This window comes from Pleurodeles waltl, chromosome 3_1 (genome assembly GCF_031143425.1).
Source record: "Pleurodeles waltl isolate 20211129_DDA chromosome 3_1, aPleWal1.hap1.20221129, whole genome shotgun sequence".
In the NCBI taxonomy this organism is placed as follows: domain Eukaryota; kingdom Metazoa; phylum Chordata; class Amphibia; order Caudata; family Salamandridae; genus Pleurodeles; species Pleurodeles waltl.
Window position 1 is genome coordinate 936083695 of NC_090440.1, and position 144179 is coordinate 936227873.

General features: G+C 43.7%; 1 protein-coding gene across 1 annotated transcript; it reads right to left on the minus strand.

Moving 5' to 3' along the window:
* Positions 1 to 13729: 13729 nt before the first annotated feature.
* GRHL3 (grainyhead like transcription factor 3) lies at positions 13730 to 85433 on the minus strand. Its single transcript, XM_069223951.1, has 16 exons — positions 85273 to 85433; positions 56354 to 56540; positions 54682 to 54746; positions 52580 to 52919; positions 51787 to 51866; positions 51032 to 51185; positions 46968 to 47079; positions 45179 to 45273; positions 42523 to 42681; positions 38466 to 38544; positions 36153 to 36286; positions 35190 to 35227; positions 34157 to 34245; positions 31084 to 31169; positions 26625 to 26689; positions 13730 to 15158 (listed from the first exon to the last, which is right to left on the minus strand). Exons 1-16 carry the CDS (start codon positions 85362 to 85364, stop codon positions 15044 to 15046), a joined length of 1890 nt encoding a protein of 629 aa, XP_069080052.1. The 5' UTR covers positions 85365 to 85433; the 3' UTR covers positions 13730 to 15043.
* Between the last annotated feature and the right edge of the window lie 58746 nt (positions 85434 to 144179).

Genomic DNA, 144179 nt, shown 5'->3' on the forward strand with positions numbered 1-144179 from the left:
CAGCGCTTTGTGGTCTGTAATGATAGTGAAAGTGTTGTAATAGAAACACATGAAAATGTTTGCAGGTCCACACAACAGTCAGACTCTCCTTCTCTGACTGAGAATAGGCACGTTCTGTATCAGACAGACTGTGACTGGCATCAGCCACAATGTGTCTCTGAAAAATCAGATGACTATTATGTTTAGCAAGGATTGCTCCTAGCCCCACCTGTGTCGCATCTACTGTGAGCTTGATCTAGTATGTAACTTGGGGTGAAAATATGCCATGTCAGTTGCATTCTCAATCGTTGTTTTAGTCTTTTGAAGCATTGATCAAATTCAGCAGACCATTGGAGAGGGACATTTTGTTATGATAAGTCTCTTAATGGGGCACTCACTGTAGCATGGTCATAAATGTACCTTGAGAATTAACTGCTAATCCTACAAAAGGATTGCAGCATGTTAACATCTACTGGGGGGCAAGTAGCTGACAGTGCTTGCTCTTTATCTGGGTCAGGAGCCATTCTCCTATCAGAGAATATTTTTTCCAATGGACTTAAGTTTGGACTTGTGAATCTTACACTTTGCTGCATTCAGAGTGAGACCTGCATCATCAAGAAACTGGCACACTTGTGTAAGAGCGTTGATATGCTCCTCTTGTGTTGCCCCAAATACCAGTATGTCATCACTATAATTAAAAGAATGTGTGACAGGTTGAATTATTTAACATATAACATCCTGAAATATTTCTGCAGCTGACAACAATCTAGAACTCACCCTTTTGTATCTGAAAAAATCAATATGAGTCAAAAGGATAGTGATGTGCCTGCAGTTCTCCTCCAACTCGAGTTGATGGTATCCCTTTTTCAGGTCAAGACTGGATAAGATTTGGCACCTTTCATTTGCATGATCATGTCTGCTATGTGTGAACCAGGTTGTCTTTCTCTCTTGATTGCTTTCTTGGTCTGGAACATATCAACACAGATGTGCACTGCACCTCCATTGTCCGTTTTTGGCACCACCATTGTGGGCAAAACCCATGGTGTAGGACAGGTGAAGTGCTCATTGATGTCATGCTTCAACAACAGCATTTTTAGTTCTTTCTCAACAACTTCTTGCAAGTGAAAAGCAACTCTGCTGTGCCGTTGGGCAACAGGGTGAATGTCCTCATTAATGTGAAGTTGCACTTTCATTGTTTTGAGCCCAGGAAACAAGGATGGAAACTGACTTACAATTACAAATTGACTGTGAAGGTTATAATTGAGAGATAACAGTCCCATGTCAGCAGCAGTGGCAAAACTGAGTAGACAGGCACTGGACGAAGTTTCTTGAAGAATGTGAATCGGCACTTGCACTAATACATGCATTGTCGCTATGAATGACCCTTGACTCTGCAACAGTTTAGAAGCAGCCCACATGAATACCTTAATGTCTGATTGTTTAAGGTGTGGCACAGGAGATAGGCTACTGAATGTCGCGACTGTCATGATGTTATTCGACACACCACTGTCTATGAGAAAGGATATGTGGCAACCATTGACTTTTATTGTAATGTTGGGGCAGTGTCCAAATAAATTCAGTTGTTTCTTTTGATGGTTTGCCTTTGTCTATTGTTTTTCCTTGCAAGCAGCCAAACTGGCATGTGCCTGTTGTTCCTTGGTTGACATCATCATCGCACATCCATCTTCTTCACTGGTGTGTGATAATGACGTTGAAGAGCCTTTGTAGGATGAGCTTGATGACTTTGTCTGGTTTCCACTTGTCATAACTGGGGCTGCTTTTTGGCCTTGTGGGTGTGGGGATAATGCTTCTAGAACCTTCTGGAGTAAATGTTCTCTTCTCGAAGTGAGGTATTTGGTTTCTCTTTCACTCCGCAAACCATTATGAAGTGGTTTTCCTTCCTGAAACCTTTGCACATTTGTCCTATAGCTGGATGTTTACCTTCAAGGGGAAATTTAAACCCACATCAGAAACCCAACTTTTTCTTCTTTGAAGACGTCGACTGGCATGCATTTACCTTGTATTTGTGCTTGCTTTTTGTGAACATTGCTGATTCATTTTTCGCTGTTCCAGCTTCCATATCAGCAGCTTGTCAATCTGCTTTTTCATCAGCTCTTGCAGCCATTAATATTTTCTCCAGACTGAGCGTCTCTCTCAACATGTGTCTTCTGAAAGAGTCTGAAAGGCAGCCATCAATGACTCTGAGGTGTATGGCTTCTTTATCATTCAATTTACTAAACTTGCAGTGTTTGATGAGCATCACAGGTCTTTCAACAAACTCATCCACCATTTTACCAGCTTGCTGTCTTGCTTGATTGAAAATGTACCTTTCATAGTTGACATTGGGCATTGGAATGAACTTGGAACCGAAGGCTTCTTTGATCTGACGGCACAATACGGCATCAGTCTAGGATAATTTCTTCAGCACTTCCTTTACTCCATCTAAGATTATTTAAATACTTAATAATTTTCTTGTCATCTACTTCTAGGGCATCTATGAAGTCATCGAACATCTTGATCCATGAGGTCTATCTATCTCCAATATTTTGCTTTTTGGCAGTGTTGAATGGTGGTGGTTTCAGAAACACAGCTACATCATACTTTGTGCTATTTTCAACTGTTGTTGACAGCATATGCTGTTCAGATGGCTGCCGCTGTTCCCTTGGACCTGTACCTTCTGCAAGCACCAGCCATGTGTTTGCACTTGGATCATCATGCTCGAACAGAGGTCGTAGATGATTATCTTCATTCCTGACGGTGAGTAACAATTCTTTTTCTTGCAATTGATCATTGTCACATTTAGCTTTTTGCATCATACTGGGTTGTAACTGCATTTATCATTTTGCTCTGTATCGAAGATGGCTCTGTGTTAAGGCGTGACACCGTATTTCTTCTTTCAGCTTTACCAATGGATTCTGGTAGCTTTTCGAATGTTCTCTTCCGCAGGGTCTTCCACTTCATTGTGGGCCGTACATGGGCTATGTCAATGCAAACTCTCAAGGAGAGCAGTCTTGTTTCTTTGAGACACAGATTCCCCCTACTCTTCGCCAGTTGTAGCATCCTCCCCAGCCCAGCAGCTTGTAAAGAACAACACCACACAGAGCTCTGTAGCACACATCTGTATTCCTCAGCATATGAAGACACTGCGCTCTGATTATACCATAACAGTTAATAACCACACTATAACATAACCACACATAACAGCAAGTTATGTAATTCCTCTATTAACTCGGCCTAGAACTTCGAGGGTCCTGGTGCACACAGTCCCATAATACTACAGTGTACCCTTTTCACCTGAACCTTCTATATATATGCACTAACCTTAGAGGGTGGTTCCAGTCCAACAGCTTACTATACACTGTATCTTTTAGCTCCCTGGCACTCTACCAGAATCTGCAGTGTCACAGTGCATGTACTTCAGTGCGATATCAAGGGGGTATCAGGCTGTGAGGGTAGAGGTGCATAAGGGATTAGAGAGGTGGGAGTTAGCCTCAGGTATCCCTTCTCATGTCCCTGGGGCAGCGCCAGAGCTAACACTAAGGGAGGAGTGGCCACATGAGACAATGACACAAAGCATGGTCAAGATTGAAGGGGAGAAGGAAGACTGAACAAATTAGATCCATGAGATGCATGTTAGAATATCAATACTAAAATTATTATCTGACATAAATATCTTGTCTTAAATATAATTTTCAAAAATATTGCTGCACTGGGTTTATTTTCCATTATTAACCCCAATGAGCTAATGTTTTTGAAAACAATATTTAGGGCAGTATTATTTTTCCTACGATATTTAGGTCATAATATTGCGTTACCATATACTAAATATACCTGCACTACAAGTGTATATAATGCCCGGGGTTCTTGTAGCATCAGTACTGTCCCCAGTCACTCTCACAGCCAATGACATAAGAATTAATACACTTCAATGGATATATGTTTCACTGCCAGTGCATGAAATGCAATCCCATTATTTAACTCTGAAATTATTACTAGTGTAAATTAAGAAATAGTGTGAGAGGGACAAAAGCCACTTCTCATGGTCTATTTGATAGATACACTAAATAGATGCTGCTTATTACACCAGGTTAAAAGGATACATCAGCTGGTTGCCTACTGAGTGCATACCCTGTGGAAGCAGCTCTCCTGTGTTTGTAGTTTTCTTTCTTCGTGCGTGCGGCACCCGTGAGTGGAGCATAAGTGACTTTGCCAAGTCCAGTTTGCCCAGGCACTCGGGGCGTACTGGTGAATTGAACATACTTGTATTGTGATGGTGCATTACATACTGGGGGCAATTATATTATGGCAAAATATTTTGGGCTACCAGTCTGAGTATAGTGTTTTACATTTTTGTTTCATAATTGTGATTTGCTGTCAGGGACTAAGGGCTCAGTTCAGTAGCCTCCATGCATAGTACCAAATGCATGTCAGACTCAAGTGTAGGCAGTAACAATAAGCAACTGGTGTAGCAAGGCATCCACTCAGAAGTAATGCCACAGCAAAAGCTATCTTTAAGGAACATGTTTGTTTAAACTTTTGTCAAAGACACAGTCTCAATATTTTCTTGCCGACTGGCAAACTCCATGGGACTTCAGGAAAGATATTTTCCAGTCAGGCTACAGAAACAATAGTAGTGCCTAAAATCCTCGCCTCAAACCAAGGATCCCTTCACATGAATTATTTGGGATTCATGCGTTCCAATTGTAGATATAGCATGAACACTAAACGAGTGGTGCAAGAGTCTGCGGTCTTCTGTTTTGGTTGAAAATCCAAGGATCTATAAAAGACATTTTACATGCTAAGCACTCACCCTGTATAAAGCCCAATGCTTCATTGTTTTTTTTTTTAGGTTTAACAAATGTAATGTACCTTTAAAGAATACAGAAGGTGGAAATAGTTGGTTGTAAGCTTCAAGTCTTAATTTATAATCACTCCAGGAGCCTCATTTTAGAAAGAAATACCTTAGGCATGGAGGTATATGAAAACTATCTGAGTAAAATTCAGTCGACATTAAAACCACAATACTGTGGTTTTAGTGTCAATCTGCTATCTATGATATTGACTTCCAGCATATTCAACATATGTCAAGGTAAGTTGATGTGGAGTTAATAATAGTAAAGTTACACTTCCTTTTGTATACCTACTTTGCCAATACATTGATAGGCGATAACTTGGATACAATATTTTGACAGGTTGGTATGAAAACCATACATTCAGAGAACATATGAGACAAAAAAGATTGTGAAATTAGATACATTGTATTGAATATTTTACAAAAGAGCATTGTGCTCTGAAAATACTGTTGCTTCCTGAAGTTTTGATGTGAAACATATGCTTCTGGAAAAAATGAACAAACCTGCATTCTGATCTTCAGAGATCTAAACAGCTTAGTCCAAGTCAATTAGGAGAGATAATGGGGGGTTCACACCAGGATGTGATACAGCCATCACTTTTAGGCAATTAATCCAATATAGCATAAAAGTGGCAACGCCAACTTGGTTATTGTGTAGTTTGTATAACACTGTACTAACTTTTTGTTATTCTTTTCTTTTATCTAGGACTATGGAGCTAAAGGTTCTCTGTCCCATTCCCCTTGCACAATAGCAGTGAAACTCAAAGTAAGGACCTGGGGCTGCATGTGGCCCTCCTGACCTTTACTTGCGGCCCCCTGGTCTGCAAAACTGCTCTGCTGTTTACTCTACTCAGCAATAAATCTTTAAAAATGTTCAATAACAAAGCATTTATTTAAAGGTTAATTGATTCCCTGGGTCACATCACAGACCAAAGGTTTTGGCCCCTGGGAAAATGTTTGCTAGTACCTATGCACTATAGCGTTAAAGCCTGCTGTAGCGGGCTATATCTGCCAATAAAGGCCAGCTCCAGCGTTAAAGGCCCTAGCCGAAGGCAAGAGCCTTTAACAAGTGGGGGGGACTTTAATGGCCGGTATAGTCCATCTAGGAAGGGCGAGAAGGCTACTGAAACATTCCGCTAGTAGAAGGCAGAATGTTCTAATAAATAAACCAAAGGCCTCATGGAGCCCCAGGGGAGTGAAATCCCCCTGGCCTCCCTTAGGCCTTTGTTCACAGCGTTTGCTGTGTGAAAAACCTTAGAATGTTGGAGATCTGGGCTTTTACCAGCCATTACAAGCTCGAAGCACTCCATTGTCTTCAAACGAGCTCCCAACATTCCAATGTTCTACTCATGGATATATTTCTCCCTACTTGTTTTGCATTTGTGTTGATTCTGTGATATGATATGAGCAAGACTGTGGGTACTTTTACCATACGTCGCAGAGCTGATTCTAGTATGGTGGTGTTTAATGGTATAGGGAACATATTCTGATTTAATGCCATGGCAATGCTGCATTACATGCAGGGCCAATATTGTGCATTACCACAAGATCATAGTGATCTGTGTTCTAGTTTAACAATGTATGTTACTAACATGGGACTATGGTACACCACATACTAGGTTCTATATTGTGGATTGCGAAGATGGGTATAATGGTGCTTTACATATTGGGGACATTACTCTGGATAACCTGAGGTATGGCAATGGTATTTTACATAGTGGGAGCAATTTTGTGGATTACTATTGACATGAGGGAATGTGTTGATTACATAGTGAATACTAGAAGCAATCTTGTGTTTTATTGCTGACATTTGGCAAAGTCGATTGACGTATATCAGTTAGGAGAATTAGGGGCATGATAATGTTGCATCACCTACTGGAGGCACCATGGGTTGCTGGCAGAACAGTGCTTTTTATGTATTAAGAAGCAATGCGAAATATACACATTGTGCTAGTTCTTTCTAGGCTGAGGCATTATGCAGACTGGCAATGCAAGGTGCACTTCATATACTGGGGGGTTATATGGATCTGGGGATAGCACTGTGTAATTTCCATATTGCAATATAGAGGCACTGATTTCCCTGTGGCAAAAATCTATGACTACTCCTCTTCTGGAATTGTGCAACAGAGACACATTTTTTTTACAACAGATTTTTTACTGCTACTGATTAAAACTGTTCGTGGTTGCTGTGGGAGAACCTGAAATAATGAAATATTTGATTGGTTCTTTTTCAGAACTACTTTCAAAGGACATGTCTTTAAGCCAGAAAGGGGGAATCATTGTGTTATAAGAGGCGCCACTCTGAGTCATTTAAAGGTATTTTGGGAGCAGAGTCTCATTAGGAAAAAAAGTTTTGCTAACTCTTTGCACTTGCTCAGTCTATTAAGAGAGTCATAATAAAATATGTTTCTGAACTTTTTAGGGCTCCCATTGCAACTCTGGGTTCGAACACAGTGAGCGTGCAGATTGTTTTTGTACTTATCTGTCAATGCATGATCATTGTTTGTTTTGTGGCATGTGCTGACCTAATTTGTGCTAGTGGTTGGCTGTGGTCAGAACGGGCATTTTTTGGCGGACCTGGACTTACTTTTCACCTCCAAACTTTGACCTAGAGAAAGAGAGGGAAAGTCTGATACGAGTGAAAGAAGGATGAGAAAGATAGGAAAACGGTGGCAAGGGGAGAAGGACGGTACGCATTAAAAACCTCAGGAGCAGGATAATAAGCCAGCTATACAGACAGGAGCTGCCAAGTGGTGGAAATTTGAGGCATGAGGTGGAATGAAGACTAGGCAACCTTGATATTCACCAACCCCGGCATCCGCACATCAGCAGCGCAGGGTGACAAAAAACTTAAGACCCCTGCACAGATTTCTTTTAAAAAAGCACTGCTCTTACTGTGATGTTTGTGACCGTATTCTAGCAGAATGATACAGCACTGATGCACTAAAAAACCATGATATACAATGTCTTTACTATCACTATAGCTCCCACACTATGCTGCCCCTCTATAGGCAGTGCTTAATATGTAAAAGGTTACATGTGGGGCGTAAACGTTTCTGCAGAAGTCTGTGGCCGGTGCTATCGAATGTTGGTGGGTGTAGAATACCAAGGCTGCACATTCTCGATACCACCTCATGCTTCTTTGCTCCACCACCACACAATCCCTGCCCATTTATCTCACTCTTTCATGCTCTTTTTCATCCACACTTTCTTTCTTTAGCACTCTTTTCCGTCTTTTTTTTCCTCTGTTTTGTGTTTTTAGGGGCGAGTGCAAAGCGCTCCGTCCCTCTTCTAATCTCTCTTTAGGCGGATTTTAACCACACCCATGTTATGTCAGTGACTTTCATTGGTTCGTCAGCTTGCCTTTTAAAATCTGCTTGTTTTAATTCGTGAAAGGCATGCATACGTCATATGTCCAGTGTTTAACCCTCCTCGAGAGCACTGGTAAACTACTGGAACCAAGGCCAGGTTGCTGCATACCAGACAGCGCAGCAATCCGGTTTGCTAAAAAAAAAAACATCTTGGGAACATTCAGAGAGCCGACCAAGGAATGCAATCTGCCCATTGCTTTATGGTTTGTAAACCACTTTTCCTTGCTTTCCATTTGCTTGCTTTGTTTGTTTTAGACTGTCTAGCTTGAGTTCGTATCTTTCCTTGCCCAATCCTTATTTACAGTTACCTTCCAAGTGCTCCCTTTCTGTAAATGGGACTGTAAATCTTGTTCTTATCACATCCTCTCATTATTCCACAAAAACAATAAAGACCACAAACATCAGCACATCAAATCAACACAAACTTACATTACACTTACCCACTCCCACCCTCAGGACTACACAAAGAATACAAATTCCATACTATCTCTACCCCTACTTTCTCACTCTTCACAAACACCTACCACAAGCACCCCAACCCAGAAACTTTCATTCACTCGCCTCTCCTCCATTGCACAATTTAGAGCCTTATATCATGATCCACATGCTCCTCCACCACCCCTAACCCATACTCCATCCACACTAAACAAAAGCAAACAAAATAAAAAACATGCCACTCATAGCAACCTCGCACCCCGTTGTCTATTACATAGTAAGACTACCCTACAAAAAAACAGTACACTCTTCATGGCTCTCTCAGCCACCAAGTCCACAACCCACACACACAGACCCAACAAAATGCCTCCTTAACCTGCTGGAAGAGGAACACTATATTGAAAAGCAAGACTATTGTGAGCCTCAAACAGTTATCACAACTAGCAACACTCCTGCTTCAAGCTCATATTATACTACTTACCCTTCTCCTAAACAAAACAACACTAACACACCTTTTCTAAACTGCCAGCTCATAAATGCTTGATCACTCTAAAAAAACAAGCACCACATCTACGACCTGCTCACAGACACACAACCTGACTTACTATTCATAACTGAATCCTGGTTGGGAGATAACATGGCCCCAGTGTTGCACAAAGCCGTTCCTCCAGGCTATCAAACCATCGCACAAAACCGTATAGGCAAGAGAGGAGGTGGACTAGCTATTATATTCAAACAGGCATTGAACCTCAGTAAAACAGACATCATCTCCATACAAGGTTGTGAAGCCCTCCTTACCAGATGCCACCCTACTCCAACTTCCTCCTGTAACTTTCTCCTCCTTTACAGACCTCCACTTAACAACTCCACATTCCCAGATGCTTTTCTAGACACAGTCTCAAACCTTATTACACTATACTCCAACCTATGCATTCTTGGGGATCTAAACATTTGGTTTGACAAATCCAATATGCCCCATCCAAAAGCTATCACCACTGGCCTAGTCGCATTGAACCTAAATCAGATTGTACACAATCCCACACACATCGCTGTACACATCCTAGATGTCATTTTTGCTAAGCCTGAACTAGTTACTATTCATAGCATCACGCCAATCACTTGGTCCGACCACCATTTGATAACTTTCCGACATACAACTCCACAAATCAACACACCCCACAACTACTTACATACATACACCTATCGACCATGGAGCAAACTCAATTTGGATGACTTAGAAACACGACTAACAGCCAACATACTCTAGATACAATTAATTCTGTGCCAAAACCTTGAGTGGCTACAGGAAGCTTTTGATATCCTAATACCACTCTGGAAAAACTAAACACGACAAAAGAAAACCAACACCTTGGAGAAACACAGAACTTAAAAAGATAAAGCAACAAATCAGAAAGTTGCAGCGGACCTGGCTCAAAACAAACAACAGTCAAGACAAACTGCAGCTACACAAACTTAACAGGATATACACATCATCAGTCAAAAAAGCTAAAAAAAGGTACTACTCAGACAGAATTCAAAATGCTCAATCTACAACCAAGGAATTTTATAAAATGTTCAATTAATTTCGAAAGCCTACATGTATGGAAGGAAGTCATCCCACTACTCAAGATTTCACAAACAAATTGGCAATTCACTACACAACCAAGGCAGACACATTGGACTCCTATTAAAAACAGAAGAAAAACATCAGCACCAACCCCTTTCCTAAAATACCCTCTAAGAATAAACCAACCCAACCTCTACAGTCCTTTAAACAAATATCCCAAGGTGAATTTATGGATTTGGTCAAAGCAAGCAGACTTTCTGGTTGCCCTTCTGACCCTTGCCCACCACAAATCTTCAAGAACATTCTTCTATCTACTTCTGCTGCCACGCCTGTAAGAAGAATCATCAACAACTCTTTAACTTCAGGAACTTTTCCTGTAGACCTGAAAAAGGCATACCTACGACCATTATTAGAGAAAACAAACCTAGACCCGCAAGACCCCAACAACTACAGACCAATCACAAATAGACCTTTCCTGGGCAAATTGATAGAAAGAGCAGCATTCACCCAGATGTCACAATTCATTGAAGACAATTCTATACTTTCAGACTTCCAAACTGGATTCCGCCCAGGAAGAAGCACTGAATTGGCACTCATAGCAATCTGTGATGATCTTAAAAACACAGTTGACCCCAATGGAGTTGCTGCACTACTTCTCTTGGACCTCTCAGCTGCCTTTGATACGGTTGACCATGACACCCTAATTCAAAGGCTCCACAAAGCCGGCATACAAGGGATTGCTCTCGACTGGATTACGTCCTATTTTCAAAAAAGATCTAATATCATCCACTCGCCCCCCCTTCTCGTCCATACCCTAGCTCACAAAAGCAGGGATCCCCCAAGGATCAATCACCTCACCTTTGCTTTTCAACATCTACATGATATCTTTACCAGAACTGATCAATGATTTCCATCTCACATGCTACAACTATGCAGATGATACACAAACACTACTTAAATTAGAATGCCCCAAAAACATTGAAAATTCACACTTCTTCAGTTGCCTCGGAGCCGTTGATCAGTGGATGACCTGGAGCCATCTCAAACTAAATACCTCCAAAACAAAAATACTCACATGTGGGGACTGGAAAAATTATGACCCTCTGTGCGTCTGGCCTGACGATCTCGGACTACCTCCTCAATTATCCAAAGAAGTTAAAAACCTAGGAATCACCATGGATTCCAAGTTAACTATGAATGCCCACGTGGACAAATTAGCACGAACAAGCTTCATCACCTTGAAGACTTTACGACGCATCTTCCCCCATCTCAGATTTCCACACAAGGTGCAAGCTACTATCTCGCTTGTACTATCCTAACTAGATTATGCCAATGGCCTCTACCATGGATCATCTTTATCTATTATGAAAAAACTACAACGTATCCAGAATTCCGCAGCAAGGCTACTATTACATGTAAAGCCGCAAGCCCACATCTCCCCTGCCTTGAGAGCACTACAGTGGTTACCCGTTGCCAGAAGATGCACTTTCAAGCTGCTTTGTATCACCCACAAAGCTATACATGGAACAGGGCCGCTTTTTATCAGAAACAAAATAACCAAATACATCCAACAAAGAAACCTCCGCTCAAGATTGGCACCCCGCCTTAGAACACCACCATACAAGAAAAAGACTATAGGTGGTACATCCTTATCCGATAAAGCAGCCAAAGTATGGAATTCATTACCCCCAACTATAAGAGCCACAGATAACTTTCTTGTCTTCAGAAAACTACTCAAGAGTTGGCTCTTTCCTTCATAACCACCATATTCAAACAACTATGGACTTCATATGCCTATGTTGATAAATATTTTTTTCTGATTATGTGTATAGTTCTAGTTATGTATAGTTCTTTAGAAAATATGTATCGCTACTATGTCATAACAATAAAATACACACACACTCTTTAAACCTGCTTGACTAAGTATATTTTACCCATGGTTCTAATTATGTATTGTATGTGCATATGTGTGTGTATTCATGTGTGTTTGTATGTGTGTGTGTATGTATATATATGTATGCATGTATTTTTTCTGATTATGTGTATAGTTCTAGTTATGTATAGTTCTTTAGAAAATATGTATCGCTACTATGTCATAACAATAAAATACACACACACTCTTTAAACCTGCTTGACTAAGTATATTTTACCCATGGTTCTAATTATGTATTGTATGTGCATATGTGTGTGTATTCATGTGTGTTTGTATGTGTGTGTGTATGTATATATATGTATGCATGTATGTGTATATGTTGTTTCTGTGCTTGGCATGTTCGTGGGTCATTGCATGGCTCCTGGGTGGGTTGTTAGACTAGATATCTATGAATTCCTGCTCTCATCTTATCACACTTATCTACCCATCATCATATGTCATGTCTCTATCAAACTATCCTCCATTCTCACTCTGACTCATCCCAAATCCTTTCTACTACTTTCATCTCCTAAATAACTCTGCCTAAGCTCTTCCCCCCACTTCCACATCTAACTCACCAAACCTCACTCTACGACCGTCACCTCCCACACAACCCTACTAAATTCTCCTGCATTTATCTCACCCTGCTACTATGCTTTCCCTAACCCTTCCACATACTCTTCCCTCCTCCATCCCCCTTTACTCATCCCAAGCCTTTGGGTTGAGTAAATGAAGGATATACTCCCAATTAAGACTTCTGGATTTCTTTCCTCCTCCACCCCTCCATTACTCCAGTCAATCTAACAAACAAACTCTCATATCTGCGGCTCAAATTAACTCATAATAATACTAAAAGTGTACTCATTATTTCCCGATACTAATCCATCACTAATTCTTGTTGGGTTCCAGAGTAGCGTGCTTCTCACCCAAAAGCGCTTTGACGCCTCGTCAGGGGTAGTAAGCGCTATATAAATAAGATTACAATAAAATACAATACAATACAATACGAGGCTCCATGTTTCCGGTATGGTTTCTGGACTACTTTTTCTCTTTATTTCGCAGCGTGATTGCACTCATTTTTTAAATAAATTTAATGTAGCAAGAAAAGTCAGGTTAGGAGTTTACAACGCTAATAGCTCTAACTTGACGTAATGCAAGACCCGTTGCGTTGCAAATGGTTGTTCCCTCTTGCTCTGGATCTAAGTCTGATTGGGGAAAATAAGCGCTGGCACCCAAATATTAATCCTGGTGTGCCCCACCTGCAACCACCAGCTCAGATAGAGCACTGCTTCGAGGGTCAGAAGTGACAGAAAAACAGCGATCAAGAAGGGTAATGCAAATATTTAAAGCTTTTATCAAAATTGATGTGATTTGCTCTACTGCCTGAATTCAGTGTTTCATATTCTGAAAACTGCTCATGAAATATGTCTGCCCCAATATTGCCTGTTAGGATGAATTCATTCAAGAACAGGGAAAGCATCATTGGGTGTGAACTACAGCATCCCTGATTTACACCAATCAAATATGTTAATACTAAAGTAGATTCATGATGGACAGGGACTTCCTAGCACTAAACTATCCCAGCTTTTTAAGCACACTATGTAAGTACACATTTCTCTGTTTCATATTAAAACCTTTATTACAGAGCAGGTTTACTTAATATACAAAAACAATGTTTGAAATATAAAACAATATTATAGTCGAAAAACGTATTTTTTGAAATGACATAAATGCAGCGTTTTGTACGGAAAACATAAAAAGAAGCACATATTACACAAACATAAAACACAGAAACTAATTTGATGCTCAGAAATGTATCAAACAATATTGCAAAAAACCTGCAGCCTGTTAGGATGGCGGGAGTGTTACAGCCAGTAGATCATATCGGCCTTTTTTGCGCAATATAGTAGGGTTGCACGTGACCCTTAAGAGCTTTCGCAGGATATCACAAGGCAAGGGGTCTGCAATATGCATTTAGCGTTAACTTGCAGCCATATTCCCTTCTTGCTGGATTATGCACTTCCGGGTCACATAACCTACAGGCCCATCCTTCAGGATACCTGTGTAAACACATTACATTAGGTTACTGTGGCAAAGAACGTGACCCAATGGTGACACTCATTAGGCTCGCCGTGTCATATTTTTTTAACATATGGCAAAAGTTGTGTAAAAACAGAGCAGTAGGTTGCTTTCCTGAAATGCAACATATGAAACAACGCCAGGTTCCGGTCGAACATGGATGAGCTTTGTGTTATAATGCGTGAAAGAATTGCTCGGACGGGACACTATAGCTTTTGAGACACGTCGCCCCTCTGACCCTATCCAAGCTATTGCTATGCCACTATTTTTAGAATGCTCATTCGCAGTTTCCGTTTCACCTTCTTTTCCCTCGTCTGGCCAAAACCTCTGAAACATTTGGTATAAAACACCAGGCCAGGACTCCAAATGTGTTGGCTACTGTTATGCTTGCAGTTCGTGAAAACGGCCCCTCTGTAGACTTTTGAAAGTGTCCATCCACAGTCGGCTGTGCCAAAATCAACACTGGAACAAAGGTATTCAGTTATCAAGGTTCAAGGGGAGGTTTCTCCGCATCCGCGTTCACGACGGCTTTATAGGTTTCTCCAGAACAGTCAAAAGTTCATAAACAGCCCGCCTTTACAAAATGTATTAAAAAAAAGTTACATAAAAATTCAACATACGCTTCGGCGATGCAAACTTTGCACGCGTGCTTTTCCACAGTCACTTTGTTAACGCGGCTTCAGAATACTTCCATTATGTCCTTGGGTGGCACCGTGCCTTTGGGAGTGCATGAAAGCAAAAGGCTGAGGTTTTCTGGCGTCGGAGGTTTTAGCCCGTTCCAATTTTGCCTTTCATTCACAGCTGGCAGAGTTTGTGTTAAAAGGTCCAAAAATTCAGGCGGTGCGTCATTATAGCTCCTTTAGCGTGATCTGTATTTTTCCCTCCAGCTCCACCATGTCAAGCAGAAAGGCCATGTGGTTGCTGTAATGTTGGATGATGTTGTTATCCATATTGACAAGAATTCTAAAAGAAAAAAATGATACAATACTTAGAAAATATGAATTAAACATTTTTGTAATTTCTTTTTAGGTGGTGCTTTAACAATGTTAAGTACTTATTCTACTGAAATGTATAATTTCACAAATCACTTGAAAACATTCCCATTCTGCAAGTGTTGGTTGTTTTTTAAGAAACATGAACTATCTCCCCATAAGCCCATTCTCAATGGCAGATTTGTGTCACCCCTCTTTCATTTTACCTATTTTTCTTAGGACACAACGTATTTTATCTCCTTTCCTCATCCATATTCCCTCATACATAGGTGACACCATACAATCTGATACTCGTGTTTCTATAATTCAAGCATTTGTTGGATCTTATGGATGAAGATTCAGCTACCAATTTTATAGGAACCAACTACAACAAGACAAAATCATCAGCTGTGGCTGTGTATCCAAGCAGCCATATTTAAAAACGTGGCTACTTTTTATTAGAAACTATGAGTAACTGGGATTACTCTTTTGATAAAGGCTTGTGTCAGGTAAAGTGAAGGAGTTGGGGTAAAAATACTATTTTACAAAGGGCACAAAAGTTGTGTGACACAGTACAATGGATTTACTATTGACCTACAAAAATACTAACTTTACTATAATGAGTATCACTATGTAGGTAATTAAATATAGGGAGGCACAGATTTACTATCCTTAATTCTACATCTACTTAACTTGATGATGTGGTGGTAGTCGATATTGTGGAGTTGATATTTTGCAAGACAATACTAAAACCATAACACATTGTTATAACACTAGCGAGGAACATAACTAAAGACAATATGGTGGCCTTTCACTCAATTACTATGTTAAAACTTCTACCAGCATGTTGGCTCCTGCAACCACATAACAAGCAGAAGTAAGGTATGGGCAGGCTCTATTTAAAATCCTAAAGATGGGAAAAAATCATCTGTAATGAGAAAGGGCACTGGTGTGGAGATCACACCACTGCAAGTTTAGATAGTATCCCGTTATGTGCCCCCTTACAGGCAATTCAATCTTTTCTTTATGTATTGTTCCATCATCTGTTCAATTCTCTAATGTTGTACATGACCCAGGACCTGTTACTACAAAGTACCTGAGAGTGATTCAGTTTCACAATCTTGTGCTCTTTTTGATTTAAGTAGTTCAACGGATAGGGCCGCTCCATGGATCAAGATATGGCTACCTTATGGGGGAGGGTAATTTCTCAGTAGGCTATCTTTGCCAGACTCTTGCCTTACAGAATCCTTTAAAATCTCAGAGCACACATGCTTTACTAATATCAAATGTCAAAATATTTCATTAGAAATGAAATACTTAATGTTTTTAACAATATATATTGGTGGTAGACGACTGCAAAAAAGTCAGCATGCATGGGTGATATATTGCACCATTCTGCAGGGGATGCCCTTCCGCCTCTTCAAACAGAGGCCATTCAGCATCCAGTGAAAGACAGAGCCATTGCTTTAAACAGTAGCTCTGTCTTCCACTAATAAGGTCTCCTCAAAGCAAGTACGAAATGTTAGAATTGTGCCTGCACTGAGGACAGCATGTAGTTAAGGTGCAAACAGGTACAGTATACTGGATGTGGAACATGGAACCTTGTGTTACTTTTGTCCAGTTTAATGGTACTTGATATCACAGTCTTTGTTGAAAGAAGAACGTGTCTGTTGGTCTTGAGATGATTCAACCTAGGAACCACAGGTTGCACTAGATGCATACAGAAAGTCTTTTACTTGCTGAACCATCTTGCCAGCTAAACCTTACCTCATCAGGCACACATTGTGTGGTGGTGAACAATGGGTGCAGGAAGCAAGGTGTCTAATCTTGAAAACCATGCAATCTGCATGATGACTGGCCTGGTACATTACCTACGTGCACCACAGCTAATCCACTTTTAATTGGATAATAACGGAGATATAATTTATATCGCCCTAGAAAGTAGGAAGCATAGTACTGAAATAAGATGCTATTCTATGAAACCTCGAATGACTAGCTTAACTAACTATAACGCTTTTTTCAGTCTCGGCCAGTGTAGGCGCTAGTGTTTCAGGCGAGCATAGAAATATCTGTGGCCTCCAGAGATCTCCTTACCTTGTTAACATTGATAACAAAAAGGAGGAGGCGCTGAATGTAGCAAGTCTAACTCAATGGCTGCCATTTTGAGCACCCGCTAACACCTACTGGCAGGGGCTCATGACAGCTATTAGAGCCGCTGTATGCCATGAGTGCATTGTCACTTGAAGCAACAGCCCTGCACAATGCGTGACCTGCTGTCATTTGAATTTGCTTGTCTCATTTTACATGAAAAGAAAGAGCAGAAATTGGGCCTACGCCAACAGCACACAATGCCCGACTAATCCATCACGCAATCACCCATGTGCGAAAAGCTGATCATATCGGTCTTCGCCCAGAAGACTTTCTGTATAGGATTTACAAAAATAAACTTTGGCGTTTCCTGGAATTCCTCCACCACAAATTAAGGGAGGGCATTGGTGCGTTACGTGATTCATCCAGTTACTTAAGAAATCAGTGTTGAAAATAGCAATTACTTCTCTTTAAATGATACACCCACTGTTATTCTCAATTTTTCCTTCTGGCCCGAATAGTAATTCCGTTTGGACAGCACAATGGGGCTGGGCTGTGCAGTGTCTCCGATTGCTATGAAAGCGAGAGCGCCCTGCACAGGGCATACAGCGTGTCTATTTGCACAGGTCTTACTAGTCTTTCAGCAAAAAATTGTATTCAAGGTAAAGCTTTTCAGGCTTTGTGAGAGACATAATGCATGCACACGTTAGGGTCACAATGGCCTGACATGTGACTGACCCCACCATCTACAGTTCTAGCTGCTTCTTAAGGGCTATAGGGAACTCTCTAGATTTCTCTATATCCAAGCTGCCTCTGGCCATAACATATATATGGCAGTAGCCATTAGGTTATTACTAGGGCCTAGTTTCTATAGAAAGAGAGTTATTTGTTTTGCTAATAACTTTGGCGCCTTTTGATGAATCTTCACAAAATTATCCAAGAAAATATGATGCTCACTTCAGCTGCTTTCCGGGGTGATCTAGGGGAAGAGAAAAAAGGGGGTGAGGGTCCCAAAACACATTTTTCCTATTCATTTCTCCATAGGGAGTTTGAACAGCGATAGCGCCTAAACCACTAGATGGAATTACACCAAATGTGGCAGAAAGGTAGCTCTTTGTTCGGAAGGAGACCTTTTTGTTATTTGCTGGAAATCTGTTTAGTAGTTTTTGAGAAAGTAAAGGAAATCCAAATTTGTATATATAAGGACGCAAAAGATTTCCGACCCCTCACTTTTTTGTGCTGAGATCTGATTGGCTACCAGCTCTTCAACAACAAAGTGTTGGCAGCTATGTTGGGACTCGGTTTCAGCTCAGTCCCAGGAAAAGGTAAAAAATTAAAGAAAAGGGACCAGGGTATGGACACCTTGACTCCTTAGCTAGGGTGCTGGGGTTCCAAGGGACCAACCCCTAGCGCTAAAAAGCATTTTATTTTATATTTTCGCCACAATTTGCGGCGGATCCAGTGGGAAAAAAAAAGGAAGCACAGGCTGCTGCACTTTGCAATACTTAAGCCCCCAGGTGGGCCAAGTCCTGACATCATTGTCAATTTTTTAGCCCCGGGGACCGCCACCTACCCGGGGCACAGATGTAAATGAGGGGGGGATTGGTCCCCTGAAGCCCCATGGATCACCACCTCCCCGAGGTTGGCTTCAATGTTTATGATGTGGGGGTGGAGGGGGCACGCGGCATCCCTGCAGCCTCCTGGGACCACCACTTCCCTGGGGCATTGCAGAAATTGGGTGTGGGGGTTGCCCGGCCTCCTGTAGCCCCGGTAACCATCACCTCCCAGGGCAAATAGTAAAACATGTAAAGGGGTCTGTTTCTGACCCCCATAGCCCTGGGGACCACCACCTTCTGAGGGCTATTTCCACATTGGAGGGGGGGCACATCGCCCCCCCCTTCAGGAGGCACAGATGGCCCTGGGAACCGCCACCCCCCAGGGCCGCTCCTGCTCTGTCCTGAGGTGCCCACCCCCGGGACATAGCTGTTTACTTTCACTTGGTGGGAGCTGACAGCACCCACCAATCAAAAGTAAACAAACATAACTCCACTTTCTAATAGCAGGATCTGTCAAAAAGGCCTGCTGTCAGAAAGCAGAATTTTCATCTGCCTTCCCTGCACGCAGATACTGCTCCAGCAAGCAGCGAGCGGCTATTAAAAGCAGCTCCTTGCTTGCTGAGGTAATGCCGGCTCACGCAGGAGGTGAGAGATCGCAGGGATTGTGTGTGTGATTGATATATATATATATATACATATATATATACATTTAAATAATGAGGCTCAGCCCATTGGCATGCATATATATGCCTTTTTACAGTAGTATTAAATATGAGTTTGCACCTATACTCTCATTTACTTTATCTATCTATCAATCTATCTATATATATATATATATATATATATATATATATATATATATACACACACACACATATATGTATGTATGTAGATACAGTGAAAATGAATGTGGCCCACAAATGTGTTATTTAGAGCAACTATCCTAATAAACACATATTTGCACATTTATTACCACAGTGCAAAGGTCAAATTTGAATTTATTACCAGAGTACAGCAAAACAGGGGCGGCTCCTCCTTTAGGGCGGAGGAGCGTCGCCCCCCCCACCCCCAACAGCGGCAGGAGCAAACCTTTGAAAGAAAAGGATAATAAACTTTGTTTATTATCCTTTTCATTTGAAGGGGCAGGGCAACGGGCTGACAAGCAGTGAGGGGGAGAGCACTCCCCCTCACAGCACATGTATGTTTGGCCAGCCGTCTCAGGCCGGACAAACATACATGTGCAGAAGGCTGTCTCCAGCCCGGCAACTGAGGGAGCCTGCTCAGGCTCTTAGTCTACCTGGGAGCACCCTGGATGGGCTCTCCTTACCAATCCTGACGCTGCTTTGAGCAGTGTCAGGATTGGCCAGTGGGCAGGCTGGGAGCCTGTGCCTGCAGCAGCAAGATGGTAGAGGAGCAGCACGGGCGTGGCGAGGAACGAGGTAAGTGTTTTATTTTTTAAAATGTACTTTAATGTTTATCTCTCATGCAACCCCCACCCCAACCCGGTGCCGCCCCGCCCCCTCCAAGCACCGCGAGCTGCTCCTGCAGGAAAATCTACAGAAGAAAAAAACTTTTCAGTGCCTCACAGGCTACATGAAACAATGTTTTTACACAGGAAAGCAACTCTCCTAAAAGTTACTAGGTTTCTTCGATGTGATTTTACCTTGCTTCACATGTTTAACCCCTTGTATCCTGGTTTAAGTTAAATACCTTTTGTTAAAATAAACACATATGAAAAAATGCCATGCCATAAACCATGTATGCAGATGCACAAAGTGCAATATGCTATTTATTGCCGTTGTCGAGGGATGGGAGGGGGCATTATGACTAGCTCAAGGCTTTGCCTCTTGCATATTATAGCACTTCCCCACACTTAGCAATGTTTGAAAATAGGATATTTTATTGTGTGAGTCTTTGTGTATATATATATATATATACATATATATATATATATATCTTCAGCCCTCACTTCAATGTGAATGATGGCATTTTGCCTTGTACACATCCACCTAAAAAGCAATCCGCTATAATTCCTAAAGTGATTTTTGCAAAGGGTTATTTTGTACTTTTTGTTTTGCAAACAAATGCACCCCGCCAGTGCTCAGATGTATTTTTACGTTTTATTACTTTTAAAGTCTATGGTGTGTTTGCAAACATAAATACATACAAATTAAACACTGTAGTATGTCAAGGTTAAACCAGTAGGTTTTGTCTACGCTTGGTCGTTTTGGCTGTTAATTGACAAGAATATTCCAAGATGATCTCAGGCACCGTGATAGTAAGACAGGAAGGGTTGGTACAGTCTGGTTAGGAAGCCTGACAGATTCTATGCAGTTGTTCTGATGTTCCTCGTAAGACATAGAGGAAAAGGAGAACAGGTCTTGTTAGTCATGCAACACAGGGTCCTTGTTAACGCTTCAGCGGACAATCGATTAAATGAATTGGGGGTGGGGAGGTTGAAGGATGACGAGCCTTGAAGTTGGGTAGAAATAAAGTTGAAAATACCTAAACGTTCACAACAGCACTGATAGTATAAGCGGTCTGGCAGCTGACAACCATGTGTGAGAAACACCACATTTTTGGAAACCTTCATTGCGAGATGAATGAACAGTATTGTGCAGTAGAGGGGACACGAAAGTTAAAGTTCTCCAAAGGATACCGGCTCTTGGCGTGTGCAGGCAAAGCCCTGACTTGCCTGCTATTGATGTTCTTGCTTTAATTTCGTTTTGGCAGGCACCCATTCTGCCGAGGGCCTCTCCGAGCCCACGCAGCTGCGGTGTAGCCATCAGCTCCACTACAGTGTGCCCAGGCGGTTTGGCAGCAAACACAAGTCCAGGAAAGTGCCTTAAACTGATTAAAGGGGCCGTCCGGCATTGGAAAAAGCAGTTCTCGTTATCCAATCCTGCACCCCTACCTCTCACAATAGGCATCCCATAATGTTGCTTTGCTGAATGATGTCTGCTTGGGATTCGATTGTTAGGCCATCCTTCCAGGATAACCCCTTTAGACTGTGCACAGCCTCATGTTTGGACGCCAAAGAACTTCCAGGGCAGACGGATCTTCTTGGAAGTGGGGAAAAGAACATGAAAGGCTTGTGCCTCTGGAGGCCTGCAGGATCGGGGCAGACATAGTCGATTGTCAGGTAGCGCCTGCCACGCAACTCACTGTACACCTACCTGGGAGGCTTCTGTCAGCTAATCTGTTCATTTCCTAATGATTCAGCCTGCCTTTCACTGTCATCGAGCTGAGCCTGAGTCTATCAGGACAAACGGTTCTTTTTTAGTTATTCTTGCAAAGAGTGATGGGAAGCCCTGCATGCTGTGCAGTGTCTGTAGCTTTCCATTTAAGAGACAACAGGGGACTCTTTCTGAGGGATCCTTGGCGGAAGTCCATACCACTGTGCGAAGGTGGCCTCCTCCGCAACCACACATCAAAGGACTCACAGCCTACAGAGGGTTTTAATGTGGTGTTACCACTGAAGTAAATACACCAAAGCAAACTGCCATTAAGACAGAAAACAATATTTGTTATGTATTTTTATGTGTACAGCATCATTTTATTCATGTGAATAACTATTCAGTAAATGATGATTAAGATCGTGGATATAAAGATAAATTAATACATAAATAAACTATGCGTTTTTCTGGCAGATAACCTCATTTTGACAATAACACAGAATAATAATGTCTACTCCGAAGCAGACAACTGATAGTACAGTAGAGAAAAGTTATGCGATGTTTACAATCAATCTAATTTTTTGCTGCATTTTAAAAAAACTAATGTTCTCAAATATGGAAGTAGTCCAGATAGTTATCCCTTCTTTTCAAGGAACAATTCTTTAAAATTTGAACTCCTGAAAGTATAAATTAACGTTATAAAAATCGGGTCAACAGTAACATAGGGGAACAAAAAGGCACTATTGCAACACCAAGAGGGAAAAAAACACATCAAATTAATCAATTTGCAGTGGATTGCCTTTTAAAGGTTTTATGACATTGATTGTTCTTGTGGTTTTATGATGACAATAAAATATATCATTAAAAATGCTGTCTTTTCTTATTGCATTTGCGTTTCCAAAAACTTGAACAAGAAAACTGGGGGAATTATTTTGGAAAAAGCAACGCAGGTGTCATTTAGAAAGGAGGCTTCCTGCTGTCATGATAGATTGGGAACCTGTTTACTTACATACCAGCTAAATGACCTCCAGACCTAACTGACCGCCTTTGCAAAGGATAAAGGGATTTTCGTAGGCCAACCTACTCAATCCCTCACATGTTTGGGGGTGGGATAGCCACCTGTGAGTTTCCTCATTAAAGTATTTTGAAAACATACCAACACTTTACGGCTTTAGGTGGGATACAATGACTATTAATAAGATTCCAATAAAATCCCCTAAAGCCCAAGGGATCAGTCCATTATCCTTTGAGAGACATCACACAACACAGGCTGCTAAGAACACATTAAATACTGGTTTTCTTTTTAAGGACAGTCTCCCGCCTTTCTGTGCTTCTGGGAAGTACTCGTCTTACTGTGTTTTGACTGGAAATTTAAGAGAAGAGGCATAAGACTATTTGAGGAGAGGATAATTTACTAATCTAGCTCTAGTACTCACATTTGTAAGAGCTTTGGTGAACTCTTAGCAGGCAAGGAGCCTGATTATGCATGCATGGAATATATTTGGATGCGTATCAGAGGCTGTGGGTCACTAATAAATGGGAAACTTTAACAGCTAGAACTCCGACATAAGAATTTGTGGCAAACAATGCTTAGCACAACAATCTTACGCCTTCTACTGGTGAACAGTAAACTGCCACCCACAATTCCCTTGCTGCAGCCACAGGGCGCAGAAGAAAAAGCATACAGTGTAACTTTTCTATTTTACACGAGAATGTGTAACACTAAAATGTTACATTACTCATCAAAAACCTCATCTTACTACCATGATCCTCCCAATTAACACTTTCTGGATTCTTCCCTCTTGTAGGAATCTGGCTCTCTATATAGTGCACTAAAATGAAGTACACTGTTAGAGAGTCCAGTGCAACCCCAGTTGGTATTTCAGAGGCAAAAGTAGATAGGGCTAATGCTCTATTTGTGGTAGTGTGGGCGAGCAGTTAGGCTTATCAGAGGGTAGTGCTAAGCATTTGTTAAACTCACAAAGGCAATAAATGAGACACACACTCAAAGAATAAATCTGAGACCAATTTAGAAAAATACAATTTCTTTTTATCTATGTTTCAAAACCAAGAACTTCGTAATCAGGTAAGTAAACTTTCAGGCATAAATACTTTTCAGTTTCAAAAATAGACCCAGTGCAACTTTCAAAGTTCTCTTAATGTTACCCCATGGGAAGAATACAGGAATGCAGTTTTGTATGCAAGTACAGCACTTACAAATCCAGTCTTTGGAGTTTCAGGTCAACACCAGGTAAGGTTGAAATCAGTACCAAGAGTTCACCCAGAGTGGCACAGAGGTGGCTGAGTGCAAAGGTCAAATTCGGGGTCAGGTGCCCAATGCCAACCAATGGAGACTGGTGGAGAACGAAGATGCGCTACTCACAGTAAAGCAGTGTCAATGGTCGATCTCCTGGGGTTGAGGTAAGCACAAGGGGGGCCACAAGGCAGCTCCAAATTTACACCCTCAGTGGCATTGGGGTAGCAGGGTGCAGACTGGCAACAGAATGTCGGGTGTCCAATCTTAACCAGTGGTTAAGATCGATTTTGGAGAAGGGCTGCAGGCTTGGGCCAGGAGACTGAACCAAGAAAACCCACAGATGCCTAGTTCTGATGCTAGGGGACTTAGGGACATCAACGGTCTAGCTCTGGTGGGCACAAGATCATTGAGGGCCGCAGACAGGCCTGTAGGCCTAGGGCCAACTCACTTGGTGTCTGCAGTCTTTTCTGCTGGTGTAACTCTGTAGTGTCCGGCTCTTCTTAGGTCATCAGGAATCTGAGTTCTAGGGTTCGGGTGTGCCACCTAAATACTGAATTTAGGTGCATTACAGGGAGAACAGGTGGTAGCCAATAGGCTACACACGATAAGGTGACTACACCCTTTTTATAACACTTCCGTTGGGAAGTGGGCATAGCCCTAACCCTTGTGGCCTACATCCCTTCCAAACAAGATGGAGGAATTTAAAAGGTAGTGTCCACTTCATCTCGCCCACCTTAGGGGTGGGACTGGCATGAATCAGGCATTCCTCCTAATTTTCTTGCCTGTGCTGCCACTAAAAGTGGGGTCAGGTAAGGGAGGTTGGTCATCTCCACCATCTGGAGAAACCTGGGCAGCAATGCCTTTGAAGCTCCCCGCCCTGGAATGTCCATCTTGCCTGGGAGTGGAGGTAACACTCCTGCCCAGTGCATACTTTTGTCTCTGGCCTCGAGAACACTGGCTCTCACCGTGGGGGTCCAGAAGCACGTCTTTGGTGGCTGAACCGGTCAGGATCAGTCAGTCAACACACTAGTAGCTGGTAGGTTTTCAGGGGGCACCTCTAAAGTGCCCTCTGGGTGCATGGCTTGAAAAATCCATCACTGGAATCAGTGAGGGTTTATTATTCTGTGATGTTTGATACCAAACATACCAGGGTTCTGAGAAGAGATCACGTAGCTGAGGAACTCATAGTAACCAGTGCCCAGCAGTTTTTAACCACACCCATTGCACGCCCATCTCTATCACTCGTTTATGGGTTTGCCTTTCAAAAATCCTTTGTTATCATTGGTAAATGCTTTACATTTGTCCCTCCTTGGGGCAGTTTTGTTACCACCTTGGCCATCGACCCTGTTACATGGATGATTGCACATTTGCCAATATGTTTGACTGTGAGCGAACTTCTTTTTCCTTTTGTGTCTCTCCTTCTCGCTCATGCTCATGGCGGCTGTGGCGCTTTGAACCAGCTTCCTTATATCAACTGTTTTACTTTTCATTTTTAATTTATGTGGCAAGAAAAGTCCAGTTAGGAATTTAGAACGCTAATAGCTCTAACTCGAGCAAACACAAGACCCATTGCATTGCAAATGATTGTTTCCATAACTGCCCTTAAATTCGACTAAAATGTTCTAAACTGAAGCTCTGCTGACTTACAACTTTGTGTGCCCTGAACAACAACTCTGGTGAAAATTCTCAAGGGCAGGTTACAAACGGTGTCCACAGGATCCGATAGCTTATATCAATGTAAAATGTAAATTAGCACTTGTATAGCGCACTACTCACCCGTTAGGGTCTCAAGGCGCTGTACTCATACTGCTATGTAACCCCTCCTGGCTTTTCCCTGTGAGGCACCCACTCCTGAGCACCCCCATTGTGGAGATTAAGCAAGCTATTGCCCAGAGTTGCAGAGTGGGACCCATGAATTAGATTAGGCACCGAGGTGAGAATTATCTGGTCAAGGGGAATTGAGCCCAAGACCTGCCGAAGCGGGACTTGAACCCTGGTCTTGAGCCAGATCTCTGCTTCAGGGTCTGCCGCTCTAACCATTGAGCCACACTTCTCCACTAATAATCTCCAATAATAGTACATCTTCTCAACTGTGGTTGGTGAACGTGCTTTTTATTTTAGTTGCATTTAAGACTAGGTCTTTGTTATCAAGTTGTGTCTCTTGGTGTAACTGTTCTTTTATATATTAAAAATTACCAGTCCAATATCCCATAAGCCACTTTTTAATCAAGCAGTTACCTTTTACAGCTGGTCAACGGCAATTTCTCCCAAGGATGTCAATTAACTGAATAGCAAGTACTTGTTTTTTGACGTGAAAATAACAGACTAAACATTTTTCAATGGATTTGGATTGCTGATTATAAATATGGGAATTTACTCACCCTCGTTTGCACTTTTTATACACTTTATGAATTCTGTCTTCTGGCAGTCCATATTTTTCTGAAATCTGCAGGAGAAGAAAGTGCTGTCTTGTGAATTTTGGCATGTTAATTAAGGTGTTTCACACAAAGAGTTAGCTAAACTGGAGGAGTCCTAGCCTTGTTGACAAGAGGACATTATTTTCTGTTGCATGCTGCCAGCTCCTGGAGGCATTAGACTGCTATACATAACATCTGTTATGGCGCAGGGACAGCTACCAATAATTAGCAGCAGATTAAATAAACTACTTTTTGGTTCTAGTACCTCTTTTTGTCTCAAGTAAATTTTATTTTTTCCTTTTTGGCCACTGATTTTATTGATTTCCTTTTCCTACGATTACACTATTGATATACTTGTGTTAATCCTCTTCATCACTGAAGTCACCATAAAGTTGTATTCCTCCATTTGCCTGATCTGCCCCATCTGTTGTCCCAGCATGGATGTGTCTCCTGCTCTGCTTAACAGTTTGTACTCTCCTTGAGTCTCCTGCCCAGACCTAGTATATCCTGTCCTGAGTCCCACCGCACCCCAGTGTCTCTTCCTGTGTCCCAGTGCCTCCAAGCCTCTATGTATTCTGCTCTCTGCATTGCTAGCTTGCACCCAACTCCTTGCCAAGTCTGATAGTCTTTCATTCTTGTGATGTTTTCTATATTAGCCTGGTGTCATGTGGTTTTCAGGTGGGAGGCCTTTGTGAACCTACCATTTTTGTTCCCTTCCCACACCTTTAACGAAATTGCCTTGATCCTCACTGAAAATACAACCTCTTTTTCCAGTGATGCCAATTCGGGGGTGGCAGTTTTGGTGTGATGGGGGTTGAACTACCATATAAAAACATCATCACAATCTCTGGTGTTCAAACCTACAGAGTGAGGTCTGAGGACATCAACCAAATACAAACGGTAAATTGGTCAATTTTCAGTAATGGATAACAGACAAAACTAACTCATCTGACTGTGGATACCATGGAAACTGAAACTAGGGTTACAACAATCTTAGAACACCACCTGGTAGTGGTACCGAAATTCTGCAAAAGGCCAAAGAAATAACCTTTTTCGGTTTATTTGGATGAAAATGATTTCATTATTCAAGTTGCTAGTATAACTTTTATTACAGTTTCCGTGGATGCAGAGAGAGAGAGAATTAAAAGAGCCCCAGGGTGAATTTCGTCGTGACACTTCCATAAAGGGGTTAATTTGTAAACAAATAAGCCTCAGGGCCTTTGTCAGGAAGGTGCTGTAGCTTGCACCACCCATCACCCTTGACATCACTGCCAGTGACAATAGAAACACAACTACAAACCATCGCACTCCTACAAGTGTGACAATTTACAATATTCCAAGCTCCCAAAGCTATAGAAATATCTTGGGACACAAGTATTTTGAATGTATATTGTATTAATAAACAACCGCTGCTGTGCTGGTCTGTTAATTAGGCAAACTGCTCATAAGTGCTGGTGCTGACCATTAAGTGTTGGTGCTGAGCACGGAAACCACAGGTTCAAATTAAGCACGGCTTCCATGTCTTTAGGAAATCCTTTCAGAATGCTCAATCATATAGCTGGGTATGCAGTATAATAGTTCTTGTACCTACAGAGGCAGCACAAGCTTCTTAATGCTGCACTGCCAATGTACCCGAAGACTCATAGACCTCTGTCCTAAGATGACCTACTATTTCTGTTATTGGCCTTTTATGTGTGGCTGGGAATAAAAACAAGCCAATTTGACCTCAAATACTAGCGCAGTTTCATCTGCGTGAAGGCATAGTCATCCACTCCTCATGAAACTCCACAGACCAGCAAACTCCAGACATCTACCTTGCTGTCATCAGTGACCTAGCTGCTGTGAGAATGTGGCCTACAGATGATGGGGTCAAGATAACAAACCTGTTTAGCCAAACAGTCCCCCACCAAGAGGTTTCTGCTTGATCGTTTTGGGGTTTGGGTCAAAGGTCTGGGAGCAGTGATTGCTAGTTAGACAGAAGTGCAGCAGGTGCTCCAGGTGGTTTTGTGTCTCATGAGGCTGCTGGCGACGTGCCCTCTATGTCAGAGGTTCTTCTACATTCCAAGCTGATCATAGCTCTTGAAACAAGTTGAGTGTGCAAATTTTCAAACTCGAGATGTATAGTCAAATATTTTAAGATAGCATTTGCTGTATCTACTCAGGTGTGCAATTTCAGTGCAGAAATGTTGCCATGCATATATTGACACTGAAGATGTGACAGCAAAAGGTATAAACTGACCTTTGACCTAATGATGAGACATTGTATTTTTTTTTTTAAAACAATCACTGTTGGAAACCCGAAACAAAAACAACTGCCTACTATAGCGAAAAAAAGCCTAAAGCATGGTTGTTTTAAACAATAAGTGGTGGGATTGGTTCAAACACAGGGTTGTGAAACAGGCAGTGGCATAACAAAGGCCCCAGCTGTGCGGGGGGGGGGCTCGAGTTCTAGGGGAACCTCTCAATAAGGTACTCTGTCAGGGGCCACAGACCTCTGGCAGGGTCAAGGGAGAGGGGGTCACCCTCCAGCTACTTAACAAAGGCCCCGGCTGTGCGTGGGGAGGGGGGCCTCGAGATCTAGGGGAACCTCTCAATAAGGTACACTTTCAGGGTCCACACACCTCTGGTGGGGTCAAGGGAGAGGGGGTCCCCCTCCAGCTATTTAACAAAGGCCCCGGCTGTACATGGGGTGGGGGGGCCTCGAGATCTAGGGGAACCTCTCAATAAGGGACACTTTCAGGGTCCACACACTTCTGGTGGGGTCAAGGGAGAGGGGTCCACCTCCAGCTACTTTGCATAGGGGCCTCCTCAAGTTTCGTTACGCCAGTGGTCGCAAGCAACACCTTAGGGTGGCAACTGTAACTCTTAAATGAGTTCACTAAATGAACTGGTCCTTGTTGACCCCCCTGCACACAAGGCTTTATCGGAGTACATCCCTGGAGCCAAAAACACACATTCAGGAAAGGTCTCTGCCAGGCGCCTGGTCCCGGCTGTCATCAGATAAGCCTGCTTGTATTTTGATTTTCGGAGTCGGTTGTGTCAGAGCCTGTGTTGATAAAGATCAATGGGCTGTGCATGCGGGCCGAGCGGTTACAGAACATGGCGGAAGCTTCCACAACACACAGAAAACTGCACAGCCTTCGCCTTCATATCTCACGCAGGCCGGAGTTTGCAGTGGAACTACGAAAAAATTCAAACTTGCGGACGCACCTTTGAGTTCTCTAGGCCAGTGCATAATTTAAATAAACAAAAAATAAATACATAATAAGCAAGGAGGCAAGCACAGCGGCCCATAGGTTTTCTCAGGAGCCTGGCGGCATGACTGCTGGGTGCAAAGACTGCAGTTCACCAGGGCTGCCTACTTTTGTAACCATCCCATGCATCTTTCTTCCCCCACCCTGCCCACCTTGTTTTTTTATTTCACTCTCTTGCAAGTTTTTCTTCATCCCTGCTACCTCCCTTTGCCGCCGTTTTCCTATCCCCTCCTCCTTTCTCACCCATCTGGATTTCCCTCTGTTGCTTTGCTTGGACCATGCAGATGGTCGCCACTGTGTCCCTCCTGGAGCAGAAAGGGCTCACATGCACCGCCAATTCCTGCAATGTTGCACGTGCACAACCTGAGGGATGGGAAGTTCACAAAAATGTACCACGTCTAGCGCGCATAAATGTTTTGAGACGGTCCTGGCATTCGCACCCATGTGCATTTTTGTTCCACTCAACAGGCGGTACAAATGTATTAAAATAGAGCTGGGCTCGTCGAGCTACAGAATACCGAATAACATCCAATTAGGTTTCTCGAATACCCACATGAAATACACCTGAGAACAATTTTATCATGATGAATTTCCGTGGTGATTACAGGGTCGTAACACAGGCCCCTGTAGAGTAGGCCGTGCAGGTCAAATAATGTAGTATTTGGGCCATCAATCTCTAAGCTCAGCAACAAGACGCTAAACCTCCTCGAGAATCAGTTCACATCTAACTTATAAATTCTTAAATACAACATAGCTTGACCTTCAAGTTATGTCGCCCTGCTGGGTTATGAGGCCGAATATCATCTACAAAATTATTATAGCCTACCACAGTACAGTAAAGGTAAACAAAGGGTTGGTAGGAACAGATGTACTGTTTTTAAGTGCACATCTCTGTACCCCGACAATATATAGTACAAAGTTCGTTAACTACGAATAGTAAATCTATTCTTACGTAAACATACTTACCTTCGCAATACCATGGTAGTTAATATTTGACCAGGATATTTTTGTAGGATGACATTTTTAATATCATATTTTCGTAGGATAAATACTGACTGATTTGAATGAACCTGACATCTAGCTTCCCATTTAGGATCATGGCATACATATAAGCAATTTTGGAAAATGCAGTGTCATCGCACAAAATACTTAATGGTAGTGAAACTTACTGCGTTCCTTAACCCATGAAGGTCCGGTGTCTTCAACATTAAGGCATCAAACACTTCCTCGGATTCTTGACGTACGTACAACAATACTAAGAATAAAACATAGGTTGTTAGCCTTTTTTTTTTATAATAAAACTATTATAGATCAGTGCTGGGAGAGTTTAATATAAATCCCTTATATTCGTAAGATAATATGATTGTTCATGAGAGTAGAATAGTGGTAAACAGGGAAAGAAAAGAAACGAGGTTAAGAAAGCAGGGAGAGAAAGAAGAAATGTAAAAGGGTGGGAGTAAGAAGGAAAGAGAAAGTGTAAGGGGATGGTGAAAGAGAGATCAAGGGGGTCAGGGAGGCAGCTTGAAAGTTGAAAATGCTGGTGAAAAAGGAGGGTTCTAGGAGATAAAATGAGCAAAGAAGAAAGACTTGCAAGTGGAAAGTGGGATAGGACATCTGAAGAAAAAAGCTGGAGGTTAACAGATAAAGAGAGAAGGTAAGAGAGGAGAAAAAAATAGGAGCGAGTGAGCGAGGTAACCGGATAGGCAGTACATTTATTCAACAGATCTAATGTGATCTTTGGGTTCATGGTTGTTAAAAGTTTTGGGGTTTAAAAGGACGTGTAATAAACAAACGTTGACTGAATTTGGATGTTGCCACACTTATGGTGTGTTGTGTCTCTCTGTATGCCATCTGGCTTATGTTTGCTTTCTTTGTTTGACCCATTACTGTGCTTTCATTTCTCAAGATGACCAGGGAAAGGGAAGCTCTCTTCTCCAAAGCATACAATGCTTAGTGCATTGATAACAACTAACTGCTTCTTTCACTGAGCACTGCCTGTGACTCTTTCGGGTCACGGGAAACAGGGCTTTAGTTAGGGTAGGCTGAGCACATTTCAAGCACTCCTCACAGCTACTGTGAGGTGTCATATGTGGACTCTGTTCAACCAAACCCAGGTGTCAAGTGAGCAACAATTATCAGAAATACAGAAATATTCACAAGCCAGTGCTGCTACAATGAACAATTACCTAGTACCACATGATGAGGATTTCATTGTTTGAAGTATTTCTTTAAAGGCTTGTAGGGAAAATTCTGGTGTTTCTGAATCTACAATGTAGAAGATCCCAGTTTTTAAAAATGATGCAATAACCCCAGCAGGCAAATTTCTTTAAAGCCAATGATGGACAATTATCAATTGATCAGTAGATACTCGGTCTTTTCAGCATTCGTGGAAGCTGAGTAATTATGTATTATAATGACCTGACCTATGAGGCTATTCCTCCAAACCATCTTCTTTCAACTAACTCGCAAAGCACTGAAGTCACAATACTCCGATTCTAGTTAACAGATGTATCATATTGTGGCACATTGGTGACCATGTAGATCACGTTTGCACAACAGTGATCTATGAGGGCAGTTCCATTGTTCCAAATCTTTGTGTTTCATCTAAAGCTTAAAGCTAGCATGGACCAATGTTCACATGTCAGGTGTATCATCTTTTGAAAGATGTATATCTGACTAGACAGGTTTGACCAGCAGTGGTCAAGGAGGGCCAGAAGTACTGTTCCTTTGTACCCAACAATTATCTCCCACCCAACTCTTAAAGCACCATAGAAGTTATGTTGGTCCAATACTCAGAGACTGTCGTTGATCATCAGCTTCAACACTTTTTGAAAGGTTTGTGTCTAACCAGATCGAGATTATCCAGCATTAGCCCGAGTGCCAGGTCAGCTTTTCCAAACTAATGGTTTTTAATCCATCTCTGAGAGCGTTTTAGCAAAGAAAGACCACTGCTGATTAATAGCTTTGCTGTCGTTTTTTGACACATTGGTGTCTATTTAGATCAAGTTGTCTACTGTTAATCCAGGTTCAGTGCCAGATGTTCCTGACATCCAAATGAGATAATAGCGTACAGAAATAAACTAAATGACAATGAATTACATAGACAGTGGTTTTCCTGACCATCTAGCAACGCTCCGGCCCAATTTGGACAGGCCTCTTCTACGTGAAATCTCCAGATATTCGGAGGCTTGAATTCCAGAAAAATCACTCTCACTCAAAACCTCTCTTACTAACACTTAAAACAAAAATAAAACCCACTCGAAACCTCTCTTAATAACAGTTATAACAAAAATAGAACCCACTCAAACCTCTTTTAATAACACTTATGTACCACAAACACCTACTACTACTCTGACATTCTCCCAAAGGCGGTCTGAACGTATTGAACTTTCTACCTATCAGCTACACACCTTCTCAGATGCTCTACTCTTCGCAGTAAACTGAAGCTTTTCCACAGTACATCCAGGACGTGCCTAATCTCCCCATGTCTTGCAGTTAACCTCCACTCAACATAGAAAGACCTACAAAACAATTCTCCCAACTTCAGCACCTTAATTCAAAATATGAAAATAAACATAATTAAGTTTGCCTGGGTTAGGACTGTAAATGTGGCACTTAGGCTGTTTAATAGCCACAGTGAGGAGTCAGCTTTTAAGATACCTCCTGTAAAAATAGGGGCATCATTGGAATCTTCAATGTAATTATTGAGCTGCACTACATTCACCATTACCCACACCTGTACTGAGACATTACTGCCAAATTAACAATGGTGGGGCCAACACACAGACAGGTCCCCTTCCTTTTCCATAAACTATTACTTATATCCCCTCCTTTCTTGTTTCCTATGTCGTTCCACCAACCGACATCCATCTTCTGTTTCCCTGCCTCGCTTTGCACCACCTTCAGGATGAGTTAATAAGCACTATACAAGCATCCAACACGTCAAAACATGAAAAGCCATACAAGTTCCAACAAAAGGTGCATAACTGTAGGCTGGTTGGTTGAACTTGTAGATAAGTTCATAGAAAAGGTGCTTTCAAGTGGGTAAACAAGCTAAGTGTGTTTATTTAACCTGACTCACAATACGGCTCACTGCTCAATGACTATCAACCCCTGTTCTATCGCTATAAAGCATCCAGACCCTTTTTTATTTGATAGATTTGAGTAAGAAATGCTTTTTATAAGCTTATAAAACCAGCCTTGCTCTTGCAGTGAAGTGGGAGTGATCGGGGAAAGAATTACCTCTTTGTGAAAGATCCACCTTAGGCTGCTTGGATGACGACGGGTCATATTCATCGGCAAAAGACTGGCAGCTTCTTTTCATTGATAACCTGGGGAAACAGAATACAGTTCTGTCAGGACCAACTAATAGTCAGCTCATGCAATAATACAGAGATGCACAAGTAACATTAAGCACAACAGATATCAGTGTGTTCTACCACTTTCTAGCTGGTGAAATATCGACGTACAAAAATATTGCATCCACAATATCGACTTTACCGATACTTTGAAAGATAATTCTAGGTGGGAGAATGTGGAGTTAAGAATAGTAAATATATTCATACCATGACTATGAATTGATAGTTGATATATTGGTTTGATACTTTTGTTGGTCGATATTTCTGCTGCCATGTAGTGACATGCAACAAATATGACAGAAAAGTATTAAGACATAATTCGGTACTGCCAAATGAAATCTTTACATACAAAACAGCTCTTAGATGTAGCACCACTGTAGCTAAAAAGCAGACCTGCGATGTGGACTGGTCGTTTCATGCCTGGCTCTAGTCCTGAATACCTTACGCTGCTGTGGTTGTGGGTGTGCTATATTCAGGGGTGTGATGTGGTCTCATAAAGACCCCGTGTTTGGGGAGGCACCTACATCGAGCGACGTGGGCACCCACTCAATCCATGGTGCTTGTGTCTGTCCTGTAGCATCAACGAACTCTTGTTACTCGATGTTTGCCCGTCCCCCAACAATCTGTGGCCTCCGAAGGCCCTAACTACATTTTGTAGAATTGTATTTCCATTTTGCGTCATGCTCAAGGAGCTAATCTCTTTTCACCTGCAGATGGTGCCATTTCATATGCATTTAAAACACACACACAAAAATAACATCGCGCTTCACTCTGGCAGGTGAACATTCTTCAAATACTGCAGTTCTTAAATTCAATACATGGTAGAGATTATATGTGAAGTTCATATATACACATACTAAGTAAAGATTGAAGACATCTTAAGAATGCATTATCAATTACAAATAATTTCACTGTACCTGTCGTTCTCCTCCTGAGCCTGAGCAGCAGGGAGTACCTGAACGGGACAAGAAAAAGATATGCTTTTTTCAGTCACAGTTAATGCCCCTGTTAAATATTTACAGAGTTCCCCCAGTAAACCCTTTCTGTGTTACTGTGTTTTCTTTTTTCGGGCCTGCATTCTTCTGTTCCAGGTTGGCTCTTCTATGTTATTTTTATACAGAGAGGTTTGTTTGCATTGGGGATTCCTGTATTAGGAACAGGGTGCGCTCCTGCAGCCTCGCCCTGCTCTGTGGATCAGGTACACCGAGCCCCTCCATGAACACAAAGTTTCTAAAGTTTTTCAGTATTTATGTTCTAAAGCCTGTAAGTCTGTATTATATATAGGCAGTTGTAGCTCATAAGTCAGGATAGAGATTAATTGAGCCCTGGACGTGGGAGTATACACTGGACAAAAATAGTTCCAGGCACCGAAATTAAAATGCACCCCTTTGGAGGACCAGTTAGCTGAAAAGGGGCCCCACATTTGCAAATCAGGTCAGCTTGAACTTTTAAAAACATACTGTATGGGTATTTTGCATGGTATGGGCGTTTGCATGCATTCTTGTTTGCTGCAGGCAATGCTTGTGATAATATCATGGAAATCAAGAGGCTCTCAAACTGTTAAAAAACGACGGCCTATCACTGATCTCTCAGACCAGCCCATCGGGGAGTACCGGAGTAATAATCAGGGCCCTGGTACCATAGCACCTGCTGCCCCATCGATAGCTACATCACTGACCGGGAGCCCTGCGTTTAAAGTCACAGTTGTTTACAAGAATGCAGGATGGTCCAGGGTGGTGAATTCTGGCGTCTGGAGGTTTAGAGTTCTCTGAATGGGGTGGACAGAGATGTGAAAATGTGAAGTGAAAGAAAGTTTATTTTAGGAAGTAAGGACATGCTAGCATCGGTGCATTACACGCTGCGCACAAACAGATACATACCACGCCGCATCGGTGCATGTTGGAGAAGTGCACGTTGGGGATGAAGAGCACGGGCTGGGTTTCGAGGTCGGCTTCTGGCCTGAGGTAGGTGATGTCGTTCCCTCGATAGCTGGCGTGCAGAGATGCTTTCACGTCTACCCAAGAAAAGACACACAATTTTTCATTTTAGCTGTCGCCGCAATTTGGAACGGGATCAAAAAATAAAGCATGTCTGGAGCGCTTCGATCGAAACCCCCCGGAGGCCGCGTTGACAGGGACAAGGTGATCTGAATGTAACCTGATGCGGTGCCCCCCAAGCCTTGTCGCACGGCTGCTCCCGCGTTAAATTAAGGTGATATACTATATGAACGTGTAATGCGTCTCATTTATTGTCTGCTTTGTGCCTTGACGAACCACCTACTTTCGCTGGCTGCGGGGCAGGGCTGACAGACACGCAGGGGGGAGTGGGTGCGTGCCTCGATGAGCTGCTCTGCCTGCACAGGCAACAGGTGTGACATTTCTTATAATCCCTCATGTGTTCATATGCTCCGAGCGACATTCAGAGGTGCAAGCATATCAGAATTTGACCGGAGATAACTTCCAAGGTCTATGATTGAATAGCCTATCCTGGGCAGCCGTTTAGATTGCATTCTGGGACTTGCAGTTCTGATTTTAGAATAGGACAAACCGGATGACAAGTCCCACAGTGCAGAGCAAAAACCTGGACTGGATGTGCTACCAACTCGTGGGCCTGTGAAATGTGTGTGTTGTGTGACTGCCATGATGCATCAGCACCTCCTAACACATTAGATTCATTTCTTTGATCATGTTAGGTAGAAGAATTATTACAGCCTCTGAATTCTCAAGTTTCATAGGTGCATGTGTGAGTAGCTCTTCCACTCCTGGCGTCTAAACTATGCTGTGGAACTTACTCTCCTGATTTTAAAAGGTGGGCTAAAGGATTACAGACCCAAGAATACATAGTAAAATCCTGGAGTGGCTGTTCTACTCAAGCATAGACTCGGGAAACTTGAGAGCTCAGAAACATTAAACTCTGGCGCCGGGTCTCACTGGTTTTCACTGACCTGAATCAGAATGAGGTATGGTTCTATTATTAATAAAATCCATTTTCATATGGTAGGTGGAGAGCATCAGTGATCGTCACTTTGGATACCAATTAATGCAATATAAAATGGAGCAATAGTGCTAGTAAATGTGCAAGCCACAGTGGAAGGTTCTCATCAGCTTTATCATCACCCAATCACATCAACATTGATGGCATTGTAAGATGACCAAACGGCTGTCTACAGTTCATTCTCTGGTGACCCTAATGAATGCAGACCACACACTAAGGCAAGTTTGTGTATGGTGAGTTCCGAAAGTGTACTATCAGGCTGGTGTTTTTAAAAGGAAGAGTATTATTTCCATGGGCCTAATGCAAACCACTGTTGGCCTAGAGCTCTTAAGAGAATCACAAAATGCATCCAACACAAGAACCTACTCTCTACACTGGCACACAATCTCAAAGTTCCAGCTTTGAAGAAAAAAACAAGGGTACTATATATTTCTCTGTGCAAACAGCTAAACTATGGAATTTGTTACCACCAAAAATAAGATCCACTGAGAACCATGTCAGCTCATCTTAGCTTCAGAAGACTAGTCAAGACTTGTCTCTTTCTTACCTGATCACAATACTCACAACATAACAATCTACAGCTATAGTGTGAACAAGACATATGTTTATATGAGTATACCTTACACATTTATATGTATCTATGTATATAGACATTATGTGCATGCACATATCTGCATTTTGTATGGGTCTATACTGTATAGTGATGTATCACTAAGTGTATGTATATTTGAACACATATACATAGATATACCTATGTCTTAATTTAAACAAAAAGTTGAATCAATTTGCAAATGGTGATGTGGGTATTCTCAGGCACTACAGGTATGTGTATAGAAATGGAATTTACAGTGGCAATCTTTGTGTGCACCAAGACACTTTTCAGAAGCATAGTATGTTTTATCAGTACTGTCAATCAGTCGCTCAGATAGATGTTAACTGTTTCAGTATCATGAGGGTAAATTTGAGTCAATCATGAGTTTTCAATAAACTGCGCTATGCATGCTGGGTCTTGAAGTTTCTCATTTCCCATTACAACCGTTGGCCTACAAGTGCTTGTATGCTAATAGCTGTTGGCTAAAAACACATGACTGGCTAAAAGTCACCAGATGATGAAGGGTCAGTGGACAGCCATGTGTGCTCTCACTCACTAATCACTCACTACTCATCATGGAACATTTAGCTCGGAATCTTGCACTCACCCTTGTTGCTGGAGTCTGGACACTTGCCTTTCCGTCTAAACTGTTTCCGCTCTTCGTCTCGCATTTTCCTCTCTGCCCCCTGTCATAGAGAGAGAAACGAAGTTTAGATTTAGATTCTAAACTAGGCACAAGAAAGGACTTATCTCTCAAAATAATACAATAATACAGCTTGTGGCAAGAAAGGAGACACAAAGAAACACAAGCCAACAGCATAAAAGGACAAAATCAGTAATTTGGCCTTTTCTGCATAGAAATTGTTATCTTTTTTAAAGTGCATTGCTGCCAAGTAGGCCAATGTCATGTCTATCACTTTCAACCTTGTAGTTTTGCAACCAACCTTTCGCATTCTGATACTTTCTGTTTTGCTTTACTATTAAAACAATGTGCCTACAAATCCCAGTTTGCAAAGCCTGTGTGTTTAAGCCTTTGGGTCACCTGACAATGTTACAAATGTAAGCTGATTATGCAATATAGAGAATAACGAATTAATGCAAATTTTGCAAGTGTTTTTATGAATACAGAAATTGCCCTATTATGATGCTCAGATCCATGTCACTAGCACACCTTTTTCCAGTCCTGGGCATTTATTTAACAAATCTGTGCATTATGTTTTTTTTTTGTTCAGTCAAATGGGATTAAACTGCCTATTAAAAAAAAATCTAAAATGAAAACCCAGGACCGGTAATGCTGTCTGTCGTGGCCATGTAGTCATCTTGTAATACAACCTAGAAGACACTCACAATTGTTTTTACAATTGTACAAAGAACTGCATAAGTATCAGGTCTTTTGAAAATGAAGATATGCAGCACAATATCGACTGAGGTGACATCACTCACAAACACTGCTGCAAAAGGCACCATGTCATGCGTGACACCGTCAGACAATCTTGGCTTTTTAGCCTGCAGCACTGTGTAAGTTAGGATTTTTAAGTATCTACTTATAATGTTATATGCAAGACTACAAGTCACACAATGCAGCAAGTTGTTGGCTAAAAACCGATGTCTCTCTCAAAATGCTGCTTCTAAACTGGGGTAATTTAACAGAGAGGTACAAACTATATACTTGGTATCTGTTAAATTTTGCATGTCCATTCATGATGAGCCGTGCCAGTTCCGTTTTTTCTCCGTATTCTGGTATTTGTAGATCTCGTTTTGTAATGGATTAAACACAACTACATGTCCCAGAATTCAAAGACAAAAAATAACTGATCTGGAGCAGCTAGTCACACGTGGACCTGCGGCAGGACTGCAGTTATGAAGTAAAACCAATAAGAACGGAGAACACTGCATGTCTTGTGAATGCGATGGGAAACAAAACAACAGTAAAAACAGAGCAGATGTTTGACTTTTCTGGGAAAAACAATGCTCTTATCAGTTCATCTCCCCTGCTGCCCGGTCTGCAGGAACCTGTAATTTAATGGCCGCGCCATGGAGACAGCCATGGAAATTATGAGGTTTTGTCTGTCCTGGACTGTGCTGTTAAACATTGTAAAAGTCAACCTTTCTCCACTCATAAACCAAGTCTTAGATGTCAATAGGAACGTCTTGAACGGTGCCCGTTCTTTTCTTTGAGTCATCTATGATCTCGAAAGTATCAGACCCCACCCCTACATTTGAACACTGTTTTGACATTTTTATCTATCAGTTTTTTACGAAGCCCTCTGGCTTCTGTGGACAATGTGCGAGAAGCTAGCCCATCCTTTCCAGGTTTTTGCTCTTTCTTGGCGGACTTTCTTTCCTCTCTTATCCCATCAGAAAACAAGGGCATGTCTCAGCATGAAAAAAAAAAAAAAACGGACAGGGGATCTACCCAGGCATGGACTCGGGTGAGTTGAGCACTCTGGATTAGCCTACTAGATATTAACCATGACACTTTCTAACTTCAAACCAGACGTTCTTAAAGAGAGCCATATGAATAAGACCTGTTTTAAAGATATGGCGGCTAACCAAAATGAACACACACGTATTCCACAGCATTCTCGCTGATATTCTCCAGTACTCCCATGTGGGGCCAGCACCACTCATAGGGCTGGCTGAGGGGGTAGCATCTTCTGGTCCGAATTGCAGGCCACGCCCCTCAGCGGGTTTTCCCAATACTGAAGAAACATAGGAGGGGAAACGCGAAAAGGGAACCATGGGTTATACTAAATTAATTAATGTAGATGGAACTAAGACAATGCAAAGGAAGAGCGTGTTCATTTCTGTAAACAGATTTAATTTACCAAAGGAGCCAGAGGCATTCCTTTCAACCCAAACACTTGCCACAGAAAGGAAACATTCCCCAGCGTTCATCGAGATGCTACCACTAGGCAAGAGACTTCACCCAGAAACAAGCACACCCAGGCGCAGCTGTTTTACACATTTCCCTTATTTATTCAATGGCGTCAAGCAAAAACTCATAATTCTATGGCCGACAAATGTCTCCCTGTCAGTGCCACACCTCCAGCCAGTGCTGGCCTTTTAGCTGACGTCATTTGGCACGCTAGGGTTTTTACACCCAGACTTCTTATGATAAACACAAAAAGTACACGTTTTAAAAGGCAAACGTCTGCGGGCAAAAATCAGTGGACTGGCTAAAGATGTGAAGATGTGTGTCCACTTAGCAGCTATCCCTTCAAAAGCCAACGCCAAGGCCCAAGAGACACATCTCATAAAGATGTTCAATCAACACACACGCATTTCACCCTCCTGGTCTGAGCTGTTTAATACTTTACTCTATGTAGGAACACAATGAAGCTCAAGGGGGGGAATAATACAGAACACCATCAATTTTATGGAGAGAACAAAAGTGAAATAACACAGCTATCGAGTGGTCCCATGACGTTTAAAAAAGTAGGCATGTTAGCTTTATAGCCAGTGGGGGCTCTGCATGTTCTCAACTAGAAGCCTCAGAATGCAACTTTTTCCTAAAACGTTTGGTATAGTTGAAGCAGTGTTTTATCACAAGGAGCCCCGCTGGCAGCTAAGGGAGAAGACAATCTCCTGTAAAGTTTTATAGAAGTAAATTAACTATTTATCAAGAGGTTTCACCCCACAATCTATACCACAAGCTACAGGCATAAAAAACATTTCATGGGGTCAACTCAGCACTCAATTTGAGAAGGTGATTGAAGTGGGGCCCACATGTACTCATTTTTCAGGACAGTCATTTATTTTTCAAAATCAGACTTTGACCCACAGCAAGAGAGATAAAGACATAAAAGGTAGAGGGAGACAGTGGAAGGGAAAGAAGCAATTCCTTTGGCCAGCCACAGCAGCTCCTTTCCTTGCTGTGGGATCTCGTAGGAGGTAGGCGGGGTGGAGTGCGGCGGTGGTCAGCACAAAGGCCAAACACCACCTCACCACACCTTTTGTTGTGGACCCCTACAAAGGCCACGCCCACAGCGAAAACACCCAAATTGCAGGAACGCCAGCTAATCAGAAGGTGGCCGCGATCTAATTAATGTGTCCCGGGACCTGCCACCATGCAGTGGTAGCAAACAGAAATTCAAATACAATTCTTGATAAAATCTCAACTTGTCCTATATCAGATGCATGGGATAATGACCAAGGGCCTGATTTAAATATTGGTGGAGGAGTTACTCCGTCACAATGGTGACAGATATCCTGCTGCCGAAATCTAAATCCCATAGAATATAATGGGATTTAGATTTCGGCAGACCAGATATTCATCATCATCGTGACGGAGTAACTCGTGTGCCAATATCTAAATCAGTCCCAACGTATTTTATAAAGAGGCTTGCTGTTTCCCTCCAGCCAATGACAATTACTTTATTGCTTTAGAAGAATGAAAATCTTCTTCAGGCCTTCTGGGATTCCACACTGTGCTTGGTGTTTTCCTCAAAGACTTAAGCACAGGTCGCAGGAATCCCCTTAGTGTTACTTGTTTCAGCTAAGTTGCTTCACTTGTAGTTTTGCTTTTCGCATCATAAACAGAGTTCTTTGTGAGCCACTGATTACTGACATGGGACAGCTTGAAATCTTTCTCTTGATTGAACCTTGCATTGGTCTTTGATCTGAGGTGTGCTCTTAAATGAAGGGTAATTATTGGTTCTTACCTTGTCGCAGAATATTTTGATCTGACAGACGGCCCGATGCACAAGTCGGTTGGTCCCGGTGCCACAGTCATAAGTGTCGATCTGGAGGTTTAGGGGGACTCCTTTTACACCCTTTTGTGAGGAGAAGTCAGTGCTCAGGCAATTAATCCCAATGAACATCTGGATAAAGAATAAAGCAAGTAAGTCTTTTGCGTTGTAGGTTCTAGCATATGTTCGTTGAGACTGCTTTTTCTTTTAAATACACTTGGCATTTCTGTTTTGCACCACTTCCTGTATCAGACTCTGGTCTAAAACATACTTTCCAAAAGGGCTGCATATAGCTGCCAACTAACCTTGTGTCATGAGATCCACCCAATTCCAGTCCTTAATAACAATTTCCATGCTGGGACTTGTAGTTCCACAATTCTGTGCTAATGAGTGAGTCCATGTCTCTGCAACTAGATGTTTGCATCAAGGAAGGATAAAAGTGACTCTTATTGTGAGTGGCATGGAACAGCTATGCTATAATGATTTAAAATATTGTTTACCTCATAGAAGGAAGAGGAGATGACCTTGTCTCCTTTACAATAGTCCTTCTGACATTACACTGCATGAGTGGACTTCATTAACACCTAGATCTGCTTTTATCAAATCTTTGGGTCATAGTTACCAGGTGCCCACATCAGCCAGTCCTGCCTTTTTAACCTACAGCATAGTGTATCCTGAGACGTTTAATTCCAAAGTTACACTCATAAAAGTGAACCTATATATATCAGAAGCGAAAGTGATGGTGAATGAAAAGCGAGGCCTGTACTGTCTGAAAGAGCCATGCATGACATGGGGCCACTTGGAAGCCAGATTGTCTTATGCACATTGGCAAGTTTTCATCATTCATCTTTGCCACCATCAGTATGACTAAAGGACGAGCCATAAGTCTTTTTAGAGAGAGGTGAATAAAAGTACACATATTCCTACAAATAATATTTTTATGTGGCTTTACACTTTTCTTCCAAGCCGTTTAATTAAGACCTTAGCAAGTATTATGAATCCATGAATTATGTTTTTTTCCCCAGGGCTACCGACTGAGGCCTAAAAAATCTGCTGTGAATTGACCTCAAATCCTTGAGGTAAACTGTATGTGGTGACATATAACCTTGTCTTGGTGTCAGCAAAATCTTTTTCTGATATTGTGCTATTTGCAATAAACGTTTGAATTGCCTTTTATCTAGGTGTTTTCCAAAATTGATCGACAACCATCAAAATAATTTAAGAACCTTTTCTGCATTTGCTTTTACTTAAATTTTAGAGTGAAACTGTAGTACAGTGTCATATAATCTTGGTATTTTGGTTAGCACACATGTTCGTATTGTTTGTTGGCAACTTCGATTCTAAAATACAAAACCAAATTTAATTAGCTTTTTCCGCTTACATTTTACACCATTTCAATGTAACTCTAAAGCAAAACTACATATCCTATTTTCTTTAAATCTAATTCTTCTTTGGATACAAATATTGGCATGTGTGAGTTACAAAGTTTTTGTTTCTTTTAAATGCCAGTTCCCAGCTTGGAAAAAATATGAAGGCCCGAGTCAGAAAAGTTTTTTTCCCAGAAGTGTGTCTTACTAGAAATTTAGGAATTAATCAAAAAAGAGTTTGGAGTAAGAAAGCACAGCTCTCTGAAAGAAAGCTAACTTGGCTCTGAGATAGTTCCAGAAATACATGTTCAGGTTTTTAACCTGGACAGGTTCCTCGAGGGCATTCACTTTTCTGCTCATTTCCGCCTGCTGTCCAACAGATATTGAGCAATCTTCCAAAAAAGCTTGAGGCTTTAAGACAGGTGTAGGGGGCGAATACCTTTCATCTGAAGTCATGGTTCCTAGCGTTTTGTTTTGCATACCTTTCACCCGAAAAGAGACTATTGATTTGCTTTTGTACATCTTAACTGTGGGAAGGAGGTGGAAAGAGGGGTTGCGCAACAAGTGCAATGCAGATTTCTAATTGAGCCCAAATCCCAGCGTCTTTGGTGAAAGCGCCCTCTCTTTTCTCTCGGCAGTCACGCCCTGCCAGGGCCCCTGGCCATACTGTAAACAGGGCTTTCTGTTAACTGCTAGATCAGTGCATTTGTCATGAGCTGCCCTCAGGTGCGGGGCGACGTGCCTGAAATATCTATTTTCTGACAGCTTGGCCTCCTCGATGTTTATCGACATCTCAGCGTTGTAAAGAAGCTGATTTGCCTCTGGGCGCTAACCACCAGGAAAGGCATCTCTGCAAATTACAACTTTCCGAGTCAAAACTTCGACTTTTTGAGGCGTTTTTGTCGCCTGCATTAATTAGTGTCTCCTACAATCAGAGGGACAATGCAGATAAAATATCACCAGCGACCGAGATGCCCTGTGTCTGTGGGTTGATTTGAAAAGATTGTAAACTAGGCCTTAAATGGACAGTCTAAAACGATGGCACTGGACACTGGGATACATCGTGCTTCACTACACACGATTTTGGTTTCCTAAAGAAGAAGTATCATCTTAAAAGCTGTACATTTCAAGAACTTGCCGAGGCACCTGGTCAGTAGAAACTAGCTGAAAACCATGGACACAGAGTCAACAGCCTCTGCCCCAAGATGGCCTCCAGTGACGCAAGCACAAACCAAAGTGTCTTTTCTCTAATGTGTGTATACCTTTCCTTCTTCGTGAATGTTCCACACAAAAGACAGCGCATTGTAGGCCACTTCCTCGATGTGCTGAACAGTGTTGAAATTTTCTTTATAGTCAGCTGAAATCGAGACATGAAAGTTACAGTTATACCAGATATCTCGAGACGAACTTTTGTTAGATATTATCTAGCCACTATTATATTACAGTTTGACAATCTTAATGTTAACAAAACGAAAGTGCAGCAGAAACGAGAGATGGCACATAAATAAAGCATTAGCCTGCAAAACTGTGTGAACCTGATGACAATGTCAAATATAGGATACGATTACGATCTACAGCAGTGAAAAGTGCTGTTTTTTTAATTGCACATTTAGATGGTTTAAAATGTAAGTGAATATACTAATGTTTAAGGCAGTGGTTCCCAACCTGTGGTCCGGGGACCCCTGGGGTTCCCGAAGCCTTCTCAGGGGGTCCGCAACTGCTTAGAAAATTACAAAATATTAATAAATATTGATAAATAAGGTCCCAAGCTTCCAGTAATGACTCAGTGGAGGGTCCCCGGATTCCAATGGTGACTCAGTGGGAGTTCCTGGGTTCCATTAATGATAAAGTGGGGGTCCACAGAAGTCAAAAGGTCGGGAACCACTAGTTTAAGGCATTCTAAAATGCCTGTGAATAGCTGACATGGTAAAATCTACATGAAACTGTGGAGGGAGTTAATACCGAGAGTGAAAGGCTATCTGTAAGTTTCAAACACAGCATTATGCCCTAGCCACCAATTATGTACTGTTTGGGCACCCAGAGCACATACTTGTGTGCCAGACCCAGGCTACATTTTTGGATAACCACTGCATATGTAAACGATTTCCCATTTGGATGTGTTGTATGTAAACATACCTTATCTGGACATTCTGAAAATGTGACATGGTTTCAACCCCCAATGACCCATGCTGACACCGAGGATATAGACTCAGGAAGCAATGCTGACTAAGGAGAGCGGAACAAGATGAAGAGAGTGTAGGGAGATGTATTCCCTGGTAAGTGAGGCTGATGTGTGTAGTAACGCCTACATGACCCACTAAGAGTTAAGACCAGCTTATTCATTCTAACCACAGTTGTAGTTTGTTAGTGCTGTATATGCTGCAGTGCTGCATACTATTATCTTCCTTAGAGGGGGCTTTTGCTTATGCAGGGCTCCATCAGTAAGGACTTTCTGGCGCAGGGTAGGATGCTCCCGCTCATGAATATGGATGAGTTCATAGGTCCCTGCTGAATAGTCTGATTTACCTGACAGCCCACTTTGTACATTCAACACAGGGCAAATGATCTGTCTCTTACAAGATAACATAGTATCTAGATGCAAATGTGCTGTATTGATAGCGAGTAACATCTATCATTAGCTCAGCAAGCTACTTTTTATATTTTTTTTATAGTTTCTGTACTCAACTGTCTTTAAATAAAAATATTGATAACTTATGAAGCAAACAGTACAAACCGATTTGCCTCTTGGCACTTGAATAATAAGGGATACTATCAAGAAAACTCAATATTACACATTTTATCTTCTTCAGCGGCTTGAAAAAACTCTAGTGAGCCATTCTGTCAATTCAACTTGTGACCTGCGTTCTCTGGGAGCTGCACCTTCCAGTTAAGTATCTCTCCGCTACATTACATGAATATATACTTAACATAGTCCAGTTTTAAATTACTTGTACCTATTTAAATATAATGATCTTTATATTTGATAAAATTAAATGATACAAATAAAAGTGCTTCTTTCACAAATCCAATATATACAGCAGCTCATCATACCAACATCGATGACCCTCTGCTTGGCGGTGGGCTGCCGCGAGTGCCAGTGCTTCCAACATTTCAGCTGCTCTTCTGGATTCTTCTCATTGTCGAAGACGACCATGACAACGCTCTGTGGACCGGAGGAGCAAGGGTTAAGTAAAAAATGTTCTATATTTTTGCATTAAAAATACTAGTTTGATTCTAGGTTCTCCACATGTGGGTGGTGGAGAAACAAGAACTGCCAAGGGGTTCAACAATGGATCTGTGCCTTTGAGTACATTTGGAGACTTGGGCAGGCACCACAAATCAGAGGTACATTATATTAATAACACTGTTTGTATTTTTGTTTCTTTGACTATCCTGGCTTGTCTTTTTTCCTGGTCGTGCCCTGGAAACATTACCTACTTCTTCCTCCAGCTCCGGCCCTCCTCCCAAGGACTGATCTCTACTCGCAGTGTGGGTGCATTCTTGATCTTCTTACAGTGAGGGAAAGACAACAGTCCGGTCCCTACCCCGCCCACCTCATGTGAATGGGGAAATGCAATTTAGAGAAGACTGCTCACTGGGGTATTGGGAAACTGATTTTGTTGTGATTGCCTGAAACTATGAAGAAGTGAGAATCAGCTTTTTTAGAATATCCAGCTGTGACTGATTCCTTGTGTTTTCCTAGCGTCTACAGGCTTATGTCATTTCCTCCCAATCAGACCTCGTGTAAGACTAATGAGTCATTTAGGTGATTTTGATGAGTAAGGAATGCATTGGCTGCTGGATACTCAATGTGTCATAGGGTGACAGGACAAGGCTATCTACATTTTAGTATTTTTAAATACACTCTAGCACTTTTGAAGCATAGAATTGAGGGAACCACGGCACATCCAAATATTCAAAATAATGTCCTTTATTCTTCTTTTTGGTTATCCATTGTAAAACATCAGCTGCGATGTTCAATGTAGAAACAGCCGACACGTGTTTCGTCGTAACAACAACTTTTTAAAGGCTTGCTGATATAGTATATTGTACTCAAAGTGTGCCATTTAAGTCCATATTGCGGCATTTAAAGTGAAGAGTCCTTTCCTATATGAATGTACTCCATGTTGAGTTCTGAGGTGCACTATAAGACTAAATCAATAGTAGCACCTGGACCATAGTAAGTCTGACCGTAAGGCTGTCCGTGTACACGTATAGATCACAGCATGTATGTAAGCATGGTTGCACTTTAAGCTTTTGCACTTTACCATTTTTGGTTTAATGTACACTTGTTTTGGACCTGAGTTCTGGATCCCAATGGACAAAGAAGTAATATTGTTATGTATTGGATTGCCGTACTGTATTGTAGACTTTTTTGTTAAATGCCTACCCTTGATGTACATGATACGGGTTGCTGCACTTTAGTATTCTTAAATACACTGTTCATTTTAGCAATTTTGTAGCATGGCTGCACTTTAAGCCTTAGCACTTTTATTACTTCTTCCTAATGTACATTTGCAACAGAAGTGGGTTGTGGATGTCAATGGACAAAGAAGCAGTATTATATTGTATTGTATTGTCGTACTATACTGCAGACATATCACTTCATAAACTCAACCTTGATGTATTGATTTATTTTACCCTGCTCAATAAAAAATAAAAACCAAATCAGACCTCCTGCAGCCTGAGCTCATCACTTGGCCTTCCCAACCACCGCTGCTGGTCTCATTCCCTTGACTTGCGAGCCCCACCTGTAGCTGCTTGCCAGTCCCTTTCCATTTGCCCTTCTACTCTAACCGTACATAAACCTTCCTCCAATGGCAACCAGAATGGGTCACTAAGTAGAGATGAGCTAGGTTAAGGGTGTTTTCCTGTGGGCTTCCCTGCTCGCACCTGTTTGGGTTAGGAAATGCCTAGGCCTCAATCCCTTGACATTTATCTCACAATTATCTTTCCCCTAACCCTTTCTTATCGCAAATTAATCTAGCATGCCAGCTAGATTACTTCAAGAATATTATCCTACTGCTGACACTACTAGTACAGGGTGTGGCATATGTCCAGTTTATTGTAGAAGCAGGTCGCTCACTGATTGACTCCACAAAGCCCTGACACAGGCTGCTGGTAATCAGCGCATGGCCGTAGATTGCTCCTCTTTTTCTGCTGGGTGGAAACTAAAGAGCATTTATAACCAGTGCATGTTGTGGGCTACACCTGGATGGACTCTATAGAGCATTCATTCTGACTTCCTGTAAAAATTTCGCACTAAGGGCTACACCACTGCCACTCCTGATGCCTTTCGCCTGTGCACTCCTCAGGGTTGTCATTCTATTACTCCTAGTAATGGCTAAAGAGGCTTTAATAGGATACCCTTCCTCTTGCATGCCTGCAGGTTACTTCTCATCTCTCTTGGGTGGTCCCTTGAGATCATTTAGTGTGACTGGCTGTATCCAGTGCATGCCATGGGCTACTCCTCTGGCAATCCTAGGTGGACTCTGTAGAGATGTGCTCAACCAGGCATAACAACAAATCAATGTGTTGCATGCGTTGTATCTCCCACTCCTTCTTCTGCCATTACACGGCTATTTACAGGGACCAGAGGCAAAATAGGAACACCACTCTGGTCACCTCCCTCAATATGAAAATGATTCCATCTTCCAAGCAAATAAACCCCACAGCGCAGCCTGCTACTCGCCTGCTGGGGCTCTTTGGCACCTTCTATGAAGCGCTCTTTAAATGTATTTGCAATTCTATATAATGATTTATCGCCCACACTCCCAGACAAAGAAAACTTAGGGAATTCTCATGGTTTGTGTTTACAGAAAACACTTTCTGCTGAGCCGGGCATTTAGAGAAATGTGCTGGCAAAAGCAACTCCCTCTTGGTTGGGGAAACCCCAAGAACTGCTATGTACAAGACCCGGAAGTAGTGGGGATTTCCACCGTTTCCAACCTGCGATCTTTCTGTGCGTTTCCCTCAACTGCCGACTGAAGAAACTCACATATGAACATTAAACTATCTCTTTTTAAAACAAACAGGACAAAGCAAATTTCATATTTTATTCAATACAACGAAAGCTTTATGTTCAACTATATGAGAAGCAGTCTGAAAGTTCTCGAGAATCGCATCAGTTTTGTGAGTTCTTTCGAAGTTTACAAACTGGGCCTTAGTAATTCTGGGTAGTGCTGCAGGTTTTGTAAAGTTAACCTAATATTTCAGAAGTTTTGCGAGGTTATAATAGAATCAAAGACTGGGGACCGGGGGTTGACACTGACATAGCTAGGGTGCCATGGGCCCGAATACAAGCAGGGAAAATGGGCCCCAATGCCTCAGGTTCGTAGTAAAAAAACAGCTACAGGTGTGATGCAGCGGAACCCAGTGCCTCTCCACCTGGTGCACTGTGGATTGCTATGCTCCAAGTGGAAGACGCCTCATGAGTTGCTTGGAGACATGAAAGTTATTGGGTAGCTATGACAGGCTCGAGATTCAGATTTACCACTAGTTGAGACGCAAAGCTATGAAATCTGAATATTACCATGATTTCTCTTTAATTGTTAATTGACTTTTGAATTGGGTATGTGTGCGGGGCTCCGAAGGATGCACTCTGGCCAACAAAATATTTTAGGACAGACATAGCAGGATTAACAAAAGGGCTACAAAGAAGATACGGATGTATAGATGAGGAAACAGCTGCATGTGGTGTAATCCTACTGGCAGAACCTACAGCCTACACAAGGCAGAGGGTCCCTGAAGTTGCTTGGAGGTTTGAGGAAGGTTGCAATATGGCGGCCCTCCTATTTAGAAAGGCTCCACCAACCTGGGAAATGGGCATATTTGATCAACCCTGAATGGCCAGCTAAGTGTATTGCTGGTACACTCTTAGAGTCTATGAACAGAATATCTCACAATGAGTAACACTACTAAGGAATACCATTTCTTGCTTTTTTATCCATACAAACAAAGAAATCCTTTTACTGAAGAAATGTTGTACGTGTTGCTTTTGCAAACAATGTAGCACATACAATCCCGGCCCAGTTAGTTGCTGCCGATCCTTTCTTGGGTTTTGGTTGTGTATGTGCATGTGTATGTGTGCAAACAATGGTATCAAAATGCCTTACCTTCACTTTGTCTGAAGATAAATGTAAACACTTTCCTCGCCCAGTTGTTCTGAGAGTAACGGGGTAGAACTGCCCTTTGTTGAGGTATGCCATTGGAGAGTCTCCGGATTTTACATGAATCGCCTTGGGAGAGCCCAGTGTGTACTCAAAGTCCCTGAAGATACCAACAAAGAATGTTCTGTAAATATGTAGGTCCACAATCCAAATACTGCTGTAATAGCAATGCAGTAATACCATAACCTGTATTTGTGATAAAGCTGACAGCAACATTTCCAGAATGCACGTTTCCACATGGTTTATAAGCAATCGCACATAGACCCCTACTGAATAGAGACGACCATTGGTTATCAGTGATTTCCACATTATTCTGTTATCTTGGGACTTGTTGTGACAAATTCCTCAAGGGTTGTCCTGGAGCATATGTCCCCAGAAATAAATGTGGTAAAATTAATTGGGTACTACCACATTACCTGTAATACTTATTTGGCTGTCAATGTCAGTCTCCAACCACATCAGTATTAAAAGGACATTTTGACGTGAGCATCCTTAAGGGATTAAATCTCTGCAGGATGAGCAGGAAATCCACCATTTTGTTAAACCCGTTGTAAAGGAATGGACAACATGAATGTATTAATAATTTAATTCTGTCAAAAACAAACCATGATCCAGAAAGCCCAGGAGGTACATCTGCAAACAGCATTTCATGGTGTAAGCTGGCAAATACCTTAATTACAGCAATTGTGTGTTCAACCAACCTTTTTGTGCCTGAGGGAATGTAGTCCTCAGAGCAGGTGGGTTCAGACTGCGTTCGCAGAATGTCATGAAAGATGAGCGACTGCAAAAGATACAAAAATAGAAATAGATATAAAAAGGCTATCCAGACATGTGTGGACTTTTTCCAATGAATAATTTGCAAGACATTCTTGGGCATTTTGGTTGAGATTCAAGCTCCGATCTTGCAGAATCTCACAGTTGGAGATAATCTTCCGACCTAATGAAGACCACACATTTTGGTCTTCTAAGAACATGGTTTGGGGGTGTTGTATTCTTTTACCTAGAGGAAATGAGCACTCATATGGTTTGTGAATCTGACATACATCTGCTTTTAGCTCCTGTATCTTAAACACCTCTGTTATTAGTAGTATCATCAAATTAGATTTCCTAGGATCTATCCCTAATCTACCTTTATCCACCTTGCCTTAGAGAATCCAGAGTTGGAAACAATATTTCATGTGAGTTCTTGCTAATAGCTTTATCAGCATCAGTACAACAACACTCTTTTGACTATAGGCTTAAAGTGCTTCCATGCTCCCTAGCGTTATCTTGGCTTGTCTCAATGCTTAAGAAACGTTGGAAACTGTCTAACAATGAAAAATCATAAAAGATGCCTGAAGACAAAGGGGACATAAAAGACATTGCAGAAAGGCTGGAAATGCAGGAAGTGTTGTATATTTAGAATCATGAGTGACTTGAGTTGTTAGGCGGATACATGAAATGGTAAAGCAAAGGGGAATGCTTTTTACCATACAGGCAAAAGAAAGCTCCTACCTCAGGCGGATCATCTTTAAATGTGCTATCTGGCTGCCATCGTTGTTGGGAAGGTGCCACATGTACTGTCTCAAACAGAGAGTTCAGAGTATTTTTTTCATAAACGTTGCATGACGAGTCCATGAAGTCATCGGTGGAGTTGGCATCTAACTTGCTGGTGCTTGGTGGGGGTATATTTTTATCCAAGCTGAGGAGGTAATCCAGACCTAAGAGGCTCTGCTTTTTATGTCCATCACAGTACTCTTGTGTCACGGAGGCGTTCTCAGCTAAAAACTTCATGATGTGCGCCGAACTTTCCAAAGTTGAAATATCCGCCTCATACTCCATATTACTGAAATTCCTGCAAAGTTAACCATATATACAAGGTTAGAGAAATACTTCCAAAGTCAACCACAGATGTAGAGATAGAAATCTTTGAATAACGAGCCTGGCCTGGAACCCTACCCAGTCTCTTCCCTTTTTGAAACCAGGTTGTATTTATCTCCTTGTAATCAATTTGCCCATAATGATAGCATATGCCTAATCATTGGGGCTCTTTGACAGCCACAAGATGAATAATGATCAGGAGAGGAAACAATTGAACCAGGGGATGAATACCAAGAAAAGTTATTTACAATAACTTGAACCACAAGTATCCTCACCGTTTAAAAATTAGATGCACCCATTCGGATACAAAAAAAATTCAGGCTTGATCAATGACAAATCTAATGCTCTCATTTGAAGCGTACCAACAGTTTTCTAAGTGAATCATGGGAGACATGGTGAAACAAATGTCAAGTCAGTTTTAAGGAAAAGCATTAGAAATGGAGAAAGTGGATGTAGATGTGAAAGAGGTTCCAAGAGGTTTACTCTAGAACATGGTGCATCAACAGGTCACACCATCATGAGTTGCAGGAGATGTGAATTTTACAGAAATATCAAGCCTCATGGCATCACTATTATTTGTTGTCCTTGACAGACTGATATCCTGTGACATCCGAATAGATTGCATACACCGCCCAAAACACAAGATAAAGCAAAGCAAAAAGAAAAACCTGTGTCACCTTTCTGTGTCACCAAAGCATGCTTTCTGCAGCTCTCCAAAATCAAGCCATCTCTGCAGGCCATAGTGCTTATGTATATTGAACTTATTGTAAGAAATATAGAATGACCACCAGAGAAAGCACACAACTGTTTCTGGTTCACGTAAAGTGCCAATTAAGTGACTGATTTTCATCTGTGACACTATATTTCTCTCATGGATATGCACCATCAGGAGGAAACCCTAAACTGCTATCTTGTAGGTGCCACCATTATTTCCTTTTCTTTTCCTATTCTTTATGTTAACAGTTAATGTAGACCTTGTAAACCACGTACATGTACAGAATCTGAATATGGCATTTACCGCAACTAAGAAGCAAAATAAGGCTGCTATGAAGTCTGCGAAAAGGTTATACTGCACAGAGGTTGCCATACCAAATTTAACACCAGATCACTGCCATGTTTCCCCATTCCCCTATCCGTTCATGTATAGTAGTAGTTTAGCTGTTTTATTTTTCATTTAAAACAGTTTCATGTATGTCTTTGTTTCCACTTTCTCACAGAGGTATGGTAACGACAAAAGGGTCTGAGAAAGATTTCCAAGACAGTTAAGAACTACATGCATGAAGCATGCCTTGGCTTAACAGTAATGGTGGTGGGTAACAAGTACAGCGAAAAGCTGCCAACATACTTGCATACTTAAACCCTGAAGAGTACACATGAGCTGTGTACAGGCAGAAATTATTAGCTGTGTGTGGGATTAGATCATGGAGTGTTGAGAGTTCCACACAGGATGGACCAGTGTCTAATTCCAATAACTTCTAATTACTTTGACAAAAGAAAATACTGCTAAACATTAACTTGAGACCATTTGTCTACTATAAATCAAAGTAGAAAAAGTAAGCATGATTTATTATATGTACATCAGGTTACAGCAGAGAAGAGTCTACCAGGAAAGAAAAAAACACAAGAAGACTTCATGGACAATCCATTTTGATTACGAGACTTGGAAACATACACATATCTGAGTGAGAAGGTTACCACAATACTTAGGGAGAAACTGAAATCGAAAATCATCTAACCTTTTCACTTGGTCGCTTCGGCTGGCTGGCCCAGGTGGAATAGTGACTCTCTTTTCCTTTGGAACCTTTTGAACAAGGAAAAAAGGATTATTACCTACAAAATATGTCCTAGCATCTTAGTATAAAAATTAATCAAGGAAATATGTATATTTTTTACGTGCCACCAGGTTCAAACACTTCCAGTGGTTGAGGTAGATAATTTTCATTCACTTAACATCTTAAGGATTGTGAGAACGGATACTGTATCCACCAAGGGACTAAAATATGGTACTTAGCATTAGATGTCGGTAAAGAAAACAATTCCTTCTACTAAGGGTATTACATTTGAAGGCGGTGCCTCTCTGCTCCCTGTATCTAATTCCCTACACTGCCCTTGCACCATCCTTTTGGCCAATGAAGAGCCAAAATCATGCACATTTTTTATTTACAATGACGATACAATGAGTGTTTCTTAGCACTTTTATAAGGGTTATAGCATGGCCTTCAAGTTCATAAATAGAGCGCACAGAGTATATATTTTAATTGTGGGTACTTGATTAAAAAAGAGAAGTCTGTTACCATTTGTGCAATAGTTAATAATACATTATGGGCCTGATTCTAACTTTGGAGGACGGTGTTAAACCGTCCCAAAAGTGGCGGATATACCACCTACCGTATTACGAGTTCCATAGGATATAATGGACTCGTAATACGGTAAGTGGTATATCCGCCACTTTTGGGACGGTTTAACACCGTCCTCCAAAGTTAGAATCAGGCCCTATGTTTTAGGATGAAATAACAATTTTGTTGTCCATTTTTGTTTCTAACTGTACTGTGTCTTTTGATTGTTAGAACAATTTAAAACTTGATGTCCTACGCTGCTCAAGGCTAGCCCCAATGAAAAGGTAAGTTGATTAACTGACAATCGAAAACCGTATAGCAGTACAATGTACGAATAATATATAAAAATTTAAAATCCTTTAAAAGTGCAAGATTAAGGTTAACTTATCATTGAATGTTTCTATACAAACCAAAATAAAAGGGCATTCCTTTAAAACGAGTCAGTGACAGTGAGCGCACCTAAGAAATATGGCAATCAAAATAGATAACTATAAATAAATAGATATTATGGAAGGTTAATTGAAAATGGGTGGGTGTCCAGTGTTGCGCCTGCTCACTGATCGATGATAACTGGAAATCCACGTCGATAAACAATAAAATCAAAAAGGAAACAGTTCTGTGAAGGGCGATTGTTCGTCCTAAAGGTGGCTTGTGGGTTGGAGCAATGATTGATTTTCTAGCCATTCTTTTTCTGTCTCTCGATTCACTAAAGGTCTATGACATTCTGTGCTGTAATCATTTCCTGTCCTCTTCCGGAAGTACAGAGTCGGCAGACAGAGCAGGGAAATGGGAAACATCCTTTTCACTAGAAGGCTGCAACCTTTTATTATGCAAGCACAGCCTTTCAAGGATCATAATTATTGGACTATGCCTTTTCGCCATTGTGGAGAACATAATTTTGAATACATAGGTAAAAATGTAAATCTATGCCACAGCTCGTTTGTGGAATGACCTTTTAAATTGGGACACAGTTGCGATCCCTTCATGAACGTGACATCAGTGTGGTAAAGGGAAGTGGAGAAAATGCAAAGCACATTCGATATTGGATAACATCGTTTTCAAAATCGTTTACCCTGTAATAATCGTATAAGAAGCTCAAAGCAGCCACACTGTCATCATCTCCATTCACCCTCATCATGGCCTTGGTAGCAACCGTCAGCGGGTTTTCCAGGTAGTTCTTCCAGGCTTCGTCTTCGCTGGGGTAGGCGTACTTCTGGAGGTTTGGGCTCTCGTTCTGTAGCAGCATGACAGGTCGAAAACTAGGGAAAAGAGCAACAGGAGGACTTTAGGAATGAGACATTTAAGTATGCAGTAAGCTGGAATCTCAATAAAATCAAAATTGCGTGTTTATTGGTTCCTACCATCCATTTCTGTAGCGCTGATGTACATGATATAGTATACACAACAATTACTTGATGCAGTGTGTGCCTAACTCTAAATAGCAGCACGGCACTTGAGAGAGAACTGTGTATTTTCTAGGGCAGTGGTGTTCAATCTTTTTAATGCCGGGCCCTGGCCCCCCAGTGGAAAAATAATTATTGGTCCCCCCTCCAGAATTTTTCACTTATTTTTCCATTATTCTATTAAATAGGCAATGTTTAAGTATGTATAGACTTATTTAAACATTGCAGTTAAGTTCTGTTGCCGTTTTAAAAATGCAATCTAATGCATTAGGCAGGCCTTACCAACGTGTAAAAGTATACACAGTGTGAGTATTAGAAATGGGGGTGGGGATTTTGAAGAATATTTGGAGGCCCCTTCCTTTTTGACACCACCTCCCAGCCAGGATATAAATGACTAAAGATGTTAGTGATGGCCCATTAGACTGCAGTTGACTGCTGCTCATTCTCTTAGCTTAAAACAAAGCCCTGTTAGCAGCATAACGCTTCCTTTGGCCAGAGACAGGTGGCCCCTTTGGGGTTACTTGAGCCCCCCTAACAGGTCCCGGCCCCCAGTTTGAAGAACCCTGTTTAAGAATGGTTATGTACTGATAAGTATGATGTGTGGGGTGCATCTGTGCCAGGAACACGTGACAGCACTAGAGTGTATACTGTACAGTTGGTTCATACTTGTTTGTAATTTGCCTAGATTCATGCAGTGTCAGAACTAGAAATAAAACCCACAGATTCCAGGTCAGCATGTTAGCCACTACAACACCTCTCCACTTTTGATCTTTTCAACCAGTTTTACTTTTATTAACGTCTACTTATCTGGAATAAAAGATGTATACCTTTTGGTATTCCAACAGTAATACAAAAAGAGAAAATTCAATTAAAGATTAAGGCCTGTCCCTTTTCTAGCTCAATATTTTTTTAAGTTGTGCAACTTGTGGTCGAAAGTAAATCTCATAAAGAATGTGATGGAGCTCCAGAGATCGGTTCCAACTGGACTAAAGGTTGGAGATCTAAATATGGACTTTTCTTTTTCAGAGTTGTCACGTGTATTGATGGTAAACAGAAAATAATTGATTGCTATTCTGCCTCCATCCCATCCCACTCCCATGTTTTTGATATACTGGGCCTGATTCACAAAGGGCCTCCACACTGGTGACAGAGGCCCCACGGAAGTGTGGGGGGTCTCTGCACTCAGAGTGAAATCTCCACAATGAGCATTCTCATTCTGTGAATCTGGACCTAAGTGTATTCCTCAGAATTACATGATATACCATACTTTTAAAGACTCATTAGAAGTGAATTAAAAGTACCATAAAAATTCTAAAGTCAATCTACTAAGACCCATTCGCAAAACTGGATGCTTAATTTGCAGACTAACAAATTAAGCACCAGAATCTCATTTTCAAATAAGTCTGCAATTTGCAATGCTCCCTATGTGCTAATAGGTCACATCTCAAAATGCAAAATTGCTCGGGATGTCATAAAATGACCAATATTAAAAAGGAAAGTTGCAATTTGCAATTCCTGAGAATGGCTGTGCAAGGATGGTTTCCTGCAAGGGTCAGCTGACTAAATTTTAGCATTTATTTTCACAAATGTGAACCATTTTTTATGCCCCCTTCTAATTGCAATTTGTAATGATTCACAAAATACCTTCGTACAGTTGACAAGGGTGCCTCCACATGATAAATGAGGTTAGCATGTGGCCCAACGCCATTTTATGGTTGCAAACCTCCTGGAATGCAGAGCTTGTGCCTGCAAAATTGTTTAGTGCCTCTGTCTCTAATTCTTATTTTTCATAGTCAATGTTGGCTCTTCCCTGTTTGCACTCTCTCTTACACATGCCACACTTCTTGGTGGGCTTGTTTGCGTTCTTCACAAATTATAATCGATTTCCAGGGGTGTGGTTTCAGTGGGGTGTTTGGGGTGTTACACCCCGACTTATAAATCTATTCTCTAATAAATAGTTGAGTACAGTTGTTTTCATTTGGGTATGGCAGAGTCTGTCGGGTTTCACCAGGGATATTTTCATACACACACAGACACAAACACATAAACACACACACTCACTGCCTGCATCTCTGTTATGAAGGTTTTAAAAAATGTTGGTTATTTTACAAAATATTGTGTTTTTAACACCCCTTACAATCTGCACTCTGCTCCCATTCCACCGCCCCATAAGCGCGCTCCTGCACTATTTCTCTTCTAATGCATTTTAACATGAAATTCCAGCATGATTTTTGGAAAAACTGAAGCTCCTAAAATGGAAGAGCGACCCCCAAGATGGCGGAGCGGGGGCCATAGGGCTCCCGCTCTTGGCCGCCCCGTTACACCCCTAGGCAAATTGGTGTTTGGAGGGGTGGCGGAACCCTGAGCGTGTGGACAAGGAACTGTGTAGTCAGGGCAACCGCCCCTCCTAGGGATACAGGTGAGGTACGGCTCACTTGTGTGGTCCAATGGTGGTTCAGTACAGGAAGGTATCCTGTCAAAAGTAAATGATTTATGGTTACTGAATATATTTTATGGATGTGATTTACGTTTTTGTAAATATGTAAAAAGTTTATTTGAAGAGATTTATGGTGCAGTTATATGTAAAAATATCATAAATAACTTGTAATAAAAACTTCTTCCACCCAATAAGTTTGTCAGTCTACGTATGGCTCTGGTGGTGTGGGGGTGAGGGCTTGCTGGTGGTCTCCGGGTTCTATTAACCACCACTCTACGCCCCTGTCATTTTCTTAAGACTACTAACGGTTCCATGCTCAGGATTGTAATGAGATTATAAAAAGACTCCGGCAACAACACAATATCTTATGTCCATCAGGCCTTTCTTCATACTTTCTGCAACAAGCTGTCTTTGCATACGTTCACATGATAAAAAACAAAACGGGTGAAACAAGCGGGAATTTCAGTGATGAGATAATGACCATCTTGGCTTATTAAAAAAAGAAGGAAGGCTATCCTAATGGGGAGTGCCATCAATCCAGGGTCTGGCAGGTGTGTTTCAATTATAGTTGATATCAGTTCTATGACAAGTCTGAGTGGCAACAGGGCTGATCTCCTTTGCCTCCAGGCACTGTAGCCCCTCAATACTCTCAGAACAAAACAGCGACAAGGCCTGATGATATGCTCCCAGCTGCCCAGCTCCAGTCCTCGCGCCCCAGCAGAATCCCCACACAGTGCAGGAGGGGGGATCTCCAGAAGCTGCAACAGAACAGACCCCGCAAGAAACAAACAGAACTTTCATACTCATCAGTATGTTGCCCTGCCTACCCAACCTGAGTGTGCTACTCTGTCTAATTTTTTGGCTACACAAGTCTTAGGCCCTGATTCATACTTTTTTTGCGCCGCATTTGTGTGATTTTTTGACGCAAAAGCGGCGCAAACGTACAAAATATAATTGTATTTTGTAAGTTTGCGCCGCATTTGCGTCAAAAAATTATGCGAATGCGGCGCTAAAAAAGTATAAATCAGGGCCTTGGTTTGGGTAATGTCTGAAGTTGGTCAGTAGAACACATATTGTAATTATTGTAGTGATGGTTTTTGGGGACTTCTATCCCATGTTCTTTAACGGAAATCATTCTAACAGACTGCCTCTTTCTGTTGGGGTTTTTCCACTCTCCCTACATAAGGTAGTAAGTCAGTTTAGCATCCATTCACTGGTTGAAAAGGGGGTAGGCACTGGACCCAAAGGCCCAGTAAGACCCCGTGGCAAAATTCATCCCAGCAACTCATACCATAGGTTTCTTCGTTGGCTGCTTCCATGGTGCTGCCCACTTCATATGTTCAAGATAAACTGTGACCTTTACCACACAGAGTGGGGCACACACCCCTTACCCTAGATCTTTCTTTGAGAATAAAACAAGTCTTTTCTTTAGAGCCCATGTCTTGTACACTGTCCCTAACAAGTACTTTGCAATATAGAAGTCGTGAATATATCACAAAAAGTCACATTTCTTTTCAGCAAACAGTCAATGTCTACACAGACAACTAAAGATAATATCAGTACCATGACATTTGTCTGTTCAAAACAAATTGTTATTTTACAGTGAAGGGGGCATCTCTAACAGTCTGCAGTGGTAACCAGTCACGCACAACGTCTTTTTAGTGGTTAGCTGCTTTTGAATAGACAAACATCTGCCACACTCCCTTCCTGTGACATTTGTCTAGGTAATATGGCACACGCTTTGTGGTTGACAGCATTTGCTTTTGTCCCACTCCTGTGAGACTTCGTGACTGAAACAGCAGATTCAGGGAGAGGTAGCGGAACGTAAACAGCCATGCTCGACTGTGGTTCCCTTTTGTCACTAGACCACAATGCCTCGCCGTGCTGTACATGACTTCACCAAGGGTGCAGCTTGTTTGTTTTCTAACTTTTTTGAGCCTGACATTTGGTGACCTCGCTGAGATGTCTGTTTCGCTCGCTGTTCTTCAGTCATTTTGACGCTGCTTGCCACTGGGTATATACACACGCTTTTTAGGGGTGTTGAAAGAGGATCAGAAGCCAAAGAAACTAGATGTCGAAGAACTCAGTCAAGTGGAAAGGCACATATTCTGCATTCCATTTCACTTGTTTTTTTTAACTTAAAGAAGATGTTTTTGTTAATTTTATGGTAATTTATATGCTTTATTGGCCCACTTCTAACAATTGCCCAAAGCTGAATGAACATAAAGAATCTCATACGCAAGAACCTGCATATAGTATTTTTTAATGCAAGAATATCAAACGTAGGTCCAAATAGACCACATCTGTAGCCGATTTGCCGGATAACCTCTGAATAATACGTAGATAAGTTCCATTTGGATTCATTGGGAGTACATATCCTGAAAAACGAGCATAGAGTGGAGCTTTCAAGACTAAGTTAGCTACCCCTATTTTTATGAATCATGGCCAGCAGTATTGTCAAAACACTGTATTCATGGAAATTGCAATTCATCCAAAGTTTATGCCTGTGATATCATCCTTGCTTTTTATAGATTTCCAACAGTGATAGTACAACAAAAGTTACATCTCTACCTTCTACTGAGTCACTTTAACAAACCTTTTAGCAAGAATCAGATCCTTGCAAAATATTCACGGGTGTAAACGTTTGAGCGTTTGTATGAAGTCAAGGTTTAAGATTATAGTAAAACTGCACCTAGAGGGCACTTTTCACAGTGGCTGGTTGGTCTCGAGGACAAAACACCCTCAGAAACAACCCTGTTAAGTGAACAGCAGAGTATCCAAAAGTAACAAGATACCTCAAATCAACTACACTCAAATGAAGACCAAAAATACATTTCATAACTTATTTGAAAGCATCTAAGCGTTTGGAGGAAGGCACCTGTAAAATATGGAGTCCAGGTATTTCATCTGGTGCTTGGCCTGTGGATTAGCCTATTTGGAGCTGCTACCCTTTATTCTGTTTATGTTAAGGATGGCACAATTATGCTAGCTATGTTGAAACTTTTTTCTATTGGAGTTAGTCAAGTCTTTTTCCTATATCTTGAAGAATATTATGATTTAAGTGGCTACCCGATTTGGAAAAGTTGTGACAACGTTTGCTGTGATTTCCCAGACCCACCATGGGAAAATCTCTCTTCCTAAGTTGAATGCCCCAATAAGGTTAACACATTCTGGCTACCTTACCCCCATTGAAAATATCTACAACTTGGCCTTGAAAATATACACACCCTATTTGAAGTCAACTTAGTGGATCAACCTAATAAAAAACATGGGCTATTACATTTTAATCTGCAACAAGGCAGGTAGGAGTAGTCTGCCCCACTAAAAGATAAAGTGCTTGGATGTTTAGGAGGGGAAATGTCGACTGCAGAGTCTTATCTATGGTAAATGTATGCCCAATGATGAAATGAGCCCAATCATTTAATCGATTTCCACATAATAAACAAAAGTGCTTAGATAAAAATATATCTGTTTATCAGACTTAAACTGAGTCAGTTTAGTCAGTCAAGTAGTTGATTTTCACATATAATACAAGAATAGTTAATGAAGATCTATTTGTTTGTCGTAGTTGATGACATTATTATATAAAAAAAAAAACAACTCCAATTCATAACAGAGAAAATGTGTAAATAATTAAAGATTTCCCACCGGTTATTTTTATTCCTCTCTTTCTCTATGGGAAGTTAAAGATCTGAGGCATCACTGAGTTTATTAGGGCTCTGTAATGCCATAACTCGCAGTCCCGCCGTCTCGTTTAGAGGCACAGTGACTGCCAGGTTCCTGACAGTGGAGCCTCATCTTCTCTAGTGTCAGAAAATCTTGACTGGGAAGGCCATCCGTACCTAAGCTGTCTCCTCACAGTAGAGATATCACCACTCTATTTAGAGTGCCACTACTGCCATTAAGGGCCATATGTATCAACACATTTTCCCATAGACACAGAATGGATAAAACCCTTTGATACATCTGGCCCTAATTTTCCTTCTTAAGTTCCATTATATAAAGCATGGAAAACCCAATGCCGGTAAAACAAACTGTGGCAACTAAATGCAGGGAAAACACTCCATGCGTGTCAGGACAATTAAAAAAAATTGTGCTTGTTGGGAGTGTTTATGTAAAACAAAAACAAACAAAACTTTCCGGGGCTAAAGCAACATGGCGGCCCACATGGCATTCATGTTTGATGAAAGTGTATCCATTGGCAGATTCGTTAAAGAGACCTGGGACAGTATATGTCCGAATATGGAGGTTAAAATGTTTGTTATAAAAATATTGTGGCTTAATAATTGCCCAAGGGTATACTGTTAAGAATATATTTACTATTTTAACTTCACATCTACATAATATAAAGATATTTACACCATCAAGGTACATAGATAAGGAATTTAGGGCCAGATGTAGGTAAGTGACAAATTGCGACTTGCAATTTGTGAGTCAAAGCGACTCGCAAATTGCAACTCGCAATTCGCGATGCAGAAAGGTGTCTCAGACACCTTCTGCGACTCGCTATGGGGTCGCAAAGACCCACCTCATAAATATTTATGAGGTGGGTCGCAGTTTGCGACCCCATAGTGAGTCTAGGCACTCACGGGGATGGTGGCCTGCTGGAGACAGCAGACCACAATGTCCGTGACTGCTTTTCAATAAAGCAGTTTTATTTTTTTTCTATCTGCAGCCCGTTTTCCTTAAAGGAAAACGAGCTGCAAATAGAAAAAATACCGAAACCTTTTTGTTTCGGTTTTTTTCAGAGTAGGCAGTGGTCCATAGGACCACTGCCTGCTCTGAAAAAATAATTTTGTGAGCATTCACAAAGGGGAAGGGGTCCCATGGGGACCCCTTTCCATTTGCGAATGAGTTACCATCCACTTTAAGTGGATGGTAACTGCGAGTTGATTTGCGACCGCTTTCGCGGTCACAAATCAACTCTACATCACGGTGCGACTCGCAAATAGGAAAGGAACACCCCTTCCTATTTGCGAGTCTGAAACACATTTTGCGAGTCGGTACCGACTCGCAAAATGTGTTTCTGCATAGGGTGAGGCCTTTTGCGCCTCGCAAATGGCGTTTTTCGCCGTTTGCGAGGCGCAAAAGGATACGTACATCTGGCCCATAGTAACTAAAACTATGCTTACCTGCATAAACTTACATTCACAATATTTTTGTAATCGATATTTAAGTCATGGCATCGTTGTATAATGATATTCTGTTCATGAAATTCTGACAAAACTCTGCCAAGCAATTAGGCATCCCTAAAAACACACGTGCTCCTCCACAGGTGGGCAAATATCACGAGCTTCGCTGACCTTGCAGACCCTGCCAAGGTCAAAATCACTCTACCAGTGAAATGTGAAACTTTGTATGTTGGTTTATTTTAGCTGACACTAATTGACACATATGAACGAAGGGAGCTTCTACCAAGCCCCTTGAGTGCCTACTGCTTTTGGACAAGCTGAATTAGGCCATATTGTGCACAGAAGAAAGTAGATGCCTGCTGAAAGGGATCAGCGCATTGAAAAGATATGCATTGTCTGCAAAAGTGTGTAGGTGGTGAAGGCACACAAATGCGAGCATGACAGGAGGGCGAGGTTGTGGAGCCCGTGTGATTGAAGAGGGTGTGTGCCCTGACAGGTGCTGATGTATTTTGCAGCTGGCCAAAAGTAAAAAAAAATAATTTCGTGTGATTTCGCATGGCAATTCCTGTTGTGTTGTATTAGTCATAGTGGCGTCGCGGGAACCCGGGAGTCACCCCACCACTTTAGTTCACTGAACATGAAACGTGTCGTTGACGACCACCTTTGTTTTGTCGTTTCTGCACGCAGGTGATGTAAACATAAGGGCTCGACAAAAGATGCTGCCTGTCAGGCAACTTGTTCACAAATGGCGTCCCTTGAATGCAAACGCCTTTTAATGGCCCCTGTGATGGGCTGCTGCTAAGTGACTGGTTTGGGTAACAAGATAACCCTTATACGAAGACAAAATATTTATAGGTTGGAGGTGGTCCTCACAGGTTTTGCCTTGAAACTAAGGTTCTGTTTCAGTAGCTTCCAGGTGAACATATGTACAAAACATACATTTACTTACATATAAAGAAATGCATAATCTATCACAGGGGTAGCTGAGGGGGGACTGGGTCTGATGATCTGCAACAGTGCACATGAGCCAATGCATTTTCATTGTGGTCACATTCACCCACCTCTGCTCCCCAAGAAAGAATAGATGGATGTTTTTGACCACAAAGAATTTACACAGTGTGTATGTGATATAGACAAACAGCGCCTGATTTAGATATTGGGGGACAGGTTACGCTGTCACAACGGTAATGTATGTCCGGTCCGCCGAAATATAAATCCCATAGAATGTAATGGAATTTCGATTTCGGCAGACAGCATATCCATCACCATGGCTGAGTAACCCATCCGCAAATATCTAAATCAGGCCCATAATTTTCAAACTGCTGGGTTGGACCCTTTGGAGGGAGCTAAGAGATACCTAAGTAGGTGTTAGACAAAGATAACAGAGGATTCGGCAAAACCCCCTCTGCTTTTCTACTTGGTCAATTTGTTTTAAGCCCAATATTGTACACAACAACCTGCAACCAAACAGTCCAGCCAGTGTCCCACTTCCGACTCCCACGCTCAAGTCTGCTCCTGGAGAACGAATATTCCTGTCATCTGACCATTAGGCAAGAGGCCTGTCAGGGAGCAGCACTGTAAAATAATGTTGCGTGAATTCTAGTTTTATTATTGCATGCATTTCCACTTGGGCTCGTCAAACTGAGCTCTAGGTTGACTGCCCTGTAGAGTCAGTTTATCCTCTTGCTATACCTAAGGGGTGACTGATTCGACCTCAGCCCCACTTCGGGAACACCACACTCGAACACTGTAACTTTACGACGGTGGCCCCTAATGAAAGTCAACAATAGGGGCTTGACTATAGGATTTAAATTAGGAATAAGATAAACTATACTGCCATTATGCATTGCCTTTGGAATCACCTACTAAGGGTGGGTCAGATCCCATCTCCATTCAACTAATGGCTCCTTTGCTGCCACCAGTATTAAGGGTTCCTCCTAGTTTCGACAGCTGGAGTGCTTTGTAAAAAGTAAGTGACCGCACAATACCAAGCACACTATAGCCACCACGGCGTGTCACGTTGGCTACTGAACACCCACATGATAGTGGCACTTGTAAATGTGAATGGGAAGGTGAGTTAGCTACTGGATGAGAGGGTGGCAGAGTGAGTGAATGAGGGAGTTATTCAGTGGACAGGATAGAATGAATCAACTGAGGGGTGGGTGAATGAGAGTGCAGATTATGTGAATGAGAGGATTATTGGGTGAGTGAGTGAGTGAATCAATGACTAGCGCAGAGGTATGCCAGTGATGTGACTTCAAGGCAACTGAAGACTACTAATGAGAGGCTTAGAGGGGTGATCCTGTGAAGGATGTCACAATAGGCCTCAAAACACAAGCATACAATAAACAAAACAACATTCTCGACTGCTACATTCACTGTAATCGGCAGCATGCCTCACAATAGACAGCGCAGGCCAGTAGGCTCGACCTGAAAAGGAAGGGCAGAATACAATGAAAACTCATCACCTGCGCATCCTTCCTTTGGTAATTTAAGCTGGGTAAGTATACCTCTAGAGCGCTGGTGAAAGTACAAATTAGATGACTGATGTCCTAATATGACCGCATTAACCTTAGTAGCCTAATTCCCAAGTAAACGTGAAACAATGTACACAGAGCTTCCAGGAGCACAGTATTTGCACCTGCATGCTGATGTAGTACTATGAAATACGCCTATTTTATTAAACTTATGCTGGTGACCCATCTGTCTGTTAAGTATGTAGTACATTTGTTTTACTGTATTTCTGATATACCGAAAACTAATGCTGGACTCCTTGACCAACCAAACAGTTCAATCCAGCCAGAAAACTGGTCTGACAGATAGGTACATTATTTTAAGAATAACATTCATCAAATGCAAATTACCTTCACATATATTCTTTGTGAATTTCCTGAAAACCTGGACGGATTTTGCCTGCTTGTGGTCAATGAGCCCAGCCCACATGTCTCTGTTCTTCTTTCTGCCTACAGTGCTTACTATTTTCCTTTCCGACTCATGCTACACCTCACTGACAAGGACCTAGGAATCTGGAACATGTTGTAAACTTCTACTCAAACTACGCAAATATAAATTAAACAGAGTTACAATACTATTGTAGCAAAAATATTGAGAAGGTAATATATAGTTAAGTATAAATTTACTAGTTTTTACTCCAGACCTATGTACATTGAGGATATACATATTGTCAAGCTACATACATGTGGAGTTAAAGTATAGTAAGTTTATATTACCTAGTGGCAGTTGCCACTAGTAAGTTATAGTTAGGACAACGTTTCTATAGAAGAAACATTTTTTAATTTGCTAATAACTTTGGCGCTGTTCGATGAATCTTCACAAAGTTTCCCCAAAAACATACAATGCTAACTTCAGTGTGTGTCTAGAAAGTTTTGGGGTGATCCTTCAATTGAGGGCCCAGAAAAAGGAGGGGTCCTCAAATGCTTTTTCCCCATGCATTTTTCCATAGGGATGTTTAACGGGAATAGCGCCCAAACCACTTGACGGAATTACACCAAATTTGGCAGAAAGGTATCTCTTGGTCCAGAAAGTGCCCTTTTAGTTAGTTGGTGTAAATCTGTTCAGTAGTTTTGGAGAAATTAAAGAAAAAACAAATGTGTATGTAGATTCCGCAAACCCTCCCGATCTCATGCTGGGATCTGATTGGCTGCCAATACTTCAATAAGGAAGTGTTGGAAACCATGTTGGGACTTGGCTTCAGCTGAGTCCCAGAAACAAAGATCTTTTAAAAAAAGAAAATGGGCCAGGGTAGGGACACCCTGACCCTTTAGCTCTGGTGCTGGGGTTCCAGAGGGACCCCTCAAATAAAAAAAACATTTTTTTAATTTTTTTCGCTGAGAGTCCTTCCCGTAGCCCTGGAGCCACCACCTTTGTGAGGCTAATATCCAACTAAATGCGGGGGTGAAAGGCCCCCCTGCAGCCCCAGGGACCACCACCTCCCCAGCACTAATGTCCAATGAAATGTTGGTGGGGGGTTCCCAGCCCCCCTGCAGCCTCGGGGATCACCACTTCCCCCAGGGCTAATGTCTAATGAAATGTAGGGGGCCGCTTACCATGCGGACACCCCTCAAAAATATTACTGCCGGGCACTAGGAGATGGGGTCCCTGCAAGTTAAAATCAGCCAGGGAAGAGGGGAGCTGTGTGGCCCTCCTCCCCCTCAAAAAAACAAATTTTAGAAGGTCGGCCCGGGGCATAAATCAATCAATCAGGGTTCTTATAAAGTGCGGCTAATCACCTGTTTGGGTCTGAATGTGCTGGGGAGTGGGGTGGGGGGTTCTGCAGCTCAGTCAAAGGATGGCTGGTTCAGTCGAAGAGCCAGGTCTTGAGGTCCTGAACTGAGGCCGAGAGGGAGATTGCCTGAGATGAAGAGAAAGAGAGTTCCAGGTCTTAGCTGCTATGTAGGAGAAGGATCTTCCTCTGGCTGTGGTCTTGCGTATCAGTGTGATAGTGGCCAGGGATAGGTGAGTGGAACGGAGTTGTCTGGTGGGTGTGTGGAAGGTGAGGTGATGATTGAGATATGAGGGGGATGGGATCCCTGGGGATGAAATCGGCCAGGGGAGGGGGGCCACATGGACCTGCGGCCAATTCCTACTGTGCATGGCCAAAGGACTGCGCAGCGATGGGTTGGGTAGTTAGGGTGGTTGGGTGCAGGGAATGACCATAGGACAGGCCCTGCGGCCAACCCCAGCACATGGGTTTGGCCATAGGGCCTGGCATGATATTTAATACTTGCTATTTCGGTAGTTTACCGTAACAGGTGGATCAAGTGCCATTAAGAAGCCAGAACTGGAATTTATTGATCTCTGATGGAGATAGTATTGCAATACGCAATATGGCAGGTATCAAACATTTCACTGAGTGGGAACTGCTGACTAGCAAACTACTGCCAAGACAATTTTGAGTCCAAATGCACATGTTCAGGGCTGGATAAAACAAATGCACAAAAAGGCATGTCTGATGAGTATTACTGAGCCAGGTAGTGTCTTTGCGACAAACTGCAGTAGCAGAAAAGATTGAGTTGGTAGGTTTACATGGGGCAGTGGAACTACATTGATTGCCTATATGTAACATGCCACCACATTTTGCTAATGCTTTACTTAAAGAGGCAGTCAGTTACAACTCTTTGGCTATCACAGAAGACTGAAACTATTTTCGAGATGGTGTGCTCACTGCACCTTCATCCCTCCGGGTCCCTGCTACCTCCACCGATTTTGTACAGATCACTTCTGTAAACCTCCCTAGAGGGCTAAAGTTTAGCAACACCGAGGGTTTGCACATGTAAATCATTAAGTCATATCTAGCCTCACTTCTTCCACTCGGGACCTACACAGCATCTAAGACTTTCATGGTTGATAAATTAGGTAACATTAAATTTGAATCATGGTAACGCCTATTGTTTGTAGTGCTACGAAACTGTAAAATCATGAAAGCAAGAACAGTTACTTGGAATCATTGTTAAAAGTAACCCCCGGCAAGCAAGGGAAAGATGATCAGTTAACCTCTGTGAAGGGTCTTCTAAAGAGCACAAACACACAGCGCACATTTTTAGTAACTATTGATCTGTGCGACCAAGACACATTTTTTTTTGTTAACATCTGCAGATTATGTAGGAGATGTGCCATTGGATTCTATGTAGTTGTAACAACACAGAAGGAAAATCTGTCATGTTTATGGAAGAGTAACCCAAACTGTAAATTAGCCAACATGGCAACTGTGCAGAAAAAACATACAGGCAGATAGGCACGCAGGCTGATAGAAAAGAAAATCTGAGAGAGGTCTAAAAGCAGGAAGGTGGGAATGCAACCAGTAGGCATCAGCGGCGGCTCCTCTGTTAAGGCAGAGGAGCGTCGCCTCCCTGTCAGCAGAGGCAAAACTTGAAAAACTAAATGATAATAAAGCAGGTTTATTATCATTTTATTTTCCGTCACTGTCTGAGTCTTGGAGGCGGGGTCATCATTGTGATGACAACCATGGAGGGGGAGTGGTGTGCACTCAATGCGCAAATGGGTTTGGCTGGCCATCTCAGGACGGCCAAACTGACATGCGCACTAAGCTGTCTCCAACCCAAGCTGTGTTTCCGGATTGGAGACAGCAGGCATAGGCTCCCAGTCTGCCTGGGAACTCAAATTGAGGGCACTCAGTCCAATACTGACACTGCTCTCATGCTGCCAGCAGCATGAGAGCAGCATTAGGATTGGCCGCAAGGCAGGCTGGGAGGCACAAAACCTACCATGCCGAAGAGCTGAGAGTGGCACACAGGCGAGTAAGATTATTTACAAAGAACAAGTAGGAGGCAGTTGTGGACATATAGACTGAGGAGCCACAGATAGACATAAACCCAGTCGAAAAAAAACAAGTAAATTAAGAGCTAGACAGACTGACCACTGGGCTGCTGGGGGGTGGCAGACAAACAGTGGGCAGATATAACTAAGGCAATATGCAGGCAGACTGCTGGCGCGCAAGAAGGCAAAGAGGTAGATAGAGAGACAGCACACTGATGAATAGACACACAGATGAGTGCGTGGGTGGATAAACAAACAGCTGCGCTGACAGGCAGGTAGGCAAGGCAGGCAGAAATAGAAAAGTGGGCAGGAGCTAGAATACTGACAAGAGTAGAAAAACTGACAGATTTAAAAAAGTCAGATAATTTGATAAAAATCTAAATGTCAAGTCCTCACAAAAATATGCAATGTAGGGATACCTGAAGGATGCACACCGAACGGTCATTGTAATGCTGCGATCCTATGTTCACTTTTCTGATTCAACAAGCGTTTGTCATTTTAGGATCCACTAAAGATGTCTCGGGCAGGGCCACATGGGTTGGGCCCTTGCCGAATGCTAACTGGTGTCTATGTAAATTAATTATTTTTCCATTATTGTATGTACATTTTTGCCATGTGTCTATTTTAAATATACAGCATAGATTCCACTCTCTTAGACATATGATTAATTCTCCAAACACTAAAGTAAATGTCCCACTTCTTTTGATCTTTCCCATTCCCTCCATTTAAAGATCATTATTTGTGTAATGTTTTGCTGCATAGCACTTAAGACCTTCTTATGTATCAACATGTTGCCCCATAAACAGTGACTGAGTAAACCACGTTGCTACTTCAAGCTGTAAGGGGCAGATTTAAGAGCCCCTTGAGCGCCACCTTAGCGTCAGTTTTTTTATGCTAAGGTGGCCTTTTTCTGCGCCATATTTACAAAGTGGTGTAATGCATACATTGCACCACTTTGTAACCCTATGCACCACTTTATGCATCCGCCATGCATAATGTATGCAAAGGGGCATTCTGGTGCAAGGAGGCCCGCAAAAATGGCGCGATTAAATCTACAAGATTTTTTGTGCCATTTTGAACGCCTGCAGAAAGCAGGCGTGAAAAGAATGCAGCCATTGTAATCAATGGGCCTCCTTGCACTTTGCTCCGCTAGCATCATCATTTTTTACGCTAGTGGATCAAAGTGCTACAATAGAGTCAAAAATGTTGACGTTATTGTTCCTAATACCGCCATGGTGCGCCGAAGCATAAATGCGGTGCACACATGGTGGTGTCAGAAGGCTGCACGGGGTGCAAGAAAAGTGGCGATGCATTGGTGCAGCCCCACTTTTCTTCAATTCGGTCCTGAGTCTCTTAAGCACTTTAAAATAACGTTAGGTGCAGGAAATGTGCAACATATTCTTTCACATCGCTCTTAAAATGCAATAACTGGGATGGCCTTTTCAAAATAGTAAATCTGTCTGAAGCAAATTGAAGAAAAAAACAAATGCATCCATCCAGTGTCAGCACCACATCAGACTGTTTTGTTATTTTTACTAGCTGAAGTATATTCACACCTCTTGCAGTTGAGCTTTACTAACACACCTTTTGATGCACAGAAATTTGCTTCTGGCAATCATAGTTTCGACCGCAAAACCACAAGGAGGAGGCCCCCGAATTAACCCTTTGCGAGGCGCTCTGTTTGCTTTTCACATTGCTGCGTGATGATTCCTCATCAACATTAACACCCACAGATTGATATGGTGTTTTGTGATCGCTTTGCACAATCCAAACAGTATTCAAACATGATTTGCATCTAATTATAATTTAATTGCCATGAGTTGCGCTCTGTATACGTCATAACCTAGGGTGGCTGAGTCAGCAGTGCAATTGTCAGGTCATTTAGGTTCTTGAAGGCTTGCATCTCATTGGGTGAATTCTAAGAGTATCAGTAAGCTTCTTACTTAGGTGTTACTACAAAGCTTCTTTATGCCTGCCCACAATTCATCGTTTAAGGATAAACATCATATTTAATCTAATTATATGGAGTTAATAATACTTAATCATCACACCAGAGCTTGCAATGTGGCAAAAAGGGTCAATCTTTACAGATGAGTGCGATGGCGGACTTTAAAAAGCATGAATGCATACAGAGAAGTCCTGATTTTATCCCATAATATGGTTTAACACGGTTAGAGAGAAGTGCAGCAAAAACATTTTGTAGACCAAAACCACACTACCGAGGTGCATCGATGTTATCTAATGAAAAGTGATACAACCTGAGAGGAAAGTAGCGTTTCGGGTCATTGAAAAACAAAGCATTGCTAAGGAAAATTACTGACACCTTCTCATAAGTAGAGCAACGGTCATGCAGAGAAATGTTTTTGCAATCCTTTGAATAGCAACACATCCATACGGAGAAGTCCAGGTGAAGTCCCTTGAACAGCAGAGGAATTCTGACATGCTCAGAGAAAGCTAGTATGGAAAACTGCAGGTACAATCCGTTTAAAAGAATGCTGTGTTAGACAGCACTCCTAAAATATTCAGTGAAAAGCATTAAGGGCCAGATGTAGCAAGGGTTTTGCGACTCGCAAACGGCCAAAAACGCCGTTTGCGAGTCGCAAAAGCCTCACCGGAATGCAGAAATGCATTTTGCGAGTCGGCTCCGACTCGCAAAATGCATTTCCGACTCGCAAATAGGAAGGGGTGTTCCCTTCCTATTTGCGACTCGCAGTGGGATGCAATTCCATTTGCGACCGCGAAATGGAGTCGCAGTTACCATCCACTTCAAGTGGATGGTAACCCACTCGCAAATTGGAAAGGACCCCATGGGACCCCTTCCACTTTGTGAATGGACCCAAAAATATTTTTTCAGGGTAGGGAGTGGTCCAAGGGAGTGGTCCAAGGGACCACTCCCTGCCCTGAAAAAATACCGAAACTAAAGGTTTCGTTTTTTTTTTTTAAGTGCAGCTCGTTTTCCTTTAAGGAAAACGGGCTACACTTAAAAAAACAAAAAACTGCTTTATTTAAAGCAGTCACGAACACGGAGGTCTGCTGACTACAGCAGGCCTCCATGTTTGCGAGTGCCTCTACTCGCTATGGGGCCGCAATTTGCGACCCACCTCATGAATATTCATGAGGTGGGTCATTGCGACCCCATAGCGAGTCGCAGTCGGTGTCTGAGACACCGTACTGCATTCCAAATTGCGAGTTGCAATTTGCGAGTCCCAGGGACTCGCAAATTGCAAGTCGCAATTTGGAAGATTGCTACATCTGGCCCTTTATACCTTGAAGAACACAGTGCTACAGAGAAATTCTGCTACCATCCCAGGAAAAGGTTTATAGTTCCACAGAGGAAAAGCCAGGGTTCTCAATTTAAAAGAAGTATGGCCCTATAGGCATACTACATTCATATTGCAACGTTGTGCTTTTTCTCCTTTAAATATAAAAGGAAGAATACACGTCTTAATTTAGGATATGTTTAAAATGAGTCATAGTAATCTAATATCTGAGTGCAGGCATAGTTTAATATAAATATACCACTGGGCTGCACTTCTTCTGGAGGTAAACCTAACATCCACCATAAAGTCACTTTCACTATATTGGGCATGGTTTGTTCAAGGAAAGCGTCACGGGTAACCCTCCAGGGGCCAAACCCAAAAGCACAGTGACTTGTCACCAAGGTCTAGACCGACCTTACTCAAAGTACGGCCCGCGGGCCGCCAGCGGCCCCACGGACCTACCTTGGCGGCCCGCGAGCCATGACTAGAGGAACTTTGGCCCATAAAAGCTTTTCAACCGGACCAATTTGTTGGGACCTATAAAAACAACTATTGAGTTGAGCTTGAGGCTGCAAAAGATCAAAATGGTTTGAGTGGGCATCAGATCAATGCGGTCATATTCTCATCATCTATGAAACACATGGGGGAAGATTTACACATTTGTCATGCAGCGCAGTTCGCTAACCAAATCTACGGTGGTGCGCTGCATTGTACAACGGGAAACACACCTCAAGGCCATACCTACTAAGATTGGCCTGTTGCTCTTTCCTCCGCTGCTCTGGTGCTCTGTTTAAGCTGCCTTGAGCAACACACAGCATAACACAATGGTACAGAGGTGAGTGGGCACAGACTAGCATACGATTTGTACTAGAAGCATGCCCTTCCTGTACCATTTCCTATGCCTAGACACATTTCATAAGTACCCGAAACATGTGATGCGTGCTGTGCATTTCAGCACAAATGCAATGATTCAGTTTTTCTTTGAAAATAAAAACGTTTCACGTTGTTAACAGCTGCTTTAAGGAGGTGTATTTTTTTAATACAGAGCCCAGTCTCAAACTCTTATTAGATTGGGTGTTGCATCAAAACCTATTGATGGGTGTTTGCTCTGAATTGCCAAAGCAGTTCACACAGCACAAAGATTTTTTTATACACCGAGAAAGTGCCACCTTTCTAGCATAGCTTGGCGTTTGCCTCTGAAAGTAGGCATCAACGCATCACTTTGCATCAATTTACTTACTTCAATGCAAAGCTTAGTAAGTCTGGGCCTTAGCCTTTTCTCCAAGGTGTAGAAATGTCTGTCCCACCTCAATACTGAAAGAAATAGAAGGGCTTTGACTGCAGACAGGTATCATAAATGTTTCTACTTGCTGATTCTTCTCTGCATGCCAGAGGTTTAGCAAGGACGATGCTACAGTAAAACCAATGGATATTAAGTGTCATTAGTCAATATGGCTTAATCTAATTCTAATCCAAAAAAAATTAAGACACTTTGATTATGGTCAAGAACAATTAGCAGTTCCACAACTTTCTTCTAAAGAAACTTTCTTTTATTATTTTATTTTCATTTTAGACGAAGATACAAAATACAACTACAGTTGTTAAAGCTTTGCACGAAAAATGGCGCTGTGTGCAGATGGCGCTGTGTGTGTGTTACTGGGGTAGGGGTGAGAGCAGATGGCGCTGTGTGTGTGCGCTGTGTGTGTGTTACTGGGGTAGGGGAGAGTGCTGATGGCGCTGTGTGCAGATGGCACTGTGTGTGTTACTGGGGTAGGGGTGAGAGCAGATGGCGCTGTGTGCAGATGGCGCTGTGTGTGTTACTGGGGTAGGGGTGAGTGCTGATGGCGCTGTGTGCAGATGGCGCTGTGTGCAGATGGCGCTGTGTGTGTTACTGGGGTAGGGGAGAGTGCTGATGGCGCTGTGTGCAGATGGCGCTGTGTGTGTTACTGGGGTAGGGGTGAGAGCAGATGGCGCTGTGTGTGTGCGCTGTGTGTGTGTTACTGGGGTAGGGGTGAGAGCAGATGGCGCTGTGTGCAGATGGCGCTGTGTGTGTTACTGGGGTAGGGGTGAGTGCTGATGGCGCTGTGTGCAGATGGCGCTGTGTGTGTTACTGAGGTAGGGGAGAGTGCTGATGGCGCTGTGTGCAGATTGCGCTGTGTGTGTTACTGGGGTAGGGGTGAGTGCTGATGGCGCTGTGTGCAGATGGCGCTGTGTGCAGATGGCGCTGTGTGTGTTACTGGGGTAGGGGTGAGAGCAGATGGCGCTGTGTGCAGATGGCGCAGTGTGTGTTACTGGGGTAGGGGTGAGAGCAGATGGCGCTGTGTGCAGATGGCGCTGTGTGTGTTACAATGTTTTGAAAAAGGGAGCGGGGTGGTTGTTCCCCCTCTAAGCCCCACCCCCTCTAAGCCCCGCCCCCCCGCTGTCACTTCAGTGCGGCCCTCGGCCGCAAACCATACTGCAATTTTGGCCCCCGAGAAAAAGTTTGTGAGTACCCATGGTCTAGACGTAAGTGCCCAAGTAACTGGCAGACAAGTACTATATAAAACCGTGTAACATAACATAAGACTTATACTGCAGACTATTCAGTTGAATAGCAGTGATCCTGGAAGCATTAATTTTGGTTATACTGAATAAATATCTACAGGTACACCATAAATACACACGGTGGTCAGTATGGCCAAGAATGACTTTCAATTAAAAGATGCTTGGACTTAGCAGCATTATATATATATATATATATATATAAAATATATATATGAGTGATCCACAAATACCAAAGGTAGGTCAGCACTCCTTTGAGAATTAGAGCCTACTCGTCTGAAATGCTGAGTGTTCACTAGCGGAATCTTCTGTTGACAGAAAAACACCACTAGAGGGAGACTACGCACCTGCTCACTGGCCAATATTGGTGGGCATGACTGTATGTGAATGCTTGCTCCTCAAAGCACATAAGGCTGTGCCCCCTGTCATCACTGGATACCAACACTGATTTGCCTTTACATTCGGCAGTCATAGGCATACACTTGCCCATATTTACACCTGGCTTTTGCTAAATGTGTGTAGTGTTTACGCTTTACGGTCAATAGAGGTGCCCCTGAGACGTGTCATGGTATAGGGATGTCCAAGGTATCTTCCTCATCTTCTCGTACGGCGGAAGAACACATAGAGACGGCCCCCACCCAATGAGGGGACACCATTAGGCCCCCTCTTACCAGGGCAGATAATTCCTTTAGAGCAGCTGGCAGAAATACCTGGACAGATATGGAAAGGAAGGCTCTGCCCTCTCCATGCAACCTTGATGGAAAGAGATTATTTTATCTACTTTCCCTCTTCCTGAACAGAAGGAATGCACCATTGTACACGATGAGTGCCAATTTGTGAAAACTAAAACATGTGGCACCAGGTAGTTTGCATACAGATATTTTTAACTCATTGATATGTTTTATAAGTACCTTTTTCCTACCCTAGTTCAAGATATGGCAATTCAACTTAGAGTTATATATTCTTACACAAGAAATTAGGTCTGTGGCCTTGTTCCCTGTTCTGGTCAAGGGCGTTCTCTCCACGACTCCCAATTTCATGTAGGGTTGGAAGCACTATCTCCTTATATATACATTCATTTATTTGAGTACGTCTGTATAATACCCCAATGTCACAGGAGAGTCACTTCAAAATGTGCATTATTGAGTTTATATATTTGGATGATACATTACATTGTGTGTTTCCCTTGCATCAGTAACGTATGTTTCTAAAGAAGGGTGTTTTAATTGATTTTTTGTCAGTGAGGGTATATTATTATTAGGGGGACTTTGTTATTGTATTCATCCATTACTGCAGACTATTTTTTCACGCAGTTGCAGTCTACAGTTTGATGATCCTTTGTCTTGGGTGGATTCATGCATTTCATCATCTACTCCATGCATTGCTGCAAACCCCTTTTCAGGATCCAGCTACATGTCCACTCACCATACTAAGTAAGCAATTCCCTTTCACAAGCGGTGGAAGTTCACACAACCAATCTTTGGGATAGTTGAAAAGACCTCACATGCAGGACCTCACACGTCCTTTGACTCCTGGTGACATCACTGGACATTATATTATGTGATATGTTATCCCTGTGATGGGCCATTATAGTATTATATGACTTTGTACTCTTGAAGCTGCAGCACAATGGTATGGCAATTCCTTTAGAAAATCACTCAAAATGCCTAGACACTGATACATTGTTGAGTGGACATAGGGCATCTTTAAAAAAGGAGGGATGTTCTGTCTGTCCTACTTAGTGTACAGATGTGTACATACAGTAAATAGGGCATAAGGATATCTGCCTGGTGCCCAATGGCTGCCAAACTCTAAATCAGGCCCTTGGTTCCTTCAGAATTGATCACACTTTGTTCTTCACCTGTTTGCACTAACACGAAGCTATGCCACTAAGAGCTATCCAAGCCCATGCTTTCCTCAATCCAGGCTTCATTCACAGCACAATTGAGACACCCATAAAAATATGACTATACAGATGGTATGGGGCGGGAGGAACAGTTGCGGGGAAGAGAGGGGGACTGGCAGATCAACCCTTTATTAACAAAAGAAAAAGAAGATAAATACCAGATATCTGTCACTTCTTCTCACAAGAAGCATAACTTAGGCCATCTATAGGGCCTTGTAAGCCACTGCCTTATGGTGCGACCACAAATGGCCTCAAGAGGGCTTCAGATTGCAAAACATTGTCTCACAACGGCTGTGTTGTAAAAGGAGCAGGACCTTAGAAATGTCAAATCCTTGCATCAAAGCGGACCACATGAATTAATTCAAACAAAACCAGTATGTAAGAAATGTTAAACTGTTACTCTGAGCCAGATGATTGACATGTTGAGCAAACAAAGTCTCCACAGATTCTTCACCTATCATGCTGCGGTGCAGATAAAAATGAAGGATGCATGCACTTACCAAACAACAAGTGCATATGTTTCTAACAAGGGAAGACTGGCACTGGCGCTAGGAACACTAGGGTATTATGTAGCAGGCCAGCGGCTGTCAAAGAGTCAGCCACATGTCAGTCTTGCCAGCATGTATCTGACTCGACCACAGTCCTTGTTGCCTCCATAGAACGACACTTACTAGAAAATTGACCCATTATGCCCACTAGCCACCTACTAAGGGTTGTGTGGTGCAAAGGTGTGGGGGAGTACCACCAGTAGTAGTAGTGGAATCCACCATCTGGAGCAGAGTTTGCAGAGTTTAACAAAAATGTTTCTAACCTGACACGGATCAAAAGTGACTAAAACTGGACAGTACATGTAGCAGAACAGTGGAAATTCCTTCCCGAAGTTTGACTGGTCATATCTCCGTTGCTTACTACTGTTACTGCATTCCAGCGTTAAACTGATACTAATGAGGTGAAACCTTTTCCTAGGCCATGTAAACCTGTGGAGCAATAGCAAAATAATGAAGTAATACTATCAAAAAAGTGGTACATTAAACCACATAATTTGCCCTTTTTTTTCTGCAGCATTCGGTACTCCTCTGCCACATAATTCCTGCGACCCTTGCCATATCATTGACGCTGAGAGGCAGTGGAGGTTATTTCGTCTGTTCTATTTGCTGCCTCGTGCGCCATGTCAGAACGGTATTTCGTGCGCAAGGGCTTTTTAAATAAATAAACATTAAATAAATTGCTTTTATGGCCCTCATTTTGGACTTATTCGGCGAAGTGGTGTCGCGGACAACATATGTTCTTGGTGTTTAAAAAAAAAAAAAAAGTAAGGGGCTGCATTTTTGAAGGTGCAACGGCATAGTGTGCATTCTTAAGGGCATCGTTCACTGGATTGTACAGGGAAACGGGAAATGAACTACGAAAACATTGCACAAGACGCCCTGACAATCGTGGTTCGACAGATCGGTCCTGCCACAATGATGACGCATGATCAAATGCCACAGATACTGAGAGGAATACAAACACGCGATCGTTCACCCTAAAAAGCAGATCCGCTTATATAAACCCCGGGCTTGGTGAGATGTGACGTTTGAGGTGTATCCGAAAGTGATAGGATAGCAATTGCTTGCAAGCCCGGTCCTGCTGAGAGATTATCTCTGGGCGCGCTTTTAGCACAAGGTCGGTAACTCGGGACGACCCGTCGCTGTCTTTGTCTCTGTTCTGGCTTTAGGGTGGGCCTCCTCGCTCATTCAGTGCTGATTACCCTTTTATGCAAAGCGGGTCCATTACCTCTAGCGCCTAATCAGTTCTTCTTCACAAGGGCCGCGCCCTCTGGGGCTCAGAGTCGTCGACTCGAAATTTGTCGTAATCTACCGACTGTGTGGTCGGTAATTAGAGCCGTGAAAGCTAGATCTGTTCTGGCTCCTGGCATTAACGCCCTCTCTCCAAGGGCCCCGAGCGTGTTTTCAAATCATAAAAGAGGCTTACAAAAGCACAAACTTGTTAGCGCTCTGAAGTAACCAAAAGTAGACGCGCAGCGCTTTAAATAGTACGAAAAATAGTAATGAAAATAATGAACAAGGCAATACCAATATAGGCCTGAAAAGACTAACTCTGCTGTCTGTTGTTAATATTGTCTTCGTTTTATATGTAATAATAACTGATTGTTTATATAGATATTTTTTTCTGCGGATGCGCCGATTCTAAGCGCTATAACCAACGAGTGTTAGTCTTGCCCGTCCGTGTTAATGGCACTCAGTGCACCAACCGCTGAAGGATGGAAGACGGATTTGGCCTTGTCTGATTCGATCTCGAGACTTGCAAATAACGCCACATGCCAACAGAGAGCGCTTAACTCTTTGACCCGTCTTGCAGTTTTTTTAGGGGGGGGGTTGAGGGTGAGAAAAGTAGGATAAACGGGACATTTGAACGGGCCCAGAAGTAATACTCCAATCACGCTCAGACGAAAGAATGTTTGGCAGTGAGAATACTTAAGTCATGGAATAGGCTCCGCCTTAATGCAAGCACCAGCAGTCTCTGTCAGTGGTTATAAGGTCAAGTAAACAAACTTCTTAGAGAGGAGCAGCATTCATTTATTTACATATTTGTCAATGCGCACGGTCTTTTTTTGTTTGTTATTCCTACAATAAAGGGTTGTAACCTGGGCTGTATTCCTCCTGTTCTTTGAAATGACTGATATTCGTCGAATTTCACACAGGATAAGATATAACTAATGTATACTCGGCCGACGATAACTCTTAGATAGCTCCCAGCACTCTTAGAACTACACGATAGGAGAGGATTCCACCCGACGCGCAATTGAGAGGTTTCTTAACAGGCTGGCAGTGCGAGGAGGAGTCAGTCAACTGTCCGAAACTCTTCCAGGGGGGTAGCTGTCTGGAATGCAGCAGGTGAAGTCACAGCGGCTTCCAGAGCGGTGAGGGAGGCACTGCACCCCAATATGTCTGTTTACAACCAAACTCCGCTGAAGACCATTTTTTAATCGCGCTCATTGGAGCCCTTGTTGCCGCCACTGATTTCCCCACAGGCCTCTACACCCCGAGAGAGTGAAACTCGTCTCCTGGCGGCTGCATATGAAAGTCTCCCGCCCGCTGGGCTGGGGTGACTGGAGCCAGCCCCCCCGCCTGCTACTGTCTGCTCTCGAGGCGCCAACCTTGGCGGCTCACCCCCTGCAGCCCTCACGTGAGACATTCACCCTCCTAGCAAAATAGGCTCTGCCGGCTGAATAAGAGCATCTCCTCCCGGCAGGGTGTGCCAGCCCCCCGCATGCTCGTGTCTTTTCTGTGGACGCCTACTTTTTAGCACAAGCTTGGCAGATCGCCCCCGAGCGCTGGATCCTCGCCCTCCTCACAAAGCGTGCGTACTCTGGTCTCCCTGTGCGCCAGCGGTAACTCGTTCACCTGAAGCAGGCCCGGGATGGACACTTGAGGGTTGCCACATGTCACGACGGGACACTGCTGGCTAATGACAGGCAGTGAAAACAAAATGCAGGCTGGACCTTGTGATGTACTCCTAGAAACCGCATACGTGATAGGCGCACTGTAAGCTGACGAGGCTTCAATGCGCATGGAATTCACGCTGGGTATTTTTATGTACTCTGTACACACGACATGTGCAGTAGACACTCCTGTAGGCTCGCCGTCTTTAAACTGCACATTAACTACAGCTAGAAACCCTGCCCCTGTTGTGGGCACATGGGAGTTGCTAGTTACCCTTTAACCAGGATATGCACACTAGACAGCTCAGTAGGCTTGGTACAGGAGATACACACAGTGGACACTGAGAGAACCTCTGGCCCATCATAGTACAGTGACCACCTATATGTGCACACTGGACTCGGCTGACTGTGTACCCATGGACGCTCTATGGACTCTGTGACAGGCTCAGTTCACGTGACACGTGCATTGTGCTCTGCTACAGGGTCTGCCTCTGTGTTATGTACACAGAACACTACTATAGAGTGTGCCTCCTTCATGGCCGGGGTGTATACTGCCTCATGGAGCCACTTCTATGTTTAGTGCAGCGCCACATGCTCCCACGCTACTTCATGGCGCTAATGTCTCCACAATAGGCTTCTACCCCACCTGTCCATGACAGGCCGCGGCCCCGAGGCGTACCAGGGCAAGGGCAGAATTATCTCCGTGCCAGCGAGCTCAACAAAAAACTCCAGAAAAGAGGCACCTTCTGTGTAAAATCAGTGCCGATTCGAGTGGGGGTCCGTCAACAGCCCCCCTTTACCTCTCTCAATGCTGTCCAACAATCACAAAAACTTTGACCGGCAGCTGCCATGAATTAAAACGAGCACCCCCCGATGAGAGACTGCAACAAGAAAAGTGTCTATAATTTGCCTGACCAGAGAATACAATTGTATAATATATGGGCTTAGGTTAAGAAGCAAAGATCACCACCGCCCCTATAATAATATATACAATAAAACAATCTTCCTGTGTATTGTGATTCCGCGTGATTTAGTGTGTATGGAACTTAAGCGCTCTTGAAGCACTCCCAAGTCTCACAGGTGGACGGTTCACGGTTGTGTCACACACGAGGAGTCCTCCCTCAGTCCTGCATGCCACCTCTCTCTAGGTCAGAGGTCTTCAAACTGGGGGGCGGCCCCCCCTAGGGGGGGCTGAAGTGATCCCAGAGGGGGCCCCAGACTCTGGCCAAAATAAATATTATACAGATAACAGGCCTTTGTTTTAAGCAGAAGCATGTTACTGTAGTTTTAAAAAGGTAACAGTACTTAACTGCAATGTTTAAATAGGTTTAGACATAAATTAATTGTGACAAATTCTGAGGGGGGCCCAATGATTTTTATTTTTCAACTGGGGGGGCGCGGCATTAAAAAGTTTGGAGACCTCTGCTCTAGGGTCTGCGATATGCTGGGCAGCGTAGATTCACCACTATCAGCCACACACAGGCTTTCCACTAACTTGTAACGCAACGCTGGGGGGTTTAAAGGGTTTAAAACTGGGCAACGCCACCCCGGATGAGTCCACAAGGGCAGGTGCTCCCTGGTGTGGGGCTGGCTCACAAGAGAACATTCTCGCACGAGCCCCTGCGTTTTCACTGGTGGTATTCGGGGCAGAGTGCTCGGAGACCCCGGGAGCTGGCGTGATCGCCCGTCTCCTGTGAGCGCGGCACACGCAGCACCACACTACACCCTGATCGGTGCACTTGTGAGTGTGGTGAGTGCGGAAACCACAGCCCACATCAGAGCCTGTCACCCGTGGGGCACAGCGGAGGAGCCGCACTCCATATATGGAAACCGGAAACCTGCACAACCGCAGCATCCCCAGGTGGTGCGTGAGAGCATCCTCGCTGACATGTCAAGCAATGCGTGCACGGCAGGGTAGGATATTGACTATGCGGTGTATGTGTCATAGTGACGTGCCAGGTCCTATATATGCACTGTAATTGAGACGAGGATACAATCGGGTACATTAGTGACTTGACTTACTCAAGTCCCCGCTCGTGCACGGCCTATGAGATGTTTGCACAACTACCTGCACACCTGAAAAGAGGGTACACTCAGCAAGAGGCTCATAGACATACACATAACAATTGCACAGTGTCAGCCACCTTATAAGCCGATACACGCACACACTTTGTCTGAAACATGTATCCAGTATAAATACTGCACGATGGAAGTAATCACCGACTGGTAAGCACAAATATGATATATGTGTGCAGTCCACTGCATATGTGTTACATATTAGATGTGTGTGCAGTCGGTGGCACCATTACACAGAAAACCTAATACCGGATGTGTTCGGTCAAAGTCCAACAGGCCCAGCTCCAAATTCCGACAGTAATATATATTTCCATAGCGCTCCTAACTGCAAAACATACAAAGCGGCTATTTTAACTTTACATTTGGCGGATCCGCTCGGTTATTTGTTTCCCGAGTAGATGACGCACGACCCAAAACTCTTGCGAATAAATGCATTTTCGTTCTTAACCGGGGAAGGGGGAGGCGGCAGCCCCTTGTCTTCCCTGCACGAATAGAAGTGGCCCGAGGTGTGAGGGTGGATTCCTGAACCTAGTTCTCTGTCAGCACGAGGCATGTGGGGACACGAGCCCCGAGCGCGCATTCACACGCGAGCGCGAGCAGCCTCGGAGACACTCGGCAGGTGCACCGTCCACAGCAGGTGCCCCCACCTGCACCATCCCGGGGCACGGCTCACGCACAGTATATGTCCCGCCCTCGGAACACGGGGCAGCCACTCTAAAGCATCTATTAGCACCCACTGGATACAAGTATCTTTCATTTAAAAAAAAAAACTGATAAAAAGGTCGTACAACTTTTAGTTAGTTTTTTTCTAAGAGACAAATGTTTGTGGCTAATTTTTTCCAAACTGCTCTTAGCGACGCTTTAAACACCGAGAGCAGGACTCATAACCCATTTCTGTGTGTGGGTGCGTGAACATTTGGAAACTGTATGGTTTGTGAGTGTGTAGTGACAACATATAATCATTGCTTATCTTCTGAGGTATCCAGTGATTTGGTTTAATAATATATTAGCTCGTTTATATACTTTATGAGTGTGCTTTCCTGCACAGTAAAGGAAATTACAAAGTTGACAACAAGTGGAGCGTGCTCTGGAGAGTTGGGAGCAAAGAAGCGGACCCGAGGCTGCTTGTCGGCGCTAAACAAAACATTCAAGCACTTAAAGAGAGAACAACCTATACGTGTATGTGGAAACTATATGTGAGTATGTGTAAGATCTATGTATAACATACATGTATGTGACTGAATAAATACAAGCAGACATAAACATGTGTACTCTTAACACTAAACGCATCACTCGTATTATACTTTAAAAGTTACTACGTCACACTAATAAATATAAATGTAAAAAATTATGATACATGATTTCTGACACACACACACATAAAAAGGCCGCTTCCTAGGCAGCCCAGGCCTGCCTGCCCCTAAAGCAGCGCGCGGCGCGGGCCAGCCCCCACTGAGCGCGCACAACTGTGAGCACGGACAGGCCAGTACTCACTCGAGGTCGTTGGACATGTTCCCCGGCATTCCCAGGCTGTGACCGGCTCCGTGCAGTGTCTGCTCGCGTCTGCTCCTGCTCAGCACAGACATCAGCTGCCCTCCGCTGCACAGCTATTCTGCTGACAGGTTGCTTCAGGCGCCCTCTGATTGGCTGAGGCGACAGGTGCCGCGCGACAGGTACACCTCGGCAGGTGCAGCCCTTAACTTAACCCCGTGTGCGCCGCTGGCCGGGCCTAGGGGAGGGGGCGAGAGGTGAGGAAGAGGAGGAGGAACTTTCTATATTAAAAAGAGGTAGCTTTGCCCCGAGACACGAGCGTGGCTGTGAGGTGGAAGTCACATTACTGAACAAGCGTCGTCTTGTTCGGGTTTCGAGTTGCATAATCAAAACACTCCAGGTTTTCACAAATTTATTAGACTGGATAAAAACAATGGGTGAGATGCCAAGGTGGCGCAGGAAATACGTTTTCAAAATTCCACATCGCTCTTTCTTGTTTCCTTGAGTTCCTTTCCACCTTAATTATCCACATCCTCCCTTTCTTTCTTCATCAGTCCGTACCCCTTCCTTTCTTCCTCCATCCAGTTTCCTCTATTCTTGACTTCTATTTTCCTGCTTTGCTTCTTCCCTTCATTATTCCCTTCCCTATCTCACACCCTCTCCTCCTTTCTTCACTTTTTCCACCCCTCCCCTTTCATTCTGCAAATCCATTCCTTCCCTACTCCCCCTTCCTTTCTGCGTTCAATAGCCCTTGCCTCCCATCTTCATCCCTGCCTTCCATCTGAAGAAACATTCTTAAATATAACATTTGCATGTACCGGGCCTTCAAGCCGCTAGTGATATATGTACCAAGAATTACACAATGTGACAAAGTGGGCCACATCTCTAAGATATACGTAGTATGTATACATTTATAATATTAATTGACAGTTGATAGGATTATGTACGACAAATCATTGCGTGCCATTTTATGGTTTATATGCTAAATTATTGTATTTCGTGTATATGTAGTTGGTATGATGAGAAGGTGTGTCACGGATTTATACCCCAGTCGTGTTATCACACAGCGCCGGGTAACAAGATGGCGCCCAGGCTGCCCTGTGGATGTGTAGGCACAGCCTTGTGCTGCAAAGCGCAGGCACCTGCACGCCCTGCGCTCTCGCAGCCTCCCTCAGCTCTGCCGCAGCTCCTCTGACTGAAGGCTGGGCCTGTGACTCATGGGATGGGCGCTGAAGCCGCCTCGGTTTCTGGGACATGTCGGCACAGGCCTCAGATAAAACCCATTCTCGGTTTCTCTGTCTCCGGCTGCCTGGCTCCTGCTCCCACTCCCTGGGTTTCGCCTCAAAGCCGCCCTCCTTACAAGATCTGTATCTCTCTCACCCTCCAGCCTCTCTGCAATTATGTGTCCTTTTTAGCTCGCCGCAGCGCCACTCCCCTTTCTGACACCCCCGCTGCTCCCCTCTTTTGACCCATTATCTGCCTTTCATCTCTTTGGATCTCTGGGAAACTCACCAAACGCTCTCTGGGTAGCGCGGAAAGTCCACGTAACTGAGGTGTCCCCTGTGAAATCAAAAGACTCAGGGCCTATCACTGACGTCTTCAGTGAGATCGCCTAATTCTGTGATCTGGGGCAAATCACGCCATCTCTCTAGCTCTGTACCCCGTTTTCCATGCCAACCAAAGTCAATGGTGCATTAAATTGGATTAATCCTTATAATTAAACACTGTGCACATTTTCGACTTGTACAGGTTGTTTTTTCGTTCCGACTGAATCAACCATCCACCGTCCTGGGCTTCCTTGGTCTGAGATTGTTGGACTGGACACAGCTGTCCTTGACTATGAGTAATGCCATAGCCATAGTATGCTGTTTGATATAGTGTGGCCTCAGTGTTTTGGGCTGCACCTCTCATTATAAGGCAGCTCTTGGCATACACGGTGGCTCCTGGCATGAAAGGACAAATCCTTGGTGTAGTAAGAACATCACCTTGTACTGCATGTAGCATGTCCTCTCACAGGACCCCGTTTGTACAAATGGAAACTGCGGCACACAACACACCCTCGGGGAAGAGAAGTACCGCAGTCACTGGGGACTGGACGGACTTCAGCCAGAGGGTTGCCTGTGCAAAATGTTCATGGAATGTTGGTGTAATTTCGCTTAATTCACGAATTTCTTGTTACTGGACATGTGCTCCAGTGCACGTGTGTTTGCCCTGGAGAGACTGATTTGAGTAAAAATGTTTGCTGAAGGAAACTTATCTGGAAGGATACACTTTGCTCTTCTAACTGGTCTCCTGTCATTTACTCGACTGAAGTTTTTTCTGCAACGTGTACTTGTGTGGCGAAAAGGTACTTGTGATACCAGCGAAATCTATTTCACATAAAATAGTTAATTTTGTGAAAATGGCACACATTTTACAAAATAATTTGCAAATGAGTCCGTAAACTCCAGTATCATCTGTCGTCAAATGGCATTCGTCCCAGAGTCTGGTGTGAGGGCAGTGCCACTGGCGCTCTTTACTATCGGTAGTAATCTACCTATCAGTACTAAGGGACTGCAGATTGTACTGGCAGAGGCGAGTGCTCTTGTGCATATGACCTATGTGACTTATTACACTAGGCTGCAATTGCACAAAGTTGCTCTGCCTTCAGTATAGAATCACACCCACCATTCAGTGCTGGCATTTGATGCATAGGAGGGTTTGAATGGAATTTGAGGACTGTAAGTGGACACATGAAACAGTGTATCGGATGTGATATTTGTTCTTGGGCTTAGCCATCTGCGCCTGGGTATATGAGGCTGCACCTGTGATTATTATGCAGTAAGTTGGCATGTGCAAGTACCTATACATGTGAGGCTGTACATAGGCACACGAGGCTTCTGGTGGCTATATACTGCTGCACCTGTCAATAGATGGCCACAAGTGGCTATAGATGACATGTGGCTTCTCACACACCGCACATATGTTGCTGCTAATGTTCAATTATCACTTAAATGGCATCGCAGCACCAGACAATACCTCGCCATGTACTAATGTAAGCAGACAAGTGAAAGTCTATTTAAGCATGTGTGCTGCCGTGCTTGGCTTAACTATACACCAGACTGTGAGCTATGTAAATGACAAATAACGATAACAATATACACCATCTGCAGTTAACCTTTGAGTGAAGTCTAGTTTGGCTGTTCCACCCACACAAATATTTATTTGAAATACATCTAGGCTGATATCGATACGATAAAAACACGAGATAATTCACACAACCTCCCATCTCGCCCGAGCATTGCAGGCAGTTTGGGGCCCCTCTGAGAGCTAGAGGACGCCTTGTTGGGTGCAATGCGCACCGCTTCCGCACTCTGCTGACCCTCTGGGAAAAGCAAAGTCAGTCTCTATTTTCTTTTTAATGTTAATAATATATTTTATATATAACACTATACATCGCTTTCTGTAAATAAGATTTCTTTCTATCAAGAAATTGTTGACACCTGATGTACAGGCCTTCGAAAGACTGAAGGGTCGGCCTACCCGGGATTCTAAGGCGTGAGATGCCCAGCAACACTTTTTCCAGCGGCCTGGTTGTTGCACATCGCCCGACCCCGCACCTCGGCCAGAAACAAGGTCCATTCCTAATTGAGCTAATCAAATCAGCATGATGTGGGTCAGGGTGCTTTGAAGTGAGGATTATTGAATGGGAATTAGCACATCTTTCATTAACACAATTAATTGTAGTTAAGTTCATTGTACCCAGCACACCTTTCAGTCCCAAATTAAACCCATATTAAAACCTTGGCCTTTAAACAAACCAAAACATTAGACCATTGTTCCTATGCTGTGCGTCAGGAGAGGAGGCCCAGGAGAGCACAGTGTGACCGAGGGCATACCACCTGCAGACAAAGGGCAGGACAATAACGTAGGTGGGGTAGCAGACAGTCACATGAACCCACCATAGGGGTCGGCTCCAGACACCGAGACTTGAAGAGCAGAGGTGTGTTTGTTTATTTATGCAACATTATCACGCAGCGCCTGCAATAACAGTCCAGGGTTAAATTAAAAAGATGCCGACAGTGTTTAAAAAAAAAAAAAAAATTTACAGGGCTAATTGTGAAAATGAAAATGGTCTTTTCTCAGTAACATTTTCAGCATTTTAATCAACAATCCCATGTTTTTAAAACTCCTAAATATTTTTAACCAACGACCTCAATTTTTTTAAAAACCTCAGTATGACTCTTCGATGATTCCCATACAATTTGTCGTAAATGTCATGTTTTTGAAAAGTTTGCCACCAACTTTACTTTAAAAAAATGCTGCCAGTAAATTAAAGCGAACACAAAACTCTTTGACATCACTAAATTGTGCCGTGTTCAATTTGCGGGCATTCACCGCACATAAAAATTTTGTTTTATTGTTCCTACAGAGTAGCAATCCTAAAGGGGATTTAGGCTAACAGGAGGGCACCTAACGGTAGAGACGAAAGGGAGGCCCAGTAACATATTTTATAAAGGAAATTCATGCCTCCCTTTTATGTTTATCTTTATTGGTACATTCCAAACTAATGGCAAATACTCAAGGTGCGTGGATTGGCAGAAGGTCGAACCACCACGAACAAACTATTGGCCTAATCATATGTATCTAGGAAATATCTTTACCATATTCTGGAAGATGTTGAATTTTCTGGTTGCTCATTGCCTGGTCTGTGCTAGTGGGCCTTATGACTCACAACTGGACTTCCAGTATTGCCCCTCTCTCTCTCTGTTGAGCGTGCACGATTCCCACACGCCGGTCCAGTCGTTAGTTCATAACTTAATTTTGATTTTCATGGGGCAAGGATTATAACTGGGGAGGCGAGTTCCCCTGGCCAAGCAAGGCAACAATAAAGAAGAGAGAGAAGTGAAGCGGAGCACACCACACTCCTGTCAGTGACCACAGTAGTGAGATTTGGAAAGGTATTTAAGAGTCTGAAATTGCTCTCTGTTCTTCACAGTAAATGCTACACTTACCGTGGGCGTGATTTCGAATAGGTTAGCTTTGCCCTTCAGACGATGGATAACCTTTGGGGATTTTCTAACTCAAACTTAACAGGGAAGTGGTGTTTCAAGTGCACCCATAACATCAATTCATCCTTGTGTTGGTTTAATCTATTCATGTGATATTTTACTGCCTGTTCAGCTTAAGTTGATGTAATTGAGGGTTGTCAAGCAGAGGCCAGAAAGAGCTGGAACCATGCCAGATTTATAGGCCATACAATTGTATTCATTGCTTATAAAATTCTTCTTCTGTGGCTGTCCTGACATTTTGACTAGACTCCAACTCTCTAGGACTAATACTGGACACCAGAATTTACTTATTTTGTTCAGTCACGGGGTGTTAGCAATTTCTGTATTTAGCTTTCAAAGGAGTTTCTTCAACTGTTGATAACAAAATAACCTATAAATCCCTTTATGAAAGTCATAGCTTTTGGGAAGCCTATATTTTATATACATTCTTCTGCTGAAACAGAGAATGGACGACATTGTCCAACATTGGTCTGCTAAGGCCAGATTTATGGCAGATCTTTTAATATATGCACTGCCTTTGGAAACTGGTTCACTTTTAATTTGTTGTATGTCATTTTATCATATGCAGCTATCATTAAAATTTACTAGACAGCTCTGCAAAAGACAATCATGGCTTAGATTGTGAGATTCAGTAGTGAATCCACATCATGCTTTGGGAACTATTTTTTATTATTCGATTTATCCATGCTTTCTTGGAGTGATCTTTGTATTAGCTTTGTAAAGTGAGATCAGAAGCTGTAAAATAAACTGCTGATCTGACCAAGGGTACATTTCCTTATTTATGTTGTGTATAAAAGCCTATAAAAATCTAGACAGCTGTGTGTCTGTTCTCTGTCTTCACCTGACAAAGTTTTACAATTTTATATATGGGCCAAGAGATAGTAAAAACTAAAAGCACCAGAACCAATCATTGTGGCTATTGTTTGACTTATTGTGCACCCGAAGGCACCATCACCACTTTCCCAGTGGTGGCTGTTAACTTTTCCTACCCCTTGTGTGTGCCTTAAAACTCTTTCTTATGATAGACTGCTTTTAAACACCTTAGCCTCATAACACCTAGGGTGGCACAGCACTGCTGGCAGGAACACCCCACTCCACCTGGTAGTACTGAACTGCCTACTGGACATTGGTGGGTGGAGCTGGACAGTGTGGTTCATCAGTGGGATTTAGGACCCGTATACCTGGTTCATGCCTTTCCTCAAACCAGGCAAGGTACTGACAGAAGACACAGGGGGTCATTCTGACCCTGGCGGCCGGTGACCGCCAGGGTCACCGACCACGGGAGCACCGCCAACAGGCTGGCGGTGCTCCCTCGAGCATTCTGACCGCGGCGGTTCAGCCGCGGTCAGAAACGGAAAGTCGGCGGTCTCCAGCCGACTTTCCGCTGCTCGGGAGAATCCTCCATGGCGGCGGAGCGCGCTCCGCCGCCATGGGGATTCTGACACCCCCTACCGCCATCCTGTTCCTGGCGGGTCTCCCGCCAGGAACAGGATGGCGGTAGGGGGTGCCACGGGGCCCCTGGGAGCCCCTGCAGTGCCCATGCCAATGGCATGGGCACTGCAGGGGCCCCCGTAAGAGGGCCCCACAAAGTATTTCAGTGTCTGCCATGCAGACACTGAAATACGCGACGGGTGCCACTGCACCCGTCGCACCCCTGCAACTCCGCCGGCTCCATTCGGAGCCGGCATCCTCGTAGCAGGGGCATTTCCGCTGGGCCGGCGGGCGCTCTTTTGCGGAAATGGAAGAATGGCTGCGGTCATTTGTCGGCGGGACTATGGCGGGCGGCCTCCGCCGCCCGCCATAGTCAGAATCAGGCCCACAGTGATTGGTGGGAGAGTCAAGTTTATTACAGGTAAGTGAAGCACAACAATTAGCACAACAGCAAAACATTGTGAAAGTCAAGCACCACTGAAAATATCACCCAATAAGCAATGCAGTAAATGTTTAATACAGTCAAAACTGTTTCAAAATCATAACAGATAACAGGCCTAGGATCTAACAGAAATAAACATTCACACACCAGTGTCTTTGGCAATCCCACATATCATTGGACCACACAGGTGGAACCACCTACATCAGTGAGGGGTGGTCTCTGCCTCACTGTACACTAGTTCGCATTCCAGGGCACCGCCTCCTAAACACCTAGCTGCCTGAGGGGTTGTGATTAGGTGACCAGGAGCTACAGCTCCCTGCTCACCCCGGTGAACTGTGCGCCCTAGTCCTCAAAGCTGTTGTGTACACCCTCTGCTTGGCTCAGGATTGCTGCACCCTACCCTCCATGCTGTTCTGGAGAGTCTGTATCGGCGGAGCACCTCTGCTGAATAGGTGTGAACTTGGGGTTAGTGTTCCTGACACAAGGGTAACGAGGGCAATGAGGTCCTTCGTCCTGTCCACCACAAAGAAGAAACTGGGCGAACGCCCAAATTTCATAAATGATCAGAACTGTACCCACAGAGAGATGCACACCATCCTTGTGAAACATATCCTCACCCCTCAGCAATTTATATGGGATGTTCAAGAGTTGGCCTTGCCTGGGCAGAGCTTCGACATCTCCGAGTTCAGTTGTCTACTGGAGACATTGATTGTTCTGGACTTAATATCCTTACCCCAGTGGTGGTGTAGAACCATATAGGACCAGGCAATGGCAGCCTCTGGAAAAACCTTGCTCAGGTGCCCAAACTCACACAGAATCCACCAAGATGTACAAAGATCAGGTCCGGGAACTGGAGCCCCTCATGACCCCTGGTCTCCTCGGTGAGCCACTGCAGTTGTGAAATCCGGAGATCTCCGATTCTGGACCACCAGAAGGAAATGTCCCTCAGTGCAGTTAGGTTGGGCTTATGGAGCAATTGCAACCTGTACTCTGCTTTCTAGACAGAGGAATGGCAAAAGACCCACAGACCTTCCAAGACATCCAGCTAAAAGAGCAAAGAACAAGAATGAATAAAGAGATGAACTGGAGAATCATGTGCCAACACACTGTCACTGCAAGTCAGGGTGGATTTAACTCTTGTAAGACTCTGAAGTCCACCTGCCGATTCTCCTAACTTCCTCAGGACACAGGCCTGCTTCTGCCACAAATGAGTCTGCATTTATTCTAGAGGAGTGTGAGGATTAACCATTCGGGTTGACCCATGCCGCCTTAAGGGCGCAAGACAAGACTGCGACAAACTGGTAGCATGAAAAGCGGTCCCTGTCAACATGGATGAACAAAGCAGAGGTCGCAACATCAGGTTGAATTGCTATGTAGGACCCATGTGAGACACCGGACAAATAAGAGAGGCCTTGGCTCAACTGCGTTCGCCAGCTGCCCCCTTTCTATCCTGACCAATCTTAGACTTCCTCAACCAAATCTGAAGCCTATCCTCGACCACCCATACATCCCCCCATTACAGGCCCATGTAAAGTCAGACCTCAATGACCCCACCAGTTCACTGACCATAAAGGCACCATACAATGCCACAGTGAAAGCGGCTGCAAACACTGTAGTTTCATAAGGGGAACTACACACCTTCTACAAGTTGCACAAGAGGAGGCCTAGTATATGTGTATTGAGGGGTGCCTGCTATGCTTAGCACAGCCATCCAGTCAAACTCAACCGATAAGGTTTTCCTAATCAGAAAACAACTCTCCACATCCCTTATGCCCTTAAGTTCTGCAAAGAACCAAATATCTGAGAGATGTGCTTTCACATAAGAGTCTGGCTTGCCCTGCTCTCTGAGGGCACCTAGGAAGAGACAGATGGCCTCCACGGTAAACATGTTTGTAATGTTACGCTCATTCAAGAAGGACCTATAACATGGAAAACATTTTTCATATCACAGCCACATGTGCTTTGCTAGCAAGGCCGCCAATAAATCTGGTAAAACAGGACTCCAACCCTCCACAGATATGATGGGAACTCTGTCATGTTTTTGACAGCCGGTGGGTGAAAATTCTGAAATTCTTGTAGCTTAGAGCTTGCATCAGCAGAATTATCATGAATACCAGGCACACAGTTAGGTCTAAACAAAATGTTAGATTTCAAACACAATAATATCAAATGTTTCAGCAATCACAGAACAAACTTGCAAGAAGCCCCTTGCCTGTTAATGGCTTTGACTACTGCCATGTCATCAGACCAAAAAGACCAAACTTCTTTCCTGGAAAACATATGGTTACAGCGACAACAATAGGAAACAGTTCTAAAGAGGCCACATTTCTTGTAACTCCCCTGTCATGCCAGGCTGTATGCCTGTCGCCCCTACTCCATTCTGAATCCCATCCTGCCCGCAACATCAGTGAACAGGACAAGAGCATGATTAGATATGAGATGCATAGGCTAGACGACAGATGCATTAAATTTGTACGAAACTGCTACATATTCTCAAATCTTCCTTCACCTCACCTGGGACTCGAGTGTGGTGGTGTTTGTATGAGGCTGGTCATTGCCCTTGCGATCGATCTTGAAAAGGGGTACGCCATGAAAATAATCTATAAGGCACAATTCAACTGACCAACTGGCACATGGAGCTGGTGCAGGGTCACCTTCTTCAAGGCTAGCATGGCGTCAATTGACTGCCTAAAAGCCTGTACCTTTTCAGATGGAGAGCGTCACTCACCAGCCACAGTGTCTATTTCAATACCAAGGAAGGTGAGGCATGTGGAGGGACTTCCTGTCTTTTTAGGCAGTAGGGGCACGCCCGGTCCTTGAAGAGGGCAGTTAGTGCATTCAGTGCCCAGGTGCACACACTAGATTCAGGTGGTTCCACAACTAAGAAATCTTTCAAGTAATGACTCGCCTCTTGATGACAGGTGCTTGCCTTGAATGTCCACTTTAGCAGTGAGCTGAACTGCTTAAAGTATGTGCATGACACCGCACAATCCATTGGCATGCACATGTCAAAACAGTACAAGCCATCAAATTGGAACCCCCTAATAGGGGATAGTCCCCAGGATGAACTGGGAGAAGCTTAAAGGCAGACTCTATGGGTTGGCGGTGCTTCTGGGGCAATTCTGACCGCAGCGGTAAAGCCGCGGTCAGAAAAGGGGAACCAGTGGTTTCCCACCGGTTTTCCCCTGCCCCAGCAGCAGCAGCGCCGCCATGGGGATTCCGACCCCCTTCCCGCCAGCCTGTTCCTGGCGGTTTACACCGCCAGGAAGAGGCTGGCGGGAACGGGTGTCGTGGGGCCCCCTAACAGGGCCCCATTCTGATTTTCAGTGTCTGCAAAGCAGACACTGAAAATCGCGACGGGTGCCACTGCACCCGTCGCACACCAGCAACTCCGCCGGCTCCATTCGGAGCCGGCTTCATCGTTGCTGGGGCTTTCCCGCTGGGCGGGCGGGCGGCCTTTTGGCGGTCGCCCGCCCGCCCAGCGGGAAAGTCAGAATGACCGCCGCAGTCATTTGACCGTGGTGCGGTCTTCTGGCGGTCTCCGCCCGGCGGGTGCCGCCCACCGCCCGCCGGGGTCAGAATGACCCCCTATGTCCGTTTTGCTGCCAAAGCCCCCAGCCCAGCTCACGCAGCATGAAAAATGCCTGAATCACAGATGAGTACTTGACTGAGCAGGACTGCTGGTCAATTCCATAGTTAACGGAAAAGCCCTTGGGTGTTGAGAGGTCATGGGATAGCCTAAACTGCCCCAGTTGTTTCTTAGGTACCACACCTAAAGGAGAACAGACAAAGTGCTTATAAAAGGAAGAGGAAAGAGGCCCAGCGAACCTAACCAAGGCGCCCTCCTTCATTACCTTTTTAGAGACCAAGCTTGGTGCAGGCAGGCAAAAAACAAATTTCTAAGGTGAGGTATGGGAACGATTCTGAGTGCAGGAATCCTAAAACCAGTAGAAAAACCTAAATACAACTACTTCACAGCCTCTTCATTGGGATGTAAATCCAGCCATGGAAGTATCTTGGTGAGCTGGCATGGTGTTGGCAATTTAAAACTAGCTGTAGGGCTTACCTCCACCCTTTCCTTTCTCTTTAGACTTTTTATTACATTTAAACCCGGGGTGGGAGGGGTGGTAAAAAAGGAGCAAACATGTTTGTATTTGCAAGACCCCGCAGGGCGTGTGCACAGCTTTCTATTGAAGGCCCCAGCATGACCCCTTCCTGTCTCCGGAGAGCTGCTGATGAAAAAGAGGTTTCCGAGGGTACTTAATGTTAAGGCTCTCTAATCAAACGTTGACCTTCGTCTGACCCAACCCTATGTCAGGATCTTCCATTTTAGTTCATTTAAAATCACAGTCATAATCCAGCCACACTGTGCCCCCATATACACTGTGAGCCTTTAGTATCTTGTTTGAATAGAATATCATAAAGGTCGCAACCTCTGGTTTCTTCTCAAGTGCAACAGACATTTAGGTGGTCATTATGAACATGGTGGTAAACAACGCACCACAGGCGTTGGCGGTAACTGCCGCCAACAGGCTGGCGGTCCGGATCGCCGAATAATCAAGCACATGAAAAACAAGTAGCGGTCCATTCACACACCGCCATCTTTGTAGTCCCAACGAGGACGGAGGAGGCTGCCCACAGGCTGGTGGAAAGGACCTACCCACCCACCAAATAATGGAACAGCAGACCGCCAGCAGTTCCGGGGCAGGAACCACTGCCACACAAAGTGTGACAGAAACCAACAATATAAAAGGAAACACTCACTGGAGGCACACAGAAAACGCTGACGCTGACATGGAGCGAGAGTTGGAAATAATGCAAGTGCTGCTTGTCTTATATTCCTCCAGGACCGTGACCGACGACGAAGATGACGACGGTAAGTACCGCTGCCTAGTACACACGGGAAGAAAGGGCACAGTTACACATCTACTACACCCACCCCACCCACCCTGCAACACACTCCCAACACCACCCACCATCCCAAGCCAAACATACCATAACCCAATGTACTTACCAGATGCAAGCAAACAAAGACCTGCACCAAAGTACACACATGTGCACACCACACCCCCACAGTGAAATGATAAACAACATCACCACAGTGTGCCAACAGCAACACTGGACACTCAAGTTTATTTAAATGTAAGAACCGTAATGCCCAAATAAGGCCATTGGACAGTCCATTCATAAATCCTAGAAGGGCCAATATAGCCCGAACTTGACTCCCACATGTGCAAAGGGTACTCCACTCAAAAGGGGCATCTCAGGGATGAGGGGCAGGGGGTGGCAGGAGGTGGTGACTTACGTCTGGAAGGTGGGTGGTAGAGCTTAGGTGTGGGAGGTAGAGGGGGTTTGTGCTTGCCCTTGGCAGGAGGGGGAGTGGGCTTGGACTGGGGGGTGGCAGAGGGACCTGGGGCAACACGTGGTCTCTTCCTCCCTGGGGAAGGGTCTCAATAATATGAATGGCAGACTGGGGCGGGCTTCGACGAAGAAGGAGTGGACTGGTCAAGGACATGGGCACATTTAGGGACAAGACGGGGTGGGCCAGTGGGTTCAAACAGATCAACACAAGAGAGGAAAAGCTTCTAATGTGCAGTTGGAGGGGATTTGGAGGCAGGTCTGGGAGTGGAGGTTGAGGGAGTGCTCGTATCAGGTGTAGGTTTGCCGGACGTGGATGCAGGTGCCTGTAAAGAATGCTTATGTGTAGTGGGTGTGTGTGGTGTGGATGTCTGCAAATGTTTGAGTGTTTTGGGAGGGGGGGTGGACACAGTGGGAGAAGACAGGCTACCAGTGTAGATGGATGGTGTCTGGGTGTCTGCAGGTCTGGTGAGTGTGCTGCAAGTGCCTGTCAATGTAGTCGTGGTGAGTGCAGGTGTGGTATCCGGGGTGCATGTCTGGATGTCAGATGTTGTGGTGACTGCATGAATGGGTCCAGCAGCAGTGACTGAGGGTGCAGTGTGTGTGGGCGTGCATGGTGAGGTGACAGACAGGGTGGCGGGGAGGTCGACACACTGGGGGAAGTGGATGTTGTTGTGTGTGATTTTGTATGTTGGGTATATGCCTGCCTGTGGTGGGAAGTGTGGTGCTTGTGTTTTTTAGTGTGCTTCCTGTGTGTTGATCTGTGTGCATGGCTGTCTATATGTGTGCTTTGGGTGGGTGAGGGGAGTGGGGTGCTGGAAGGGGTAGAGGTGGTGGGAGGGGGGTGGAAAGACCAGGGTCACTGGCTGCCATCAAAGAGGAGGTCAGAGCCTGAAAAGATCTCTGTAGGCCAGACATTGCACAGTGAATACCCTCCAGGTATGCATTGCTGCATCTGGGATGCTAGCCCCTGGATGATACTCACAATGGTTGTCTGCCCTACAGAGATGGTCCTCAGGCGGTCAATGGCCTCCGTGAGGGCAGCAGGGCTGACTGGGGCAGGGGATGAGGTGCCTGGGGTGAAGGAGACGCCCACCCTCCTAGGTAAGCGGGCACTGGCAACTCGGTGGGGAGCACCTGGGAGGGCGTTGATGGTATGGGGTGGCGGAAGTTGGCAAAGAATGGGTGGGCCCAGTAGGGTCTGCCACCACCAGAGAGCTGCCATCAGAGGAGGTATCAGAGTCACTACCTCCAGTCGTCGTTGCCTCCCCCGTGGTACTCCCCTCACCCTCCAACCTACTGGTCCCCTTGATGTCGCTCGACTCTGCCTCTTTGGAACCGTGGGCTGCTGCATCCCCACTCACCAGTGCCTCAGCTCCCTTGCCAGATGATGCTAATGTACACAGAGACACAGGAGCACAGGGGTGGGGAAACAAAACAAGACAGAAGTATGTAAATTCCTCAAAATATGTACATTTTGGCACACACACACTCCCATCCAGGTCACGCACGTACACTCAGCACAGACAACATCCATAATGACTGTGCTCCTGACTAGTGGGCATGACCCCAGAATACACCACATAACCCTCATGAAACACGAACCTGATACACAGTGTGAAGTATACCCATGAGAGACCATGCCCAGCCAATGCACTTACAAGTCCTTAAGGGCACAATTAATACCAGATGACAGAAAGGGGAACCCTCATAGGCTTATAGAGACTGCCCAAACTAGCCCTTACACCATCCCAAGGACTTGGAGGAGGCAGGACTGCAGGAACACACTTCTCCAAGTGCCTGGCACTACAGTACATAAATACTACAGCACCAACATACATCCATCAAAGCGGTATCACAACAGTATTGGTACTCACCCCCTTGTGGCTGCTGTGCTGCCTTCAAGCACCCATCCATATCCAGATAGGCCAGCGCCAGAATGCGGGCTATTAGGGGGTCAGGATCTGACGGGCACCCCTTCCTCGTTGGGGGGCCTTCCCCAGCTGGGCCTCTCTGGTCTTCCTAGCCCAGTGCCTCAGGTCCTCCCACCGCTTCCTGCAGTGGTTGCTCCGCCTGTTGTAGACCACCAGGGTCAGCACCTCCTTGGCAATGGCTTGCCTCAGGCCTTTCTTCTGATGGGCGCTGACCTACATGGGACAGACAGAGCAAAGAAACAGACTTCAGTATGTGTGCACCAAATACAAATGCCATGTCGTTCCATATGGAACGGCCATTGTTGACAGGCATGTTTTCAACTCTCAGGCAGAACGTGGCAGACAATCTACGGCTGGGCAGTCATACATTGAACACACATGCATACAGGCATACGCCACAATCACACACATCTAAGCATGACAGATGGCAAATCACCTGCTTCTCTGGTCGCCCATACAACTTCACATACAGGGGTAGGACTCCATCCACCAGCTTCTCCAGCTCCTCCGCAGAGAAGGCTGGGGCTCGTTCCCCTGTAACCCACGCCATCTCAGGGACCAGAGTCAGGTCATAGCAGCATATGCAGTGGAATACTACCCTTCACAGGAATCAGGAGTCAAGTCTCAAGGGACAAAATTGCGTACGTACTGCGGCGGTGTGCTCCGTCACCGTCAGCGGCGATCATGATTGGCCCAGGTTCCCCATTGACAACCATAGAATCCAATGATCAGGTGCACGGCGGTGAACACCGCCTTCCGCCATGACGACTAACGCCAGTGGAATTAAGTAACTTCCACTTTATCATACCTGGATGGCAGGAGGTTGCCATTTTGCTACCACCACGTCACCATATCCTGGCTAGGGCCCTCATCCAGGGCCCCAATCGCTCTCCCCTTCGATGCTTACTGACATGATTCTATAATCTTCACATGTACCCATCTTTGGACGTGTGTCCACACTGTGATGCCATTATGACAGAGTTAACTCAGCACACATTTGCCTGACGGTGTACCTCATAATTTCCGTTTGTGTGTGTTACCTACGTGTCACACTTTTTAAAATACAGTGACATCATGGGATGCAAGTGTAAGGTGACACTCAGAATGTTTTTTTCCTCCCCCATAGGTACAGATCCATGTGGTGAGGGAGGGCCCCATCTGTACACAGACCCCTGATAGATCTTGAAACTATGGAGAACGTCACGTCACTATCACCTATAGAGTAAATAGAGCTACAATCCATGACCTCTGTGGATTAATGGATCCTGTTCTGAAACCGGCAAATTCAAATCAGCATGCCATCCCTACAACTGTGCAAGTGCTATCTGTGCTCCATTTTTTGGCTACAGGCTCATTTCAGGTGACAGTGGGAATGGGTGCTGGAATCTCACAGCTAATGTTCAGCCTCATCCTGTCAAAATTCCTGGATGCCTACATTCAACACTTGCAAACATATGTCCAATTTCCCAAATGGCCTGAACTTCCCACCATCAAATCTGGATTTTATGCCTTCGCTAATATCCCTCCACGTGATAAGTGCCATTGATGGAACCCACATAGCTCTCATACCCCCAAGACTAAATGAACAGGTGAATAGGAATCGTAAGAACTTTCACTCCATGAATGTACAATTGGTGTGTACTGCTGATCAGTACATATCACATGTCAATGCCAGGTTCCCAGGCTCAGTCCATGATTCATTTGTCCTGACAAACAGCAGTGTGCCACACATGAGGGAACAACTACAAGGGGACAGAGGATGGCTCACAGATGAGTGTGTATGACACTGGATCAGTACATAGCAGCCAGGCTGTATGCAAGTGAAGGCAGTTTGTTCAAGCCCTCTTTCACCCACTTTTGCAGGTGATTCTGGCTACCCCAACTTGCAATGGCTCCTGACACCTGTGAGGAATCCCAGGACAGAGGCTGTCTAACCAGCCCTGCAACCTCAGAGAGGGATTGAGAGTGATGGTGAGGAAGAAGAGGGGGAAGATCTCAACTCCAGGACCCAGCTAATCCGCCTATACTTCCAGTGACTCTAAGGTACTTTTCAATGATGCTGATCTATTCACTGCATAATTTCAGTCTGACTCATGTGATAAGTAATGTGGTGTCTATTATCAGTGACAATGCTAACTGATGACTGAGGTGACATGGACCAGGAAACCCAATATTGTGTACAGTGTGACATACTTCAGACGCTACAGTCTGTTGGATCCCCTCCTGCAATGAAGGTGTGATTATGATATTAACTGTCTAATGCAGACAGATGCACAATTCATATATTATATTGACGAGGGACATACGATTTGAGTGCATAGGTGTATTTATTGAATGACAAAATATACATAAGTGTTGGGACAGTGAAAGGGAGTGGGCACATAGTGCAAATACATACTCAGGTACATATGCTCAGCTGTTGATAGCACTGATTTTTAGTCCATGTGGTCATTGGAAGATGGTGTGATGGCAGTGGCATGTCAACAAGGTAGCTCAGTGGCACACAAGGGAGACAGTTCAGGGCAGAGTCACTTCCTGATGCAGGTCTTGGTCTTGGCTGGTATTTCAGTGGTATCTGGGTTTCAGGGCATGTTTGTGAATGAAAAACTGGGCTGCAGGGGTAGGGGTGCTGGTTTCCTGTGTGTCCTCTGGCAGTGCCACCAGTCCAGTAGCTACTGCAGATGTAGTAGGCAGGGCAGTGTCCTGGCTAGTGGTCTCAGCTTGCAGGTGGGTGGAGGTCTCAGACTGGCTGTGGCACTGGTGCTGCAGCACACCTGCAATGGAGGCCATGGTGGCATTGAACTGTGTCCATCCCTCCATGGCCTCCTGGTGGTGTGCTACCTGCAGCCCCCGATTCTGCTTCAAGGTGGCTATGATATGGCCCATCCTGTCCTGGGTATGGTGTTATGCTCCCAGGACCTCAGATATCACCTCCTGGGCTGCTGCATCCATCCTTTGGCCACCCCCCTGGGCCACTGATGCCCTCCCACTGGGCCTAACCCCCTGTGCCTCTGTCCCCTACACAGGTCTGGCAGTCCCGCTTGCACTGAGCCTTTTGTCATCCTGCCTGTTGGTGGGTGGCGACTCTGGCCTCTGTACATGTGGGCCGCCAGTCCGTGGCAGAGAGACACTGGTGTGGGGTCGTTTGGCCAGAGCTGATGATGGTGGCTGGGTGGTAGGGGTGTCAGTGGTATTCTGGGTGGGGCTGCTGGTGGGTGAGAGTCCAGGACTGTGTGATGGGCCAGGGAGGTCCTCTATTTGAAGGCATCCCTCTGCACTCTCCTGAGTGGGGCCTCTGTCTTCAGGTGGGGTGCTGGCACTCCTTGACGTCTCTGTACGGGTGGCATGGGTGGTGGTGGTGCCTGTGTGTGGGGGAATAGACAGGTGAGTGTCAGGTACTTTATAGGCAATTGCAGCACTGTTCTGCACTACTTGATGGTTATATTCCCCTGTCGGTGGTCTGATTGTGGGCATGCAGAGAAGTTGGTTGTGGCTATTGTGGACAGGGTAGGGGATGGGGTCATGGTGGTAGTGAGAGGGATTGGGTGATACATGCATTACAGGTGTTAGTTGACTTACCCAAGTCCAGTCCTCCAGTGAGTCCGGTGAGGCCCTCTGGGTGCAGGACAGCCAGGACCTTCTCCTCCCAGTCGGTGTATTCGGGGGTGTGGATAGGGGACCACCACCAGTCTTCTGTACAGGGATGTTGTGCCTGGATGCCATTGACCGAACCTTCCCGCGCAGGTCATTCCATCTCTTCCGAATGTCGTACCTTGTCCGTGGATGGTTTCCCACTGCGTTGACTTTGTTGACCATCGTCTGCCATAGCTCCATCTTCCTGGCCACAGGTGTCTTCTGCACCTGTGCCCCGAATAGTTGAGGCTCGACCCTGAGTATTTCGTCCACCATGGTCCTTAGCTCCCTGTCTGTGAAGCGGGGGTGCTTAGGGGGTGTCATGATGTGTGTTGTGGGTGGTGTGTTGTGGGTGTATTAGGGAGGGTGCTGATGTGTGGTTGTGTGTGTGGCTTGTGATGGTGTTTGGGGTATGTATGTGTTGTGGTGGTGTATTTGTGTGTGTGACTTGTGTGATGTTGGTTCAGTGTATCCGTGTTGTGTTGTCAATCTCAGTCATGCTATTGGTGATGCAAAGGATTGTGAGGTATGTATGTGTGTGTTTTATAGTGTTGTGGATGTGTGTCAGGTGTGTGGGTTTCAAAGTTGCCAATGTGTGCATTTGTTGTTAGTGGGTCCCATTGCTGGCCGTGGCTGTGAGTACCGCCAATGGTCGCTTGGCATTCACTATCCGCCACACTGACTTGTGCATCATTATTTGGTGGGCGGAGGATTTGTCTGCATGGCGATGGTGGGTGGGGTGTACTGCCTTTCTGCTGTCGTTGGCCCTGGCTGTGGGTGGAGCTTGCAGGATTTTTGGAAGTTTGAATTTTTGGCATCAGTATTTGGCGGTTTGCAGTCTACCGCCACTGGCGGTCTTCCGGTCACCGTCGCCACAGCCGTCGGCGGTATTTACCTCCAAGTTCATAATGAGGGCCATAATCATTGAAGCAAATATCCAATTTGTGATGGGGCCTTTACCTCTAGGCTTCCTGTCCTTTGCTGACGTAGCCTTCCCCTCTTTATCCTTGTGCTCACAATCCCTTCTCTTTCCTCTTATGTAGGAAAAAACATTCACACAATTCCCCTTCCAAATCTTCTCTTCCACGTCAGCAGGCATGTGAGAAGCTAACATACCCTGCCTGGGCATTAAGGTGTCTTTACCACCAATTGCCCTGGTAAATGCAGAACCCTCTTTGTCCACACCTGCATCCATCTTTTTACATGTTTCATTACTTGACAGATCCTTGTCCCCAGATGACTGTGCTTCTTCAGTACTCCCCTGCTGAGAGCCCTTATGTTCCGCAGCAATAGTTCTGCTGATTGCCTCTACCTGTTTTTTAAGATTCGCGATGGCGGACATAATGCCATTGGATGGGACCCATGGGGAAGCTGGTGAATATGCCACAACTATCTTATTCACGGAGGAACTTGGAAAGAAATTGGGCAACCGAACTTAAAACCTGCGCCGTAGCATCCTGAGAATCTGGTAACCGCCCCTGAGTATGGGAGGCTGGCTGTTTCTGAGAAAGTGGCAGGAGTGGCCTACTGAGGCTGGGCAACTGAAGAGAAACTTGCTACAGAATTTGGGGGCTGCTCAACAAGTAACCCCTTAGAGCTGGAGGAAAGAGCCTAGAGAGACTGCCTAATATCCTCTAAGGTGGCATAGACCTCTTGGGACTCAGATGAACTTGGCAGGTGGGGTGCTGCCATTGCCTGACAGGATGGAGGGTTAACAGGCTGTTGAATTGAATTTGGCCCTCAACTACACAAAAGGTGCCACCTGGACATCGCATACCACTACTTCTGGGGCTCGACCTACTCAACTACCACATTAGAGGGAGCCTGTGCCTGCTTCTTGGCCCTGAACTTCACTGGTGGGAAAGCTCCCTGGGAGTGAACATTGGACCACTGCAGTCAATCAGCCACTGCCCTTTCCTCCTCCCCCCTCCGAATCCGACCCAGAAACATCTGAGCCCCCCTCATAACCCAACTTGGTGAGGACAAGCTTCAGCAACTTGGCCAACTCAGAGTCCTTCCCCTTTCTCTTCCTAATCCGGCCTCCCTTAGAAGCCATTAAGTTAAGTGCCTGGCAAATAAAGTTGCCTGTTGCAAAATTAAATGGGCTACACAGAATTACGCAATCCAATTATGCGAGGAACTTTCAACACTAGGTAACATGCTAAAACACAAGAGAGACCCCCACAACAAACATGGAAAAACAATAAGCCCCTTTTAAACACTTACCCCAAATACTCTCTGGTCCCGCGAGGCTGGTATCCACTCCAGGAAGGGGCACCCGAAATCCTCTGCTTGTGCCTGTCCACTGCACTGGGCCAGGAAAGCATGGCAGGGCGGAGGAAGGGGTATGAGCCTTACATTGAAGGTAAATGAAAGAGGGTTTGAGGCCTGAGGCTGAAAGGGGGTAGGCGACTAATTGCTAAATATTATGACCAGGAAAGACAAAGGCACTTCCAAGATACCAAGACAGGACTTTCAGTATAGCCAGGTGCTTAAGACAATAAAATGCAGCGCCACTGGCCAAGGCTGGAAACTGGATTACGGGAGAAGAGAAAATTGTGGGAAAGAACTGCCCGTTGGTGTGCATGGCCGCAGGGACCTGTGCTTGTACTCAATCACTGGGTGAAACAAATCTGAAGCTCTAATTATGAAAACAGCAGTGCTAGCCGTTAGAAGCAAAGTAATGGGACAGCTGTGCCTACAAGAGTAGCAGTAGGCACAATTACTGATGCTGGGAGTGGTAGGGTGCACTAGGTAACACTAGGAAGGCATAGTGTATAGTGGTTGGAGCCTGTTCATCAAGGCTCGCACTGGGGTACGGCGAGCCGGCAAGAAGATGGCACAGGCGAATTGGAGAACAAAGGTTAATTGTGCAAGCTGCATCTTGCGCACCCTCCGCACGATCGCTTCCGCAATGCTTTGCTCGAAAAGCCAGAGGCCAAGAGCAGGTGACCATATATACCCCTGGCCATCACGACAGTGGGCGGAAGTGATGTGTGTGGTGTGCAACTCGACTCCTCACTTCCTGTTGCCCTAACAGCATCCCACGATGCAAGGCGACAGGAAGTTCACCCAATGGGCCCACACGTTGAGGGAGCCGAAAAGGGCCTGTGCTACGGTAGCCCTGGGTCCTAAATCTGCGCCACCTCCCACATGTTTGGCACTCTGTAAATTCTTATAGGGAAAGACAATCATGCAGGCTGATGTGGATACTTTTCATGGAGGTCTGTTGGTGTGAATGAGACAAATTCCCTAGCATTGATGGTCAGGGTATTCTTTTTAGCATTTGAGAAGGAAGAGCCATTGCTCAGATGCAGAATTAGACCAGAAATGCTGGTTCTAAACTGGGCAGTGAGTGCAGGATGAGTATCACTGGAACACTGTGTCATAAAGTGGAAAAATTGTCAGATTTACTGTTTTGCCAAAAAGAGAGATAAGTGGATCCTTTTCCATACTTGTCTGGCACCTGAGAGAGACATTTTACCCCTTTATCAGGCTCCAGATTACATATTTAAGTGGGTTAAAGTTTGTCTACTGATTCAATGCTCGACATAAGTTGTCAAATGTGAACCAAAGCTGCACTTTCTGAGCCCCCAATGTGTTTGTCAGTGTAATCATCTGCGAGTGGATGGAGTCTGAAAAGTTACACATTGCACAGTTCAGTGCACTTGTTTTGAATGTGCTTGCAAGGGAAATCACCGAGACCGTTTGTTATGTAGAAGGGAGCTCATTTCTTTTCTGACTCACAAATCATCAAACCTTGTGTATTCTTCCACCATGAAAAAATATCCCCTTTCATCTGATTGATGCTCCTTATTTTTAGATGAAACTAGAAATACCCTTATTGGTCATGCACAACCTAGCTATGGATTAAGTTAACAGGTAGCTAGAGTTCTGTTCTTTGCACTGTGGTAAATTATGTTATTCTAATGAAACAGGAAATGAGGAGTAGAGTAGCACACCACACACATAAGAATAACAAAATGATACAAACTATATATAGATATATGTTACCTGGTGGCTATCTTCAGGTAGCTACAGTTAGGACCTTGTTTCCATAGGAAGAGTGTTTTTTGTTTTGCCAATAACTTTGGCACCCCCTTGATGAATCTTCATGACATTTTCAAAGTGATACTTTGATCAGTTCAGTTGCTGTCTTGAAAATTTCGGGGTGATCTGTCAAGTGGGGGCGGAGAATAAGGGGGTCCCAAAACACATTTTCCCCTTGCATTTTCCTACAGGATTTCAAACACAACTACAACCCAAACAGCTGGACGGAATTACACTAAATTTGGCAGAAAGCTAGCTCTTAATCCAGAAAGAGTGCTGTTTGTAATTTGGTGTAAATCCGTTCAGTAGTCTTGGAGACATTAAAGGAAAATAAATATCGATATCTAGGGACGCTGATCCCCCGTGGATTCAATTGTTCATGTGCTGATATCTGATTGACTGCCAACACTTCAACAACGAAGTGTTGACAGCCATCTTGGGACTACAGCCGAGTGCCAGAGAAAAAGTGAAAAAAGAAGAAAAGGGGACAGGGTGGGGTCACCCTGAGCCCCTAGCCTTGTGCTAGGGGGTCCCTTACAGAAAAAGCCTTTTAAAAAAATAAATCTCTGGAAAATCTGAAGATCTGGATCAGTGGATTCTACTGACATTTAACAAAAAAGGGGGGTCTCCCACCATTTTTTATTTTGCCCCTGGGTGGGCAAGGTCCCAGTGGCATTGGGGGGTTGAAAGAGGAGTGGGATGCATGGCCCCCCCCTCCTAGGGCTTGTAATAGCCCTGTGGACCACCACCTCCCTGGAGTGATAATATAGAAATTTGCAGGGGGTCTACACGACCTCCGGCACCCCTGGGGCCACCATCTCCCCATGCCAAAATTTTAATTTGAAATGGGGGAGGCCCATACAGCTTCCCCACAGCCCTAGGGACTTCCACCTCCCTGGGGCTAAATGTGAAATTAATGCAGGGGGTGTGCGCAGGACATAGCTGTTTGCTCTGGGACATTGCTGTTTGCTCTGACTTGGTGGGAGCTTTGAGAGCTTCCACCAAGACACAGCAGACATTCTGCTTCCAGCGGGCAAGAGCTGTCAAAATGCTCTGGCCCACTGGATGCAAAGGTTTTCTCTGTTTCCCCACCTGCAGAGATGGGGGCAGGGAAACAGAAGAAATGATTGCTTTTGCAGACAGGGAGCTGCATGTTTAGCAGCTCCCTGTGTGCAAATGCATTGCTGGATCTTGCAGGGGAACTGGCTAGGTCTGCGGGGGCCTTCAGGCTCACCCCACAGTCCCATTGCATATTTGGTGCCATGTGGGGGCCATAGGGCCAATGGCCGGGCCCCCGGGGATTGGTTCCCCGAGGCCACAATTGACCTGGGGAAGGGGGCAGCGCAGCTCCCTCCTCCATTTAATAGAGGTGGTCCCTGGGGCCGAAATAAGCCGGCGGTGGGGGGGCCACGTGGCCCCCATTGAATGGAGTTTGGCCCAAGGGATGGGGTCCCCAGGGCCAAAATTAGCCCAGGGGAGGGGGGCTGTGCAAACCCCCTCCCCCATTGAAAAGTGGTGGATCCCATAGTTCTCCCTTTAAAGTGCTGAGAGTATGCAAATGTGAAAATCACTAGGAAGCTGTGCCAGATTGGCCCGCACAGTCTATCTTAGTAGTATGCATATCTCTTCCTTCCTTTTGCCAAGATAATGGACAGCTTACCAAAGGGCCCCCAAGTGTGTTTCCGCCGATTTTGATGGCACGTTCTTGATGCCAAGAAATATGAGGACATCTCCACAAAACACAAAAGTACTTACTTCATTTAGATAAGAGGAAGAACCCTGGTTTGGTGGAGATTTACGTCTTTGTGATCTTGTTGGCCTCTCTATGAGAGGATCCATGTTATCACAGAATTCTGGAGAAAGATGCACAAAGAACAATCACATTGCCAAACTCACACAAGGTCACTGGTGACATTTCCTTGTGCTCCATTACGCTGCTGTAGTGTTGAATACATTCTAGACATTTACCCAAGGAGGTAGAAAGAACGTCACTTGTGTACACATTTGATGCAAAGCTGTGGACTTTTTTTTGGATAAAAGGGCAGGTGAGGTTCCTTTGTGGCAGAGTCACTTACACAAGTACAGACACACCCACACAGACACTCACACACCCACTCACAGACACACTCAGACACTCATGCACCCACTCACAGACCCACTCTGAGACTTACACACCCACTTACAGACCCACTCAGACACTCACGGAGCTGCTCACAGATCCACTAACACACTCACGCACCCACTCACAGACCCATTCAGTGACTCTCGCACCCACTCACAGACCCACTCATAAAAACACATACCCACTCACAGACCCAATCAGAGACTCACGCACCCACTCACAGACCCACTCAGACTCACACACTCACTCACAGACCCACTTAGACACTCAGGCACCCTCTCAGAGACCCACTCAGACATTCATGCACCGTCTCTGAAGACTGTGTGCGCCCGCAGGTTAGATTAACGTATAGTGATGAAAATTACTTTACGTAAAAAAAAAAACATAGAAATTCACTGAAAAAAACAAAGGTTACAGGGATGTTATAGTTAGGAAATAAAATAAAAAAAACCCAGAAATTTACTTAAAACACCAAAGGTTACAAGGATGTTATAGTTAGTTTCTGAATTTACTTGTAGAAAAACAGAGAATATCAGCAGTTATATTTAGAGTTATTCCAAGTAACTAGAACTTGCGGCCTAAGGTATCTATAACTCGTCCCCTTGCCATTCACTGCTAATTACCCCCAGATATTAGGGCACTCATGACAACATTTATAACATCAATAAAATATCAATGAAACATTAGAAGTCAAATTATTGATGAAAAACCTGTGGATGGCGTGGCCCGAGTTATGGGTAGTCTCTAAATATTAATCCATATCAGAACAGTTGTTTTATCCTTTTCATTTCATGTACTACAAAGCTCATACGATTTAATGTCTTACAACACATCCCAAGAGAGTTCATTTTCTCTAGGCATTATAAAGGCAGAATTGCTGAATATAGAAACATACAAATGCTGGATGCCTGCATGGCCTATACCTGAACTCCGGGGTCACAGTGTCGGATGGAGGTCACAACACCTCATTTGGGAAACCTGAAGTCATCACACTTCCGACAGCACAATTCCCAAGAAACAGTTAGGGTCCTACTTTAGGGTGCTACCATATCTTAACATCAAGCTATCACGGCAGGCAATTTTATTGCAGAGTTCCATACTTGTAAACTGAAGTGAAACTATATGTGGGAATGTTAAGTCTTGCACTTGGTTTTAACATGTAAAATGAACAGTTCTCATAGAATCAACAAAAGAGTATTGCACCATTTATTCATGAATGAGATTAATGTTAGTGCAGCCAGGCAATATTTTCCATAGTCAAATTTAATATTGACTTAAAAATCCTTTCTCTGTTTACCTCAAACTTTAAAGCAGAGTTGCTTCAAGCCCAATTTTTATATGTTTGAGAATCAAATGATGAAAGACGTACGCTTAGCATATGTTAGCCTCCTGCAGTGATGTCAAAAGCCCATGCACTCTTTTTGGCAGCAACTTGGTGTAGACTCATGCAGAAGAACTGATTTATAGAGGGCTTCACTATTAGCAATAAGATAAATTAGTGAATGTCTTCTTTAGATAGTTTAGTGCAAATTAGTATAATTTATGATAATGGTTGAAGGAATGCTGACTAATTCTAAAGTAATCTGCCCCTTTGGTGTAAAAGTAAAGTAAAAGTTCGAATTAAAAGTCAGGCAGTTTGTTGTGTAGGGAAAACACTAAGGTTATTAGCAAAGAGGTCAGATGGAAGATAGAAAAAATGATTTTTTTCTGGTTGAAATACCAGCAAAACATTTGGAAAACTGTAAAAGTTTTTAGCAAAATAAAAGGTTCTCTTTGAATGGCCAAAATGTAGCTAACATCACAAAACCCCATGTCTTTAACTCCGTTCCATGAATAGTTGCATTGTCAGCAGGAAGTTGTGAGCTGAGGGAAATGCCACTGAAAGCTACATTGAGCCTTTCTTTTTATTGTTAAAAAATATATTGTATTGTTGATAACCTACGTTTTACTATCAGAAGCTACTGGATTTCTACCAATCATGTTTAAGGGTGAGCTCACAAACTCAGACTGTGAGCCACTCTTAAACTTCAGAGCACCTTTAAACTTTAAACCTTCTTTAACATCGGAACATCTTTTAAATTAAAAGCCTACATTTAAGCTTCCCTTAAATGTCAACCCTCTCTTCATCTCTAGTTGCTCCTTACCTTAAACATCTAAACTTTCAACACATTTTAATCTGAATCTGAAATCTATTATCAACTATAAATCCATAAATGCTGAACTTTACCTAATGTAAAAATATACCATTAACTACTACTGTACTCTAAATTTTGAATTTCCTATTAAATGTACACATCTTTTAAACATCTAAACCTTGTGAATATCACTTGGACTGTGAACATGTCTTAAACTTTAATACAGTCATTGAGCCCCCTGATGCGATTAGGCAGTGCACAACCAGCTCAGTGTAAGAAACAGTGGTGTTTTGCACTGATTGAAAGTACCCCAGTTGGGTAGCCATTTTGTGCAAAACTGTGGACTCTTGTTGGATAAAGGGGCAGCTAAGGTTCCGTTCTGGCCCAGTGACTCACACAGCTACTGACACTCCCACACAGACACACAGTTACTCAGATACCCATACAGTCACTGATACATCCACTCAGAGGCTCAGAGAAGCACTCACACACCCATACAGACCCTCTCACACACTCATTCTGCCACTCTCACATCCACTCACCGAGCCACACACACACTCACTCAGACACCCATACAGTCTCTCACACACCCACTGACACATCCACAAAACCACTCACATACCCCCTCAAAGACCCATACAGCCACTTACACACCTACTCACACCCACATAACCATTCACACACCCACTCAGAGACTCATACAGCCACTCACACACCCACTCACAGACCCATGCAGCCAATCACAAACCCACTCAGAAACCCACACAGGCACTCACAAAACCACTCACATACCAACACAGCTACTCACACACCCACTCACAGATCCTTATGGCCACTCACACATCCACTCACTGACTCACAAATCCACTCATACACCCACTCACACACCCTCTAAACCACTCACACACTCACTCGCACACTCATTCACACAATCACACACCCAATCACAGACCCATACAGCCACTCACACACCCACTCCACACCCTGAAATCACTCACACACCCATTACCACATCCATAAAGCCACTCACACACCCACACAGTCACTGATACATCTGCTCAGAGACCCAGAGAACCACTCTCACTGACTCACACACCCACACAGACACTGGGACACCCACACACACACCCATTCTGCTAGTCACATCCATTCACAGACCCGCACAGCCACTCACTCACACACCCATAAAAGCACTCACATGCCCACTCACCGACCCATACAGCCACTCACACACTCACTCACTCACACACCCACAAAACCACTCACACACTCACTCACAGACCCATATAGCTACTCACACACCGACTCACAGATCCATGCAGCCACTCACACCCCCACTCACTGACCTCTACAGTCACTTACACACCCACTCTCAAAAGTGACAGGTTAAAGTTAAGAAATACAATTTTAAAAACCAAAAATTATAGGGACAGGATGTTATAGTTAGGAAAGAGAATTAAAAAAAAACCCTTAGAAAATTCCCTGAAAAAATCAAAGGTTAAAGGGATGTTAAAGTTAGGAAAAATAATTGGCCCCTAGGACAACCACCTCCCAGTGGCATGGCCAAAATGTTTCAGCACCTGGGACCACCACCTCCTGGGGCTGGCCCTATCTTAAAGAAAGGATGGGGGAACGCAGGGCCCACCTTTTGGAGCCATTATGGACCCTCGTGACCTCCACCCCCCCGGGCCAGCTCCCCATGTGCCCAGGTGCCTAATATCACAGCTCCCTCCAAGCAACAGCAAACGTAAGTCCACTCCCAGCAGAAATAGCAGGAAAACTGCTGTTGCTCACTGGAAACAGACTTTTCATTTGTTTTTCTGCCTGCTATCAATCGAGCAAGTGAAACAATTGCTCCCACATGGAGGAAGCAGCATTTCATGCTGCTTCCTGCATTCGGGAGAAATTAGCCTGAGGGGGGACTTGATGGTCTATGTAGATTCCAGTACATTCTCTTGTGTGGTGACTGTGATGTGCTGGATCTTTCCTGTCCTCTGATTGTGAGATCAGAGTCCACCCTTCATTCCTTTAATTGCTACCATTATGGAAATGCGCAAAATGACCAGGAAGCCCAATATAAATCAGTGGTATGTATTGATTTTCCCGCCTTTTTCAACTTGATGGACAACTTAACAAAAGGCCCCCTTAGCAATCATGATGCAGAGGAATGTAAACACATCTCTACCAAACAAAGAAGCACCTACGTCATATGAGTAAGAGGAAATACCCTGGTTTGGTGGAGATTCAACTCTTTTTAGAATTGTCGTCTTCTCTACATGAGGATTCATGTTAGCACAGATTTCAGTAGGAAGACACTCAAGGAACAGTCACATTGCCAAATTTACACCAGACATGGTCACTGGAGGCACCACCTCATCATACTTTATGAGGTGGTGCAGTGGAATGTGCATTATACATTTACCTAATGAGGTAGCACTTACTAATTACCCATTAGAAAATACTCCAGTTGGGTAGACCTTTTGCACAAAACTCTGGACTCTTATCAGATAAATAAGCAGGTGAGGATCCATTCTGGCCCGATGCTCATTTCACAGGAATTAAACTTCAACGGGAAGCATTTACAAATATCAACATAAAAGATGCCATAGTTGAAGCTCCACTTCTGTAAAGGGGGAATCCTCCAAAATTATTGAGCCTATCCAAGGCAAAGCATGAGTGTGTTATCTCTGCAATTCCACATCAAAAAATGCCTGTGGCCCACGCCACTGTGCATGGCCAAAGGCTGTGTGTGGTCCGGCCCTGTGGTCAACCCCCGTGCATGGCCAAAGGCTGTGCGTGGCATGGGGTTGAATGCCCATGGAGGTTTGCCACCGAGACTTGCCTCAAGCCAGATCCTGCAGCCAACCACGTCCATGCATGGCCAAAGGCTGTTCACAGGGAGGGTTGGATTAACGTAAAGTAATTTAATAATACTTTACAGTACGTTAAAAATCCTTAGAAATTCACTGAAAACAAGAAAGGTTACAGGGATGTTAGAGTTGGGAAATAGAATTAAAAAATCTTAGAAATGCACTAACAACAAAGGTTGGAGGGACATTATATTTAGGTTCAGATTTTACACACACAAAACCATAGAAATTCAACAGTTATAGTTATACTGATCTCAAGACACTGTGACTCGTGCTGTAACGTAACTTCGTGCCCTCGTCATGCTCTGCTACTGACCCCACATATTACATCAGTAATGGCATCTTCTATGACATCATTTATAATATAAATCCAACATTTGCAACACAATTATTAATGAGAAACCTGTGCATGTTGGTGATTCCAAGCAGCCAAGCTAGTCACATCAGCACCTCACTACACTTCGGCTAAACCGTTATTACACTCCACTGGCTGCCTATTCATCCTAGTATAGATATGATCCATGTTTTTTTTAGAGCTATGGTAAATAAATACAACTCTTAATGTACCTAGCATTTCTCTGCTGTACATTTTCTTATGATACCCTGCTTCAATAACATCTTTGCAGTCGGCAATTCTTTTTCTGTTTTGCCCCAAAAATATGGAATAGCCTTCCTGATGATTTGAAATCTATTTCTTCTCACATTTTGTTAATAAAATGCCTAAAAGTGTATCTTTTCTCAATGTTATCATCCTTTTATACTATTACTCCTCCTTTGAAGTGCCTAGACAGTCATAGAATGGGAGTGCTAACAAACAACAAGGAGCTAGAGTGATTCCTACGATTTGCTAATCAACCTTTCATTTCATACTACTCCCTGAATCTTCTTTCACCTACTTGTTGAGGAAAACAATGGCTTGAACTATCATCAAGAATTCCTTGAGACACTCAGAATCATTTCATCCCATCTCACTTAAATTTTATTCTTTGCTCTTGTTTTGTCTTGTATACGATGTTATGTGAACACCGGGATAACAAATACCAAGGACCCGATTTATGAAAAAAAGTGTAAGAGTTCTGGGGGTGTTCTCTGACTTTGAGTGTACTTTACACTGTTTTGCTATTCAAAAAGTAGATGTAATAGTGGCCAGGAAACCAAGGTCTAGCTCAAGTTTCTAGGAGTACAATTGCAATTGTTGTGTGTCTTCTTAAGCCTGCCATTCCTCCTGCGTACAATTTTGTACAGGTAGGATGGCAGATAATGTGTAAACAAACATTCCTAGGTCTTGCCTGAGACAGCGCGCTGTCCTTTGTGGTGATTTATTGTTTTAAAAATGAAATTAAAAAACTCTAAAAAAGGGCTTTTAGCCAGTACATTCCTTACCATTGGTTGGCTTCATTGTCACTCTTATTTTCTTCCTTTTCATTAGTGAGCATGTAGAAACACCTGTCGGCTTTGCTTGTCTCTGTGTGTTTTTCATTTCTTCCCCTGAACATATGCCAAGTAATGATTGATTTCTTGATTAGTGTTTGTTCGCACTGCTTGTGCTTTAATTGCAGATTGTGTTTTGTTTTTGTTTTTGCTTGCAACACAACCTAAAACCATTAAAGTTGAAGATTGCACTACCCGTGCTTTGTGGGATTTCGAAGAGCTAAATGGTGGCATCTGTGTCACATGTACATATTTGTTGATTACCTCTTTTATAATTTAGAGGATGTTTTATTACTCATCACACATGCAGTGATTTCAAAATGTTTATGCTTCACCTTCACCTCTACCCAACCCTAGGCCCTAAAATCACCCTTACATTCCATTATCTCCAAGTACCCATGAACCCTAAATTCACCCATTCCACCCTTAACCTGTACCCAGCCCTGAACCCTCAAGTCATCCTCTTTTCCCTTTACCATTGCCAACCCCTGAGCCCTCACGCCACGGTCACCCACCTTTACCCCTATCTGACCTGAACCCTCAAGCCACCCTCACTTCCCAGTACCTCTATTCACTCTAAACCCTCAATTCACCCCCACCCTTCCCTTACCTATACCCACCCCAAACCCTAGTCACTCTCACCTCCCTTTACCCCTAACAACCCTTGAGCCCTCAACTCAACCTGACCTCCCTTTACCTCAACTCACTCCTGACCCCTCAAGTCACCCTCACCTCTTTTACCTCTACTTACCAAACCATAATATCATTGTCATCTCCCTTTATCTCTTCAAACCCTGAGCTCCCAAATCACTCTAACCTCCCTTCAAGGTACCCTCGCCTCCCTTTACTTGTACCCACTGAACCCTCAACTCTCCCTCCCTTCCCTTTACCTCTACCCATCTCAAACCTCATTTCATCCTCACCTCATTTAACTTTATACTTTCCTGAACCATCATTCACCCTCACTCCCCTTTACCTCTACTCATCCCTAAAAATCCCAAAATGACTTAAAAAAAATAACATAAAAAGTATGTTATTTAAAAAAAAAGTAACTTTGTGGTAATGAACTGCATGTTCAAGGTACAAATACTGGACTGCATGGCAAAGGTCCTGTGTTGTAAGGGTGGTTTCCACTGAGACAGGACATGTTCTCACTCCTTCCTTAAACACTCTTCTGACTTTGCCCTAGTGCATCTAAATGTTTTGGGGTGACTATCAGTTGTTTTATGCCCTTCGGTATGTTTGGTGGGCAACTTCACCACACCCTGTACTGCAGGCCTTGTCTTAGACAGAGCATGCCCTGTTGCTTGCAAGACATTCAGTTTACTTACAGGGTCCTTAGACCCTATCCACTGCTTATCATTGGTTGGCTTTATCCTCATTCTCCTTTTCTGGTTCCTCTTTGGTCAGCCAGTGTCAACTTCACTTCTGCTTTGCGTGTTTGTCCCTAGACTGGAGCATGGCTCAAGTACTGCTTTTCTTACCCTGTGGCCTTTTACTGCTAGCTGTTTTCTTAGGTACTTTTTTGCCCCTACCCTCCTCCTGCATTGTTGCTTGGCTTGCCTATCACCTACACCTATTTTCATTGTGGGAAAGCATCAAACTTCACTTTGTGAATGCCTGCAAGCATACGTTTGTGCGCATTTGTAAACTTGCAGGGAAATGAATGCCTTGTAAAATCCACTTTCTACATTTGTGTATCAGTCACTGCTGTGGATTTCTTCACACTTGTGGCTGGTATATCCACAGTATAAAATGCATTTACTCCTGCCAGGAATCCTTTTATGAATGCTTGGCAGCTGTAAATGAGGTATCCTGGGCTGTAAAATTACATTCATGGCCAAAATACCTTTGTGAATAGAGTCTTAAATGTTAAAGATTTGCATTTTTGTATCATTAGAGAAGTAATTTAGCCTGGGTAAACATTGCTAATCCAGGGCAATTTTTTTCTGGACAACATTTTTAAAAATGGCGGATGTGTTTCAGAGAGGATGTATTATTTCAGGAACCATGGGACCTATATACTTCAAGTAGCCTTTTAGAGACAGAAAGTAACTCCTAAGAGCAACTCGTGCCATTTTTCAAAATGGTGGTTCTATATTGATGTGTTTTAGCCATCATATTGGTAATTTATTTTAATATTGTTTTTGCTCCAGGTTTTCCATTGATTCAAATTCGTAAACATGAGGGAAGCAGATGGTAGCAGAGGATCTTTACCTCCTGACAGAGTGTTGCTAACTACGCAATCTGAGGACCCCTTTAACAAAGAAAAATGTGGCATATGCGGCTGGACAGAAGAGAGTTTGAGACATTGCAGAAAGATGAAGTTCACAAAAAATTTAAACTCATGAGTGAAGAGGATCAAGTATTTTATCATTGTATCAACAAGTGCTAAAAGTTGCATACAAAGGAAAAAAGCCAGGAATTTTTTTGGACAGAAAATAGCAGAAAACAGTTAATAACAACAAGAATCTGTGTCTTCTGAGAAAGCGACAACAACCAAACCCAATGCCCATCCACTTAAAAGATCAATGGCTATCCCTCATCCACCTCCAAAAAATTATCAGAAAGCAGAGGATCTTCAATGTGTTATCTGTGGCTTAGCCAGAATGAGGGCCAAAGGCATTGATGACAGAACAAAGTACAGATTACTTTGAGTCTCAAAGGGCAAACATGTTTTTATCTGCAGCTAGTTTCTTCCAAGATGAAGTAGCCGAGATGCTGGCCTAAACAGTGAGGTGAATGTATTTGCAGCAAATTTATATGCCCCCCGAACTGCATGCATGCATACATTCCAAAATATGAATGTACAATGAGATCCCAGCAGCAGCGTAACTGCCAGCCTTCAGTTAAGTCTGCATTGTTTGAAAAAGCAACTGAAGTTTTAAAGCCACTCTTGACTACTGGCTAATGGTTCACACTCAGTGAGATCAAAGTAATAATGGTCAACATTGAAGAAACTGTATAGAGCCATAATAATGAAAGTAAGATTTTTCTGGTGAGAATGTACAATGACAGAATTAGTTTTTGTCAGTCTAACAGAATGAATGAGCCACTTATGGTGTTTTCAGCTGATGTGACTCCTGAAGTTCTTGCTGCCAAAATAAGATCACTGGATGCAGTAAAAGCAGCAGGAAGCTTTTTAAGAAATATCCTGAAAGATATAGATTTTGGACTTAATGTCACGTCATTGTTTAATATTAGCCAAGCAAAACTTTTACAAACTAACGAACTTGAATGCGGAACAGAAGGCGAAAACATTGATGATGGCTTTGAAGATATAAGCGAAGAAGTGGAAGACAATCCCATGAACCGACAGATTTATGCTGTCTAAGTATACTGTCTTTTCCAAATCATGGTTTTTTTTATTACATCATGGCAAAAAAGAAAACTCTGCTACATATGATGACTGTCCATGCAAACAATGACAAATGCAACAGTAGAGAGCTAATCGCTTCAATGAATAGGAATGGGGTTATCAACAAGTTATTATGACATGGTACAGAGCAGAAACTTGTTAGCAGCACATGCTATACAATCTTGTGACTCTTACAGGACACCACTTCCAAGTCAGTTTACCAAGAAAGGATTTACTATTACTGCTCTTGATAATTTTGATTTTGAAGACAGCTCTCCTTTGTCTGGAACATCCAGCACACATGAAACTGCCATGGCGCTTTTTCAAGACTGTACCAATGAAGTAGCTGCTGGGAAAACAAGCTGTGTCCGCTGTAGACATAAACAAATGAAGCTGCAAACTTATAACCCAACTGCCGTGCCAATACATGCAAAATCACTACAAGTCATCAACACACCCCAGTCTACCAGAGAGTTTCAAAGTGGCTAAGGAAATTAATCTTCTTCCACCTAATGCTGCGGTCCGCAAAGCTGATTCAACTGAATTTATCATATTGCTTATTCGCTGTGGACTGAAAGACGAAGAAAAGTCAGTTCCTTGTGGGCTCGAATTCATGTTGTGATCTCCCAGAATTCCATCCCACTGAAGAAGTTTGGGCTTTTACAACTAATACCATCTGCAGTCACAAACTATGCAATAACATACACAGCTCTATAAAATCTGCAAAATGTGTGTTCTCAGCTTGAAGACCAGCCTATCCTGCTAATTGTCTGTGAAGAAGGTGTTTTCCGTATTTTAGATTACATTTTTATGAGCAATGTAGGAGAAGTTGAGGATCTTTATCCAATGGGTGTTCTCCATATGACAAAAGTTGTGTTGCAGTGTGCAGTAAGTTATCTTAATGGATGTGGCATAGACAATGCACTTATTGAGGCTGAAATCTTTGGAAGCAAAATTGTCCAGTCAGTTTTGAGAGGAATACATTATGTTCATTCATTACAAGGTATGCTCATCATACCTGAGGCTATAGAAACATTACTTTGGAATGCAAGAATTACAAATTAGGTTTTGCATATCCTGTCTCAGAAGTGAACAAGGCACCGGGTGCACTTCACTGAAAAAGAAATAATTCAAAGCCAGGCAATGTTCAATACACTGAGTTCAAAATCAGAAAACCTGAAAAACATGTTCGTAGAGTTTGTCAAAGAATGTGGACTTTGCAAGTACTGGTGAAATATTTTACACATTATACCTCTAGTGAAAAACCTTGTACATGCTGATTGGGAAGGTGATTTAGAGCTGCAAGTGAAGACTGTGGAATCACTGATTACTGTGTTTTGTGTATTCGATTGCATAAACTACCTGAGATATGGGTCCTGGTATTTGGAAAGAGTGAAGAAGCTAGAGGTGGAAAAACCATACCTCTACAGAAAACTAACCCAAAGACATTTTGTGGTGAAAGACAAAAAGAGGGAAGGTTCAATGCTGTGGCTCCACTTATGAAACTAGGACAGATGATCCTGAGATCACATAAAAAATCCACAGGATTGTTGGTCAGACATGTAAAAGTGAATATGTTTCTCAATGGCAGCTAGTTTACCATAAAGTCCTTTCTATTTGCAAAGTTTTCAGAGAGATGACACATTAAAAAATAGTGGACCATCATGAAACTGTTCCTCACCACAAATGTGTGGGAAAGAGAGGGAAACATTTTAATGCACTTGTTGACAGCCTTCTTCATTTCATGCAGCAGCAAGGAAACCCTTTTAAAATGTCTGAGCCTGTGCGACTGCACAACTTCGTGACCAAGCAATATGTGGATAGTGATATAAATACTTGTCTACTAAGTATTCTGGAGCATCGATCGAAACTACATGCAGAACTAAAGCAGGAGAGATTTGTATTGAAAGAGAAAAAGCTGTTTGACATAATCACTAAAGCTAAACATCCACACTTTAATAGCCATAGGAAGAGTTTCGTCCAAAAAGCCACTACAGAACAGGTTACAAAAAACAACATTTGCAAGCACATAGAGAGATGGATATAGCAAAAGAAAAGGGTGAATTTATCAAGGACATTCTGTTGCATGATCTTCTGCCAACAAACGCATTCTTTGATGGAGATGCTGCAACCAAACCAGTGAACCACAAACTCATAGAAGAGCTCGAAAAAAACTTGAACCTGAAGAATGTCAGTTAAAAAAGGTGTCCTCATTGAAAACTGCTGTTGTTATGAACTATATGTCACAATTCCTAATAGTCAAGATTTCATCCATGCACACGTTTGGAGAGTTCATTCAGACTGATCTACAGATATGAAAGTCAGTGTGCCCCTTGCAAGAATTGCACATTGTCTTTGACAGCTATCTTGAACTATCTTTCAAAGAATGAGAGAGAATCAGACAAATGCCTACAAGTGGAAAAATTTACCTTGCCCGCATCATTAATTCAACACCTATACCTTTGCAACTTGATAAATTCTGATCAACATCGAACAGGAGAACTTGGAGATGTTAATTTGCCAAAACATTGCTGATGCGTCAGTGAATTATTGCAAGTAGAGTGATTATCAATGAGGAGCTGGTACCTGTAGAAATATAGTTAAAAGGTACAGGCCATATTGTTCAAGAACTTAACAGCAAATTGGAGGAAGCTGACCTTCTTCATGTGTTACATGCTGAGTGGGCTGTTCGAAATGCTTCCAATCGAGTTATTGTACTGTTCAAATGACACAGATGTTATTATTGTGCTACTTAGATTTGTTGCAGTGTTCATAAGTCAAGGATTGTCAGAGTTATGTACATGTTATGAAACAGAAGAGAAAAGACACTTAATCCTGCTTCATATTGTGTACAAGAAACTTTACCCAGAGATGCCCAGTGTTCTTACCAATGCAAAAACAAGTTACGGACGGAATGCTGAACAGTGTCAAACATTCACCCCAATACAGAAACCTGGACCTAAATGCATCTTTTTTTTGCTGCTAAATGCTATTCCAGTTTGGATCCAGCCATAAGCAAATCAGTCTTGACTCTATTCCCCACTGGAACAGTTCAGCCCGAACTGCCAGGTTCCTTAAGTGGGATGGGTATGCCCAGACGTGAGTCCTGTGCTCCCCATGCCACTGAAGTCAAGCTAGCCTGGCAAATGAAGGGTGATACTCCGAAACCGGTCCCAGGACGCTTTTTTCTGTTCCAGGGAGGACCTGGTTTGGCAGTTCAGACTTTATGGTTCCCATTGGGAGCAGAGTCAAGATTGATTTGCATATGGCTGGGTCCAAACTGGGATTGCGTGGTGGGAAAAAAAAACAATGGATTATCCCCAGATCTTTGCGGCTGGGAGTAAATCTTTGCATTGTTCAGCATCTGTTCTTTTTGCTTTTGTTGCTTTAAGTGGGAAGGAAATGCCCAGATGTGGGTCCTTTGCTCACTGCACCACTGTATTCAAGCTAATCTGGCTGATGAGGAGTGATACCCCGAAACTGATCCCCGGATGCTTGTTTCCGGGTCAGGGAGGACCTAGATTGGCAGTTCAGACTCGACTGTTCCCATTGGGAGCAGGGTCAAGACTGATTTGGATATGGCTAGGTCCAAACTGGGGTGGTGTGGTGAGCAACAAAATGATGGAATAATCCCAGCTCTTTGCAACTGGGGTGAATGTTTGTATTGTTAAGCATTATGTCCATCATCTGTTCTTTTTGCTTTTGTTGCCTTAAGTGGGAAGGTAATGCCCAGATGTGGGTGCCGTGCTCACTGCACAAATGGATTCAAGCCAGCATGGCTGATGATGGGTGATGTCCTGAAACTGGTCTCAGGATGGTTGTTTCTAGTCCAGGGAGGACCTGGCTTGGCAGTTCAGACTGGACTGTTCCCATTTAGAGCAGGTTGAAGACTGATTTGCATATGGCTCGGTCCAAAGTGGGGTGGCATGGTGGTTGTGGGGAGTTATTTTCTGTCGCTATAAGACCACTTGACCCCCAAAACCTATGTTTTGACACTATACAGGTCTCATGTTTCCTGAAATATTACATCATCACTGTAACACATCCACCATTTTTGAAATGTCATCCATAAAAATTTGCCTCGGATCAGCAATGTCAACCCAAGCTAAGTTACTTCTCTAATGATCCAAAGACACAAATCAAAAATGAAAATCTCTGGACAGCAATTTTCTTACAGAGGTATATCGGGGGTGGGATTATTACTGGCTGATTACAAAATAAGCACTTTGGCAGCAGGAGTGAAAATCATCCATTTTGAAGGTTATTGATCATTGTCAGGTGGAGCTCATGCCCATCTATTGTTTGCAAACACTGTCTACCCCTTTCATCGGATCTGTAACTAAACTGCTGTGATATTGTGCTGTTTGTTTGCAGAAGTGGACTATTGTTTGTTCTAGTGAACCTGAAAATAATATATATTGTACATAGTCAGGGGATCTGCTTTTGCTGCTGTTTTGTCTTACCCCATTGCTACATTGTGTATTTTATAGTGTAATTTCAATGATTTGCTCAACCTGTGTACTATATATATATATATATATATATATATATATATATATATATATATATATATACATATATATATATATATATATATATATATATAAATCCATTCAATCATTATGAAAGTGTTGTGTACTCACATCTATATCTGGACACTGAAATGTTTAATTTTGAATGCCTTGACTACTTGTCAGTGTATACCTAGAGAGTCAAGGAGGTTGAGTTCAGCTTTCCATCACATACCATGTTTGGCAGGCTGTTTCAGTCCGGCCAAACACACATGCGCACTTAGGTCTCTCCAACCTGGCTGTACACATAGCTGGGCTGGAGAAGCAGCACAGACCCCAGGCTTGTGTCTGGGCGGCAGTGACTGCCGCTCAGACCAATCCTGATGCTGTTTATATGCTATAGGTAGCATGTAAGCAGCACCAGGATTGCTGGGGAACCTGTGCTGGTGTCCCAGCGAATGTTAGGACACCATAAGAGGATCGAGGTGGCAGGAGATCGTGCTGGGAGATGGGTGCCGCAAGGTAAGTAGTTTCTTTTCTTTTCTTTTCCTTTCTTTTTAAAAACGTTCCCCCCGTCATTGGTCGTCCCCTTCCAAACCTCTCTCCCCCCCTCGACATATGCGGCAGCCGGCACTGATGCGTAATGTATCTAATTTGCTGCATGTGTAGTTTATATTGTGTAGGAAGCACAAAAACGCAACATGGTAGTTTGAATTCTGAAATGCAACAGCTCAGCATTTTAAAATTAGTTAGGATTGGTTAGATAAGAACAACTGCAAAGATGTCTACTAGTATGCAAATTGAAACAATGAGATAACATTGTTACCCTTAGCTGCTCCTAAATACACTTCTGCTTCTCTGCAGTGGCAATGATGATGTCAGACCTTCCCCTGACTTAAGCTGTTTAACTAGAGAACAAACATACATCTGCAACGAAGCAAAAAATTATAAAAAGGACAAAAAAACAAGATATAAGAGCAATTCCTAAAGAGTCATTGCAGAGAAAGAAGGTGCAGAAACCAGTTATTTGACATTCTGCTAAATGTTTAAAAATAAAAAGGCCTCTTCCTATGTATGGTACACACAATTATAATATATTTAAGGCATTATCACTACGACTTTACAAAATAGCAAATTCATGTCTGTGCTATTCTCCTACACAGTCACTCACTTCTGTTTCTCATACGGTCTCTTCTAAGACATTCATCCCTGTGATTTTCTTGATATCACACGTGTATCACATTGCAACAGATGTTTTACGGAGAGCTCTTTCTTTAAGACATTCTCAGGGTTTCTGCAAAGAAACACACATTCAAACATACTTTCCCTCCATGCTCATCCAATGTTGTTTCTGTGAATTCTCATTCTTCTGCACCATGATCTCGGCCACTCTCTCCTTTTTCCTCATGTCCTTCTCCTGCTTACCCATCCTTCTCCTTTCCCTCACATTCTCTTCTCCTCAGCTTCGCTTCACTCATCCACTGGCCAACCACTTACACCCGCTTATTCTTCCTCATTCCTTCCCATAATATCCTCTCTAATAATTTCTCTACCCATTTCCTCTCCCTTTCCCTGAGCTCTGGGGAGGCGTTGCACTATTTTTCATTTTTGTTTAACAACATGCTAGTGTACGTTATATATTCACATTATATGCTTATATCCCAGTCTGATTTTATTTTTAGATTGATGATTTTCTATGATTCATATATTTATTACATTTTAGTTTATTATAGTTAGAGTGTGATAACGTTAAGTTAGCCATAGTTAGTGTAGGACCCAGTCTAGAAATTCTTGTCGACATTGTGCGCTTGGCTGGTAATGTGTTATCTGACTCTTTATTCTTAACTCAGGGGCCATGCTAACTGCAATAGTTTGAATAATAATGGCTTCTGTTGTTTTACCCTGCATAAGAACATTTTGTTGATAGGTTCACTGTAACATTTAATGCATCTGTGTCCCGGACAGTCTGATCACAATATTTCAGCCAGTGTCTGAAGGCAGGACAGCAGTGAGCTTCCCTTGTATGATGTCTGAGAAGGAGAACACTGACAGCTTATCAGCTGCGGCCCATCTTTTGGGGCTGAGGGGCCGTGCCCCCTCACCTTTTGCCCCTCATGAAGAGTGCCTATCAGGCTGAGTAAAGGTCAGCCTGACAGACATAGGTCAGGCAGCCAGGAGCTAGACATGCACGATTTGCGCGGGCTCCTGGCTGCCTGAGCTGAACTTTGCTGGGCTGAAGAGGTCACAGCTCCTATGGACGTGACCTCCTCAGCTCAGCAAAGGTGCTTTGACCCCCCCCCCCCCTCGGTGACGAGGGCAGCGTCACCCATTGGCTCTGACCTGGGCACTTCAGGTTTAAGCCCTGAAGCTCCCAGGATGAGTATCAATCAGTGACACCTTGTCACATAGTGGGGTGGGGGTCAGCATTCTCCCTGACCCCATCCCACTCTGTGACGAAGTTGCAGCCAATGAGGGAAGACAGCAGTCCCAGCCATCCTGGGACCTTAGAGGCTGAGCTGTAGGTAAGTGTGTGTGTGTGTTTAAATGAATGGTGTGTGCATGTTTGTTTGAATGTTTGATAATGAGTGTTGTGAATGGATGTGCATATGCGCACATGTGTGAATGTATGAGTGTGAGTATGTATCCCGCCAGCCCCCTCCCTCCTAATATTACCGGCCGCCACCTCACCTTATCATAAAATGTTAGACTTTAAATGGTTTCTGCCTCTAGGGAACGCTAGGGAGATTTATTTCTCAGGAAATTGAAGGTTTAACTACACTTTGCTGAGTTAGAAAGAGACAAATCATTCCTGTCCACCTTCCAATGCAGATGCCTCTCTGACTCTCTTGAGACCTTATGTTTATTTCATTGCTGCTCATAGAGTTGAACTCTTGGGCAAGTCTATTCCTTTCTGCCTGATTAAACCTTCATTTAGTTCTGCCTCAGAGCCTTCATTGCTAATACCTGCTGCTTAAACTTTCCCAACCTCACTTGAAACTAGCTTAGCATTAGGGGGTTTCCCTTCCTCATGACTTGGTTACAATAATCTTTAAATAACTTGACGTTGTATTTGCTATTCTGACTTGCTTTAGATTATACTGAATCGTGCTGTAACCAGATTATTATAAATTTATGACTAATCTGACTGATGTGAGTTTGTAAATTTGCCAGTCTGCTAATAAAACCTTTATGGTTTGCAAATCTACCACTCTCTGTCATTCCAGTGGGCAAAATATGCTTCACCTGTTGTTGATATGCTATTGAATGGTTGATATTAAGCCTCAATTTGAGACAGAGAACCATCAACCTGAGTGTAAAGTGAACTTGAATTTGCACAAGGGCTTTGCACAGTGCAAATCTTATCCCCCCCTTCTGTCAACCTTCACATCATTTCCAAACCCCATGCCATGTACTTTTCACTCCTCTTCCCACCAGCATCACCCTCTTCTCCTCTTTTACTTCCTTTTGTTTCCCTTTTCATATCTTATACCCTCCACACTCTTTCATCCCTTCCCATGTTATCCCTTCCCTTTGCATGGTTGTTTTCCTCCATTACTATTACTTCTTTGCTCTGCCACTTTGCACTTCAGTTCCTTTACTCATCTTCCTTTCCATTTTGCTATTTGTCTGTCTTTGTTGGTTGTTCTCACTAAGCCCATAAATACTATGGCCAGAATTATGAATTATAAATTATATGATTCTGCATTAGTGGCAAATGTTACAGAATTATAGATTTGCTGCATTTGCCACATAATCCATCATCTGCCATATCATCTGCAGATTTTAACATAAAAAGAAATGTGTTTCTAGCTCGAATGGATCCAAAATTATGAAAAATATGACGAGTCTGTTTCCTGCACACCAGAAGGCTTTTCCAAAGAATGACTGGTCATCCCTTGTTCGCTAATTTTTCAATTTGATTGTGTTAAATTGGTACTAATAAAGATGAATTATTCTCTCGGATATTGGTACCAGGTGAAAATGTCAAAATAATGAAGTAATACTGTCACGAAATGTGCCGAATTATGCTGCATAATTTGCCGCTTTCTTGCCACATAATTTAGTCAACCTTGCCACATCATTTGGTCCTCCTTTGCCATTTAGTTACAGTGGTCCTGACTGTAGCTATTTTCATTTGACACAGAATGGGTAAAACCCTTTCGCACAAAAGGGCCCCTGTTTGTTTTTGGATAACTTTAACCTGTTAGGTGCGGGCGTCGGCCACTGGCCGACGCCCACACACCCTCCCTGGTGCGGGTCACGACCAGTGGCCGACACCAGGAAGGGTATCAATAAATCCTCGGGTGCGCCAGAAACAGTTTGAGAAGGCCTCGTAAGAAAGGGGGAGAGTCTCCCCTTTCTTACGAGGCCTTCTCAAAGTGTTTCCTGGCCCCCGATCGCAGCACAGCTGCGATCGGGGGCCAGGAAACACCACTAGACGCCAGGGATTTCACTTTGGGGGGGCGGCCCCCTCGGAAAACGGGCCGCCCCCCCCCCCGGGGCATAATTAATAAAAAAAAAAAAAGGTAGGTGCCCCCTGGGGGGGGGGGGGGGGGGGGCGCGATCACGCCCCCCCCCCCCAGGGGATTTTTTTTTTTTTTTTTTTTTAAATAATAAAAAAAAAAAAAAATGACAGGGGGTCGCCCGTGGGCAGGGTGACCCCCTGTGGGGGCAATTTTTTTTTTAGATGTTGTAGGGTTTCCCTGGGGGCCATTTTGGCCCCCAAGGAAACCATACAACAACTAAAAAAAATAGATCTATATATAGATCTAGATTTATATATCTATGTAGATAGATATATCTATGTACATGGATATATCTATAGATATATCCATGTACATAGATATATATATATATATAGAGGTAGATCTATATATACCAAAGAGATTTATAAAGTGTGCTACTCACCTGTGAGGGTCTCAAGGCGCTTGGGGGGGGGGGCGGGGGGAGGGAAAGGGGCTGGGAGGTTCACTGTTCGAAAAGCCAGGTTTTGAGGCCCTTCCTGAAAAGAAGTCGGTTTTGGGTCTTGCGAAGGTGGGTTGTGAGGGCGTTCCAGGTTTTGGGTGCAAGGTAGGAGAAGGATCTGCCCCGGTGGTGGTGTGTTTGATGCGGGGGACAGAGGCGAGAGAGAGGTCAGCTGAGCGGACGTTTCGTGTGGGGGTGTGGAAGGTGACTCTCGTTGAGGTAGGCAGGGCCTGTGTTGTGGAGTGATTTGTGTGCGAGGATGAGGATCTTGAAGGTGATCCTTTTGTCAATGGGGAGCCAGTGGAGGGATTTGAGGTGTGGAGAGATGTGTTCGTGTCGGCGGAGGTCGAGGATGAGTCGTGCTGCTGAGTTCTAGATGCGTGTAGTTTGCGCTTGAGTTTTAGAGTGGTGCCGGCGTAGAGGGCGTTTCCGTAATCAAGCCTGCTGCTGATGTGTGCGTGAGTGACAGTTTTTCTGGTCTCTGTGGGGATCCATTTGAATGTTTTTCAGTATATGGAGTGTGTTGAAGCATGAGGAGGTGAGAGCGTTGATTTGTTGGGTCATCGAGAGGGAGGAGTCTAGGATGATGCTGAGGTTGCGTGCGTGGTTGGCGGGGGTGGGTGCAGGGCCTAGCGTGGTGGGCCACCATGAGGGGTCCCAGGTGTTTTTGTGTGGGCCAAAGAGGATTATTTCGGTTTTGCTTGAGTTGAGTTTCAGGTGATTGGCTGTCATATATATATCACTTTTGTCAATATGTGTGTGGTTTCCCTGGGGGGAAAAGGGTCCGACTTGTCTAGTGGCAGTTTTAGTGCCATAAAGAAGCGCAGAAGGTTTATATGCCTACTGCAAAGAGCAAATCTGTATTTTATGTAAATAGCTGAGTACATTAGCAAAGTCTATGGAGAGATGAAGGGCACTTTTGCTGGGTGGTAATGAGGGAATCCGAGGAGGAGGGAGTGGGAGCACCAATAATGATTGTTGGACTGGGCGCAGGAGGGGCTAAAGACTGTGACGAATGGTATGTGACAAGGTGTTTTTTGAGTGTCTTGAAAGTACGTGCTGATTGAGGGAAGAAGCGCAGGTAAGGTGGCCTCTACTGTTGCACGTATCTCACACACCATCGATTTTGTGACTGTCTACGTAGGCTAGTGTTTTAGAGCAACAGTTTAGCCAATAGCAGAGATGGCATCTTGATGGATGACTGCTGCCTACACTCGGGTTATAGAGGACCGCTCTGACATAGGATCAGAGACTGAGACATCAGATACTGAGACAGCATCTGAGGGATAGGACAATGGCGCAGACTCTGGGAGTGATTTTTCAGTCAGAGGAGTCCCATTCGATAACTCCTCTTCCAGTACATTATGAGGGAGGTGATGAGGACAGTCCTGCTGTCCCTTCGCAAGCTGTTTGTGCAACTGGTAATAGTGGGTTAGGTCAACCCAGAGAGCAGGTGAATGCGGCGGCAAGCAGAGAGAGAGTGCTCTCTTGGGAGCTCCCCAATTTAGTTCAGCCCCAAATTCCACCACCCAAATCATATTGTGGAGACATCAAAATTATCCATGGCAAAACAAACTGGTTTTGTAAGGCAGGCACCTGTGTTTTTGGTCCTGGATTTGGCGGCCATATAGAGAAACACACTAAACCCAAACATTTCTGGAAACTAGACATTCGGGGGAGTCCACAGAGGTGTGACTTGTGTGGCTTCCCCAAAGTTTTCTTACCCAGAATACCCTGCAAAGCTGAAATGTTGAAAAAAAACTAAATTTTTCTCGCATTTCTGTCACACAAACTACAGGAATATGCTGGGATCCACAATATTCCTACCACCCAGTGACTCCTCACCTGTCCTGATAAAAACACTACCCCACTTGAGTGCCTACACCTAGTGTCTGTGTCAGGAATGGATCACCCCAGGGTCAACAGCTGCCTCACGTAAGGACCAACATTGACCGTTGTGTGATCTATTCCTGTCGCAGGCACCAGGCCTAACCACACAAGTGAGGTATCATTTTTATCGGGAGGCTTGGGGGAACGCTGGGTGGAAGGAAATTTGTGGCTCCTCTCAGATTCCAGAACTTTCTGTCACCGAAATGTGAGGAAAACTTGTTTTTTTAGCCACTTTTTGAGGTTTGCAAAGGATTCTGGGTAACAGAACCTGGTCCGAGCCCCGCAAGTCACCCCTCCTTGGATTCCCCTAGGTCTCTAGTTTTCAGAAATGCACAGGTTTGGTAGGTTTCCCTAGGTGCCGGCTGAGCTAGAGGCCAAAATCTACAGGTAGGCACTTTGCAAAAAACAGCTCTGTTTTCTGTGATGTGTCCACGTTGTGTTTTGGGGCATTTCCTGTCGCGGGCGCTAGGCCTACCCACACAAGTGAGGTATCATTTTTATCGGGAGACTTGGGGGGACGCTGGGTGGAAGGAAATTTGAGGCTCCTCTCCGATTCCAGAACTTTCTGTCACCGAAATGTGAGGAAAACTTGTTTTTTTAGCCACTTTTTGAGGTTTGCAAAGGATTCTGGGTAACAGAACCTGGTCCGAGCCCCGCGAGTCACCCCATCTTGGATTCCCCTAAGTCTCTAGTTTTCAGAAATGTACAGGTTTGGTAGGTTTCCCTAGGTGCCGGCTGAGCTAGAGGCCAAAATCTACAGGTAGGCACTTTGCAAAAAACAGCTCTGTTTTCTGTGATGTGTCCACGTTGTGTTTTGGGGCATTTCCTGTCGCGTGCGCTAGGCCTACCCACACAAGTGAGGTATCATTTTTATCGGGAGACTTGGGGGGACGCTGGGTGGAAGGAAATTTGAGGCTCCTCTCCGATTCCAGAACTTTCTGTCACCGAAATGTGAGGAAAACTTGTTTTTTTAGCCACTTTTTGAGGTTTGCAAAGGATTCTGGGTAACAGAACCTGGTCAGAGCCCCGCGAGTCACCCCATCTTGGATTCCCCTAGGTCTCTAGTTTTCAAAAATGTACAGGTTTGGTAGGTTTCCCTAGGTGCCGGCTGAGCTAGAGGCCAAAATCTACAGGTAGGCACTTTGCAAAAAACAGCTCTGTTTTCTGTGATGTGTCCACGTTGTGTTTTGGGGCATTTCCTGTCGCGGGCGCTAGGCCTACCCACACAAGTGAGGTATCATTTTTATCGGGAGACTTGGGGGGACGCTGGGTGGAAGGAAATTTGAGGCTCCTCTCCGATTCCAGAACTTTCTGTCACCGAAATGTGAGGAAAACTTGTTTTTTTAGCCACTTTTTGAGGTTTGCAAAGGATTCTGGGTAACAGAACCTGGTCAGAGCCCCGCGAGTCACCCCATCTTGGATTCCCCTAGGTCTCTAGTTTTCAGAAATGTACAGGTTTGGTAGGTTTCCCTAGGTGCCGGCTGAGCTAGAGGCCAAAATCTACAGGTAGGCACTTTGCAAAAAACAGCTCTGTTTTCTGTGATGTGTCCACGTTGTGTTTTGGGGCATTTCCTGTCGCATGCGCTAGGCCTACCCACACAAGTGAGGTATCATTTTTATCGGGAGACTTGGGGGGACGCTGGGTGGAAGGAAATTTGAGGCTCCTCTCCGATTCCAGAACTTTCTGTCACCGAAATGTGAGGAAAACTTGTTTTTTTAGCCACTTTTTGAGGTTTGCAAAGGATTCTGGGTAACAGAACCTGGTCAGAGCCCGGCGAGTCACCCCATCTTGGATTCCCCTAAGTCTCTAGTTTTCAAAAATTTACAGGTTTGGTAGGTTTCCCTAGGTGCCGGCTGAGCTAGAGGCCAAAATCTACAGGTAGGCACTTTGCAAAAAACAGCTCTGTTTTCTGTGATGTGTCCACGTTGTGTTTTGGGGCATTTCCTGTCGCGGGCGCTAGGCCTACCCACACAAGTGAGGTATCATTTTTATCGGGAGACTTGGGGGGACGCTGGGTGGAAGGAAATTTGAGGCTCCTCTCCGATTCCAGAACTTTCTGTCACCGAAATGTGAGGAAAACTTGTTTTTTTAGCCACTTTTTGAGGTTTGCAAAGGATTCTGGGTAACAGAACCTGGTCAGAGCCCCGCGAGTCACCCCATCTTGGATTCCCCTAGGTCTCTAGTTTTCAAAAATGTACAGGTTTGGTAGGTTTCCCTAGGTGCCGGCTGAGCTAGAGGCCAAAATCTACAGGTAGGCACTTTGCAAAAAACAGCTCTGTTTTCTGTGATGTGTCCACGTTGTGTTTTGGGGCATTTCCTGTCGCGGGCGCTAGGCCTACCCACACAAGTGAGGTATCATTTTTATCGGGAGACTTGGGGGGACGCTGGGTGGAAGGAAATTTGAGGCTCCTCTCAGATTCCAGAACTTTCTGTCACTGAAATGTGAGGAAAACTTGTTTTTTTAGCCACTTTTTGAGGTTTGCAAAGGATTCTGGGTAACAGAACCTGGTCAGAGCCCCGCGAGTCACCCCATCTTGGATTCCCCTAGGTCTCTAGTTTTCAAAAATGTACAGGTTTGGTAGGTTTCCCTATGTGCCGGCTGAGCTAGAGGCCATAATCCACAGGTAGGCACTTTGCAAAAAAACAGCTCTGTATTTTGTGAAAAAATGGGATGTGTCCACGTTGTGTTTTGGGGCATTTCCTGTCGCGGGCGCTAGGCCTACCCATACAAGTGAGGTATCATTTTTTTCGGGAGACTTGGGGGAACATAGAATAGCAAAACAAGTGTTATTGCCCCTTATCTTTCTCTACATTTTTTCCTTCCAAATATAAGAGAGTGTGTAAAAAAGACGTCTATTTGAGAAATGCCCTGCAATTCACATGCTAGTATGGGCACCTCGGAATTCAAAGATGTGCAAATAACCACTGCTCCTCAAAACCTTATCTTGATCCCATTTTGGAAATGCAAAGGTTTTCTTGATACCTCTTTTTCACTCCTCATATTTCAGCAAATGAATTGCTGTATACCCAGTATAGAATGAAAACCAACTGCAGGGTGCACCTCATTTATTGGCTCTGGGTACCTAGGGTTCTTGATGAACCTATAAGCCCTTTATATCCCCGCAACCAGAAGAGTCCAGCAGACAAAACAGTATATTGCTTTCAGAAATCTGACATCGCAGGAAAAAGTTACAGAGTAAAACATAAAGAAAAATGGCTGTTGTTTTCAGCTCAATTTCAATATTTTTTTATTTCAGCTGTTATTTTCTGTAGGAAAACCTTGTAGGATCTACACAAATGACCCCTTGCTGAATTCAGAATTTTGTCTAGTTTTCAGAAATGTTTAGCTTTCCGGGATCCAGCATTGGTTTCACACCCATTCCTGTCACTAACTGGAAGGAGGTTGAAAGCACCAAAAATAGTAAAAATGGGGTATGTCCCAGTAAAATGCCAAATTTGTGTTGGAAAATGTGGTTTTCTGATTCAAGTCTGCCCGTTCCTGAAAGGTGGGGAGATAGTGATTTCAGCACCAGAAACCCTTTGTTGATGGCATTTTCAGGGAAAAAACCACAAGCCTTCTTCGGCGGCCCTTTTTTCCCATTTTTTTAGAAAAAACTAAATTTTCACTGTATTTTGGCTATTTTCTTGGTCTCCTCCAGGGTAAACCACAAACTCTGGGTACCATTAGAATCCCTAGGATGTTGGAAAAAAAGGACGCAAATTTGGCGTGGTTAGCTTATGTGGACAAAAAGTTATGAAGCCCTAAGCGGGAACTACCCCAAATAGCCAAAAAAGGGCTCAGCACTGGGGGGGAAAAGGCCCAGCAGCTAAGGGGTTAATCTTATGCCCAGGGCGACTGGAATTATGTGGCAGGGGAGAACTAAATTATGCAGCATGGTTAACTAAATTATGCATCAAGAGTAGGCAAAATATTCTGAATAATGCAGCACAGATAGTATTACTTCATTATTTTACCATTTCACTCATGGTAACACTGTCTGGGCAAAGATTGGGCCAGACTTAATAAGAAGCTTAAGTAGATGCAACAGTCTCTATGTCAACCGAGCACTTCCACGAGGGTAAATCACTTGCACCAGATTTTCTGCACCATTCTACAAACACAGAGACTATCGCTATTGTCACAAGCACATCTCTAATTGTCTGTTTCTTGACTGTACGATCTATGCAACATCTTAGTACAAGCTTAAAATAGGCTTGGGCGGAATTTCAATTAAGCAGGAGTAATCAGAATAATTCCAGTAATTCTGCGCTGCTCTTTGACATGAAATTGCTGATAATAAAGCAACTACTTCTCTCGTGCAATTAGGACTAAATTTCGGGAAAGTATCCTACAGCAAGAGCACATTTAGCAAGCTCAAGCAGCTGCTTGTCCTGTTGTTTATGTTCTGTGGCATTTAGCTCTTTTTCAGCACAAAATGCACCCCCACGTCCGTTTTGGATGTGAGGGTGCATTTCGTGTTGAAAAAGCTGGTGCTAAATGCTGGGAGGAATTTGAGGAAAATCTTACACCAAGTGCACATTTACTGAGCAGCTGCTCACTCTCGTTTTTCATATTCTGTTGCATTTAGTGCTATTTGTTAGCGCAAAATGCATCCTCACATCCATTTTGGATGCAAGGTGGCATTTTTGTTCTAAATAAATAATGCTAAATGCTGAATAACTCTTCTCGCATAATTCTATGTAAGCCTGCTGGGTTTTTGGGTACTTCTACGTGATTATGCTACTCAGAATTACACATGTTGCCTAGACCGGAGCATGCATAGATATGTCACAAATAGCTTTAGTAAAAAAATGTTTTTGTAGTAAGAAAGTAAGACGATTGTGCCACATAACAGAAAAGTTAGACAGCTCAGCAGGTTGACATTTGTCTTAGCTATAGATGCAGAAAAAATGTCTAACAACGTATCTTAGTCTTTTCACTGTGTCCTGCTTCACAAATTCTAAATTTAGCTCTTTCATTGCTTCATTTCATTGGTTGTAAGGAGCTTCCATAAGGTATCAATAATAGTAAATGAGAATAATTTTTCTCTCATCTGGCAATATTGTCCCCTCTCCCCCTACTAGAACCACTTTTACACACTGTCAATGTTACAGTGCATAATGTTCTCTAGGCTTGACTATGGGAATGCACTACTGATAAGCATTCCAAATCTCCATCTGGAAAGTCAGGTGGCTGCCCTCCATGTACGTCCAAGGTTAAGTTCAGGAGATACCAGATCTGACTATATCAGTTTAATCCTGATCTTGGTTAAATGGCTCCCTGTCAAAACCAGAGGCATATTTAAGTCGCATGCACAGAGAAACCCCAAAAACCTCACAGACAAATAAGCCATCTGCAAGGGAAACAGCTCATGAAGAAACCCATACATTCTACTCCCAGAAATTCAGATTTTCAACACAAATTGTACATTCAAACAAGCTGTTAAGATGAGAATGTTCCCTGTATGCTAAATCGGCATGCTCCCCTTCCCTGAGTGCACAACTTCATGTGTATCTGATAGCCTTACTTTTATTTTGGTCCTAATTTCATGCAAATCTAAGCTTGAGCACAGAGATCCGAGGCCTTTCCCTGACTATGCGATGACCTGGACCTGTCCTGAGACCTGGAGAGGCACACCAAACATGTCCTCATAATGGACAGTTGACTACTGTCCCTGTCCTGTACTGTGTTTTGAGATCGGTAGTTTGACCAGACCTTATTATCTATGTTACTGAGAGTGTAACCTACAGGCCCCTCTTGTGCACAGTTCTGCTGTCATGATACTGCCCATAACCTTGCTGCTGATATACCGTGGATATGCTGACTGCATGTATGCATGTAGTATGAATGTATCACATGTAGGAGTAAGACTATGTGTGTGGCTGACTACTGAAGCGAGTGAAATCCATTATGGATGCTCCTGGTTTGGCTTGGCACAAGGTGGAGTTTAGTAATTGGAAGTGTATTGCCTGCATGCTTGTGGCTGGAGGGAGGAGATCCAAACACCAAAGTGAGGAGGATGGAAGCAGGGTTACCATTAGAAATTCCATGACTTGTGTTAGCAAGGGGCTGCTGGTTTATCTAACACAAGCAGATGCACAAACTGTACACTCCATTATGCCCATGTAGAGAGTAATTCAGTTTGCAAACAGGCTAGTGTTACTCATTGTGAGAAGCACCGGTTTACACAAACGCTGTGTCTGGCGAGAAGCCCCTGAAGGTCACTTAAAAAGAACCACCCCAAATGGGTTCTAAAGGTTGAGACAGTGGCTCCACATCTATCAAGAAAATGTGTTTAAACGTAGGACCAAATCACTACACTTTATTCCAGTTCCAAGTCCTTCGTGATTAAGAAAGGGAGTACTCTGCAGTGTACTCAAAGAACTGCTGTGTGACTAGGGCTGGCATATAACTGACAGGCAATCTCCCAGAAGTGAGGGGATATCAACTGAAGTCTGCACCATCCGCAGGAGGAACAAGGCTTCTGGCTTGTGCTTTAAAGCCTTTCTGCCTGACTGCAGAGAGAAGGAAGGAGTCTGTCTGGCCCTGCAGAAGGAGCGATTGTCCAGGAGGACAAGCCCAGTGTGTTCCTGGGCAGATGGACACACAGAGAAAGCCTACCTGCCTGAGTGTGAAGTCAGGAGTGTCACATGCGACAGAGGGTCCCTCGATTTCTTAGAAAGTTCCTGGAAGGAACCAGAGAAAGGCCACAAGAATGCAACTGTCCACTCAAGGATGCTACTGCTTTGGTAACTATGTCAGCCAGGTTGGGGTTGCAACAGCTTTGGTGATCATGTTGGCACCTTCAGGAATGCAACTTCCACGGTGATTGCCTCTGTCTGGTCAGGCCTGCAACTCTGTGATGATTGTCTCAGGCTGTTTGGGGCTATAGTTTCTGTGATGATATTCTCAGACTGGTCGGGCCTTCAACTGCCTCTGTGAACATATCAGCCTAATCATTCCTACAAATCCACTGATGATCCTCTCTCCTGGTCGTGGCCAGTATTTACTTTGGATACTCGCCCAAGTGGGTTCACATCCACTGCACTGACCAGACAGGGCCCCTGCAGCCAGATCTAAACATGCACAGAAGATTAAGGGCCACCAATCAATGCTGGACTAAGCTTGCATGGCCGTGAGAGAAGAAATGCAGGCTGCGCCCTTCCTTCAGGACTGATTCTAACTACTGCAGGTCTACGCCTGTGGTTGGTCGACTAAGGGCCTGATTAATACACTCACAAAACCATCCTGGGTCCAGTGAGACCCATTTGTAAATCCTATAGGTCATATCCGGGTAGTTATGGCTTTGAACAGCAAGGCTTAGCAAAGGAACTAGTGTCAAGCATTCAAACAATGAAATAAGAAAGTTACACATTACCAAAGAAATCCAAATCCAATTTCTTAAAATAGCTTTCATTTTTACAAATATTTAGACATCAAGATGAGCAAAATTCACTGGAGGGTTCTGGAGTTATAGAACTTTAAGTAAAAATGTGAATCCCAGGGTTCTTTTTAGTTCAAATCATAATCATAAAGTTTGTAAATGTTTGACAGAGTTGTGCTAGGCAACTCTGGACTGGACTGGGTGACTAATTCAGACAGGGAGAAGATTGGGGAGGGGAGGGCAATAAGAAGTATTTGGACTGTTACCTGCTCACCAAAGCAGTTTCAAGTCCAGTTCTACACTTTAGATCAAATCTGCCGTAGGCTTCAGTGAAGTGGTCCTGATGCTGAAGATGAAGGATGCTGAGGATACTGAAAGGTGTTCTGGATGTTGTGCCATTGATGTGGGCCTTCCTGGGGTTATTTCTTGTTCCACAGGTTAGGTCAGGTGACTTTGATCATAGGGCTCAAAGTCTTTGTTGAACCAGTAGAAGCCCAGCAGTGGTTGGGCTACTAGTCTCCGGTCACATCGGGTCAAGCAATAGACTTTGATGAGGGCTAGTTCCATGTTTGGAAACCATTACACACTCTGACGACTCTCATGGGTCCAGCAGACAAGGATGGAACTTTTTTTTCTGGAATAGAGGTCTTCTTAGTTAAATGTCGGTGGTCAGTGCCAATTCCTTGCGTGTGGCTACTGACTGGCCCGGGTGGGCTGTTGTGTAGCCATTTTAGCCATAGCTCCATGCACGTTATTTTAACACACTATGCCAAGCCGCTGTGCACCTTAACCTAGATATATTTTATTCTGCTTCATTTTATTATTGTTACAATATCCACTTTTACAGCCTTGTTTTATTTTCTGTTTATCTATCTGTTTTCACCTAGGCCAGCACTCTTTTCTCAAACAAGACATTTTTGATCACCCTGTGCTTCTTCCAAGGCTACAGCACAGTCCATTGCCGGTGAACGTGGTAGAAGTCTAGTCTCCAACATTCGTAGAAAACACACATCCTTACATAGGGACATTTTCCCAGAACATCAGCTGTGTTGTTATAAAAACACTACCTTGTCCCTTTCACGTTAAAGGGAGATTCCAGCCAGAGAACCACGACTGTATGCTGATTACCGAATGCTTCACCACAGATGCTAACGCAGACTGCAGGCCTTTGCTCAGGTATGGGGGATGATGTCTTCCCAGGGGAACCTGAAGGGCAGAATTAGAGCTCAACATGCTGTGCTCGATCATAGGTAGGAGTTAGTCTATTGACAATGGTGACAATATGTTAGCGTTATTTTTATGCTTCACTCTTCTTGTCACAATTTTAATACTGTCATGTTGTGTCGTCCTGGTTATTGCAGCTCACGCTTTGCTATCTAAGATGCAGCCATTTTTATTAAACTCATTATTGAAAAATATACTGCCTCTGTTTGTAATTTATATATAAGACTAAATGTAACTGAGAGAAACGGATGAGACCTGAGTGACCACGGCTTCCTTGAGAAACCAATTATGTCATGCGCTCAGCTAGCTGCCCAGTCATCCCTATCCCTAGGTGTCACCCGCAGTAGGTTAGACTTAGTCTCCCACACCGCTGGCGATTCTGCCGCTCAAAATCCAGTAGTCTCATTAGAATAATGAGAGCCTACGCGACAGGGTGATTAGCTTTTCTATGGCCCTAGACTGGAACAGGGGGTCAGCTGACTGACCATCGGAGTCACTACCTCGGTCTGGGCCTCAGGAGCAATGTTTCTTTGAGCAAGGCACCATAGGCACAGCCCTCTCCTTGCTAGCCCAAGGAGCAGCTGCTGCAACCCAGAGGTTAGTGCAGCCTCTCTTCCCAGGTCTGGGGTCAGCAGGGCAGTGCTTCTTCAGTCATCTTACCAGTCCAGCTGTGTTCTGAGGATCAGGGTTCCAGGTGTGCCATATTTATGACTAGAAAGTGCCCTGGAAGGATGATGCGATCACTAGTCAATGGGCTGCCAGGATTCCTCCCACCCTACAATAACATGCAGCTATGCGTGCCATCTATCAATCCCAGGGTGCACTATTCTACCCACTCACAAGATGACTGTACCTTTCCTTGAATGTTAGGATCTTGGTAGCCCACCCTAGAGGCTGAGGACTACACACCCACGGAAAAAAACGGTTTGGTAACTGGTTTCACCTCTGTGTTTCTGCCGCCAGATTATCTACCTGAACAAGTATCAGCCCTACATGAGTGTGATTCCCATTTGCCCACCAAAGGCTGCTCTCTCTTTGAAGCTAGTTTTTTATTACTAACACTGTGTTTGACTTCCTACCAGGGGGAGGTAACACCTAACTCTGTGTCAGGCCTATATTGTTCCTGAGCCTGGCAGTTGTGCACAACTCCCCAGCAGGGCAGAAGGCTGGTAGGTGGCTAGCAACTGTGAAAGGCCACCGAATAATCTGGACAACAGAGTGGCAACTTTTTAGAAGTTGTCTTTCCTTAAAAATGATATTAAATGTGACTTGGCCATGAAGCCAGGTTTAATGACACAATTAATTTGATACCATGAAGTATCCATTTTAGCAGTCTCATTTAGAATTTAGCAGGACTGAGATATCTGCCTGTAACTCTGTGTGAGCCAATGGGATTACTAGCTTTTACACAGTAAAAGCGACAATTTGGAAGTTTTACTGTTAGGATATTTTAAAGTATATGTCCCATTTGAGAATATACAACTCTCTGCTTTGGGGCTCAATAGGCCTTTGTTAGGGGAGACATATATGTATTGGTAAGGGATGCAGGGTCTTTATCATTGGTCTAAATGGCAAAGTCGAACTAGCAGTTCTTAAAGAATGGAAAGCTGGGACCCATTTTGTACTTTGTCACACGCACAGTAGTGCAATAGTGCTGCAGCCCTGGGTGGGCACTCTAACCTTCATGCCTTGGATACTCTTGGTACCATATACTAGGGACCACTTAGGGGTCAGCTTATTCCAAGTGGGGTAGTCAATTCAGCATGGGTTTCATAAGAGGTTAGAACACTGGCACTGAAGTCTGGTTCAGACCTCAGTGCACTCTCAGAGGTGAAAAACCAGCAGCATCAGTCTACACCAGGGGTCCTCAAACTGGTAGGATTCATTACACTGATAACAGTGTTTTGTTTTAAGCAGAAACATGTTATTGCATTTGAAAAAAGGTAACAGTTCTTAACTGCAATGTTTAAATACGTCTAGACATATTTAAACATTGCCATCTTTATAAAATATTTGTGAAAAAATCTGAGGGGGGGCCCAATGATTTTTATTTTTCAACTGGAGGGGTGTGGCATTAAAAAGTTTGGAGACCACTGGTCTACACCTTTGGGAGTGAACATGCAACAAGAGGCATGTCCTTATACCTTCTGAGTGCAAAAAGTTTGGGGATCAGTCAGCATCCATTAAGACTGCCGTCTAAATACTTCCAGTGTGCAAGTTTGTTTCTTAAAAAACAAAAATCTAATGACCCTACATAGGGGATATTGACCAGTGAAAGTCTCTAAATGAAGCGGATGTACCAAACATTGGACGGACAGGGTGACAGCCAACTCTAAATCAGGCAGTAAGTTGCTGGATATACATAAGTAGAGAGCAAGAGACTCAGAGACTAACTTCATACACAGTCTACCCGCAGGAATAAAAACGCACAAAACACATTAATTTTATGTCAAGACCGGAGGCTCTTATTATGCTTATTTCTTGCTTTTAATTTAAATAGCAGCACAGTCAAGAAACGAAAAACACCAATCCCATAAAGGCCAGAAGAAAGATCTGGGCCAATGGGAACAAATACAGACTAGAATGGGCCAATCAAAACCCAACATAACCAATATATTCCTATCTAAACCATGAGCAGCCCTCTTTTCTTGCTGCTCACAGTCAAGATAAGTATATATTGGTTATACATTTCACTTTTATCACGTATCTGCTTTATTATTTAATTGAATGCATAGTTATTCGTTGTTATTTTATGTTGTTAGTATATTTTGTAACTCGCCTTGCAGTTTTTTCCAGAATTTCTTCTCTGCTTGCGGTTTCATTTGGTGCTGCCCGGCGCCCGTTGTGTCGTTCTACTGTCGCCGGTGTTCTAAACCGCCTCTCTCCTCAACAACTCTTCGTTGCGTGACGCGCTGCCAAACGGAGCTATTTTGGCTATATTTAGCCAACCTTCATTGATTTTAATTACTTCCTGGCATTTTCGCTACTCGCAACACGCTCCGCTCCCTCTCCGACGCATCCTCAAAGCTCCCAGTGTCGCTGGGTATGTCCCAGTTCATTTTTTCTCAACAGGGGCGCTGCTTTGCTTTTAAACATGCCCGCTCCACTTGTCTCCTCATATTAACCCATTATTTACTGGTTTCCTCAGTTTGTTCGTTTCTCTTTTGAAATATGGATTTTTCAAACGTTTTTCAAGGCAACGACAGCGAGGAGGAGTTCAAATCTAATTTAAATGATTTTATTCAGTCTTCTGTTGCCAAAGCTGTTTCTTTATCTATGAACAGGGTCACAAAAAATCTTGAAAACTCTGTTTTATCCCTTATGTCACAATTTACATTGGCCCTATCTGCGGGGGAATGCAGAAAGCGCAAAGCCACGGTGGCTTCCAAAACTCAACAAATACCTAAAAAATCTGCGCTTTTGGATGGTGAGCCTATCTCACATGAAATTGAGGACGCAGTTCCTCTCAGGCCTCCAAGCAAGGAGGGGAAAATTTCAGGAGAAAAGTGTAAAAGAAAAGTAAAGCACCTTAATAATAGTGCACAAAAGATTGTGATATCCTCCATCCATGACACGGATGACGCAGTTGACCCTGATTCAGATAACAATAATTATGATGAAGACGATGATGTCTCTGATTCTTGGTCTGCTCATCCTCCTAAGAGACAAAAGTTGGTGGTTGGCAATGATACCCCATCAGCCAAATCCATTTTGGACTCGGAGGGTAATCCTATGTTCAACCCAAATCTTATTCACCACCCTAATTCCACGGAATGGTTTCCGTCATGTCATGTTGGATTTTATATATCGGCAAAGTTACGCACACCTTTAAACAAACAAACCAGATCAAAACTGAAGGTGGAATATGCTAGACCTGCTCTCCCTCTTCACATCACCGCTACTCCCTCAATAGACCCTTCTATGTTAACTTTCTTTACAAAATTTGGTAAAGATCCACGTAAAGGAGTGGATAGGGCTTAGTCTGTGTGCCAAGATAAAATGTTGGATATAGTGGGTCCTTTAGCGCAAATTTTTGATTTGGCCGAAACTGCCAGATTAGACAATCTGTCTATCGATTCGGAAGAATTGTCTTTATGGGTCCAAAGAGCTTTCTGCTTGTTGGGTAACACCAATTCAGCTATGACCCATGAAAGGCATAAAGGTTTACTCCTTAAGCTAGATCCTAAGCTAACAAACTTGGCTTCAATGGACCCTGGCGTTAAAGCTGACGGACTGTTATTTGGTGATTCCTTCATCAAGGAATTGAGTAAATATGTGACAACTTCTGCATCACTGGACAAAGCCCAACAATCTCTAAAGACGGTGTTTACTAATCATGTTTTTGCCAGTGCCGGTAGAGGTAGGAGTCGCTTTACTGGCCGCTACACATGATTTCAAGGTTTCAGAGGCTCCTACAATTCCTCCTCACAGGAATTCCGCCCCCAGTTCTACCCCCAGAGAGCCAGAAGTTTCAGAGGAAGGAATTCCAAAGATCCTCACAACCAGCAAGTGAGTGTTCCTTTTGGCCATCTTTCCATTGGGGGTCACCTAAAGTTTTTTCCTCACAAATGGGAATCTATAAGTGCAGACCCATGGGTTCTAAATACAGTTCAGGGTTATTCTATCAAGTTTTACAACACTCCTTTTCAAACAACACTTCCCCTTCCTTTAAATTTCTCTGCAGAAATAACTTCTCTAGTATCCCAAGAGGCTCAGTCTCTCCTTTAAAAACATGCAATTCAACACATTCTAATACACCCCTTTGGTGTTCTAAGCTCCATCTTCTTAGTTCTCAAGAAAAACAAAAAGTTGAGACCAGTCATAAATCTCAGAGATTTTGACCGTTTTGTAGTATATTGTCATTTAAAAATGGAGACCATCTTACATCTCAGGGATACTCTCAAACAAAACGATTGGATGGTTCGTTTGGATCTCCAAGATGCTTACCTCACCATTCCTATTCATCCAAACCACAGGAAACTTCTTCAATTTCAATCGCAAGGATCAACGTACCAGTTTTCCTCCCTCCCTTTTGGTCTCTCTTCAGCTCCTTGGTGTTTTACCAAGTGAATGAAACCTGTGGTTTCCTATCTCAGGACTCTGCGTATATGTCTCATCA

Bases quoted from the DNA above. Each gene is read 5' to 3' on its own strand.
- GRHL3 (XM_069223951.1), bottom strand. From the start codon at position 85,364: ATGTCTGTGCTGAGCAGGAGCAGACGCGAGCAGACACTGCACGGAGCC. The intron at 36,287-38,465 runs GTGAGTGCAAGA...TTTCTTGGGTAG, and splicing joins TCCAGACTCCAGCAACAAGG to ACGTGAAAGCATCTCTGCAC. The intron at 35,228-36,152 runs GTATGTATCTGT...TGTCCCGTTCAG, and splicing joins ACATGCACCGATGCGGCGTG to GTACTCCCTGCTGCTCAGGC.